Source organism: Haemaphysalis longicornis, unplaced genomic scaffold (genome assembly GCF_048455015.1).
Source record: "Haemaphysalis longicornis isolate Haplotype H1 unplaced genomic scaffold, Haemaphysalis longicornis Haplotype H1 scaffold_2, whole genome shotgun sequence".
NCBI classification, from domain to species: domain Eukaryota; kingdom Metazoa; phylum Arthropoda; class Arachnida; order Ixodida; family Ixodidae; genus Haemaphysalis; species Haemaphysalis longicornis.
In genome coordinates this window covers 138,609,717-138,753,895 of record NW_027526295.1, presented here as the reverse complement: position 1 = coordinate 138,753,895, position 144,179 = coordinate 138,609,717, and the positions used below count along the sequence as shown (strand labels likewise).

Below are 144,179 nucleotides of genomic sequence, written 5' to 3'. Positions count from 1 at the left end.
CTGTCTTCGGCTACTTCGGCAAGTCTATTAGCTAGCGCTTGTTTGTATAAAGCGGCCTTTTCTGTAAAGTTTGGTAACCCTGTAACGATACTCAGAGCTTCACGATGCGGGAATTGAAGGTTCTGCCAGTTTCTCTTTGTGAGGTAAGAATAGTTGATGCCATACATTGTTTTTGGAAACCAAGAGACCGTTTACAAGTGTACGCAGAGAGCTCTCGTCTGTTGCCATGACTTGAATGTGACGCGCTTAATGAGGTAGATTGGGAAAACTTCGGGCTGGATGAAATCGAACCGACGACCCGGGGAATGAGAGTCTAGCACACCTCCCCGACTTCAGTATGGCTTCATTTTTCTTCTTTGCTGCATGGGGAAATACGCTGAAACACGGCAGCATGAGGACTTTGCCTAGTAAGCAGACGGGAGAATACACTAACATTGGGAAAATTACTAATACATCGAAATTCGGGCAAACTGATACAAGCGTTCAAAAAGGGCGACCAGTCAGGTGGCTGTTCGAAATAATTATACACGCTATGTACAAATGCCACAATTTCTCAGAAATACGAATTTGTTGATCTAAGTAGCTCAGCACGTCTATCACATAATCTACGCCGCAGCAGCATGCATACAGACCAAGCACGACAAACTTGTCGTTGGCTCCCCGGGACAGCCGAATGGCGAAAATCGGATTGAGAAAGGCGTTGTGCGCATATTTCTTCTCAGTGTTGGTTGCCATGTGATACAGAAGAAGGCAGAATCCCTACAGCCTCACAGGTCTGACTGAATAAAGTTGGACATAGTGAGTGCGTTGTGCCCTCCGACGTAGAGCAATATCGGCAACCGGCAGACACAGTTGGACGCACAGTGAGTCCGACGTTGCTGAGGGTTAAGCTTCAATGGGCCACGAAGACGAAATACAACTTCCAACAAGTTGAAACAACCAGTTTTTGCTAACTGACTCAGCTTCATTCCAGCCATGAAATTCGGTCTTTAAAGAAAAAGAAGAGTCACCAGAAATACTGAAACACTTTCGTGTTTCGCGCTGCAGTGACCTAATATGGCCAGAAGGGATGCAATACAAGCCAGCACTAAAAGCATATTTATCAGAGTGTGAACTGCACGTTAGGGTTCGATACGATCAAACGTAAATAGAGGCCCCTCTACAATCGCCCTATCATGGTTGTTAGCAGTTGTTTAGTTCGGTGGCAGCTAATAAATTGCAACGTCATAGAAATACCGCCGAAGTGGTGGGGGGCCGCCACTGCTTGGTATGTTTTCCTTAAGATCTCGATCATTTGTTTGAAGTTAGCGACAAATTTGGTATTGTTATTATCGGACGAAAGCAGTCTTTTTAACCAACCCAATTTACATTTTGTCTTCATGACCCTTAAATGAGGCACGCACATCTGAAGGGTTGGATATCTGAGGGCATCCCAAGAGATAAGAACAGAAGTAAAAGCGTTTCCAGCAACCGTGAGAAAAGCCGAGCAACTTCGGCTCAATAAGGAAAGAACCGGCGCACGGCGACTCCAGAGCAGCTCGTGCATCCGGCGCGCCGCGGTCCGAGCGCGCGGGATTCGGTTTCGTTCGGCCTCCTTCCGCAGGTTTACTGCGGCTATCCGTTGGGTGTAGTACCCGCGTGCCGAGCGTGCCTCCTCCTTCCGACAGGGCTAGCCCTATAAGGGCGAACCGCTTGTCCTTGAGGCAGTCTGGCGCTGTCTGCAAGGCGACCGAACGAGGTCAGTAGCAACACTCCGCATTGTTTAGCGTGAAGTATCGTGTACGAACCGCGTACCAAGGCTGCGCCCATTCATTTTTCTGAAGCGTGCGTGAAGCGGAGCGGCAGATGGCTCGAAACGGCGTCCTCCCCTAAGCACGACACGACTGCAGTGCGACCGTTGTATGCTGTCCGACATTTCAAATGCACACCGGACGGTAGATCGAAAGTTGGCGAGCTTCTAAACGCACTGGTGATGAACCAAGGACGTCGTCCAATAGGGTCAAGCATAGCAAGCAGCAGAGATACATGTGGCTGTGGTCTGACTGAATAAAGTTGGACATAGTGAGTGTGTATGTATGTATATATGTATGTATTTGTGCATATGTGTGTGTACGTATGTATGTACAGGTGCCGGCAAAAGTAATGGGAACACGGTATCGTAAATGTACAGTAATTTCTTCCGGAAACTGTCTGGCTACATTGTTGTGCGTTTAAAGGGGCCCTTTCTAATATAAAAAGCTTTCTGTAAACTGGTAATGACTGTCATTAGGCGAGTGAGAGATATATTTTGCGATAATCGCAAACCCGTGTTCGTTCCAATTATGACAGCACCCCCTGTATGTATGTATGTATGTATGTATGTATCCATGTATGTATGCATGTATGTATGTATGTATGTATGTATGTATGTATGTATGTATGTATGTATGTATGTATGTATGTATGTATGTATGTATGTATGTATGTATGTATATATATGTATGTATTTGTGCATTTGTATGAGTAACATTCTAGCAAAATCAGTTTGATTACTCAATAGGTGAAAGATTTATTTGAGAATGTTTGGGAACACCGTTTTAGTTCCGGAATGCGGAATCACCTCGCTGGTGTAGGTTAGGGCGAAATCCAAAAACTACTTTTTAGGTATTCTTAAGGGCTACTTATATCAGCAGAAAGCGCTTCGATATGTGAATGGGTGACCGAGAAAATCACGAATTCGCGAAACCACAATTTCGCCTTTTTCTTCGGTTAGGAGGGCAATTTCTAAAAAACCCGCCTTAGTGAGAGAGAGAGAGAAATGACCTTTATTAATTCGTCCTGCGAGAAAGGTGCGGGTCAGGCCACGCAGGGCTTCGCCGCACCTCGTCTAACTACCTGCGCTAGGTAGCGGGCGGAGCCCGAGGCGTCGTGCCCGGCCGGCCGCGCGGGTTACTCGGATCGCCCGCGCCGTCGCCGTCCGCTCGACCCCCGCGGGGGCTGGGAGGCGAGGGGCGCTGGCTTTCCTTTCGCCGTTGCAGCGCCAGAGCTGCCTCGAGCCGCTGGACGGCCCTGAGCTGGTTGCCGTGCTCCGGGGAGCCGATCAACTCGCGAATGTCCGGCGGGAGGCGGTCGCCTCCGTCGCGCGTGCACTGTTCGTCGCAGCCCCACATGATGTGGGCCAGGTCCACGGGCACTCGCGCACACACACAGCACTCGGTCGAGGCGGACGCCGCGGCCCGAGTCCTCGCCACGTGCCGGACCGCGCCCCCCCGCCTCGACCGAACCCCGGAAGACTCCAGGGAGGAAGCTGACGACGACCACGACGAAGACGCAGGGGAGGCCCTCGTCGCCTACGGCGAAGTGCTCCGGTGGTACAGACGCGAAAGAGGGACTTTTCCGCCTCCACACCCCGGCCTGTCTCGGGAGGAGGCGGTGCTCCTGCGGCAGTTACAGACCGAGACCGTGCTCACGCCGGCGTTGGCGCGCCACGTGTGCCCGGAACTCTACGAGCGGACCGAGTGCTGTGTGTGTGCGCGAGTGCCTTAGTGAGCACCTACTCAATGACGCAAATAAACTCGTGAAATTTCAAGTCTCTAGGTCTAACAGTTTTGGCTGGGCGTTGCCGAGTCAGTCAGTCAGTCAGTCAGTCAGTCAGTCAGTCAGTCAGTCAGTCAGTCAGTCGGGTACTTCTTTTTATAGGTATAGAATATAGCCGCGTTTCGTCTTCCTTTTGTTTTCTCTATGTTTCATTATAGCAGCGTTCCGTCTTTCTTTTGTTTAAGGTGGGCTTAATGCGCATGCGTGTAATCTGCGCCATCATTAAGCCTTGCTCCTAAATATTTTTACTCCTTTAGCCGTGGTATTTGTACTTGTTGAGCTGATACCAATTAGCGCTCCGTATCGTCGTTGAAGACCATGATCGCTGATTTTTCTCTACTAAAGGATAGCCCAAGGTGCGTCCCTTCCTCTTCGCATATATCCATCAGGCCCTGCATACCTTTCCGGTTATCCGCCATCAACAATATATTTATTTATTTATTTATTTATTTATTTATTTATTTATTTATTTATTTATTTATTTATTTATTTATTTTGAAGAGGTGTTTATTGGCAGGGAATGGTAGCGTTCCAGGTGACGGTGTTCAGGTAGGCACTGAGACTAGCCGGAGCGATGATCACGTTGCAGCGAGCTATCAGAGATCGTGGCGCGTTCTCTCCGAGGCCGGTGCTACCTCCTCGTCGTCTTCACAGTCCCCATTCACTACGTACCCATTATGGCCCATGACCACCGTATCAGAGCATACCCACACGGGGCATAGTGCGTCCTTCGCAGTGCCTGATAGCATACTCTAAGTGGGCAAATCTTTTGCACTACAATTACCCCCCGCGGTGATGTCACGGGACGTGGCGGACAATCCCCGTGGCGCCATGGCCCACCACCAAGGATGATGATGACGAAGAGCTGTGTGCGCGGCCCAGCCAAGCCGTGCTTGGTTATGGCTGCCTGTAAATAGTCTTGTAAATACATCGCTTCATCGCCTCATGGTTCATGTCATCTGCCGCCACGTTACATTTTATTTATTTATTTATTTATTTATTTATTTATTTATTTATTTATTTATTTATTTATTTATTTATTTATTTATTTATTTATTTATTTATTTATTTGTGACTGTATTGTGGTCTGGTAACTGCGAAACACTTCTTGAATAATGGGCATTCAACCTACTGAGATCAACCAGTTTATCAATCTAAAAAAAATCAGTTACATCTTTTTTTCATCTCAATGTTCGCTGGTTAACAAATAAGGAAGATGAAATGGCAATATTATTGGATATGTGCGGAGCTGAATTTACCGTGATAATGTTAACAGAAACTTGGTATACAGGGGCATCAAAAATGTTTCACCCACTAGGCTACAATTCCTTTTCTCGTCATCGCAAAGATAAAAGAGGGGGCGGAGACTTACTCCTAGTCAAAGAACACATCGTATGTGCAACTGTTGCTATATTTACCTTAGTAACTCCGGACTAAGAAGTGTTAACTGTACGCAGTCACAAAAGCCTTTTTTGCGTAATGCACAGGCCAACGTCCGGTAACTTTCGGGAATTTGTCTCATTTCTTGATGGGCTGCTCAGTTATGCAACAGAGCAAAACTTCGATCTAGTTGTAGGTGGAGACCTTAACGTAAACATGCTCACAACTTCTCAGTCGAAAAAGGAGCTCGATTCGGTCATTACAGCTTCTGGTTTTCATAATGCCATCACGAAGCCAACACGGATTACCGAGGAAAGTGTGTCTTTGATAGACGCCTTCATCACAAACTACAACACGCAGCTAGTGCTGGCAGACACTATTTGCACGGACATTAGTGATCACTTTGTGATATTTATGCTGGTTTCGAAGTGCAGTCATTATTCCCGAAATGTTTCACAAGTTACACATGTTCAACCAATCACAAATTCACAGCTTCAATCCTTTCGTACCACTGTGAGCAGCGAAACCTGGGTTAACGTTTACAAATCGGGAACTAGTGATGCCGCCTACAGAAGCTTTATTGACACGCTTAAAAGAAGTTATGACGCCAATTTTCCATTCAAAGAAATGCACAAACTTAAAAAAGATCTAAAGCCATGGCTTACCTCTGAACTATTAAAAATGGTGAGACATAAAAACAAGTTGTATGCAAATTTTATAAAAACGGATCCCGAGATACTCAGAGAATTTAAAGTTTACCGAAACAAGCTTACATCTAAATTGAAAGCAGCTAAAAACTACTACTTCGTCAACATGTTTTCAGATAATAATATGCAACGCTGAGGTGTTGTTTGGAAGAAGCTAAATTCTCTGTTGCACCCTAATGCATCCGCAACCAATTCTGATAACTTTGTACACGAGGGACGGAAATTGCATGGTAACTTACTGGCTACTGCCTTCAACCGATACTTTATCAAGCAGGGTCAGGTTGACAATAATGATGGAAGAAGTTCTTTTTCTGGCTACGATTCTTCATTGCATGCAAGTAGCACCGAACAATCACTGTTTCTTACACCTACTGATTCCGCAGAGGTTTTCTCGTGCATTAGTAGTATTAAAAACAGCAAATCTAGAGATTTAAATGGCTTCCAGATCGGACCTGTTAAGTATGTGCTGGGCATTTTATGCCCCGTGATTACACACATCTATAATTTAATCCTCTGTTCTGGTGTGTTCCCTAAAGACATGCAAATTGGCCGTGTAACGCCATTTTCAAACATGGGGACAAAAACTCTCTAAGCAATTACAGGCCCATTTCCATTTTACCGATATTTTCGAAAGGAATTGAAAAAATACTTGATATTAGGCTGTTATCGTACTTAAATAAGCATAACTTCCTCCACGACTTCCAACACGGCTTTCGAAACACCGATCAACGAAGACGGCTTTACTACAGCACAAAGAAATAATCGAACCATTCAAAAACAAAACAATTATTGCAGGCATCTATTTTGATTTCTCTAAGGCTTTCGATCTCATTAATCATAATATTCTACTATTCAAAATGTACAAATATGGGATCAGAGGAATTCCGCATGCTCTGTTTGAATCGTACTTGTCTCATAGGAAGCAATTTGTCAATGTTGATAACGCTACGTCAGCTCCTGAACTGATTAGTGCAGGTGTCCCCCAAGGCAGCATATTGGGACCACTTTTGTTCGTGATGTATATTAATGATATAGTACAAGGTGTTAAAAACGCAGAAATGGTTTCTTATGCTCATGACACAACTGTTTTCGTTACTGGCGTATCTGAGACAGAGGTACAGGGAAAAGTAAATGAGGCACTAGTTGAACTGAAGAACTGGGCAGATGCAAACGGGTTAAGAACAAATAGCAATAAAACAAATGTGGTGTTATACCTGCCCCCTGGGCAGGTATAACTGAGCACTGAGTTTCTGAGCGACATCAACATTTGTTTAGGCAGCGAAATAATAGAAATTGTGGACAACGTAAAGACATTTGGCGTTATTTTTTCTAAGAATCTAACTTGGAACAACCATGTTGACAATATTCAATCTAAAATGTCTTCAGCGGTTGGTGTAATGAATAGAATGTGACATATTTTTCCCGAGAAAATCAAATTACTGCTCTACAATGCACTGGTATACTCCATTCTGCAATACTGCAGCTTAGTTTGGGGTAAGACAGGAATCACTAACTTAAAAAAACTACACCTGCTTCAAAAGAGAGCTATTCCGTGCATTTTAAATATACCCTTTCTTTAGTCTACCAGCCAGCTTTTTCTAAAATATGACATTTTTCCTGTGTTTGCATTATATAATTACCAGTTACTAATAAGGTACAAATCGTTCACTAATAAAAATGATAACTTCATTAGATGTTTGTCCAAATTGACAGAAAAAAGTTCAACTCTTCCGACAAGGCATGCAGAGAAATGGTTTGTACCTATTCCCCGAACAACTTATGACACACGATCGCTAACCTATATTCTGCCGGTCCTGCTTAACAGGCTGCACTCAGAAAATTTTGACGTAACTTCCCATCTCAACTCGCATATTAGATTGCATTGCCAGCAATTATGTAGCACCGTCTGAACTCACTTGTTTTATTGACATCAGTGTGTTCCTTGGATTTCCCAGAATCAGTTTTATTCTGATGCTCAATACCTTTTTGTTGCATAAAAAGACCCTGAACTTTTGGTTAACAGCAAGAGTGTTTAATATGCCTGTATCACGCCTTTCAAAGTTTGTCAGCAACATTATATATTATCCTAAAAACAGTCTTAGGCAGTTCTGCTTACAATATGTATAATGAATTTTTTTTGTTATGTTGAGTGTTTTTGTTGCGTAATGGTTATTTCAATTATGTTTTACCTATGACGAGTGGCGCACCGCCGACACCGATGCCATTGTATACGGGGCTGGAGCCTTTGTCAAGCTGGACTCATAGCTTATAGCTCCAGCCCCTCCCTCTCAAAGGAAAAAATAAAGAATTGAATTGAATTGAATCAAAGAATTGAATTTATTTATTTATTTATTTATTTATTTATTTATTTATTTATTTATTTATTTATTTATTTATTTATTTATTTATTTATTTACATACCCTAAGGGCCCATGGGCATTACATGGGGGCGGGGACTAAATTATACACAGAAAAAAAGCAGTTCTTGACAACACAGTTCAAAAAGTCAACCACATGAACAATAGTAACTGCAACACTAAGAAGGGAAAAATTACGCCCATCTTCCCGCGAGGGAACCCTGGTGTGATGCGACGCATCGGGGGGTTCAATTGGTGTTTCCGTTGGGTTGATTCTCTAAATCGCGTGAAGGGACCGTCGCTTCCACCACGTCTTCATCGGAAGAATCAACTCAAGCACGAAGTAGTCAAGCAAGGTCACGTCAAGTGCGAGAGCGAGCGCTTGACTGTACCACCGCAGCGCGATACCCGTATTATATTCACAGCACTTGAAGGAGAGGAGACAATGGAGGAGAGTCGCGCATGCGCGCACTTGCGCGCGCCGGAGCAGTTGTTAATGCAGCGTTACGCAGCGAAGCGCGCCCAAACAAGCGCGCCAGCTGTGGTATGCTAATGAGCCGGAGTGAGAGTGTTGCACACAGCTGTGGGAGAGAAGAACGGAGTAGGGATACGGACGGGCGGCGCGACGACGACGCAGGAAGGACATGCCTCAGAGCAAGAGATGCGTCGCATCTAAAAAGAAACATTTTAGGCACAAGAAGCGCCGAACAGCGGAAATACAGATATGAAACGGGAAAAAAACATCCTTAACATCATAAATGTTTATTTTCAAGGAAGACTAAGTGTGCAGATTGAAACGATGAAGTCTGCGTCAAGATTGCAATGTGGGATGGCAATGAGTTCCGTTCGGCGATGCTGAGTAGAAGCGGGGAATTTTTTTAAGCGTTTGTTCCAGCGAATATAGGGTTAACTTTATGCGCATGATCAAGGCGAGATGAAACGTGCGGGTCTGGACGAATGTGAGTGCGTGCAAACGGGTGGGCGCTGTGATACAGAGAGTGGAAGTATGACATTCTGGAAAATTTTCTGCGCGCGGCAAGGGGTTGAAGGGCAAGGGATTATTTCAAAAAAGGTACACTGTGATGCCGAGAGTATGATGATAAAATGAACCTCGCAGCTTTATTTTGGGCGAACTCTAGTAAGTTTGTAAGATAAAGATAGGGGGTGCCATATTATTGACGCATACTTTAATGAAGGTCTAATTAGCGAAATGGAAGCGTGAAGCTTGGTGTCCGAGTTAGCCTGCCTTAATCGATGCTTTAAGAGGCCAAGTTTTTTTAGCGCTTCGGTAGTGATAAATTCTACGTGACAGTTCCAAGCCAGGTTTGCATTAAGAATCACTCCTAAATATTTGAGTGAGTAAACTGGTTCAACTTGCGTATGATCAATTATGTAACTATATAGGGGATTAATCACTACTTGTAGAAAATTTTGCATATTTTGTCATTTCCGTATTAATTTCCATTTGGCATGCACGACACCAATTTGTTAACTTTGTTAGATCAGATTGTAAAGTAACTACATCATCCGGGTTAACTATTGTCCTGTAAACCACTCAGTCGTCAGCGAAAAGGCGTATGTGGGAGTCAATGTTGTTAGCTATATCGTTTATATATATTAGGAATAATAAGGGGCCCAAAACAGACCCTTTTGGTACCCCAGATTTAACGCAATCGCTTTTAGATCAGAAATTATGTATTTTCACTGACTGAGTGCAGTTATTAAGGAATGCCTCAATCCAACGTGTAGTGTTTAGGTCCAACTGAGGATTGTGAATTTTAAGCAGTAATAGCTTATGCGGCGCACGGTCAGAAGCTTTAGATATATCTATAAAAGTGGCATCGATGTAAAAAGAAGACTCAAAGAAGTGTGGAGGTGAGTTATTAGTTCAAATAGTTGTGTCTGGCAGGATCTATTGCGCCTGAAACCGTGCTGTGTTCCCAGGAGAAGATTATTTAGGATCAAGTGGATCATTATTTGAGTATATAGTATGTGTTATAGTATCTTACTATAAACTGATGTAATAGAAATTGGTCTGTAATTACAGGGACTAGAGCTATCACTTGATTTGAAAATTGAAGTTACTTCTGCTATTCTTCAGTCGTCTGGGATACATCCTGAGTCATGTGATTGGTGAAAAATTACAGCTAGAAGAAAAGGTGATTTATCGATCGTGAGTTTCAGTAGTTTGGTGGTGATACCATCGGGTCCAGCACTGGTGCTAAGGGAAAGGCGATTGATAGCGCAGGCTACACCGTTAGCGGAGATAGCTCTTTCAGGAAATGGGTGACTTATTGCAATTTCAGCAAGGTTTAATGACTCTTGTATTGGTAGTTCTTCAGTAAATACTTCACTAGAATGGTTATTTAGAGTTTCAGCGCACTCACTGAGTGAAAGTAAGCTGCCACCAGCACTTTTTAATGCTGGAACTGAGTTAGTTTGCTTAGGGTTTACCGTGCACCAGAACTTCTTTACACCGGTAAAGGTGAGCTAAAGTATTTATCCTTGGCCTCAACAGCCGCTGTCTGTGCCAGATTAGCGAGCTGTTTGTGCTGTAACCAGTCAGCAACTGCATTGGTTCGCGAAGCCTTCCTGTATGCTCTTTGTTTTCCTTGTTTAAACAGAGCTTAACATCCCGCGTAAACAAAGGATCATTGACTAAATAAAACTTGTTGCTAGGCTAGTTGGTTCATGATCATAACAACTGGGATTAGCGCTTTAAAGAACAGGACACACGTAAGAGAAAACGGACAGGACTGGAGCTTCCGTTGTTATAATAAAGGATCATTGCTCTGTGTTTTAAAGGTCAGTGTGGAAATGCAGGCATTTTCTTTTTTTTTAGCTTGTCGCGGAAGAAGCATCCGTTTTGGTTAGTAGATCTACTCTCGAAGTTTCTATGAAACTGTGAAGGGTGAAATCCGCGAGCATACTGTTCATTTTATCGACGTCTGCGCATGCGTAGTTCCACAACCGTTTTTCTTTTATAGTTTTATCTGGACGTGGCAGCGATAGCAAGCAATGAACGAGTTTATGGTCACTAATAGGTTCCAAAACACGAACACAGGTGTTGAAGGGGTGGTTTGTTTGAATAAAATCTATGATATGGTTTCCACGGTTGGGTTCTTGCACAAGCTGAGTGAGGTTGTGAATTTTAGTGGAATGAAGAAAACGGAGATATTCTGCACGGTTGCAAGGGTTGTTAAGATGCAAGTTGATTGATGATTGATTGTGCGGTTTAACGCGCCGACGCAACGCAGGCGATGAGGCGCGCCGTAGTGGAGGGCTCCGGATTAATTTTGACCACCTGGGGATCTTTATCGTGCGCCGAAATCTCGTACACACGGGCGTTTTTGCTTTTCGCCTCCATCAGAAAAGTGGCCGCCGCGGCCGGGAATCGAACTAGGCAGACACTTCCTCTAGTGATTCATTCAAGAGGGCGACAAAGTCATTCTGACAATCCGGGGGGCGGTAACATGCCCCAATAACACATTTCATACATCCGATTGTGGCAGCAATCCAGACTAGTTCGAGAGGCTAGTAAATTGTTATTAGTGATGGCTGGTAATCCGGCTTGATTACGATAATAACACCTCCTCCCCGGGAGACAGTTCTATCTTTGCCGAAAACAACGAACGGGCGAGGAAATTTGAATTTACTATTTGTTATGACGTCAGAAAGCAAGGTTTCTGTTCAGGTGATTATATCCGATGAGCAAGTATGCATGTAGGTTTTCAAAAAAATCTAGTTTAGGGAGCAAGCTGCGGAAATTTGCTAGTATTATCGATAGTTTTTCCGATACGGCTACCGGGGACGGCGCTGGATCGGAATGTCATTGTGCAGTGGGAAATACTTAAATGACAGAATCTGAAGCAGGGTTGTACCGAAAGCCACTGTCACGAAAGTGGAGGCTATTGAAGCGAATATTATATTTCTTATTTTCCGTGCCGGTTGAATTGACGAAATCGCGGAGTTTTTGCGGGCTAACTGAATTTTAGGTGAAAAATCTTCATCCAGCCACACCTTTGACCATTCGAGGTTTTTGAGTGCCTTAAAGTTCAAGAATTTGACTATAACGGGACGCTGGGCATCTGGTGGACGCTGGCATATTCAGTGAGCACGTTCATAATCACCAACCTCGAGCTGGCGGTGAGTAGAGAAGAACTTTCACACGATCTCTTCCGATTCCTTATAGCCTTCGCGTTCTACTTCGGGTAAACCCTTCACGACTAAATTGTTTTGGCGCATTCTGTTGTTCAGGTAGTCAAAAACCTCGGCTAACTCATCGTTAGTTTTTGCTGCAGTTTGTTTGACCTGCTGAACAGAATTATTGACAGCAGTAAACTTGCCATGAAGCGGGGGAACACTACTGATTGCTTTTTCGATCGAGTTGACTTTAGCAATGATGTTAGTAAGTTCTAGTTTGAGTTCGCTCAAAGTGGCCGAGGTTTCGGCGTGACGCTCTCTGAGAAGCGCAAGAACGTCTTCAATCTTAGGCCCAGGGTTAGACGCTACATCTCCTGCACATAGCAAAGGAAGCACGAGGCACGCGGAAAGCACCGAGGTGAACCTAGGGCACAGACCGCGGACAAGGCCGGCACTGGCGACAAAATGTTCGGTACCACCATGCACGAGTACACGGCATGCAAGAAATGAGCCGATCCGTGCTCGGTATGTGCACGCGTCTACACCCATTTAGTCCTGAGACATCGGTTCAAATAAACAAATTGGGATCAGCAGCCACAAGAACTAAACAGAGTCGAAACAGAGTGCTAAAAACTATGCAAAGCTAGTGAAACGAAAAAGGACAACTTAGCAGCTGTACGTTGTGGCCGCAAATACCGTCTTGACAACAGCGGTGATGCTGCAAGTATATAGGCTCCGGTGGCGCCGGAACTCGGACGTCGGGTCCGCGCACCCTCGCTTCGCGGCACGAGGCAGCCAAGCGGATGAGGTGCGATGCGACCCACGCAGTTGAATACGCCGCCGATGTGCTGATACCGGAATCTAAGTATAGTGAAACGAAAAAAGACAACTTAGCAACTGTTCGTTGGGGCCGCAAATCCGTCTGCCTTCATTAAACCTGGAATTCGCTGTTGCACCACCTGTGCGTTTTTAATGTATGATAAATGGAATACCAGCTTACTGCTATCTAGCTTCCTCTCTAAAACCACCTACATATATAGATCATGAACAGCTGTGGAAAAAGAGGACATGCTTGTTTCCAACCCTTGAAGGTGTATACCGGCCTATTGTATACTACCCTCTCCCATAATATTTGCACCTGGTTCTCCCGGAATAGTTCCCTGAGTAAGTTAATAAATTATGCCCCATCTCCCCCATTCGCCACCGCATTCGCAGTGCATGGGCGACATCTGTTGGGGCATTTTGTTTCTTTGGCCTTGGCACAACTCGAGCGCTGTTTGTTTTAGTATTTGCTTTTATATCACCCATCTTCAAGTACGTTTTTACGACTGTTTTTTAAAGGTGAAAACCCTACGTGTCTCCTCAAACGCGAAAAGGGACCGTAGTCGTAGTCGTCGTCGTTGTCGTCGGCGTCAACACGAATGGCACCAAAACGGCCGATGTGAAGAGACAATACAATGGGTTCATGCGGGATTTATCCCGGGTCCTCATTGCAAGAGGTGAGTGCAGTACTATTTAGATAAACCGTCATTCGACCAGAAAGCAAAAAAAAAAAAAAATAAGCAGCTCCACTGAACGTGAACGCTGTCAAGTGCGGAGCAGGGATTCGCCAAAGCGGCTGTGGCACCCTCTTTTGACTAGTTTCAGTATCAGCGTGGTGCTGATACCGAAAGTAGCCAAGAGATGGCACCGCAGCCCTTGAAAATGCCTATAAAGAGGCACTGGATTGACTTTCATTAATTTGCGGTAATTAATTCGCTAATTCATGATATTCCTTATGTTACGTTATTGTTTACTTATCTGCGGCCTTCCAGCGGCAGCCTTCGTGGCAACGGCGCAGCACAAATATCACCCACGACACTTTGCATATGAGTGACATATGCCTATTTGACCATGGGATTGAAATCGGCGCCGTAGCGCTGGGGCGCCGGTTCGACCCTGACCAGGGGATGCGGTGACTCTTTGAAGCCTCCGCTTGGGTGCGTGACGCCGCGTCAGCAGTTACGCGTTACTACGGTGTCTATAGGTATCGTGACTCCTGGACGAGCTACGAACACAAGACGGGCCTCTATAGTGCTCCGCACCCTATGAAGATTTAAGCCGTTGCTACATGGTGGAAATTTCCACTGCGAATTCGCAGCTGCGGCACCGCTCGAGAGGCAAAACTATTTATTTTTCCTATTTTCACTGCCGTGACAAATTGCCACATGCTAAGCGGCGTTCACAGGAGAAGTTAGACTATTCCACACATTTGGCAGTTTGCATCAGCAACGAGAAGAGATCGTTTTGCCGGTCGACCGGCGCCGCTGCTGCAGATTCGCCGGCGAAATTCCCACCATGTATAGCCTGGTACGTGCCTGGTACGTGCCTTAAGCCTGGTACGTGCGCCGTTACAGGCGCACGTACGTGGCGGCGCGCGCGTCGAACGCGTGCGCGCACTGGAGAGCGCTCACTCTGGGGGAGCTGCAACGTGAATTGCGGCCAGTCTGCCTGTTGGAGTCATCATCATCATCAGCCTACTTTCCAGTTCAGGACCGGAGTAGTTCGCGCCAAAAGACGGAAAACGGAATGGAATGGATGCTTCATAAAAAGGAGGCCAATAGGCCCTCTTTTGGGATATGGGAAAAAGAGTAGGGGAAGATGGTTTATATGAATCTTTTCTCTGCACTGTGAACGTTGACTTAGCACGTCATGTCTGGATGCGCCCACGGATACGACGATCATCCGGGTGTCCGGCAAAAACCGTTAAAAAGACACGCAAACAGCGTATAGCAGTAAAGAAGTCTTCGACGATCGCTGTACGCTTTCGCCTTCCAACAACTTAACGAGAATTCAGGGTGTGAGAATTTTAAAATTTTGTTATGGTAAAAATAACTTGATTAAATGCACTCTGGAACTCCAGTCATGGCTAATATTTTGCCTAAACTACACGTGAAGTTTGATCTGCGCTGAATAATGTGGACATGAATAAGTGATTGCAGCCGCTAGCTTTGGCAATTATGGACGTTCTTACCTGTTTAATCTTCTTGTTCAACATTCTTCCAACTTTTTCTGACACAGACAGACAGACAGACAGAGAGACAGACAGACAGGCAGGCAGGTAGGCAGGCAGACAGGCAGGCAGGCAGGCAGGCAGGCAGGCAGGCAGGCAGGCAGGCAGGCAGGCAGGCAAGGTCACCAAAAACAATTTGCGGTTAGGTGGCACAGGACAGGTTATCGTGTATAAAAATTAAACGCAAGTGCCATAACAAAAGTTACACTTTTTATGGTGGTGCATCGATAGCTGTAGTCATTTCGGCGAGATCGGTCTACAGTTTCTCCCTTTGTGTGCAAGCATTACTAGTAGTAGGTCTCATGTATTGCGGTTGAACAAGCCATGCGGGCGTAACGCGACTCGTGTCTCATTTCAAGCTCAGAAGCCACAAAAAGACGTGTCTTCGGTACGCCCTCAGGGAAGAAGAGAATGAAGGAGTGTGAGTGATAGGTGTGTTTGTCGGCACGGAAGCATCATGCGAGTTCCAAGTGACAGTCACCTCTTAGGTGACAGACGCGACCTCTGCACTGGGGCCACACGTCGCAGAAGCGTTTGCCGAGCGCGCTCCTTCGCACGTACGTGCGGCGCGCGACACTTCTGTACACACGCGCATATCTTCTTCTCCCGTTACAGTCTGTAGGGCCGTCAGCAGCCCATTGTCCCCGCGAACGCAGCCACGCCTGACGGGCGCGGGGCCCGGAGACGTCGCCGCCGCCGGTGGCCGCGCGTGCGTGTGTGTTTTTGCAAGCCCGTCCAATAAGCCGCCTTTGCATCGACGCCGCTCGTATCGCGCGGGAACGGCCTATACGCAGACCGAGAAGTGTCTCGTAGCCTCAATCCTCGCGAGGACCTCTTTCCGGGTGGTCCTCTCGCGCGCGGCTTCGCGCTCTCATGCGGCAAGAATGCGGCGGACACGGGGGTTACACGGGCGAGCGTCGCTCGTACCGAAGCCGCTCCTTTCGGCGGCCCGCTCCGTTGCCGAGTGTTCCGTGATTGCCGCGATGTTTTCCCAGCGTGAGCGTAGGAATTGGGTGTGGGGTTCCCTTAATTGGGTCGTTACCAGCGGCGTACCCAATGTGCGCCCACATTCGAAGAGGCAGGGAGGAGGAAATTGTCGGTGTGTTAGGGCATGAACGTGAGGTATAGCGCACACTGCCGGCTTAGCGGTACGTGCTTGCTAAGAATGCGCTTGAAGGTGTGCAGTAGAGAGAGTGAGGGCGTAATGATCGCCCCCATGTGGTAGCCTCGTGGTTCAGTTCACCGCTATTGAGCTGAAATCACTGTTTTTCGGTGAGTGAAACTTCAGGCGTTCCCTAAATGCACATTCGAGGGGCCCAGGGTGTATGGAGGGAGGACAAAATGATTTCTGGCTGAAATTATCACACAAATGGAGGTCATGAAAAAAAAAAACAAAGTTGGAGGAATATACGCTGACGTTGTTCACCCATCACATGGCCTCCGCATGTGGCCGTACTTGGCAGGCGAAGTGACTGAAATGACGCGATGAGGATGTGAACTGCGTAGCCCTCCCGGCAAAGCCATTTGGCAGCCTTGAGCGAGAGTGTGGGAATGTAATCAGATCCCCGTGTGGTCAGCGGGTGGTCGGCGCGAACGATTGGCATCCTACCGGGGATGGCTTTGGCGCTGACTATTTTCGCGTTTCTGAAGTCGCGACTAGTCGGTGTGAGTGGAATATCGGGATACGGACATATCGGTACGGCGATCTGGCTGCGATAACTCAACGAAATGGGGCGGCCTTGTAAAACGGCAACCTTAAAGTTTTAAATAGGAACTTGAGACGTAATTATGGCGTGATGAATACAGTATTGACTTTTTAGTAAATTATGTGATTTAGGGCTACATTGTTATTCGCTTTGAGTCCACCGAACAGTGTAGATACGTGGACGAAATTGATTTTGCCTAGCTGGCTTCAGCCCTATAAGTAAATACTTATGCTTAATTAGGAACAACAAAGTCCGACTGACTTTGTATTTGACTGGCTTGGCATCTTCTTAGACGTTCCATAGCTGTGACTTTTAGGATACTTGCTCTTTACATGCCCTCGGAAAGCGAAAAGCGCGAATCTCAGAACAATCAACTGGTGTTGGGGTGAATGCTGTTTGGGTTAAACGAAGTGATAAATTTTGCTCAAGTTAACGGGAACCACAGCTTATTTATGTTCCAGTTATAGCGAAATGGGTGTATGTTTACACGACTACAAATTTTGGCTTCGCTTGAAAGTGTGTCTAATTTCATTCCCAAAACCGAGTGCCAATTTGTTTTAAATTACTGATGATAAGAAACGTTCCAAAATAAAAAGGAGTTAAACCTGTTTGCAGCTTCTGTCACTGCCACTGATGGTTATTGAGTTGCCGGAATTACTGGTAGGCGTTGACACATCAAAGAGACTCCTTGACGTGATGCCGCTCAAGACGTACGTAACCTTCGGTGCAGCTCAAGGTGGTGTTGCAGTGTTAAGAGTTAATAAATCGGTAGGGTAGGGGAGTACGTGACCGGGATGTTGTGGGAGCGAGCTAGTGAGTGAGTGAATGAGTGAGTGAGTGAGTGAGTGAGTAATGGTGTGAGCGAGTGAGTCAGTGAGTGAGTGATTGTGGGAGCAAGCTACTGAGTAATTGATTGGTTGATTGAGTGATTGCACAATGAGATTGATCGAAGGGCATGTAATGCGAAGGCAAGATAACCGTTGGTCATTAAGTGTTACAGAGTAGAGCCCTGCACGGGCCTGATTTTAAGGCCCGAGCCCGACCCGGGCCCGTAACACCTAGCCCGAACCCGGTCCGGGCCCGGGCATTCATAAGTCAGCCTGGCCCGAGCCCGGCCCGGGCCCGCCATCTCAAGCCCAGGCCCGGACCGGCCCGGTAATTTATTTTTGGCCTAGGGAGGGCCCGCGCGTGTGTGACCAGGCCCGGTCTTTGACGCTGAAGAAAGTTTGTTTATTATATTCCGAGCGATCAGACGGAGCATCTAGTCTGTACAAGCACGCCATGAACTGAAACGCAAAAAATTAGGATTTAAAAGTGCACGTCACCGTCTGCAGTTCACGCCACATCAGCGTAATATTAGCTCGTATTCTTACACGAGAGACACCATCACCTTTTATGACCTGCTAGCTAGACTCTTGTCAACTTCACGTGTTGTATCGGCCACAAGTTGGTATTGTTGCAATTTTTTGATCCGCATTTGAATCAACGAGTATGCACGCGCGTTGAAATACTTCACCTGCAGTGGTTGCTAAGCGGCGGTGTTTCTCTGGCATGCGAGTTTGATTCGCGGCCACGGCAGCCACATTTTAATTGGTGCAACATCTAAAACACACGTGTACACAACCAAAGGGTGCACAGCTCCAGGATGTCTGAATTAATTCCGTTCCCTCTTGGGCATTCCTTGTAATCGCATCTTTGGTATTTATACACCAAAACATAAAATCTTGATGTAGTACAAGAAATGTCATTAAAATTGCAGTATAGTGACCATTAGACCTAGCAAAACACGTTTTCAAAACAATGCGTACAACTAACAGCAAGAAGCGCACAAAAATGAACCAAGAATATTCATTTTGATGCTCTTTTCTACACTTCACGTCGGACCTATTAACGGCCATGCCTATGAATTGAAGCCTGAGCCCGGCCCGGGCCCACGGCGTCGAGCCCGAGCCCGGCCGGGCCCGCGGCATTGAGCCCGGGCCCATCCCGGGCCCGCCGATAATCGACTTCGGGCGGCCCGGCCCGGCCCGCGGGCCGGGTCGGGCCCGGGCTTTCGGGCCGGCCCGGGCCTGTGCAGGGCTCTATTACAGAGTGGATCCCTAGACAAGGCAAGCGTTGCAGGGTGCGGCAGAAAGTTAGATGGGCAGATGAGATCAAGAAGTTTGCGCGGATAAATTGGTCGCAGTTAGCGCAGGATCGGGGTAGTCGGAGAATAATGGGAGAGGCCTTTGCCCTGCAGTGGGCGTAGACAGGCTGGTGATTATGATGATGATTGAGTGAGTGTCTGAGTCAGTCAGTGAATGAATGAGTCAAGTCAGTGAGTCAATGGGTGAGTGAGTGAGTGAGTGAGTGAGTGAGTGAGTGAGTGAGTGAGTGAGTGAGTGAGTGAGTGAGTGAGTGAGTGAGTGAGTGAGTGAGTGAGTGAGTGAGTGAGTGAGTGAGTGAGTGAGTGAGTGAGTGAGTGAGTGAGTGAGTCTACGTCTCAGCCTAACTCAGTGAATTAGTTGGTGAGAACGTTTATTTTTGGTGAACCTAGATGCTGCCTCCTCAGGTGGCGCCCCTGGCCTGGGGCCTTATAGTCGGCGGCCACTGCCCCGGCAGGCATGGTCGAAGCTGACTCGCAATGGGGAGGTTGGTCATTCAGCCGGTCCTCTCACGAAGTGGAGCCAAAGTTGAGCATATAAGCCAGGTTCAAAATTTCTTGACATTTCCGGACCAATTACATATCTGTGAAACAAGACTGAGAGAGGCGCAGTTTAAAGAGTGAGGCAGAGGAGCAAGGTCTTGACGACTGCTCGCGGTGGCTGGCGATATTATTTAAAGAAATTTGTTTCCGACAACATTAGTAAAAATTTTCATACAATTCCGGCGGTTATCGCCGATTGCGTTATTGGAATAGGTTTGCTCGTGCCAAGCATCGCTATGTCGTAAAATGTGAGGATAATGGTTAAAACAATACGTAACGGAATCGCTTATCGAAGTTCCAATTCCGTGCAGCAGGGTACCCACGTTATCCTCGAAGGCAACGTTGGAGCACGCTGTACCATCGTCAACGATGTGTGATATAAATTTCGTTTTATAACGACGCACTTACTTATCCCTTCATTCTTATCAAACAGGCCGAAATTGTAGCGATCGATCTGTGATTCCGGCTGAGTCCGCGTGCATTGATTACACGTCCCACAGCGTGCCACGCCCCGCCACCTACCGAGCTTGCCGACGCCTACGTTGGCATGTCTAGGTAGGCCCGAAAGGCAGCGAGCTGTGAAGCAGCTACACGGATCCCGGGGCACCCGCTGTGCAGAGGGGTGCTCGTCGGTTGCGCTACGGTAGGCACGCGGGCCGCCAAAGCTCCTGTCTAATAGCGAACCTCTGCATATGTGTGTCTGTGCGCGGTTTGATCGGAACCGAGGTCGTCGGGGGCGACACTTTGATTTCCGGCCGAACTGCGGGACGTGCGGCATTACAAAGGCCGGATGGCTGCCGCCACAGTTGACAGGACCATCGCAACCCGGGAGCCCTTGGCAACGCTCGATTCGAGGGCTTGGGGCGAATTGTGAGATAATGCGCCGCTTCCTACGCTGCTGAGGAACAGAACAGAACATTTCCTGCATATTTTGAAACTACAGCTCCCGTTGTAGTGAAACAAAGAGATACATGTCTTCCGCCCGCACTTCAATTACGAAATTCATCGCCTATTTTATTCAAAGGGTCGTAACTGGGCTGAGTGCCTGTATTGCAGCCTGTGATTCTGCTGCATGCCTTGCGGGGAAGCAGCCTTCATGGTTACTGTACTCAGCAAAGTGAACGCATGTCCTTTTGTACGGCAATTTATAGCAGTACTTTTTGCGTTATCATTGTTGCTGCGAATGGAAACCGTTTATAAACTTTTTTATGGCTCGACTTGTGAGCTTGCATCAGAACGTGTTGATGCGAGAGCCTTAGTTACCTATGCCGGTCGGAAATCTGTCGTTGATGGCAGGAAAAAAGGCCGACTGCTTACGGGATCAAATATTGCTCAATGGTTGCTCGTAATGACGCCACATTTGTCAGGGGAGCTCCTACAATTAGAGCAAGGGATTGAGTAGAAAAGAAAATTCTGCATAATTTGCACTGGCTGGGATTCGTGCTAGAGTCCTCCAGAATGTGGGAAAAGCACGGAACCGGTTCACCACCACAGCTTTTTTTCTGTATTGCCTGCGACACAATACAGACATTCCGTCCGCAAGTTGACCATATACACTTCAGCCTTTCTTTGGCTGATTTTTCACATGCATACTCCTTCAGACATCCGAGTGCATCAAGAATTTTGTCCGTTGAAGAGGCTCTGGTTGGACCAAAGAACATCACGAATATATATGCTTTCCGTAAACGTTTCGCGCACAGGGGGAGCGTTCACATCTGCGTTATTCACAGCCACTTTCCCCAGGCTGTGGAGTTGAAGCCATGTCATCCCGTCATCAGGTACGCCACTTTCATTTTCTTCGGGTAAATACCGTACTCGACGAGTTCTAGGCACCTCCTTTTAGATACGAAGCACCTCATGCTCGGGCTTGTGTCCCTCCCTCCCTCGTTGTCGTTGTCCGCCGTCCGTACTCTACTACGCATGCGCGTCTCTTCAGCCCCGTCAGCGTTCGGCCTGACGACAGTGCAGACCACTATAAAAAAAATAGTTAGGCGGCGCCCAGTTTCGATCCCACGACTCTGGCCGCAACGGGAGGAACGTGGCGCTCTTTTCACTGCGCTACAAACCGAGACGGGAGCATGTGCTACGAACGCGCCTGATGTCCTTCACTCATTCAAACTACGTCAAGAAGCTACTGACACAACGAACGCACGCGAAGCTGAACATCAATGGAAACGACGAACTGAAAACTAATGGGAACTTCAGTCGACCCCATGGCTGCGTCGCATACTACTCAGGGCTCCCCTATGGGAAGATGGTGTAAATTTTTTAACTGTCATTTGTAACACATCCCCGTGAAGTACTGGACCCCAACGTTCCTGCACAGTCTACGATTTGTGGTCCAGCGAAAGAAAATCCTGTTCATTCATTCATGCACTGTCAAATTGTTCGTGTGCAATGGTTACATAAAAAGACGGTAACTTATGTTTAGTCAGAACTTTCCCGCAACAAATTATATGACAAGTGACGACATCGCCGACGAAATCAACGAAGCCCACTGCGCAGCCCAGATAGCAGGCGATTGCGCACGTAACCTGGCAGTGCCCTCCTCGCAGAGGACCACCTATTCTCCCCCTTCCACTCACCTATGACCACCGTTATTGTTACTACGCTACGCAACCTTTTAAATGCATGCCCACTCCCGTGCAATATGCAACCCCATTGCCATGCCGACTGCTTTGATTGATTGATTGGTTGATTGATTGATTGATTGATTGATTGATTGATTGATTGATTGATTGATTGATTGATTGATTGATTGATTGATTGATTGATTGATTGATTGATTGATTGATTGATTGATTGATTGATTGATTGAGTGATTGATTGTGGGGTTTAACGCGCCGACGCAACGCAGGCGATGAGGCGCGCCGTAGTGGAGGGCTCCGGATTAATTTTGACCACCAGGGGATCTTTAACGTGCGCCGAAATCTCGTACACACGGGCGTTTTTGCTTTTCGCCTCCATCAGAAAAGCGGCCGCCGCGGCCGGGAATCGAACCCGCGACCTGCCATGCCGACAGCCAGCTAGCCAGGGCAAGACTTACGTCGGCTCAACTAGCTACAACTATAAACAGGCTTTCGTCACAACATCAGCCTTGCCTCTCGACGCCCTTCAGCTCTTCCCCCCTCCACCGGACGCACTCACGATACATAGCACATCATCGACCACTGCGGAGGAGGTGGCCATCGCGTTTGCCTTAGTATAGTCGTCCACACGAGCGTTTCCAGATGGCGGAATACGGGACGAGATTGTGAAAAATGTAATGAAATTTTGGAGTTGCTGGTGTTGAGATGCCGGTACGGCTACTGGTGAAAATATTGCGCGACTGCTTTAAACTACAGTTTCTTTTGCCTGAATGGAAGCTTTTTCAGCTCCTAAACACCAAGAGCCACTGACATTATTGGGATGCAAGCGAATTTCTAGTGTGTTCGATAAGTATTTTGCGATTACACCACTGCTTGAAAGTTATGAAAACGCCAGTGTGATGATTTTGTATTTCGGACGAACTGCAGGGAATAACATCCTCGGGAATACTTTACGCAGGACCCACCATCAGCATTCCCCCTCTAATAAATAAAATTTGTGACAGCTAGAAACGCTGTGTATTTCATGTTGATTGTGCAATAACAAGCCAGTTGTTGAATCCTCACATATTAACTTGACAGAAATATACATTGCAGCAGACCTTGTTCGAATATAAACATAGGAGAAAAGAACAGCGAGGGCGGCAAATGTCTGTACGAGTATGCCAAAATAAAATGGAGTGCTCTGTAGAATTAATCAGCACCAGCGTTGCACGGAGGTCATCACCATCATTAACGCCTTCACCATTGCGCCATCGGCACGCACTCGCGCTAGGTCGTCTTCTCATCCGCCATTGAACCATCCGACCCCTCGGTCACTCACTCCCTTGTCTAAAGGCCTCTTTCGTCCTCAGTGGTTCAATGAAAAGACATTGCGACGGATATGAATAAGAAATTTCATTTCACTTCTCAAAAACATTTTTTTTCTGATTTAATTTTCTTTGCTGATTTGCAGATGTATTTAAGTAACCACATCCGTTTTTTTAATGATAGATGTCATCAAGCCACCCCTTCGTTATAGGATCGATGATGGTGTGCTATAAGCAACAAAACAATCTTCAAGGCTCTGTTTTGATGAACTGCATGCACAGAAATGATACAGACGCAGGAAATACGTTGTAGCAGGCGTATGCTAGTGAATTCTGGTGAAATATTGACGAGGGGCGGGTGCAGAAGTATCTTTCTCTTTCCAATCTGGCAACGCTGTCGCTGTTCCACACCCAGATTCGGCCTTTCGGACTCTCCCCAATCTCCTTAAAATCCATTCCCATAGAGCACTCTCGCACCCAGTGGCCCTGCTCTGGACTCCGGCCCCCACAGGCAGAGGGGCCCACCGTTCAGCTCGAGCTCTTGTCACCTAAACCGGCCCCCCTTTTTTTGATCCCACATACAGCCCCGCTTTAAATATATGGTGCTGTTCCTTCTCCTTTTCCTCCCTCAAACTTGATTGGTTGAGTGTGTACGACACAGGACTCCGACCAGTTGTGATCTGTTGATTTATGTGAATTTCCCTTTACCCGCATCAAGTGAGTATAGCATAATCACTGACTTCCATTAAGGGACGGCGAGGACAAATTTTTGTTTGCAGTGTATTCTGTGAGGTCTACTTGACTTCATGAACTTTGCAAGAACTTGATCAGAAGAGCTTAGCTTTACTGAACTGAGCAGTGAGTTTGAGTATATCGAAATGTCTTCTAAGAACAGTACCTTCGGCGAAAAGGAATGGCCGGCGCTCATATAAGGCGTCAACCACTCCTATTTTTTCGTCATGTAATAAATAAAGAAGAAAGACTCCGACCCGTGTACATCCACAGCAGCTGCAAAATATGTTGGCGCACACAATAGGGGGTTTATAAATAGGTGGCCCCGACACTCTATGGTCCCCAAGCGCCTTGGGTCCCGTAGCGCATGCGCAGAACCCAAGCCGTCCATGGTGTTGTGGGTTTGCGTTTAACGCGCACGCTATTTTGCCGAAATAGCGGGCGCCCCAAAGCTGTCCCCTAGAGGAGCTTGCGTTTCTTGCGCCGCTCTCGCAGGCAACGAGACTACGCGTGACCATGGCTGAAACGAAACCTGCAGCTCGTTTCTTGATCCACGCGATCAACTACAACGATCGCCGAGATGAATTTGTAGATTTCGCCCGTCGTTCTCAAGAAATTGATACAGCAGGCAATCGTGAAGCGTTTTCTGCCCTCGGAAACGGTCCGCGCAAACACGCGGGGTGCGCCTAACCACTCGGCCCACGAAGCTGAAGCTGCAAAGTACCGCTATATCCACTCCACAGTTCAACAGTAATGTTTTCGCATTCACTGCATAAAGAATGCTTAGGTGACCTAGAGTTCTGACTGCGCAAAAAACACATTAAATGTAGAATGCGAGTTTCCAATGGCATATGCGCGAAATTTAAATTTATAATACGAGCTGGCTGGGGGCCGCGAAATAAAAGACGACTCGCTCCCAGGGAATCTTCACGAAGTCCCTTTGCAAAAAAAGAGAAATAAAGAAGGAACTGTGATTCATTATGGTTTCTCCATTCTACCGTGTGAGTAAATTTCTGCCCTATCTATGTTAAAAATTTTTGGGTGTTTCCGCTCCATGTCTTGTATTTCCACACAAGCTGAAACATTATGCAAAATATTAAAGCCGTTCCACTCAATGTGAAAGCTGTCGGAAGTGCAGAGCAGTGATTCTTCATAATGGGCTGTAGCGTGGTTATCCGCTCACTGCTACCACCCAATGAAAATTCAAATTCCCGCCTCCGCTGTGCCCGCGCGCCCCCTGCCCGAAACAGCGCAAGCGGGAGTTCTGTTCTTTTTCTGCTTACTTTTCCTCCTGCACGTGCCAGCATTGCATTGCCACTTGCGTTGCCCTTACTATCGTAAAAACCAACCCAACGAGCGTTCTTAACTAAACGAACGTGGGCGCTGACGGTTAATTACGCATATTTTTGCCTCAAATGTACCTGCAGTTTTCTTTGGGCTAAACAACGCGGAGATGTATTGCAAGCGCCAGCGGCTCACGAATTTCGAATGCTTATGACTATATAAACTCCTTCGTTTTCGAAGCCTCTGGGTTACGCCGCAACGAAGTCGCTACGACGGAACGCGGGTCCAGTGAGCGAGCTACGATAACAAGGCAAGCCCCTAAAGTGTTCTGCACTTAAAGCCCAATATCGAAGATTGTGGAAATCTGTACTGCCACACCGTTCGAAACAGCGTACCGCCGGCACCCACATTTTTCTTTAATGGGTACAGGCGTCCCCGGTCTAGTGCGGATTCTTGAAAGGAGAGTTCACGTCTGGAAAGCTGCCTTTACCCTTGCGAGGGGCCCCTCATCCTTGTCCATCTGGCGGCGCCCCTGGACATCATGCCGCCTTGCGCAATTGCCGAGGGTGAAAGAGCCTGGCGGCATGTCCTGCCACAGTCGATTGCGAGTTGAGCGTCCATCATGGCTGTGGAAGGCACCATGTGCATTTGTGTGCCTTGGTGGCGCCAGGCCCAGTAAAATAGGTACAAGGGACTCCCCGGCGTACCACTCCACCCTTGTACGGGACTACACCACTTGGGAAGTTCACCGGGCTTGCACGGGAAGTCGCCCCTATGAAAAGGAGCGGCTGCCGAAAACTTGCTGCGTGAAGGTGGCATGAAGGGTAGACTTACCCAAGTCCAGCCACCCCTATTCATTCCGCGTATCCGGTGGTACATGAATTCGAACCCGGTACCTCCCGCATACGAGGCGAGTGCTGTGCCTTCGAGCCATCGCTGCGGTTAAAACTTACGACCCCTTCAGCGGGGGCATTTCCCGACTAATTCAGGTAACTTCCTAAGCACGAGATCCCCAGTTCAGGGGGTGCTTGTACCATTTTGTTCTGGTTAGTGCCCAGCGGTACCGAAGTACCTACCACCATCTTGTAACCAATGATAAGGTCCGTAGTGGTATTGCGGTTTCCAGGATCCCCCGCATGGTAGGCGCTGGTACCCATTTTTATTCTGGAGAGTTACCATCAGCTCAATTCTGGGAGCAGGAGCCTTCTAGGTCTGCATCAGCGGTAGGACGTTTCCAAGCCCCTTGCCTTCTGCCGAGACACTACGGGGAAAGGGCACTCCAACCCTTTCAACTGGTGGGAGCCAAGCGGTCCCTCACCCCGCACGAAGGGGTTCGAAGGACCTCCCGCATGGTCTTCCACGGCTGCTTGTGGTCAAGCTTCAGGCGTTAATTCCCACGTTCAAGGCATCCAGAGGCTGCAGGATCTGGAACGCACCTGGATTAGACAACAATGCTTCAATAGGAGGCACCTAGGCCTCCGGTAACAAACAATGGCGAGTGCTCATACCCCGGGGATGCCTGGTGTTCGGCATTGACCGTAGCGCCCCTAGAAAATGTGGGGTCGGATAGATACACGAGCGTGCCTTTGGACAAAGCATGCGGTTGGTCAGCACTCTCCATGCTGGGGTATCTAGCGGAGAATCGTTCTGTGCGATCCTATACTCGTCAGAAGGCCGTTAGACAGAAAGAAGGGCATTGTAACTACAAAAAATGGAGTGACTGCTCATTAGAAGATGCGTTTCGGGTATGTTGTATGGACAATTTGTAGTTCAAAAATGCTATTTGTTGTTTGTACATTTTTCATTCAACACGTCATCAAGCCCCACAAAGAGGGAAATATTTTTATCTCCTCACTGGGAGATTTTTAGACAAGTTGATGTAGTTCTTAATATTAGTACATCAGAACTGCAGTAAAGACGTACGTAACAGAACAGTTCAACGGACTGTGTTCTCTATGGTGTTTCGTGATCATCATTGTTAGCAGAATAAAAAATTGGCACTCTGCAGGTGGCCGCTGCAAAGTGCCGGAAGGAGAGCTGATCTTGCGAACTGAACAGGCAACGCAGGCCACATTAGCTGCACTCACCAGTGGCGGCCGTCCCTGGTGTCGCATTCCACCAGAATGAGCCAGCTACGAGGAAGGCACGTTGGCTGGCGCATGATTTAACCCGCTGCCGGTTGTCCTCAGTGCCCAGAGGTTCTCCCTCCACTGCGGGAATACGGCCCCTGCAGGAGAGGGAAGAGGGATTCTCCACACGTCGAAGCTTATGCATAGAAACTCGTGATTCTGCCAGGTTCGCAGTCCACCAAACGGTGTGCCTCCCCACGGCTCCTCCTGTTCGAACCGACAGGGGTACCCGTTGGCACTAGCGGTACTAGCGGTTTCCCGCTGTGCCACTCAACCATCTGCCCGGATGGCCTGGTGCGCAAACGCCCCTGACTGTCCTTAAGGGAAACGAGCTGTGCCGAGGCACATCCAAGCCCGCCACACTCACGAGCTTCGATGTACAAGCTCCCCCGCCCTCTCTATTCAAGAGAAGCTAACGCTCTGCAGGAGCCGTATACCCCGCGAAGAGCCAGCAGGCAACCCACGGACACAAGAGGCGCCATCTACACACTCAGACTTCTTCCGCAGCTCGTCTAGCTCAATTCCAGTGGACGGCGCCTGCAACACTTGTGGTGGCGACCGTCACTGGAAGCCAGCTGCAAAGGCCCCGCTCTCCTGCCCAAACCGACAAGACCAGCTCTCCTCCCAGGAAGCACCGCATTAGGGGACTTCTGCCCGAGAAGCCACTCAGAGGACTTGCCCAAGAGTGGCCAAGCGGGACTTCTGCCCGGTGTGCCACGCAGAGGACCTGCCCATGCGCGGCACAGCAGGGCTTCTGCCTGGAGCTCCATCCAGAGGACTTGCCCAAGGACGGAACAACAGGACTTCTGCCCAAGACACCGCTCAGAGGACTTGCCCAAGAGCGGCGTAGTGGGACTTTTGCCCGAATGCCGGCCAGAGCACTTCCCTAGGCCAGCGAAACGGGACTTTTGCCCCTAATGCGAGCAGTTCGGAGGACCAGCCCAAGAACAGCTCGGTGCTTCCATAGTTACCTATGATGTTAGGTACGTTATATATTTTTCGCGAATGGTGTGGTGGAGCACCTGGTGGCTACACTCCCACTGCCACCATGGCCTGTATCACCAATGCACTCAGCCACAACATCCGATGACGAAGCACTGGCGGCATTTTAGGAAGAGCAGCCACAGGAAGCATCGTTGCATTAAAGCGCAGAGAACTGGTGTAGTACGCGAAGTGGTGCGGTCTTGAATGAGAGAGAATAAGCTTTTCTTATTTAGAAAAAAATTCAATTGCAGTCTTCGGGGTTGGCTTCCTCAGTACAGGACACCTTGCGTTCAGGCCGCATCAACAGCCCTCTCCACCAGCTGGCGCTGATCCTCGAGGATGGAGTTGGCCAAGGCACTGTGCCAATGCTCACAGGTGGAATAGAGGACAAAGAGAAATAAACGACCCTATGAAGCAAAAACAAACAAAATATGAATATGCCTATAAAGCAGTTAACCTTGGAAAAGAGTTCTTAATCCAGGGCCCCTTGAGACCGTCCGGCCTTTTGGGCTCTCTTCCCCAGCCAAAGCTGATCGTGAGGGTCCGATTTAGAAACTGCTCTCTCTCAGTGATCAGGGGAAGGGAAGTGTAGGGGCGTAGGTTGGGGTATCACAGGCGCATATAATATGGTAGGGGTGCCCGGAGCCTCGTAGCAGTGGCATTGCGAGGAGTACAGGGTGGGAGCCAGAATATGGGCTCTAGTTGCGTGGGGAAAGGTGTTGGTTTGGATACCTCGAATGTTGCGTTATTGTTCTTTTGGGAGGTTTTTGTGTGGATGAGGGTACATTGTTCGCTGCAGGCGGTAGTACCTCACAATGTCTTTTAAGTACAAGAAGTTCCTGCTCGCCTAACTCCTGAATCAGATCTCGGGCATGCTGATGGCCAGCAGTGTTGCCGGGCACGTCGGCATGGGCTGGAGCCCAGATAATCCTTACGCGGTGTTGTGGAGGATGCTGCAATGGAATTTGTGTGGCGGGCGGTGAGATGAAGCCGCTAGAGAAAGCTATACATGCTAGTTTGACGTCCGTGATAGTGATCTCTGCAGGGGTTTGGGTAATTGCTGGGGCAACGGCCACTACTTCTGCCTGTAGTGCACGGGTGGAACGAATTGATGCGCTTGTAGGAAGGCTTGAGCTGTCGTAGCTCTCCTTTCGGGGTAGGAGCTAGGCTGCTCTGTGTATGCTGTGGTGGCGTTGTGGCCGTAGCGTTTGAAGATAGCTTCCGCTCTGGCGTCTCTGCGGTGTCAGATGCATGTTCCGGGGCAGTGGGGCCACATCAATGAATTGGCGAATCTCATGCGGAATCTCAGTCGCATCGGCCGGCGGTGTTGAATCGGTGAGCGCAAGCACAGTAGGTCAGAATTGTTCTGCCGGTTGAAGTCGAGCTGAGGCGTAATAATTGGTTCATATGATGAGCTTCGAAAAGTTCATCCAAGGTATTATAAACACCCAAATGTAGAAGTTTCTGCATCGAGGTGCTGACGGGTATCCCAAAGCCAGCTTGCATGCATTGCGTACGATAGTTTCTACCTTGTCCTTTGAGAGAACAGCTTGTGACGGGGAAGTGGGACTTGGTTACAACCTTTTACAATGTGATAGGGTGTCCCGGGGGCATCGCAGATCGCAGAAGCGGCACTGCGAAGGGAAACATGTAGGAGTGACTTCTGGTGGCCGCGAAGATTCATGGTGCTGGACACCACAAGCGCGAAGGTTCCGGTTTCGATTCCCGGCCGTAACGCCTGCTTTTCTGTGGTGAGAGGCACAAAGAAGCGCTGCTGTGTCGACATTTCCTTGCACAAGAAGGGTCTGTAGGGGTTCGATTTTGTAAGTATCCTTTTTCAGATACTGTTCTTTTAACCAGAACGTCTGTCGAAATAAGCCGGGCTAGAGCAGGATGGCGGAGCGGAGGACAATAATAACGTGCTAACGTCCCGGAAGTATTCACCCAATGACGCAGTATTTGCCATACTCATGTAGAATGCATTTACTTTTGACCCGTTTTGCATTTACCCCGTTTGCGACGACTTTGAGGCGGCTTTCGCTCCATGACTGCCGAGGAGCAAGTGTTGTGTGCGCTGCGGTTTTAGGCGACGAGAACCTTCCACGGAAGCGTTGGTAGCGAACGCACCGGCGACCGACCTCAGTCGACAGCGTAAGAATATCTTACACCGTGGTCGACAGTCAGCCTTTGTGTGCGCAATAGGATTACTGCTGACATGTTTCTTGCTTTTTAGGTGGTTCGCCGGACATGGCTTCCGCAGGTTCTACCATGAGTTTATCCGTCTGCAGCCGGAGCGTGCGCTTCAGTCACGACCGCTCTGTGGAAACGATGTTTCCATCAAATGCCCGTGCTTCAGTTATCGACTGCTAGCAAAACTTTCCAATAAGGTGTTGCATGACCGTGCGCTTCATTGATCGTCAGCGCGCAGACGATTTCTCTTGGGGCGTTGCGTGCCATACCATTCTTGCGAAAACTTTACTTGCAGGATAGTATGTAGTCAACGATGTGTGTCTTTTATCGGAGGTGATCTTGAGGCATTTTATTGGGTTTTGTCCAGCGTCTTTGTCGTCTGGAAGCAAGCGGATCATGCAATGCTTGCTAAGAAAAAAATTGTGACCAAAAAAACAGCATGACGCCAGAAGGAGGGTGAAGTTATAGAGTTCATAAAAAAAATACTGTAGAGAGCTTCGTCGAACAGAGCTGTGAAGAGCAAAGTGAAATAAAGAAAACAAATTTGAAAATCTGTGGTTGTTGCTATTCCTTTCTTCGTACCACATGCCAATTGAGTGACTTTCCCGCAATTGAGAGCTTTGAGGAGCGAATGGGCTCGGTTTTGAAAATTCACAAAACTGTGAATTGGAAAAGTTAAAGGTGCAGAAAATGCTTGCCGCGTGACACGTGAGCGTGATGGCAGATGAGAAGGGCAGGTGCACACCAGCCGCACAGAAGCCCGACTACGGGGAAACTGTGCTGTGTGCGACTCTTCTTGCTGACGAGTTCACCACGAAATGAAAGAGAAGAAACTGATATTAACACGGTGTAGCAGAAAAAAAGCCGGTCGAGGTAATGCCAAAATTCATGGCGGAAGACAAAAAATAAAAACAAGGAAAAATACGCAAGTGGAATATATAAGAACTATCGCAAAGTCAATAAGCATCGCAAGTGCAATGTATCAGTTGTTATTTAACATCGCCAAGCTTTCTCCTTCAAATCACGTAAGCAGACTGAAGTGTCCCTAGAAAATTTCGTATCTGAAAGCGGGCGGAGGGTTCCGATAACACCAAGCAGCAATTACTTTGAATGTGGGGGGTTTCCTTCACCCGCTTTCTTTTTTTGCCCGTCGGCCTTAGTCACGTGATTGCATTGTCTTCCACCGACGGCAGAAATTGGCAGAAACTGCTTCTTAGGACAGCGAATTTCAAATAAAAATCTCATACGAACGCCTAAAATAATAGAACGCATTATCTTCGTAGTGAAATAGAGAATAAAAAATTCCGCCACCTTCCCACGAGGGGAACGCTGGCGTGATGCAAGGCATCTCACGGGGTTCAATTTGCGTTTCCGTTATGTTGGTTACCCAAATGTGGTTGAAGTGTAGTGAACCTTAAATGATGCTCAATCCCACGTAGAGTTCCGAGTACGTAAAGACCGTCTTCATCGGAAGATTCAACGGAGTCGTCGTCGTCAAGCTAAGCACGAGCAAAGTCAAGCGGAGTCGAGCAACCGTGTCAAGCGAAAGCACGCGCTTAACTGAACGGGCGCCGAACACTCGCCGCTTTATATGCGCGCTTCAAGGAGAGGAGACAGCGGAGGAAAGTTGCGCATGCGCACACATGCGCGGCGCCGGAGCACATGCGAACGTAGACGAACCACGCCAGCTGTTGTTATGATAATGAGCCGGAGAGAGCGCATAACGCATAGCTGTCGGAGAGAAGAAGGTAGGAGAGTCTGCGCATGCGTAATGAGGAGTGCGGACTACGCCGGTCAACGCGGGACAGGCCGAGTGTAAGAGATGCCTTGTATCTAATAAAATAAAAGCGCGATAAAGTAATGTAGTTGGATTTGCTTGCCCTCAGTAACCACTAGTGTAGCAGTGAAGCGACAGAACGCAGTGAAAGATGCGCAACGCCCTAGTCACGCCTCCTTGGAACGCGCTGCCGTGGACCGGTTACGTCATCCCAATAATCAGCAGATAGCATGAATTGCATTTTTACAGCGCTTGAACTCCGCCTCGAAATATTATCATTACGTTACGTGGGTGTAGCTAGAGCTCGTTTTCCCCGAGTTCCGCTCAATCTCGGGCCTTCTTGTATATATAGTCCCCCAGATCAACCAATTAGTGCGCTAAGGTCTGCAAATTTGATGCGTGGCGAGGGTCAGCACATGATTTCGGTATGTACGGGACCTGCGCAGGAAAATAGCGCGGGGCGTGCATCACGTTTTGCTTTGCGCGATGTTTATCTGCCGAGAGGCAGCGAAAACGTTATAAATAGACATTAGATTTTAGTACTTCGGATTGGGATGTTAACGTACTACTATAAGTACGAACTCCAAGGTAGCATAAAGAAGATTTTTTTACACAATGGCCAATTTCACAAATAGATCTGAACTGCTTGATAAAAAGTTTCTTCAGCGTATTAAATAGGCCCGCCGAGCATGCAGTAAATCCCCAGAAAGAAAGGCACAACAGGCGGGGATATATGACACCACTGCCGCCTTAAGATATTCTTGCGTTAACGACACTCCCCACATTTAAACTGTATGACCCCCCCCCCCCCCTTCCCACCCCTTTTCTAAAATGTTTTCTAACGACTTTAGAAAAGAGCTGCAAGAACAGGACAAAAGGTAAAGGCTTTTTATAGATAGCGTATGGCCTAAGCTTTTATAGAATTGCGCTGAATTTCCGCGTATGGTTCATGTACAGCGCAATTACATAAGGTTGAACCTAAGCTGGATGTGCCTGTATCTTAAGATACGGCAACTTTGGGACATCTTCATTTTCCTCGCTTTCCTGTGAAATAAAAAAAAATGGCGCAGCAGAGCTGACGGCCCCTCTCCCTTCGCCGGAGACCTGGCTGATGCACCTTACATGTATTTCCCAAATTGCCGCTGAAAGTTCTCCATGACTTGCAGGGCCGTATTGCTTCGTCTGCATGGCTTTCACATCTCTCCCAAAGTGGACCGCGTTATCATGCGCCAGAACCCACGGCAAAATCCAAAGCCAACGCCCGCGTTACGAACGCAAAGAAAATGCTTCGCGCCTGGAATGCGGTGGCAGTTCAATCGGACAGACGCCGGTTCCATAACGCTAGCGACCCAGGTTCGACTGCGAACACGGCAAGCGTTTTTTTTTTTTTTTCTTTCCAATTGGCTGCACGTATTACTGTTTCCCGTCGCTGCTAACCCCGTTCCCCTCAGGCCTTTGGGGCGGCCCAATGGTTAGGTTGCCAGTTTCACGGTGCAAAGGTCTTGGGTTAATTTCTCTGGACCTCCCTAACCACTTGTTTTTAAAGCAAAGCTTAACTATTTTCGTCCAGCGGTTTCGCAGAGGACGCGCAAGGTAACCTTTCGACCGGAGAGAGAGAGAATCAACTTTTACTGAGCCCTTTAAAGAAGGCGTGTGCGCGCAGGCACCAGATGGGTTGGTTCCCTAGTCACGGGACCCGTATGTGTCCAGCAGCTCCTGGCCCCTGGCCACAAGTCCGTACTGAGTGGCGAAGTCGGGGCTGGACAGCAAGGTCTCCCATCGCTCGAGGGGGTTGAGGATAGGGGTGGGGGGAAGGTAAGGTGGGGGGATCTTGAGTTCCTATGATGTGCGCGAGAGTGCCTCTCTTCTCCTTGCAGAATGGGCACGAGCTGTCGTGCTCAGCCGGGTACATCGTGTTCAGGAGCACGAGATGGGCTAGCGACCCCGCTGGCATGCGATGAACGATCGTCTGCTGTCGTCTGTCCAGCTGCGGATGGAGACCGGGAAGCCTACATCGCTCGTTTCGGTACAATTGGACTATGCCTTTGTAGCTCGTGGCGGGGTGCGGTAGCTGGTCTTGGGCCCAGATTGACATTTCTTGGGCGTGGTGGTCGGCAAGGAGGTTTTCTTCCACCTGCGAGTGAGCCGGGACTCACACGAGCTTGATCGCTCGTCCCGGTGGTCTTCGTTTGTTTAGAATGGATAGTGCTGCGGGAGACACTCTCCCCCTCCGGTAGCGCGCGTACGCCGCCTTGGAGTCGGTTACCACGGTCTTCGCCTCCGGCGTAGCCAGGGCGAGGGCCACGGCCACCTCTTCTGCTTCGGCCGGGTCCGTTGTGCGCACCGATGCACTAGTGATCAGCTTGTCGATGGTTGCGACGACCGCCCTTGCCTTCATGCGGTGTTTCGGTAGCGAAGCGTCGACGTAGAGTACCCGAGGGTTCTCTTCCAGCTGCCAGGCCAAAGCTTTGGCCCGCGCCGATCGCCTCTCGTCGTGCTTTCCCGCTTGCATGTTACGGGGGAGGGGTTTAGTCTCAATTGATTCTTGCCACTCCTTGGGGACCGCCACCGTCTTTGGCTGTCGAGTGGCAAGAATCAGACACACCCCCGGCGACACTCCCTTCGCAGCGCATCGCGTGATTCGCCGGGCCCGCTGTTGGCGCTGCGCCCCAGGCCCGTCATTTTGCGACTTTGCGGCGGCGGCCGCTACGGGAGCGGCCGCTCAGCTGATCAACAACCGACCAAAACCGCCGCCTTCCACGCATGCGCCGCGGCTGGTTCGTCTCGCGATATGCGCCTCATCTTGAGCCACGTTCGCCGTGAAAGAGGAACGCCCAGTGCGCCGAGAATGAAAGCGAGGCCGGGCCTCCTTCTGTGAGCGTTGCACGAGACCAAACGGCTTTGAGCCGTGGTCGGCAGTACAGCTACATCAAAGGTTAACCAAGCGAAACCAAGACTCAACCAGACTAAGCCAAGCTTTTGTTTTGCATGTCCAAGGTTAGCTGAACTAAGCCGCAACAATTTTTTTTTTCTTGAGGCTTCGGCGTTTTTTGGTGCGACAGACGGAAGAGGCTCGGCCTAAATAGCTCTGCTGTTAGAATAGTCTACTTGGGTTATTTGCTTATTCCGAACGCCTGATAATTTGGTTGACAAGCAATAAACAGAATCCGCCTACCCTCTACTTAAGGGTGTGCCGCCCAAGCACAGAATGGATTCCAGTTCCGTGTTTTCCAAGGCTATGTGTTAATTTTTGATAGCTAGGTAATATGTCATTGCACTACATTTCTAGGGAGACATTAAACACTGCCTTTTCATGCATAAACTCGATTCCTGCAACTATCAGCCTCAACTAAAAAGATTGTGAATAATGTAAGATTTAGCAAGTTGGGAGGCTGGCTTCAAAATTCACGGTTAGTCATTCATATAGGTTCAAAAACTTTTGGGCCTCCCTACCGTGTGATACTGTTTCTCATTTCATCAACCTCAAAATTTTCATTAACACGCCGTGAGTTATTTTGTGTATGTGCCGAACTGTTTCCCTAGTCTCTGCTTGAGCATTTGATCGAGGCTCACGTCCTTTTCCTGCAGCGCTTTCCAAACGACGTAGCTTCACTGCATGAGCCCCTCCCAGGCTACCGCCGTGTTGGGCGGGTGTTTCAGGAATCGAGCCTGCCGATGTCAACACTCCGCTGCTGCGTTCAGACGCGTGTAATAATTACCGCCATCTAAGGTCGTTCAGTGACTATAAAATGTGCAAGACGTGCGGCTGCGTCCCGACTTCAGTTTACGGAGAATTTATATCGTGAGGGCCGGGCCAGCCTACGGCTTGTTTCCGTGCTGCCGATTCGGCCTGCTCTCCGGTGGCCAGAGAACTCTGCAGCATATAATGTTAGCACGATTAGCACACTTGTGGCGAAGTCAGCTGCAAACAATTATTCGTTGCAATGAATGTACGAACGTCTACGCTCACCTTTGTTGGAGTTCTGAGCTGGCTCCGTTTCTACTGCGTCGACAGTCGCCCACCGAGAATTCTTGTACCTACACTGTACGACAACAAAACCGGCATGGCACGCGGAGTTTGTCTATTTTCCGCGCAGCTCAGGTCATCGAGAATCTACCCCAGCAAAACAGTACGACCATACTTCGGCCGCACCAAAATATTCCAGAATTATTTGATTTCCCCGAACTCTGTTGAACAGTGGAATCGCTTGCCGGGCTCGGTTAGGGAAAGTATTAGTGTTAGTGCCTTTAAAAGTGCTTTGATTGGTCATCTTTTGTAACCCTGTCCTGCTTGAGCAGCGATGCTACCTAGAGTATTTCTAAATAAATTAATTAATAAATTATGAAGATGCATTATTTTTTGTTACTTCTCTCGCCTTCACCAAAGTCGCTTAGGGCATGCGCAGTACATACGGATCATTCACTTGCAATATGCATAGAAGCAGGCAGTCTGGTGTCAACGACTGTACGTGGATGTATCTAGGCTATGGAAAGTGAGAACAATGGAGTGCTTGTTTGCGTGCGTGTGCGCTGCCTGTATTAGCTGGCCGTATGAGAGTCACAATAAACGTGGCTCTGACTCAGCCCGTGGCGGCTCACACCAGTGACACGGAACCAATGCTCGTGTCGGGTCTATCCGGACGCGCATAGACGGAGACGATGTTCCTTGGGGAATGGTACATGGTGGGGGTGGTTGCGATTTGCGGGAAAGGAAAAGGAAAAAAAGTCCCAATCATGGGATCGGCCAAACATCGGTGATAGGAATAAAGATCTTATATAACTGCAGGGTCGTGCATACTCCGGCGTAATTTTTCCCTTTATCGTCCTTTCTTCTGCGAACATTCCGTCTACGCAGTTTTAAAGAGAAACTTTCTATGGCAAGGGTTCCGTACATTTTTAAGTGCATAGCACTTTAGGGGCTCGCCTTGTCGTTGTAGCTCGCTCGCTCAACCCAAGTAGATCGATTGACTGATTGTATGATTTGACGCTTCGACGCAACGCAGACGATGAGGCGCGCCGTAGTGGAGGGCCCTGGATGAATTTTGATCCCCTGGGAATCTAAAACGTGCGCCGAAATCTCGTACACACGGGCGTTTTTGCTTTTCGCCTCCATCAGGAAAGCGGCCGCCGCGGCCAGGAATCGAACCTGCGACCTTGGGCTCAGCAGCGCAACGCCTTAGCCACTGAGCCACTGCGGCCGGTGGACCCAAGTAGAGCCGCTCAGCATTCCGTCGTAGCAGCTGTCGTCGCGGCGTTTATGTAGTCGTAAGCGTTCCAAACTCTTGAACCGCTGGTGCTTGTCATACATCTCCACGTTGTTTAGTTTAGCGCAAACAACACTGCAGGTACATTTGAGGCAAAATATGCGTAACAAGCCCGCAGCGCCCGCGTTCATTTAGTTAGGAACGCTGGTTGGGTTGGTTTTTCAAGCGAAAAAAGTGGCCGTGCAACGCCGGCACGTATGGGAGGAAAAGCAAGCGCAAAAAGAACACACCTCCCGCTGTCGCAGTTTCAGGCCGGGGGCGCGTGAGCACTGCGAAGGAGGGAAATTTGAATTGCATTGGGTGGTAGCAGTGAACGGATAACGGCGCTACAGCCCATTATGGCGAATCACTGCTCTGCACTTTCTACAGCTTTCACATGGAGGGCAACGGCTTTAATTTTTGTTATTTGTGCTCGAGAAGAAATCGCCTCGCTGCAAAGTACACTGTATCACGAATGCTAAACAGAAAACGGCTGTACATAGCTCTCCTGTTATTAATATTCCACTGTTCCACTGCTAAACAGGTTGAATACGCATCCGCAATGTGAAATCTAGGCCATGCTGCACTAACACCCACAGTCGAAGCCAAACAAAACCGGTCAGCTCGTTTAATCTTGACTATCATCGTACAGCCAGCGTAACTGTCATCAAAGCGACGTTACATCTTCCATTGCTTGCTACCCGCCGGAAGCAGTCTCGAATTCTTCTTTTCCATAAGGTATTCTATCACAATCCCTCTTTGCGTTCGCTTTGGATTGAACCTGCGCGATTCATAACATCTCAACGAGATCATTCACAAACGGTCAACGTGCCTCGCTGTTACACATCAGCGTACCAACAGTCCTTCTTTCCCAGAACCCGCAATGAGTGGAATTGTCTACCAGCCGCCCGAACAAGCATAGCCGAGTCCATACTATTCAAAAATGCATCGTCAAACCTGGTGTAGTTGTTTCATATATCATGCACTTCTTTTTCTTCTTTATTTCTCTTGCTGTCAATTGTTCTTTAATTTTGCATCTGATTCATAGGGTACCTTTTGTGTATATTTATTGTATTTTGCCCCTCCCCTCTGCAATGTACTTCGATGTACCCTGAGATTATTATCAATCAATAAATAGATCAATAAACATCCTTTTGCGAGGCATTTTACTGCGAAGGATAGCGCCCAGAACTTTTCCGGTTTTAGTTTTGAATAAGAAGAAACAAGTTGGCGGCAAATAGCAAAAAATGATGAAGAATGGTCTTCGGCGCAATTTACGCAGTCGGTTTGGATTTCCCCTGGCAAAAGAAAGTACTGGAGGTGTCCTTTAGGGGGTCATTACTATTTGTACCAGAGGTACAGATTTTCTATACAGAGTGGCTGGATATTTTTTTCCGGGCTAGAACTTCAAGGCAAGCGCGATAGGAGCCATACATTTCATGCATCCTCCTGCAAGGACTAAGATGTCCCTCACATTTGAGAAATTTTGATATCTTGTTATTTTCTTATTGCTTCCTTTCACCTACCCTCTCTTGCTCGGCGTCGTCTGTAGATACCCGTTTTCCGTTACTCCTTTCCCCCCATTTCATTTTTGCACTGCACCTTCCTCGCGCCTCCCCTCTCATTTCTTCCTCTGCATTCAGGTCTTATTACCAAAATTGCGTGGTAATAAACACTTATGTTACTATTACTTCTAAATCTGACATAAAAAAAATCAAATAACAGGTGTAAGTTTCTCTCGACAGAAGGCTGACCATGCGTGACACAAATTAGAATTCGCGACAGAAATTGATCTAGTGGCAGAAATTCGAACTGTGTAGCTAAGAGCCAGTATTGCACTTTTTACAAGCATTGATTTTCTAAATCACGAACAGTGCGCAATAAAACCCATCGGGTCTCTTTTTGGTTTCCCTTTATTTGGCCGGCATCAGCTCTTTTCCTTCTTCGTCCCTCTTTTCTTTCGGTGAATATTTGCACAGATGGCTACCGAGGTGGAAGCTCAGGAAACACTCGTTATCCTGAAATGAACATCGTTGCTGGCTAGGACAGAGAGGGTGGAACAATAAACAAGTACGAATTAAAAATCGGAATGCAATGAAAGTGCACCCTCAGACAAAAATTGACCGGTTGCCAATCTGAATTCTGGCGGTGCGGCCTGCGCGAGAAGTGCGATTACAGTTGCGACAGGTTTGTGTTAATGAGCTGAATTGACTTTTACCCTTTCTGCCCCTTTCCCAATGATTTCATCCCAACTGTGTCCTAGTGTCCACTTTCACCGAGGCTCCATACAGACAACTACACCGCCGGGTATTTGAGGATAAACACGAACTACCGCTACAGCAGTAAGACGTCGTTTAAAGTAAAATGCCAACGTTGTCTTGTGTAGAGCCACCGCTATGTAGCTCTCTGCTCCTTTTCATAAAAGCGTTATTTGCTACCGCGCCGCCAGCCCTGTACTACTTTGACCGTGAACCCACTTGCTTGAGGTCTAAACAGAATGCCAAACTTGATTTATCCCGCCGCGGACACGATTCAAACTATCCGCTCTGGAACTTTGTGCGCAGCGTCGCTCGGGAGTTACAGATATGTATGGCGCGATCTTTTCCCAGCCAAAGGAAGCTTCACTGCATGGCCCGACAGCGGGATGACTTCACCGCACGGCACGGGGCAGAAAATGGCTGCAGGTGCGCTCTATCCGCACGGCGCGTAGCACCGTTTCGCATCGGTTGACTCTCTCCCGCTGGCACGCCGCCACAACACGCACGACGCACGCCCGGCGGCCTAGCGCATCCTGCCGCCGCGGTTGCGCCCGCGCGGTGTACCCCAAGGCGGTGTGCTGCGCCCGCCGCTGTTCGTGTCGGACGGAGCGACGCACCGCTGCTTTCGCGCGCTGCTCCATCGACTGCTCGTCGTTGTCGGGGGCGGCGGCGGCGGTGGCGGCCGCGGTGGTGCCGGACTCTGCGCGGATCGCTGATGAGGGCCGCGACTCCGCTGTGCGCGTGCAAGTGCACACCTTGCTCGTGTTCTTCCAATCAGTCGACCGAGTACCGCGCCTGGAAACCCATCAGCAGCCGCTCGCTGCGGGACTATGACATGTACGGAGAGGTAAGTGTTACACATCGCACCTGCTCAACGCTGCTTCGGTGGTCGCAGACACGCGCCGTTTCGATGCACGTGTTGATGCTCTAGTTACCACGTGGTTCGGTACAGGAATTTATGCGCGTTTTGGTGCGCTGTTTCGCTTGGTAGATTGTTTGGAAACAGTGAATAATAGGCCGAAGAAATGGCGGTGCGGGCAAAATCAAGTTCTTAGTAAGTTATTTCAAGTGCGTGTATTTGAATTTTTATCTTTTTTTTTGCCTCAGTTCTCTAGAGGGCACAAAGAGCTATAGTTCCCTTCCGAATTTACTCAACATAACTGATTACGTGAGATTTTCTAGACTATCTATTTACTCGCTGTTTTTCTGTGATTCCGGGAGATTTATCTGCGTATAAAACCCTCTATCAAACCAATCATCAAGCAGCCGCAGTTCATCCAACTGAAGCTAACATTTCTGTTCTGTTGCATGCCGAACCGAACGCGTGAAAAGAGAGCGAGACGACTATTCGAGGGGCGCGGCTACAGTAGCGGCAAGCGTCTAACTCCCGCTCTTCAGTTTACGAATTCAGCCGACGAATAAGCAGTCATACTTTGTTCGCTCGATGGGTAATGCGTTTTTTTTTTCGGTCGTAGATTTTTTTCCTGTGAATAATTCAAGATGATATGAGCCGACCTTTATTGATTAGGAAAGGACAAGTTCACACCCACGACTCCTTTGACAAAAATAAATAAAATAAAAAATAACGTCAAAATTAGGCGCGTGTTTTTTTGCGACTCAAAACATCCGGTTTTAGGCAGAGTAATTGATTATTCTAGACAAGGAGTTCGGAGTGAAATAAGCGGCGGACCAACATCGATTTTTGTTTTAGAGGAAGGCACAGGGCCACGCCTTCTGGTTGAGGACATTTAATTTCGTTACAGGTATTATGTTGGCGGTTGTCGTTCCCACAATTATTCACGAAGTAATGTTAATCATGACAGACTGCACGTTATCTTAAATGATCAACGAGAAAAAATTTCCTTGAGCCATGAAATGTCGAGCGCGAAAAAAAAAAGTCAGTAGGCCGCATGTCTGCGGCCCAGATACCGTGCGTTGTGCGTCCACGCACTATTTATGCGCCAATATTGTGTGAAGATCCCATTTTATCCGGCCGCCACCTCCATCAAACTTCCTAACTTCCTTAAAGCCGGCCGATGAATTATTACGGGAGGAGACTTGAAAACTACTTAATGTTCAATATAAGCGCGAAGGGGGGTAAGGGGGATCGACGCTGTCGAAACACGCTTCCTTCATGAACGGCTGTCGACGAGGTATATGCAGTCTCGGTAAATTACGCACAGCCCCTTCACTGACTACATAACGCCATAAATATGATGACATACGCACCATGTACTCAAACAAATACACACAAAGTTCTCGCCGATGTGTCACAAAGAGAGCATTTACCAGGGCACCATTACGCCGCAATTAACAATCCACGGATTCAGAGCGGCGCTCAGTCTGGCCGAGCTAGTTTGTATCTGAAAGTGAAAAAGGAAGGAAAGGACATTGGATTCGTCTCAGTCGCGCACACGGGGTGGATCAGTAGAATTGGATTTACGTCAGGATAAGCGATGATAGGCGTACTGGGGCAGTACAGAGCTACATGGCGCGCAAATTTAAACAACAAAAAAACATTGTTTCACCAAGGCGCGACAATACGAACAAAAATGTAACGGTAATATCTTTTCAGAAACGGGCACTGCCTTTTGGCGGGATATGTACGCGTACGTACTACAAAAGAGGCCCATGCGCTGAGACAAGAATTAAAGCCCACGGGCGACGAATGATACCCGCGCACATGCGGCGGAACATGCGCGATGGGAACGCCGTGCAATTTGTAGCCTTAAATGTTTTTTTACGAAGGTGGCAACTAGGGTGTTTGGATAAATTTTCAATCACGAAAGTGGGCACGAGGGAAGTGTGTAGCTATATGTCTCTGTACTCGCCGCGCTAGCCCTTGTCAAGGTTGGCGAGGCAACAGCGGGGGTGGCATTTGTTGTTGCAGGACGGGAACAAAAGAGCGACTAGGGCTGCACCTGTACGTAGCTTGTCGACATTGCGCTGGCATTGGTGCGTAACGGTGCACACGAGTTAGCTGTCATTGCGAGAAACTGCGGCGACTATGTGGGAAGGTTCTGTGTGCGATCAGCCTGCGTTTAAAGCCGTGCAAGTTCTCCTTTGAAAGCAGACGCGTGATGCACTAGCAGAAAACAACTACATGTGTGGCCGCCGGGAGGTGACAGAAGCCAAGGAGTCCAGCAGGCAATCACTCAAAACTGAAGTCAATCACTGAAAATGTAATAATCAAAAACACCAGGTAATCAGCGAACTGAAATTAAAAAAAAAGAGCTGATGGCAGAACCAGGTGGTGCGGCAGTTACGTCGCCATGCCAATACGAAAAGAGAGCTGATGGCGTACTCCACATAGCTATCGATTATCGCCACACGTCGTGTAGTTTTATCGCATAGTTTGTATGAAGGGACAAAACGGTAGCATACAGAAGGTCGTGTGTCCCGCAAAAACTGAAGTTCTTGTTTCATGTACTATCGTGCACAAATCATACGAACTAGAACAAGCAAAAATAAATATGGTTCGCACAGGTCACATATTGACATTCTGGCAGTACATCAAAATAGGGCTACCAATTATCTGGTTTTTGAAAAAAATAGCTGCCTGATCATTTGACTTGAAACAAAATTGCGCAGTTTAATGCGTTCTTGTTCTCACACCTAGTTTGGTGGTGCCCAGCTTTCGCCAGGCACCGTACATTCAAATCACCCCAATCACATCCACATTCACAGCAAACTGATGCACAAATTTTATATGAAATAGCAGTTTATTCAATTAAAAGCGGACTAAAACGGGTTGTTTGAGTGGGTCATCCCCCGAACGAACTGGCCCATTAATTGCCGGTTCCAAGAACTGGCCCAGGAATTGACTCTGCTGAGAACGACCAGCATTTGTTTATTTTCTCTTACCCTCCCTCCCCATTCCTTTCGTCCATCGCGACCGCTGGTCATCCTTTTCTAATAAAGGTTCTCTCTCTTTCGTTCTTGGAGTATCACTAGTCCATAATTGCATACGCTGCAGGCAAATACCGACTCCGAACCAACTACTCGTCTCTGTTCTTTTTAGGCTTGGATGTCTACGGAATGATTAAAATGCTGTTGCAAGGGTTCTCTCCTACCGTTTACTATCTAAACATCGCAAAAATAATCACTTTCCGGACGCAGCAGGACGTTTTTTTTTTCTTTTAGTGCTTAGTTAATTGTTATCTTGACCCTGTCTTTTCCTATCAACACATATATGACTTCGCTGTTGGCGTTGCGAGATAGCGAGCGAGCGAGTGAGCAAGAGAGACAGAGAGAGAGAGACAGAGAGAGGGAGGGAGGGTAGGTGGAAGATCTTTCCGGGCGATTCAAAATTTTTTCAAAATTCTTGAGGAAAACTACAGCGAAATTTAGCTTTCAGGAATCTTTCGAGCATTAGGCTGTCACAAAGAATAAGTGAACGCTTTAATCACCACTTCGCTTTTGCCGTAGAAGGCTACCTAAGTTAATCTTAAAACGGTCCTGAAATCTTGTTCCGACCCACCGCGGTGGCTTAGTGGCTAAGGCGCTGTGACGCCGGTTCAATTCCCGGCTGCGGCGGCCGCTTTTCTGGTGGAGGCGAAAAGCGAAAATGCCCATGTGTTCGAGATTTTATCGCACGTTAAAGATCGCCAGGTGGCCAAAAATTATCCCGGAGCCCCCGCCCCCCCCCCCCCCCCCCACGGCATGCCTGATCGCCTGTGACCGTCGGCTCTCTAAACCCCATAAATAATCAATGAATCAATCTATCCCGACCGCAGTGGCTGGTTTTTACATGGACGTGAAAAGCAAAAACACCTATGCCTGGAGACTTCGGTGCAGGTTAAAGATCCCCCGGTGGCGAAAATTAATCCGGACCCTCCACTAAGGCACGCCTCATAGCCCTGTTTTAGTTTCGGCGCGCAAAATGCCCAAAATCTAAATTTTCTTCGACTGGTCACACATTCGGCTGAACCCCAAACGCAGCAGCGTCGGAAGAAAGAAAACGGAGAGAACCGTCTTTGGAAGGATGAGGAGGAGGGCGGCACGCGCGGCTAAGGCGTCACCTCTCTCACGGTCGCCCCGTCACTGTTGTTTTATGTGTCTCCTCCAAAAAGCGCCGTCCCCCTCCCCAGACGCTGAATCCCAACCACCGTCTGTCTCCCGGTCTCCACGTATGGGCGTAGCTTAGTAGGCAAGATGACGGGCTTTCGCTCCGCATCCCTTCGGACCCTGGTTCGATTTCTGGCGGTGCCAGTAGCTTTTGTAGCCTGTGCGTGGTCAGTCATCAGTAGTAGTAGCCTGAGATGTTTGTTTGTGTACCCAGTAGTAGCCTGGGAGTCTTCTGCTGACGCGGATACAAAAATTTCCTTGGCTGGTTGGAGGCATAACGGCTTCGCAGTAAAAAGGAAGACTACCCGAGAACATCAGTATCGACAAAGCACGCCCTGTTCTCACCTTGGTTATGTTTATTTATGGATTGTTCGCCTGAATGCATGAAATCTGCGTATACTTCCCGCACAAATGGTGTATGGTAGGGAAACTGGCTTGGGTCCGGTATATTGCAGTCTAGAGAGAAACATGGAATCTTACAAAGGCATTCATTAGAGGCCCTGAAGCCTTTCTACCGTAATAGCAGACTCGTCGTATAGCCTCCTCGAAAAACATCTCACCAGCAATTTATTAGCGTGCACTAGTCAAGACGGCTTTAAAGGGGCTTTCCAATTTATCCGACCATGTGCAGCTTTCCCGCTCATGGCAGTCCTTTCAACAGTGATTACTCTGCAATTTTTTAGCGAAATGAAAAGTTCTTTTGCACAGCTAATACTTGGGGTGAATACTTGCTTTGTGCACAGTTTCAAGTCGCGCACGTTGCGCGACTGGGTTCCTGAGCCATGGGAACTATCCCATAGAAATGCATGGGGAGTTAGTAGGTTTGACAGCAAATTACGAAAAAAATATTCAGAAACCTGAAATGTTCTTTTAGCATTTTAATCTTCACGTTGACTTCTAGCTTTATGCCGAATATTATTTTCCTAAAGTGGTTTTTCGAGGTTCCCGAGAGGTTGTAATTTTGAGCGAGAAAGCTGGGTATGAATTTCCATTGGCAGGGAGTTACTGCAATTTTTATTATGGCGTGGGCGCTTACCTCTGGTGAACAGTTTGGCAATTTAAATGCCGTCACTACCAATGCAAGCGCTCCAACATTTTTGTAACGTCTTGCAGTGAAGTAGGTTCATAGAAATAAAAAAAGAACATGCCAGTGAGAAACACACTTTCTGAAATGTGTTTAATGCAGTCAAATTTTAGTTCGGGGTTTTTCAGTTCTGTTGTCAGTTTGGGAAGATAAAATTTGCTCATTTTCTTGCTTCTTTGCGCCAAATTATACGGGAGCTTATTTCTCACATCTGTGGGTGCTTTCTTGTTTTATTGATTTAAGCGGTGATTGCGACACACGTGGGCATTTTATTCACGATACGAACTTCACTGCCGCGATTCAAGCTTGGCTGTCAGTAAGCTGCTATGTATAGTTACATGGCCCGCGTTAGGAAAACTCAGCTGCAGCCACTTTCGAAAATGTACGAAAACTTATCGATGGTGAACAGACTATTCATTTTTGGCGTGTTCATTCAATAGGCTGCCCGAACAGGATTTCAAATCTTTATTTAGCCCTTAAAAGGCAAATGCGAATAATCATCATCTCAGAGTGTTTTCGCCACTTCTACCGGAGTGCGTGCTGTACAACTATGGACGTGACCTGCCCTGACGTGCTCCAGTGAACGCTCCAAGTGCCGCGAACAAGCTTTATCTGAACCCCCTTTCCCTACCCTTAGTCGCATATCCCACAACAAAGACGCTTGGACTCCTTGCCACAATAGAGTCAGCCATCCCATTCCATTGTATCTCATCCAGGCCTTCCGTGAGTTCAAAATTATTTCCGGACACTTGTACGTGCGTTTCTTTGTATGTGACAACAACTACCTGGCTGTGCTCTTGACATCCTTTGTCATTTTTGAAAATTGCTATTCAAATCGCTACAAAATCCGACTGTTGATAATACTGCGTCAATAGCTCGACGGTGGTTAACCGCCAAAAGATTGCGATAGTTGACTTCCTTATGGCGCTATATCGCTCGCTATATTTACAATAATTTGTTCCCGGTAGCTCGATTTTATTTTCACTATCAATATTATGCACCTTAGCACTAGTAACAGTTATTCATCCCTACCATTAATTGATAAGTGTTCATACCCGAATACACGTGGAAATCGTCCCAGAAACGACACTAATTCCAGCTTACAATTCGGCTTTTTTAAATAAATGGGCGCATAACACTTCAGGACAAAGTAAGATAACTCCACATCGAAACGAGATGGGGGTGTTTTCGAGGAGTGTTTGCGTCTTCTCAAACTACTCTTTTTTGCGCCTTGAGCAAAACATTTCCGGTCACGCAGATTCTAGCTAGCCATACCGAAACAATGGAGACGGCGTCGGTGGAACACAAAGGGGGGTTTCCTTCAGAATATACAAAAAAAAAAGAGAGAGAACCGCGGAAATGTCGCACTGACGACATTGTCTTCCAGGTATTCTGATATCGTACTGCAATGACCCGCACGTTTTTCTGTTGTGCAGTGACTCACATTCTCCCCGCACATCTGCGCTAAAAAGGAACCCGCACGCACCGACGCACAGATAGGAACACGCATATGAACACATGTTGGCCGTCTGGGCTATGACTGCGAAGGCTTCGCATGCAGCTGTCATGCTCGTATATGCTGGGCACTGTGCTTCCTTTTCATGTGGTTTGACAGAGCACCTCGCTGCGCGGCTTCATTGTCGTCCCGTGTCTGCGGGTTTACGTCGTGTATGTGCGCTATCTTTCGAAAGAGGCTTTCCGCTCACGAGTGCGGGTGACTGCGGATTCGCTAGACTGAAACAAAGGGAGCGAGTGTGAACGTCGGTAGCCTTAACGCGACTTCGGGGAGGGACGGCGTCTCGCAAACATAATTCCTCCTTAGTTAATGTCAATTGGATGCGACCGTAGCGATAATTGCTCATATGAAAGAACTCTGGAAAAACACGTCTTTACACATGATGATTGTTGATAGGTTGATAACACCCGCATTAATTGTCTGCAGTGATTGACTACTCGTAGAGCAATACATATAGCTTTACAATCGTCGGTTGTGGATAACTTGGCTCTGTTTCCAGCAGTAGTAGTATACTACAGCATTTAGCACTACCAATGGTTGTGCTTCCCTATGAAGTACTCCGTAGTGGCGCCAATAGAATAAAAAAACGAAAAAATAATGAAATGTACACAAGATACTTCTTTCTTCTGGGTTTTTCAGAGTGTGAGGTGGCTGGCGCGCACTCGGGGAAAGATATGCGTGGCGCTGGTGGTTGAGTACCCGGTTGCTTGGAACGTGCGCGCTAAAGTTGCAGTCACGACACCAGCGTACAAACGGCTTCACAGGCACAAGTAACATGGAGGCGTGAGGCTGCCGAAATATCCGCTCGATGCACCTCTCGCTTGGAAGGTGTTCGCGTAGCGAAGCCCCATCATTTGCAAAACAGCACAGAAAAAAAACGAAGAGGCTATCCGAGCGCCAATGCGGATTCTATAAGAGATTCGTATCAACGTGACACCTCGTAACAGCTAGGAGCGTGACTGAAACCTGCGTCGCGTGCTCAGTCGGTCAGTTTCACTGCGTACGGCCATCGGCTTTCGCCATTTCGTCTACCTCATCTCAGGGGGCTATACGAGCAGTAGGTAACTTTTGTTTCAGGTTTGTTTGTTTACAGTTTATTTAATACGCCTCCTCGACATGCTCGACATGCAGCCTCAGCTAGCTGTCAACTGAAGTTCCCCTATTTTGGGTCATTAGTCTCCAAGAAAGAGCAGAACATCGAGAAGTTTTTGTGGTTGTGGCGCAACAGCAGGCGGCAGCACGACGATAATACTCACGGCAGTGTGCGCGGAATCGATTGGCATCCCATTTGAAGAACGGATGTGATCGCGTCGCCAGGACCCAAGTTTCCGGACCTGCGAGGCCGAGGAGAAGCACTGCGAGACAACATTTGACGGAATATTCAACAATTGGGTGCTTTCACGCGAGAGGTACAGGCCTGTCGGGTCGACATCCTTAATTTTGACAAAATGTGTATATATAGCGCCTTGTGCTCAGGGGGAAACATATGTGAGTTATTTTGTATTGAAAAATTTTGCCTTCCTCAAAAAAATTCCCAAAGCCGGCTCGGCTCACTGGCGCTATGATCGGATCGCGTAAAATAGGAAACTGATCACTGTAAATCAAAAACTACTGCAGCTATCACCCTAGTCCATTTTATTTAAAACCTTTGCTTTAACTTAGTCGTGTTTTGCCTCCAGAGTGAATTTATTTTAATAAAAATTCCCATATTAAAAAAAAATTGAAAACTGCCGAAATGAGGGGGCTTTTTCTCGCAATCTAAACAAGCGAGGTAGTTCAAACATTTAATGTTTTTCTTCTATTTGTCTTCAATCTTCATACCAATTTTAGCTTATGTGGTCAAGACGGTTTACTATGAAAAAGGCACTGTACTGCAGCTAGTTAACGCAATTTGGTACATTTTGAAAGCCAATTAAAAAAAGGCCATCTTCAGTTTTCATCAAACTTTCACAAATTTACCCAATGTTGCTATCTGTAACCTAAATTAAAAACATTTTGCACTTTTTTTGTTGTTTTGCAGCTACAAAGCGGCCAATATGGCCTTGTTGCAGTGTTGCGGTGACATACTCAAGGTGTTTGTAAGAAGCTTATGACCGCAATGTACTGCGAGAAATGGCCGCTACATAGAGAAAATAATTGAAGAGACGCTCCGGTGAGCATACTTTGTTGAAATTGAACGTGTATAGAGTCCATTGACCTAAATGTCATGTTGAAGCTCCGCCTTCCTAGCCAATGTTTGGTCGCGTGTAGAATTATCAAGTGGTGTGCGTCTCAACCGCGCTATTCCAGATGTGGCCTTTTTAAGACCGGTGGGCTTTAAATGATAGCCGTAACATTTTGCATGAAATACAACGGAGTGATGCAGTGACACAAAAATGTCTACAATGAAGCTAAATTACAAATTATCCTTTCGTTCGGAGTGGTCAATGATTTCGCGCTTCAACTGAAGCATCACAACTTGGGCACATTGCAGGCAGTGCGGTTGCACACCTCGTTTTGCCGACACTTCGATTTTGTTCTTTCATAGGAACCAGACGGCCAGGGAGCTGGTCGAGGCAGCGCGCATTATGAAACGGTCGACGGGTTGTGTCAGTCAGAACTTCTATTATTTTGCATGACAAAGAGATTTCTTATCTGGGCATAGGTTGAAATGTAATTTGTATATTCTGTACCGCCGGTGTCAGAAGCTAGGGGTGTTTATTTCTCTCTCTTTTCTTAGCGCACATGCTCTGTGAGGACGCGACATATGCATATATTTGTGTTTTTTTTCGAGGTCAGTTTAAAGTGAATGCTTGTTTGTGTCTCCCCCTTTTAGTGTTTTCGTCCAGTTTTCCCGCTGCTAGCCGTCTAGCGGAGTGTCGCCGCAACTTGTCGCCACTGCGGCGGACTTCCGGATGTGACGTGCCAGTCAGGACACCCGTGCGGCCGTCGCCTCTGCCTCTACTGAGTAGCCCTTTTACGTGCGGCCTCACGCGAGGAAGCAGTGTAATTTGTGCCTCTTGCACGAATAATTGCTTTCACGCGTTTCCATAATGCGAGAAGCTGAAGAAACTCTGGGTTGCCGATACATAAAGAGCAAATTCGAAAAGTGCCGGGGCCGGTCTAGAGCGAATACGGCAGTAGCACAACGGCCGATTTCGTGGTCGCGACGGCGGTGACGGCGGCAGCAGGCTCTCGGCCAACTCGACGAGCACCCGAAACGCGTGTACGGCCTACGTGAGGCCATACGCTGTTGGCGCGGCTGGTCGGTGCGGCGGCGCGCGAACGACTACGGCAGCTGGGCGGCGCACTGCAAGCTCGCGGCCGGGCATCTCTACGAGTGCGCAATACGTAGAACGGCCGACGCGAGACCAGTTCTGTGGCGAGACGATACGCTGTTGTCGAGGCCGCTCGGTGCGTCGGGCGCTAACGACTACGGCGGCTTTGCGGTGCGCTACAAGCTCGCGGCCGGGCGTCTCTACGAGCAGAACGGCCTGCGCGGGACGATACGCTGTTGTCGCGGCCGGTCGGGGCGTGAACGAGTACGGCAGCTAGCTGTGCGGCCCACTGCACGATCGGCCGGTCGACTTTTCGAGAGCGCGAGTACGCCGACGCCATCGAAGAGCTCTGCGCCGACCGGAGGTGATACGCTGTAGTCACTGTTATTGCGCCGGTCGAGGCGCGGGCGAGTACAGCACGCGGCGCACTTCACGGAATCGATTCGTTTCAAACAACTTCGTCAAAAAACAAATAAATACTAGCCGCTGTTGTCTCGCCAGTTGGAAAAAAAAAAAAAAAAAAACGAGGCCACATTTCGCAGCACTGAGCCCCAGGGAAGGTCATTGCTTCACGAGTGAAGACACTGCTGCGCTTTCATCGCTACATGGCAGCATTATCTAAAGATTTGGCGCAGGCACCCTGCTAACAGGAACAAAACTGCCCGTGTAAACAAACATATTAGAATTCTGGATTTGAACTTTCACAACATGCGCTGAAACCAAATTCTTACACCCTAGCCGGCATGTTTCGACACTTTCCTGCCACGGTAGCTTTTTTTCTTTTTTTCTCTCACGAACACAGGATGGCTCGATCGGCACAGGGCATATTAGCTGTGCCGGCGCGCGCTCAACACTGCCTTTTGTGCACCCACATTCGCCGCGACGTCTCGCGAGCCTGTGTTTTCGTTTTACCGGACGACTATAGGCGCGTCTCAGCAGCTCAGAATGAAGTAATAATGGTTGCACGAACTTCCCAACCCCTTTTCGCGCATGTTTTAAATGTCTGAAGCAACACACGACCCGAAACACATAGAATGCGCGCCGTTTTCTCACAGGCAGCTGAGGGAAAATCCGCCGGCTGCCGCCTGCGCCCACTAGATTCCTTAGTGTAACGTCACTTCCGTCCGTCCGTAATGGCCGCCCTTTTTTTCCAGTTTCGGTTTGAAAAGAGCGTTTTTGATCTTCGTTTACGATGCAGCGAAGCACATTTGGGCCTCCAAATTTTGCAGTTAGCAACTTTTAGGGTTATACAGCCGGAAAATAGTGCATTTAAGCAGCCGAAAATTTCGTTGCAGTTGGCCTTTATTCTCTTTCGGGAGCCGATAACCGTGGTTACTCCCTCTACACGTAATCCTACAATCGATTTATGAGGACATGCCCCAGTACCTTGCCTACACACGACGTAGGCGAATTGAGCGTAAGATTGTCGGTGTCCGGTGGTTTACCTGGCTTAGCGATGGGAATGGTCTTGGCTGTTTTGAACTAGCGGCAGTGATCCTGTTTTCCACACTTGTAGAATTTGAATAGCTTTTCAATTGAGTGGTCATCTAGGTATCTGAGAGTCTTGTTTGTTACTAGGTCCGGGCCTGCTCCAGATTTGCTGTTTTATTCGTGTAGTGCTACTCGAACCTCTTCAACATCGATTTCCTGATCCAGCCATTCGTTTGGTAGTCCTTGGTATGGACCTTGTTGCACAACTGGGGTAGGCGGTAAGTATTTGTCGTTGATTTTCTTGATTATCTCCTCTTTACCGTGTTTCTGAATGTCGCGGTGCATAATCTTGTTTAGTGTATCACGTTGATGGGACTTGGATTTAGTTTCATCCAAAAGACGGGGTAAGATATTCCAGGTCCTGCCGCAATGCAACTGTCCATCCGCTGCGTTGCAGATCTCATTCCACTGCTGCACGCAGAACGCGTGGCAGTGTTCTTCGATCGCCCTTTTGAGCTCAGCCACCTTCCTTCTGGGTCCCCTATTCAGCCGTTGTTTCTTCCAGCGTTCAGCAAGGGCAGTTTAGCCTCGATGAGGTGTATGCTGCCCATTTGCTCAATTTCTGCATCCGTCTCAACGGTTTCTGTCGCTTCTCGTACGTCCTTGGTAAGCTCCGTGGTCCAGGCTTCTAAATCCTCGATTTCACAGTGTTCCTTGGGCCTACGGTCTCTGAAGGCGTTCCCGTCGACAGTTTATGCGTCCTGATGCTTGTCTTGTTGTATTCTGTGATGTTGATTTCAATTATAGTATGGTCGCTACCACGGTCGGCTCCCGTGTTGTCCCAGGTGATTGCTCTATTATCATCGTTCGTCACGAACGTGAGGTCAGGTGTGGTATCCCTGGAATCCGAGTTTCCGATCCTGGTTGGATTTTTCGGGTCCGTAATGAGCGTGCAGCCGAGGTCCGTGGTATCTTGGTGTAGGTATTTTCCGTTAGCTGTGCGTTTCTTGTAGCCCCAAGCAGGTTGCGTCGCATTGAGGTTGCCGCACACTATGAGTGTGTTTCGACCCGCTGCAGTGCTAGCCCTAAGTAGCAGCGTCTTGAACTTCTGCTTCCTTTGTGATGAGTTGCTGTATACATTGATAAGGTATAGGGTTCCCTTCTTCCTTTTGCCGGGTATGATCTGGGTGAGTGTGTGATCAATTTTGGCTTGTCCTTGTTGTAATTCATGTTCCACGAGCATGAGTCCCTTTCTCATCAGTGTGCAGATGCCCCTGCCATCGGCGGGGCCCTTGTGCACCTTATAGCCGGGAAGGGGCGGGGCGTCCGTGAGTGTTTCTTGAAGTGACAATACACCCGGCTTCCATGTGGTGTGTGTGCTATTTTGATGGAGCACCACCTTCTTGTTCTTGAAGCCACGACAGTCACACTGCCAGATCGTTAAGCCTGTTGTTGTTGCAGGTGCGTTGATGGCCATCCTTGAATAAGGTTGAGCAGCTGCTGGTTGCCTTGATTGTAAGGATGTTGCGCGAAGAGCGGTGCAAACGTTGGGTGACTTACAATCGGTGGTAGGCTTAGCTCGACCTGCTGAAGCAACGCGATGCCTCTATGTGGTCCATCCTTGCTTTAAGTTCGTCGATGTGCTTGCTTTTCTTATCCATTGGCGGGTAGGATTCGATAGTTTTTTCCTTAATGGCTGGTTCCTTTAAGGGCCTGTCGCTCTCGCCTTGCGTCTTGGCAGAGTCCATGGGTTCGTTGTTCATTTACGTCGAATCAGATGATATGTTGAACGGTTATGTTGTGAGCAATGCCTGTATAGTGAGCATGCTTTGTTGAAATTAGGCGTGAATAACGTAGCCGGCATTTTAACAAGTTGTAGAAAAACACCCCAAGTGAATCATTCAAGCAAGCGCACTCGCTCTTAGGGGTGCATCTCTTCATGTGCTGCTCAACGTTGTGTGTGCGCTGTGTAGGCCCATGTGCATATACAGAGTGGGTAAGGTGAGATCCGGACCTCTCGGAAGCCACAGGGGAGCACAGGCTATGCTCGAGCTTAGTCTAACTTGCAGCGTCGGGGTAAGCGTTCCGGCGGAAATAAATAAGTACTGAAGAATGGCCGCAGAACTTCCTGCTTATTTTCAGAAAGATATGATCTCATGTTACCCAGCAAAACTTAAACTATCAAACAGAACATATAGCCCTGACCTTAGCCGCCGTGAAAGTTAACAGGATCAGGCGGATTGAAAAAACCGCCCTGGCTAGCAGCAGTTCCTGCTTGATCGTCGCCTGCGGCGATTCACGCACATCGACGAGCCAGAGGAGGTGCATAGCCTAAGAGTAGTCAGGAGCGCGTGCTTTGGGCTTATTATTTAAGAGGGCATAAGAAAAGAATTATCTTAAAAATGAACTTCCATGGCGTGAAAGATCTGGACAGTGGAACAAAAGATCGCGTTCAGCCGACTAACCACCATGTACACCCTGGCCTCTACTGAAGGTCACTAGACGGTTGCCACCCTGGAGCTGTTAGAATCTAAAACGCTTTGGTTGCCGCTAACCCACTATTTACCACTTGGATCAGCCTCACTGCCCTCCTGCTTCATGTTCAATTGAATGACAGTAAAGAAGTGCGGCCTCGTCCGGGCTAAGTGCTCTGCAGTAGCTTACAGGGCAACAGAGGTCCTCGGGAAACAGTTCATGTGTACTCAAATTTTTAGTGAACCGAAAATTTCACAAGGGTGCTATTCCTGAAGTTTGAAGACAGGGCGAGTACCAAATGAGAAAACTGAAATGCATATAGTTCGAAATTAAGAATAATTTGCAGTCTTCGTTCATAAGAGACATTTTTGTATCGCTAAATTACCCCGCTGTCTTTCGTCCAAAATATTACGGCAATCATATCAAGCCCAGAACTAAAAAGGTAAGGTTTCGAGTTGCGCGGCTGAGACCACACCAGTTGATAATTATGCACGCGATGGGCTTGGAAGCCGGAGCTTCAAACATGGGATTTAGGTGAAATGTACTTCATACGTATGCAATTTCAACAAGGCATGCTCACCACAATGTTCATTTAATTTTTTTCTTTTTGTAATGGCCATTTCTCGCCTTACATTGAGGTCATAAACTTCTTACAAACCACTTGTGTATGTCACCGCAATACTACTAACAAGGCCATATTTGGTGCTTTGTAGCTGCAAAACAACAAAAATGGTGCAAAATGTTTTTGATGTAGGTGACAGCGAGCAAACGTGGCTTTCATTAGCTAAAGATTGAAAAAACATCGAAGATGGCTTTTTTTTAATTGGATTTCAAAATATACCAAAACGTGTGACCTTGCTGCAGTACAGAGCTTTTTTCATATTGAAGCCTCCTAAGCACATAAGCTAAAATTGGGACATAGATTAAACATGTATAGAAGAATTACACCAAAAAATTTCAATTGCCTAGCTTTTTTAGATTCCGAGAAAAAAAATCCCCACATTTGGGCTATTTCCAAAATTTTTCTGATTTAAGCATTTTTATTAAAAGGAATTCACTCTGTATGCCAAACACGAATCTGTTAAACCGTTTGAGAGTATGCAAAGCCCTTAAATAAAAAGAACTAGGGCGATAGCTGCAGTAGTGTTTGTTTTACAGCGGTAAAAGTTGCCAATTTTCCCCGAGCCGCTCAACACCAGTGCCTTAAGCCGGATTTCGAAATTTTTTGAGAAAAGTAAGTGTTATTTTCCACGAAATAACTTCATATATTTTCCCTGTGCGCAAGGAGGTGTGCGTAAAATTTTCGTCAAAAATGAAGGTGACGACACCCGTCACCGATAGCATTGTAACAATAAGTGGTAGCATTTTTTTGTCATTGTTCCCACACTTCCTACGCTCTGGTGGACCGATTCATTTCGTACGATGCTTGGGTGTGATCAGTGAAGCATCGCGTCGCGACGCCGTCAGAACGCCCTTTCTTATCTCTTGTTGCGCGCAGACGCTGTGTACATACCGCCGCGTGGCGCGAGCCAGGCGAGGGGAAAGAGTACTGGAGGGGCACCTTGGGGACAAAAACGGACGAGCCTGTTTATTGTGGGCTGAGAGCGTGTGATATCGCGGGACAGCACATCCGGGGCGGCCTGACATCACACGAGCGTGTGTTTTGCGCAAACCAACCTCATTGATAACACGTTCCTCGCAAGTGGCAACACATTCTTCATAAAGGCGACCATGCTAGCCTCAAACTACTCACGAAACGTGTGTTGTCTTCGTTGGAGATGGGCAGGCGTTGTCTGAAGTTCACATTAAATTGGAAAGACGGAGAGGAACAAATTTTCTGTCTAGGCAACACGTGGCCCGTACTTTAAAAGGACGTGTCCATAGCAGCCAATTCTGTCACACATAATCAAGAAAAAGTGAGAAACTACGTGTGGATGTTTTACGAGAATACAACTGGCAACAATTTCCAAATCCGTTGTACAACTCAAGCATTCCTGCAGGTGATAGATACTATACGTCGTTGTACATATCGTCGATATCGATGATACATCATATATCATCGATGTTGCGTGCAAACAGGCTGGTGTCATTTCCCGCGCTTGGTATTTTATCGTTGCATTGTCATTAAATGCAGTCGACGTGATTGTTATATGAAATTACGCTATTACATAATTGCTTAGCGCTGAAACGAATGCACTCGCAGCTGTCAAGAGAGATAGGTTATTGCATCGTAACAAAATCCGATGGTTTACTCATTGTGAAGAACCTAAGAGCTCGCGTTAGAACGCTTCGAGTGTCCCATAAGAGAGCAAGCGAGTGGATGTCCAACACAGGCTGCCGAAAAGTTGAGAACCATCAATAGCGAAACTCAGGAACCTCAGCATCATCATACGGATGCTTATGTCTACTGCAGACCGAAAGGTTTTCCCGTAGCCTCACAACTGCTCCCACCTTGCGCTGTCCGAACTCTTTTTTTTTCCCTAATTTTGTAAACTCAGCCCCCCATGGAGTTATCTTTGCTTCCTTACTTCTAGTCCCGATGTAGGGTTTCGCTGGTTTGATTGATTACGGAGAGAGAAGTAGTGTCAGGCGGGATGATATGCTAAATGAAGAAAAAGTGAACCCTAATGGCACCAGAATTTTTTAATATGCACCAGTTGCGAAACTCCGCTTGGTAATACGGGTGGCGCGGCCCTCAGCTTCGTTGATGCTGAGGGCCAAGTGTATTGGCGTCGTACCTAGGGGACGAAAACTAGACGGGAACACAACGGGGGAATCTGTCCTTATTTCGAACTCGTAATTCTACTCCCGCAGCAAGGTGGAAAGGAAGTCGCAGCTACGAGCGGCTTTAGGTGTGAAGCGTCCGGATAACCCTCAGCATTGTGCCAGGAAATGGCACACTACCCTGCACAGGATTAGAGCTGGGTCGGCAAGAACACCACATTTTCGCGCTACAAGATACGGTAGTCTAGATGATCCCATGTGTTCACGGTGCTCAGCCAATAAAAACACTGCACACATCCTGTGGGACTGCCCTCGCTTTGCCGACTGTCGACAACAAGCCCTCCAAAAAGTAGGATTGGCAAGCCCACCCAGCCTTACTGATTGGCTTTATTCAAGTTATCTCTGTCGGAGCGAAGAACGGCTTCTTCCTCCAGACATCCGGCCCCCACTATTTCCTTTAGTTTCGTGCCCCATTGGAAATATCAAACTTTTCTGCAAATTACCATAACCTACCCCCTCTCCCCTAGACACCAAAATTCGCTAATGCGTAATATTACGTCCTTGTATCATTTTAAATAAAAAGTGCGTGTTACCACCACAACAGAATTTAATAAAATAAAGCTTGCTTTTTAAATAGAAAACATGACTTAGGTTGCATTTATGTTTTCCCGGTCTTTATTTTTACAACTTAGGGCAGCCGCAAGCAGTTGAGTATTAATTTAACGTTCTGTCTACACATGACAGTCCAGTCGGCACGCCCCGTGTTTCCCCTTGTTTGCCTTGGCGCAGGGGGGTCAACTGCGGACGGGGTTTTGTTACGTGGGGCCTGTGGGGAGCTTCGCATCTGATGTGTGTCGAGTAACTTTGAATGCACTGCAATGCAGTGACGTTGGACGGCACTATAGACGCAGCGTTTAATAAATGCTTTTACAGATGTCCGCATCCCAGAGAGAGAGAGAGAGAGCGAGAGAGTATACCTATCGCTTGTAAGTAGATAAAAGTGCTCCTTTAATTTTCTCACGCGTCGATGGTGCGAAGAACTATAAACCAGGGTACGCGAAGACGAACTTACTTGCACCTTCCGAATGTCGCACAGTGTGTGCAAGCGTGAGAACGCCACTCTACACCGCGTGGAACTTGACGTCTTCTACACAAGAGGTAATCTTTACAAAATGCGTCAAGTCTGCAATATTGTACTGTGCGGGCCTCATTGGGAACTAGAACTTCAAGAATGAACAGCCTACACTTTTTGGCAAGGACGAACTAGAGAACTACGCAACACAAGCGCTGCGTTGTGGGCTCAGCGTATCGCACCTCGCCCTTCAGACCACTCCAGTCGGTTTTTTTCTGTTTCTTAGCTGTGACGTGTCCCATCAGGGCAAGATTAGAGGGGGCTGAGCCCCCTATTTCTTCCAGAGCCCTACTAGTAAATGCTTTGCATTGTCCAGGTAATTCCCACAGACGGTTCTGCGTGATTTTTTTTGTTATCTAGAATATTTCAGGCCGAGCTCGCTGCAATACCCTTCCGTCCAATAAAAAGTTCTTTTTGTTTTTTATCACACGTGCTACAATAGTTATTGCCCCGTTAAGCTTGAGCGAGGTAACTTTCGTTAGTTTTCTTATTGCAAGCTTTTGTTCCCCGCGCTATGTGCCTAGACAAAGCCCCGAGGCATTTGCAGAATGAAGCCGCCGATCGTTGCTTTGTTCTCGAAGCCAGTGGAAGGCTGATGCACGCGGCTCAGGTTTCAGGCGACACAGTAGGCAATGAAGGCGGCGGACAATGCACTTTCCACTTGTCGGCGAGCTGGCCAGGGGTTACTGATCGCGGAAAGCCTTTGTTTGCGATTTTCGCGGAATAGCACTCAGTTTCTGTTTGCGGTGGCAATACTTTAGCGAAAAAGGGCGAAAGGGAAGTCTTCCAATGGCGTCAGAAAAACAAACAAACAAAAAAAAAAACGAGGTTCCTCCGTAATGCGGGAGTTGATCAAGATTAGAGGCTTTATGCCAGCTAATGGTAAGATCAGGAAGTTTAACAACTGTTGACGACGGGGTTTGTTATATATTCCTCCGAGAACGCCTAGAAATAAGGCGGCACAGCTAGCGTCTGGTTGCCGTGGTATCGGAAGGTCATTTGACGCTCTTAGCATGTGTAGGTTTCGAATATAATTTTGATTAGTGGACTATTGTATTCCTCTGCCTGACTACGCGATGTTTTTTTAGTTAGGTAGAGAAAACTGGGTCATGTAACCCTTTTGTATCATGTACAACATGATAGAAAATGATATCATTGATATCATGTATATCATGTGTACATGATATCATGTACAACATCACGAGCGAAATGCCTGTTTGGCTTGGTTTTACAAGGACAATGCACACCGTGTTTCATGAAAGTTAGGCTACGCCTACCACACTTGTACTCCAGTGGCAACGCGCCATCCGTGGGAAGACTGAGTGACAAAGCACCGACGAAGCAGTCGTTGTACCCCAGCCTCGCCACATGGTACGATGCTCCGACTTTGCGACGCCTGCCCGCAGCCGATCCCACGGCATGGCGTCACACCTGTCACACTTTCACTCTGCTGGCTCAAGCGCATTGCGACGCGGTGAATGGCCTTGAGAGACATGACGTAGTAGAGCTTTCCCTCTAAAACTCCTCGTCAGGACATTTGATTTGTCCTTGCATGACTAAAAGCGCTGCAGACCTCTAGGCTTCAAAGACTAGTCTTTCTTGGGCTATCCAAAAGGGGAAAAAAATGTTCTCTCTATCTTTCTGTCTGTCTGTCTCTCCGTCTGTCTGTAACTCGAATCAGCCAGAAATTTTTCTGGCAAGCCTGTTCTCTATGGGGTTACCGACCCACTCGGAATGGGTGGGTAAGCATTTGATTAGGGGAAACGGGTAGGTGAGATATAGAGGAGGAGGGGAATAGAGGAGGGATCATCATCATCGTTAGTCTACTCCGGTAAACTGCAGGATGAAGGCCTCTCCCATCGACCTCCACCCGCTCCTGTACCGCGCCGCTCGAGTCCATGCTTCAACTAAGAAATTTCTTATTTCGCTCCTCCATCCACCAATTGGCCTCCCCCTTTTTCTAGACCCAGCTCTCAATGTTCACTCTGTCGCCATGGTAGTCCAACAATTGTTATTTCGCCTAATTACGTGGCCAGCCCAACTGCATTTCCTTTTCTTCATTCGAACTGTTATACCTTCTACTGTACGTTGTCCTCTGATCCAGGAAGCTCGTTTCCTGTCTCTAAGTGTTACTCCGGTCATTATTCGTTTCATCGCCCATTGAGCAGACCTAAGTTTGCTTTCAAGTTGTTTAGTAAGGCTCCAAGTTTCAGCTCCATATGGCATTACCGGCCGGACTCGTTGGTTGTGTACTATCCTATGCAGTGAAAGAGGTAGCTTAATTTACATTATTTGGGAGTGCTTGCCGAGTGCACCCCAGCCCAGGAAGAGGTATGGTAATATGAGGAAAATAGCTTAATCGAACGGTGACGGGAAGAGAAAAATCACAAGGGGATGGTGAAGTGGATGGGAGAGGAGTTGAACTGGGCTACGGGTGTATGACGGGGATGGGATGGGGAGAGAATGATAATTGGCGACGGTGATGGGATTAGAGAGCGTACGGAAAGAGGAGAGGAGTGCAGCGGAAGGTGGAAGGGGGTAGGGAGTGGGATAGAGAGATATTGCCATGCCTTCCAGACAACACCTGATAGTCTAGAAGATGTTGGATATAAGAAAAGAGAGGGGGGAGAAAATGAAAAAAAAATGCATTGTATCAGCTTCCTTCGTTGCAAATGTCGACAAAGTACGATAAACTTTCTCGGAATTTGCCAAGTAAATGCTGTCTTCGCTTTCCCGCTCACTTCTCATGCTGTTCCTCTTCCGTGGTGCTCCTCCCAAGGTAAACACATTAAAGAATTGCTCAAGTCAATTTAAATTTACCGCGTTCCACTGATCCAGGCCGGTTGACTCGATGCCAGCGCTGCCGTACGGTGGAGACGCGCGTAAATCGAAACGTCCTACTTCAACGTTTATTATAGACCCACACTGCCCTACTCCACGTGCGTTCCAAGCGGAACGTGGAACATATTTTGTGGAACCTTTCGTTGCTGTTGCCGCTTGATTTCCTAAAATTCCACCGGAAGCTATAGTGGCGCAGGCGACAGCAGGCGACGGAGTGAATTTTTTTCTGCGGTGAATGTATCATTTCATTTTGCAAAAACTAAGCATCTATGAATTTTTTTACAAAGGAACACTGAAAATATCACTTATGTATTGATTTTCTGCCTCACATTGGCGTAATGTCTTGTTTTTGTTCAACAATATTTACAAGTATGAATATTGACACCGCACTTAAACGTTTAGATTTGTCTTTGGGTATATGAGACTATTGCGCAGATTCAGTTTCACTTTGGCCGGGTGGAAGAACATACAGGCAGGCATACAGACAGACCAAAACATCTGCGTTTAAGTGTATCCCAGAAAGACTGTCGTCTTTAAGAGAAAGGAAGCGCCTATGCACTCCTTACAGATGATTTAGCCAGCGAAGTTGTAAGGCGCGGCAGTTGTTTTACGTATGACGCGTGGTCTACCCATTTCAAAGAAACGTGCCGCCAGTGTTTGCCATTGTCACGCTACGCTGCTGCACTCGCACCGTAACCGCCCTTGCCTGTCATTGTCGCTTGCGAGAGAGATAAGCCCAGCCACTGTATCTCGCCTCATTTCTCACTCCTCTCTAACCTGTTTTTTTTTTTTTGCGCATGCGCATGGGGATCCGCCGGAGTAGTTTTCTGCGTACGTGGCACCGCCAGATTTTTCTTCAACCTAGCCACGTAAAGCTTCGCTTTGAAGATCGTGGGGTAAGGGGATGATGGGGAAAGATTAGTAGAAGGGAACGGGGATAACTGAGAATTTAACCCAGATAAAACTGCACTAAAGTTGAGAAAAAAAACACCGAGAACGCAAAACACTCAATAATCAATATAAAAGAGGAGCGACGCGGGTAAAAATTAACACCTTTACTTTGTCTTAACCAACAGATCTTGTCCAGAAACAAGCGATAATGAAATGAGGGTACTCGCGGAACCAGTACCGCATAGTCTGTTGTTATTTCGGGAATGTCTTGCTGATCAAGTCGTCTTGTGGTGTCTGCACAAAAATTCTCGTTGCCCTTCAAAGACGCGCGCACGCTGATACTTGGACGCGCTCCGTGGAGGAGGGGTTGGGTATAAGTAGGAAGGTGCTAAAGGTTGGACATTACGCCTGAAAAGTGTGTCAGTTCGCCGCAAGGAGCGTGCACACATGTCGGAAGAATTGAGAGGCTACGCCGAAGAACGCTGTTCGGCCCAGCGAAACGCCGTCATCCAGCCGGCCCGCTGCTCACGACCGCTTCTAATCGCGGATGGGGGCCAGCACCGCTCGAAACGACGACCTCTTCCCGCGAGCCACGCCCGTGGACGGAACACCGCCGGGCTGTAGAAGCATGACGCCTTAGCCTCTTCTTCCATCTCGAACGGCAAGATAATGTGTTTAGAACAATTTGCGAACACGGTGCACCCTCGGAGTCACCGAGTGGGTGTGCGACTTGTAGGCGGCGATAGGAAGGAGCGAGGGTCGCCTTCGGGCATGAGTTTCGCCATAGCACGTTTGGGGTCATTAAAATTGAGTACCCCGCGCGATAGTGACGCCCAAATGCAGATGCGGTTCGCGGCGGCCGAAGGTCGCCATTCCTACTGCGCGTGAATGCCTTCGCTTGGTCAAATTAACCTATGCCAGTTATATGTGTAATCAGGGAAGGACGCGATGCGTCTCAAAATGCTTCTTACAACAGTTTGTCGTATGCACACTTACAAAGCAGACAAAGTGGCTGTGAAATACAATCCCGCTGCTGTTATTTGCGATTGAATTTCTGCGCTGTAGTACGAAGCGTACAGGCCCGAACTTCAAACGCATACCGTTGGCCTTTCCTCGCGTCCTTTTTTTTACCATGTTTTTAAAGTGAGGATCATACCCTGTGTGTTATTTCCGTACAACGGCTGTAATCTGTGATTTTTTTCTCTATCAACATTAAGCACTAATAAGTAGCACTAATTAATCACTAATATCAAGAACTACTAATAATAATAATTAGTACTACTACCACTGCGAAAAGTGACGCCGGAACATGTAAATAAACAATTTCAAACCTAATGCAATGCGTCGTCGTATGTTCTTCCGTGCTTACATAGGAAGAAATCCTCCAAGCAATGGTTGAAGCCTCGCGCGATTTAGTGCAAGATTCGCCAATTTTTTTTATAACTAGATTTTTCATAGAGCTCGCTAATAAACACAGCAGTGAAGTTGTTTTGAAGAAGCACTGAATCTTTTTGTGCAAAGAGAAAATTTGCACTAGATTTTTCTTGTTATGCTGCAGTTGAGTTGTTTAAGATCCACAAATTTCAGTTTAAGCAAGTTTCAAAACTTTTTTCGTGCTTTCTGATCATGTGAAGTTAAGGCAGCGTGATAAACTTTTTATTTCCATTTGCTACCTTCCTAAGAGAATAAATTCAGCTTAAGTCATTCTGCGTGAAAAGCAGCTCCAAACAGGCATCAGTATACGGGGTGAAACCAACTGTGATGTGGCCCAAAGTTTTCTGGAGCGCGTGTATACATAAACTATTTTAAGTTGTGTACTGGCAAAATACGCTGTATCTTAGGGTGCGACGTGAAACAGTGAGGCATAGGACGAGTATGTTGGACCGGAAATTCATGTTTAACCGCTTCTTGTTGTGCGAGAACGGTTCCCGAAAAATACAAAAAAGTTGTGATGTACATCTCCCGCGTTTCTTTTGTTCCAACTGTGGGACTAGCGTTCCGTTGCCTCTCTTCGAGCAGACAGAAACATTCTGCACATTCCCTGCATGATATAAATTGAACACAAAGGCGTCGTCACTTGCGGGCAAAGACGGCGACAGGAGTCGAACGCACGCGTTGTTTCCAAACTTTCTTGGGACACTTTACCCACGCCGATGCCGATGACGGGCGCGAGAAAAAAGGCCCAAATACAATAGGATATTGAAGACGTGGCCATCTTGTGAAAGTGGAAATTGTCATTTATGCAACTCTGCTTCTGTGGAACTGTCGACCTTCTGTGGGGTTGGGCGTGCGGTATGCTATAACTTTCTGAAGAAAAAACAGGGGCTGGGGCATTGAGGAATTGACAGACCCGTTTAAGATTTTCCAATAAATTAGCGCGAAATACAGAAGCTTGCTTTAGCGATCTATGGGGAGGAGTATAAATACATTAACCTGTGGTAGTGAGAGTACGGCTGAAAGAACGCCAATCGCTGGTAGTCACCGTGTTGTGCTTGTTCAAATACAGGATTGAAACACTGAAATACCGAAAATACTTCCATTGAAATAAACTTCTACAAGTACGCAAGGGTTCGTGATGTCTAGAAATGTTTGGGGGATTTTTGTACACCCGCTCGCAAGTAACTTCTATACCGCTACTGAAGGGTTACCGAGCCGTAAACAGCGATGAGTGTATATTAGGCAAAATTTCCAGCACCTTGCGCGAATACGAATGTAGGCAAAATATATGCCGTAACTGACTCTTCGTGATGTCGAAACCAAATATGCAGTAGGCTTAGCAGCGCGAAAGCTAGCTAGACGTACCCCCACACATTCGCGCTTATCATGCATGCAAATAGCGAAAAACCTAGAAAACGAGTGCGAAGTAAATGAAACAAAATGAAACGAAAGAACGTCTGCTGTGTCGCAAAGCCCGCTGTTTTGCCAGCCAACAAACGAAAAATACAGCAGGCGCTGTTATTTTTCTGCTCGTGGCGCAAACGACGCCGCTTCCAGAGCATGCACGTACTACATGCGTCTACACTTACCTTGGACATCGTCCAAGGGCGGCGTAGCACGGCGAGAATAGGTAAGGTGCGCATGCCAAGTAGAGCGTGCACTAAGCTTGCGCCGGTACTAGTATGCGCGAGCAAACATCTCTTTAAGAAGGGCAAAGTCGGATCGTACAGCTGAGTTGTGCCGTTATAAATCCATCACTACGCAGTGCACAATGATGAGCTTGAGAGAATGTAATTGAGTAAGCAGGGAAGAATTTTTTTGACGTGTGCTTAGCTGAGGTACGTTGGCTGTCAAACTAGCCGGCCAAACTCCACTTATAAGCGGATACATTGATAAAACGAGCTAATGCAACTAGAATCCCTTCCCGTGCCACCAAGGTATAGGGGCCACTGACGTTCCTCACACTTTTAAAAGTCTGCAGACTCATTCGGCACGTTGAACTTGGCGCGACCTTCTGCTATGTACCGTGAACGCTGTTTATTTCGAACTTCTATTATTCGAACTTATGGATAATTCGACCTGTACGATCTGGAAGGGCCAAGTTTTATTGAAGCCTATGCATAAACAACACCGTTAATTAAGGCCCTTTCACGGGTAATTAGAACTACGCGCCTCCGCGCCGGTGGCTGGCGCCTGGTACACCGTCAGAGAAACGCACCCGCTACCTAAACACGAAGCCGCGTTTCCTGCGGAACTGAGAAAACAGCGCCGAGAAAATTTTAAGTCGCGTAAAACAGTAAAACCAATCTAAAACAGCCACGGCAGATGGGTTCGAAGACGTATTCTTGGCGGATACGTCGGTGTGGACATGAGAGCAGTGGCGTGTCGTGAGCTGAAAGATGAAGACATTGCTTCTTAGGTCGGAAGCGCAGAGCCTGTCTCTGCCAGTGACAACGAGGAGGAAGACGACTAAGCAACACTGCGCCCTCCGCTGAGGAAGTCATGGTCAAATTGAATGCCGTTCATCCCTTCTACGGTTTTAAAGTGAAGCTTTCAACCTCTCACTGATGTCGTCCGTAGTCCAACCAAAACGCAATGCAGAAAAGCTAACTTGCTCTGACGATGATGGTAATCATGTGTGAAGGGAAGAAAAAATTAAAACGCTCCCTGTGGTCGGAATTGAACTTGTGCCCCTCGCGTTATGAAACCGACGTCTATGCAATTGCGCCATTACGGTGCGGTCGAAGCATTTCGAAGCAGTACTAAGCAGTACGGCGCGGTGGATTTGGAAAGGGGTGCACGGATGTGCACAATTATACAGAAAAAAGTATGCACCCGTCCGTCTAATGACGACTATGCTTGAACGCAAGGGAAAGCCATGGAATGTTCCTATCCGCAAAGCACTATAGAGCACAATCGCAGTACAGTAAACCGTCCCGATAAGGAACAGGTATTCGCTGCTTGGTTGGTTCGCTTGGTGTTGGACTTCATTTTGGGAAGCTTCGTGTTGCTCCATCGTTGTCGTTTGGACAGAGGGGTAGTTGATTCTTTTAATAAGGGGAACAAGAAGCGTCCCGCTGCATTCGATCGTTTGAACAAAATGTCCTGGCGGTCTCCTTCAAGGAGCAAAGGCAGGCAGCAATCACATCCTCTTTCAAACATCGAATTGTTGACTTTCCAATCACAGTGTTTTGTTCTTATTCTTCACCCGCCACGGCGGCTCAGTTTACGTATCCTCACAGACGTCGAAATTCGAGGGTTCCGAGTGCATGAGGCCGAGGTAAAAGTATTGGCTTATGCAGACGACATTGCGGTATTCTGTGAGAACAAAGACAGTATCAGTAAAGTAGTTGAGATAACAAAACAGTTTAGTACAATGACAGGGAGCCTTGTAAATTGGGGAAAGTGCCTGGGGTTCTGGCATGGAGAATGGCAATCAACCCCTGACACTTTCGCCAACGTAGGCTGGGTAACAACACCCGTAAAGTACCTGGGAGCCCCGCTACAGTTTTATAAAGATAGTGAGCCGTATTGGCACGAACTAGCACAGGAGACTCGAGCAAAGGCAGACAAGTGGAGGGGGGCGTATTTGTCAACCTTTGCTAGGGCAACAGTGTGCAACCTGTTTTTCGTTAGTAAACTGTGGTACGTGATGCAAGTGCTGCACTGTTCGCGTACAAATGGGCAAAACCTGCATCGGGTCCTTGCTGTTTTCGTGTGGGCATCGAATTGGGAGAGGTGCAGCCGCACCAACCTGTTCAGGCGAATCAAAGATGGGGGTCTGGGATTGGCGCACTTATTTGTGCGACAGCTTTAAATAGATTTCTGTTTGTAAGGGATGTAAGGGACCCCTTTCTGAGGACAATATGTCAGGTAAGGTTGGGCAGGCTTCTGCCTGACTTTGTTGTAACCACTGGGCATATGCATGGAGGCATTTTTGGTTTTTTCAAAGAAGTCGTTGGAAGTGTAAATTTTTTGAACGCGCGGTTTTCAAAAGAATACTTAAGTACGGTAAAAAGGAAAAACCTGTATAACGATATTGTGGATACCGTGTTCCCTGTGCCAATGTACAGAGCTATGTACTCTGGAGGCCCAGGCAAGGACGTTCTTAAGAGGGTGAAAAAGATGCAAATTCAGCCAGGGGTCAAGTCTTTTTTCTTTAGGCTGCATACAGGTACATTATTAGTAAGAACATTTATGGAACAGAGGGGGCTATTTGTACCATGGGGGACAGACTGTTTTAGATGTAAATTACCAGAGACAATCGACCACGTGTTTTTGCATTGTTGTGAGGGGGTGTATTTATGGGATGTTCTACAAAGGACATTACGAAAAGACTTTCCGTTAAACCCTCACGGTATACGATTTCTTGCAGTGGACAATGAGGCTGGAGTGCCTTATGATTTAGTAATAGTACTGGGCCTCCATAGCATATGGCGCTCGCGCACAGCAAGACTGTATAATGATGTCGATGCCCGTTTTGCACTACAGTATTTCAAAGAGAGTGTTGGTCGCTTTGTCGAAATTATTAAGTCTCGGGAGTTATTCCCGGTTTGGCTGCCAGAAATGGAGGAGCTGACAAAGATGAGGCTTTTTTAATGACAACGCCAGCCCGTTATTCGCTGGCAGCCCCATTTCTCCTGAGTTGAGTGTTTTATTGTGATGGTCTGTAATGTTTTGTGTGTTGTCAAAACCAGGCAATAAAGAAAAAAAAAAGCCACGGCGGCTCAGTGGCTAAGGTGTTGCGCTGCTAAGCCCAAGGACGCGGGTTCGATTCCCGGCCGCGGCGACCGCTTTTCTGATAAAGTCGAAAAGCAAAAACGCCCGTGTGTTCGAGATTTCGGCACGCGTTAAAGATCCTCACGTGGTCAAAATTAATCCGGAGCCCTCCACTACGGCGTGCCTCACACCCTTTGCAGTTTGGTGCGTTAAACCTAGAATCAATCAATCGATAAAAAAGAAAATAAATCTTCACTTTCAATATTTTGAACTGAGGTGCCTTCCTCTTGCGGTTCGAATGAACGAGCTTTTGCTGTTGCTTTTGCACCGTCTGCGCGCTCTTTCGAAATCTCGCACAATCTTTTCTATGCCTTCTTTAGATTTACGTAATACACAAGCTGGTTAGCTGTTTCGCTTAGAGCGATTCACTGCTGAAAAACAAGGTGTGCGTTGCCGACATGCGCTGCCTAAGGAGATGCTTGTCCCGAGCGGTTCAAGCGTTTTTTGTAATGGAAGTTGAGCTTGTTTTCGGAGGCATAACGATGTGCGAACCGCAAGAGTGTACAGTATTACATAGCAGGATTCTTTGTTTTAGTTACTTTTCGTCACCACTTCTACTACCTGGAGGGTTTATTTATTTATTTATTTATTTAGTTATTTAGTTATTTATTTCTTTATTTATTTATTTATTGTAGTATACGGGGTTTCGGTATCGGTTTCGATGTCGGAGGTTCTACCACTAGGGGCCTACCCCCGGGGTATATATGTGACGTCAGTCTGACTAAATGGCTCTTTGGCTTTTTACTGTGCAACCAATAATGTTGGAAAGCCAGCTTGCAAACACCAATCTCGAACTGGTTTTCGTAAAATCGGCTTCACTTCTAAACAAAACTGCATTGCTGGAAAGGGCTTTCCCGACGGGCATTATACACAATCTTATATCAAAAACTGGTGGCCGAATGGAGAGGGTGTGCAGATGCGAGGAGGAAGAGAACCTCTTTTTTCTTATCTACGCACGTAAGACAATGGGGGAGATTCCCAAACCGGCTCCGCTGTATAACTTATTTTTTAAGAGCGAAGCTGTTCAGCAAATGGGGATTTTTCGTGCCCGCAGTTCAAAATGCTTAGAAAATGCCGAGCACGCGCAGGTAAGCGCGTGCCTCACGGCGACCGCCCAGCAACCCCGGCGCACGTTTGTCAAGCCAAGCATACCCAATTTGGGAGATTGGCCGAGATTTTCAAAAACAACAACAAAAAAGCTCCAGCGTTCGCCGTAATCGTGCCAGCACTTGCTCAGAACGAGAAAGACACGTCCTAACGTACGCCCATCCTAGGTAATGTCCAATGATTACCAATTCTAAATAAATGAACAAAGCTCACACCTAGGCAACAATCACAGAGTAAATGTCATTGCGGCAGCGAAGAAGCAGCAAATCGGCTCCAATCGTGTACTTAAACCGTCGTGATAGCCGTGAAGGTGGCGTACAGCTTCGCTACCTTCAAGCGTACGTGTTAGTGGGAGCTTCTCTGCATTTCTTTGGTAATAGATAAACCGAAGCTACTTCGGAACACTTCCGAAAAGGTACAGAAAATATCTTTCCTTTTACCAAACATTTCTTAGATGCAGTTGTTTTCAGTGGCATAGGAACAACAAGCCTACGAAACAAGCACGCATCCTTACAGTCCTTAATTTGGATTACAGTTTCTTGGTCTAGATGCCCGCCTCGAATCGAGAAGCTGGAGGAGGGGAGTTAGCAACTCCGTGAAGAGCAGATGCTGAAGCAGTAATGATGACATCAGCGTCGCTACAGTGAAAGATTTTGGTTTAATTTTTGGGGGGTTTAACGCGCCCACGCAACGCAGGCGATGAGGGGCGCCGTAGTGGAGGGCTCCGGATTAATTTTTACCACGTGGGGATATTTAACGTGCGCCAAAATCTCGCGCACACGGGAGTTTTTGCTTTTAGCCTCCATCAGAAAAGCGGCCCGGAATTGAACCGCGACCTCGTGCTCAGCAGCGCAATGCCTTAGCCACTGAGCCGCCACGGCGGGTCTACAGTGAAAGAAGCTATACACTATAAAGCTTACCGCAGGTATACTTGCATGCAGCTGTAATAGAATTCGACTATCTGATATATTCCTTAAAAGTGTACTAGAATAATTTAAGTGGGACAGGTGCCGGCTCCGTGCCGGCTCCGCGCCTGCTCCGTCGTGAAGCGCAGTTTGTGGAAAGTTGGCGTGGCGGCGCTTCGGTCGCAGTGGATTGGGCTGTGCCAGAGAGAACGCCATCCTGCGTCTTGAAATAATTTCAAAGGTAGGAACAAAAATCGTTTAGGCAGTTACGGGCCCATCCCTAAGTTGCCGCTGCAAAATTGCACAACGTATGAGTTACAAAGGCTGGATCCCTCTTTTCAAACAAAAAAAATATTCGTACCAATTTGCATGTCATCCAGGCGGATTATTTGAGACGGAGCTGATCTGTATCAAACAAAGCTTACGAAAATAAAGAAGAAATATTTTTTTACAATTGACAGTTTTGTGACACTTGGGCGAAATGTTCGATTTAAAAGATAATATTTGATTAAAAATGCGAGCTCTGTGGTGTCCGTATAATATCTTATAAAATGTTACCGTTCAAAATGAGAATGGTATCCGGTCCAACTTAAGAAAGCCACTCTAAGTCAAGTGACATGAGGTATGGCGTTCCACAGGGCTCACACTTCTGAGTACTGTTGTTCATTTTGTACACAGCCGCGGGCGCTCTGCTCTTTGAACGTGTTGTGAAAGCGGTACTCCTTTTCTAAGTCTGAAAACACTGACTGCTCTGCAATGATAGTACAATGACAAGCGTTCCAGCTAAGCAACATTTTTGTGCTATATGTGCAGCTTTTCGTGAAATTGCGTTTTTTTGGTGATCAACAGCTCGAAATTTCTTGGGTGCCGTTAAAATGAGTCTTACATAGTCAATTTAGCGTAAAACGTTGGGACGCAGGTTTCGGAGGGACGGGAGCCATTAGACTGAGTTCTACTAAGCAGCATGTTTTAACGAATAATTACAGGAAAACGTGTAGATTTTTATGAAGTTTTCTTAGTATGATCGTCCTTTTAGTAGAAACGTTTCGCACGAAGCATCTTTTCCTTTAAAAAAATGTTTCTAGTGTGTTCCTGAGCGAGCCACATAATGCTTTAAAACGCTCGGTGTAGTCACTTCTTGTGTGATTTATTGTATTCCGTCAACAATATAAAATTAGTTAGTAAAATAAAGTGCTAAATGACATGTGGTATCTGGGGTTGTGTATTTGTACCCCTGTGGTCAGGACGTAAATATCTTGTGTACGTTCAATACTACGTCTTGCGCACTGCTGTCAAATTTACGCAGGGTGAATGCCTACTCACCCGATATTCTTATCTCTTCTTGACATTCCGGGTGGGTATCATGCGCTCCGGTATTTATGCCCGAAACGAAGATGATTATGTTTGTCTCGACAGGCTTGGATGATAGCTCGCTAATGCGAGTCCATCCTCAGTTGGTCTTATCTGGGAAAAACTGGTTGAGAGTCCAATTTGAGGCCGCCAGTGGGGAACTTAAACCTAATCCAGATGGAACCAGATGGGACCAACTGGGGTCACTTAGTTCATGTTCGCGTATTCTATTGTCCTGCCGGGTGGGTCTAATGGGTTTCTGTATATATACCCGACACGAATGCGATTTTCGTTGCGTTTAAAGGGTTGGATAGTAGGGCGCCAATGTGAACCTGTGTGTGAACTCCCAGCGGCCTGTTCGGACTTCGAACATAAACAGTTGGGACAAACTGGGCCCAACTTCACATTTTCTGTCGGAATTAAGAATAGCGGATCCAACCACGCTTTCCGTATTCGCAGGACAAGGACGATGAGGGTTCTTCGAGCGCCGAGGACGGGGCCAGCGCGGATTCCGCCCTGGCCGGAGGAGGTGGAGCGGCGCTCAAGGCCCACCACCAGCGAAAGCGTTGCTGCGACGACGACTTCTCGGCGCTGTCGACGCGCCTCCGCTGCCTGCTCGCCACGGGTATCGTGCTGCTGGTGCTCACCGCTGTATTCGTGCCGTTGTACCACTTCGTGTTCAGGGAGCACCTGGGACAGCTGTGGCAGACCTTGTTCAGGTCTGCCTCGCCTTCCTCTGGAGGAGAAGGAGGAACAGGAGGACCGGGGTATACGGCGCCAGGGTTCACAGGAAGCGGCACGGACGTCTTTACCCTGGACGAGACGCTGGATCCTTCCGAGGCATCCGCGTGGAAACCACGCTGCCCTGATGTGAGACGAAAGAATTGCAAGCGCTTCTTGTTGTGCTGTTTGTCACGCGTACACGTGGCGCCACGCGGTCGTATATGCGAGAGAAGATGCAGTTGTCCTGAAACCCTTGAATTCAAATGTCAGGTGTGTCGATGGCGTCTAGTAGGGCGGAAGTGTAGGTACTGAACCTACTTAGTTGTTCTCCTATTTTCTTATCTCTTAATGGCAGCTCACCTTTGAATAATCTTGGTCGGAAAGACAAGACCTAAAATATAAAGTAGCTACAATTTCCTCCTCAGATTAGCAACATATCCGACAGTTGTGGCGCGGATAGAACAAAGGTGCGATGACGTGGGAAAGAATTCCTCTGTTTTTGATTTCTGTAGGTGGAGCGTCAGAGCTTGGCGACGGTGGACCTTTAGCCTTTTCTGCACAGTCCTGTTCTTCTGTCCCTTTTCATAAGCACCTGGTTTGGGCTTGGTTGGCTCTGAGGACGTCATTGTGCACTTTCAGGAAGACTTGTTGGCGAGGAAGAGGATGGGAGAAGCATAGCGTACGACAGTGCTTCAACCGCGGTGTACGCTTTGTCATGCCAGGGAGCTGAAAATAAGGACGTTAAATGTACAATAAATAAGTAAATTGTTTGTTGATATATAATAAACTCTGAATTGTTACTACTTGCCAAGGGGGCGGCATTAGGTTGCCATTAAGTTAAATATCATTACAGAATTACTTTTTTGAAGTGTATATTACCTACGTAAATATTTCGTTTGCTATTTAGAGATTCGCTGGCACGAAGTCTGCTCAGAGAGTCCTGCATGCGTGTGGTGACGTAATTGACAAGCTACGTCAATGCAGGCTCCGGTGCTCGAGTGGAATCGGTTCGACTGCTACCCGGAGGACGCGGACGTGGATGAGCACATGTGTCAGGACCGGGGGTGCTGCTGGGCCATCACCAATGTCCGCACCGCAGCGAACGACAAGGATGGTCCGGCCGCCAGGGAGCACTACAGGTCCGCGTACGCCAAAGGTGGATCATTGTCAGAACGCGCGAGGTCGATTGCTTGCTCCATATCCGACAACGCTGAGTGTGCTGCCTCAATGTGTGCCACACGAATGACATGGCAGGCAAAGAATCCACGAAACTAAACAAGACGCTAGAGATAATTGCCAAAATGTCTTCGAGATCCGCAAACAAGAAGTCCGAGGGTACCTAGGCTATGCGTGTGCGTTGTGAATGCGAAAGCAGGAAATGTACAGTTGAAATGCTGAGACGCCTTGCTTCCTCCTCACGTGGTTTAATGACCATGTTAACTTTCCGCTTGGGAAAGTTTGCTTTGCGATATACTTTATCGGTTTTGAATGGCTTCGGTCTGTCTTGTACGCGTTGCACCGCTGCTCTTTCCTGCATGCCATCCCTTAATATGGGATAATTGATGGTAGTGGTGACTTATGCTGCATGTCTACTCGCTCGCTCGGCTACATTTTCAGTCTATCCATGGGCAGTGCACTGGCATGAACGACCACCTCTCCCTACTGCCAAGTTTAAGCTCGCACCATGAACCGCCTCGTGGTGTGAAACGCTTCTGAAGGAGCAGTTTCTGTTACGGATGCCGAGGCCGCACGCCGGATTCTTACAGAGAAGCTGTGTATCGCTAGTATTGACGGACCCAGGTCAGTTAGTCATCCGGAAAGACTGTCCGCTGTCAAAGACATTTTAACCCTCCAATATATCAATTGTAGCGGTACTCGTCTTCTCGGTGTTGGCTAGTGCCAAAGTAAACGGTAGACCCATGAAAACCATTAATCCAAACGATATTCAGCACGACACTCACAGCCCGTACTATTCCTACTGACACCGGTTGTCCTTTAGTAAGGTGATAGTGTTGAAGGTGATGTGCATACAGGCGGCTCGGTCTCAGCTGTTTCAGAGCATCTATCAAAGCATACTGCTTAACCGGTACAAATGACACGCGCTGGCAAGAGGCAGGACGCCGCAGTGTAATCGCCATGGTGTGTTTCTGGGGAAAAAACGATTATTCGGTGTTATTAGAAAGCGCATAGCTCGTATACTTCGAGTACCTCAGAAAGCTCTGGAAAGATAGTACAATCCTGCTGTAACCTTGCGCCGAGACTTGCAAAAAATTCGGGTTATGCTTAAATGCTGTCTTACTGTTTCTCTGCCTGAAATTGATTTCAAAAGTGCGTGTGCATCAGCTGAAGCTCAATTTCGCGGTCTTCTCCGTTGGAGGTAAAAACGCGTTATCTTTGATAATGCAATGCCTGATTCTCTAGTAGCTCAGAGTTATGGTATTGTCAGGAATCATGGAAGGAAACCTTAAATCCAGCTAATACTTTGCAGGAGGTGGGAGCTTCTGTTAAAGCGTAATGCACATGCATTAGTAAACACTGAAGTAGGAAAATTAAAAACACTTGCAGCGTTAACAGCAGCCTTCTTAGTCATACGACTGAACTCTTTATCTTTAATATCTCCAGCAAGTTGTTTTGCCCGCAGATTTAGGGTCCCTAACATTGACTACTTGCTACGGTATATTTTGCAACGTATCCTGCTCATGTGTTCTGGTTGAGACAACCTTCTTTGGTTGAGTGTGCCAGCTGTCTTAACAGCGCCTTTGACCGGTTTCAGGGACCCCGTACCCAAGTGCATTCTGCCTCTCAACTCCGGCTACAGAATAGCTGGACCAGAGGAGCCCCTGTTCGGTGGTTACGAGCTTCCCTTGCAGAGGATTCCTGCACCGTCCCGATACGGCGATGACATCGCTCACCTCAAGTTTCGCGTCCACATGCAGACGCCGTACCGTCTCAGGATTAAGGTATGGGTATCATCTTTGAAGGCCCAATAATGGATTAGAGTCCTTTATTAATCAAGGGAAGGTCATGCGGCCAAAATATGGGCAGGGGGAAGAAGGGGAAGGGAGGAGTAGCCTAGTAGAGGAAATTGTGGGTTCATAAAGTACATGCAGGAGTTTCCTTTAGACAGCGGAGGGCAAGCGAAGATGAAGATCATATCTCTTAAAGGAACTCAAAGGAACTTAAAAACTCATATCTCTTAAAGAAACCACTCCCTACGCCCAACAACCCAAGTGTTGGGAGAAAATTTAGGTCTTCAAATGAAGGGTCCTCTTGAGACGCATCACAAAAAATTCCGACTACCCTGTTTCTCATGAAGTTAATTTTTGGTCCTTCGTATGCATGACTTGCGCACTGGTGGCGGTAATATAAAAATTTAAGTAGACGGGAATATGAATGGACATATCATGTTTGCTAAAAGTTCAAATTATTTTCTGTGTTCTACCCCGCTTCCTTATTACAAAGTTTTTGTGAGACTGGCTTGTATAAACTGCGATTAGTATGCACTGTATCATAGTTAGCACTAAAGGGTTGTATTTTTGCTACGAGCCCACCGACTTTAGCGAATGATTCTATTCTGCTGGTGATGAAAGCGGAGAGTAGACACTTTGTCTGGGAACGTAACTCGCATCTCGACCTCTGTGGTAACAACTTCGCCTGCTTACTTGATGAAAGGGTAATTCTGTTCTACGTGGGGTGCAAGAATGTGGGCTACTGTGCATCCATTAACACTGTGTTCGTAACACCATAACATTTTGCATGATTACCGATTTTCTCACTTAATAATGTGATGAGGTTGTGAATCTGTTGCGCGTTAGGGTTATAATGCTGCCTATTGCGCTCCAGTAGACACCATTGTGTGTGCGCGCGTGTGCGTGTGTGAGTGCGTATGTGTGTGTGTGTGCGGGTGCATGCACACCGGTAAAAAATTCCGGAACACCTTTTTCCTACGAACACTCGTTCGGCCGGGAAAACTTTGAAGGTTCTCAGGATGAGACAAGATATTCGCCCCTTTATTTGCGCATAAGTGTGTGAAGAGTTTAGGGGAACCTTTCTGCTGTTAGCAGCTGACAAGAATTTATAGCTCCGTGACAGCGGCTACTATCACTCCAGGTGCCGTTGCCGAACTTTTAAGTCTTTTAAACAAGGGTTATGTTTCACTCTTTCAACTTCAAGACAATTCCTATGCGGCATTACAACTTTTATTTTGTATGAAGAAGCGTACGCAACTGTACGCAACTGCGTGAATACTACGCGTGAGGGCAGGCCAGAGCCCAAGAACGCCATACCTTCGACCTTCGACCAATAATTCTACAGGAATTATTTATGTAATGACGTCACACGTTGGTTCAAAAAACCGTAGGCCGGCACATATTGCTGGCGCACTTTTGGAGTACCCATGCCTATACGGCACGCTTGCAAGGATGGGCTGCTAGTACACGTTTTAGGGGAGCAGCGGTTCCGTACGGACGGTAGGTTATTCAATCCGTGTGTGGGAATGTCGGGAAGGGGCCAGATTTTTTGTGATTTCGTCTCCGCGCTGGCTTTGTGGCGTCCTTCTGCAAAAACACGGCGTCGATGTTGGTTGTTTTAAGCCTCAATGAAATCGGACAGCAAAATTGTGGAGGGAGTGGAGGAAAAGAGGGTGGGGGGAGGGAGGAGGGACGAATACAATTAAGTTCCTCAACAAAAATGGGCTGTACACAAACGGAATGGCACTGATAGCGCAGAGTAATTATTGTCTATCAATTTCCTTCATAAATTTTCTCCACTTTTTACAACTTCTGGAAAATATGATACGATTCTGTAACTTAAGAGGGCGTCCTGTTTATAGACTGGGTGATCACGAAATACTCGAGCCAAATATCCTAAGTTTTTACACATAATCTACAAACTGTTGCCAAATTCTTTTTCTTCTTTTTAATGTTCTTCGAGAACAGATATTCTTTGTGTGCTTGCGTGACTTCATGCAAAGAGTATTGCCACTATTGTCTGACTTTGTTAATACTGCTGCAATAAATACATTACATAGCCACTTTAAAGAAAATAACAAGACAGAGCAAAGTAAAATATCTGCTGCGGCGAACAAATCTCAAAGCACCGTTCAATGCAGGCAATATACCTAAAGCTTTCGCAGTGCACCCAGGCAGAAAAAAAAAGCGAGAAAGCGTTCATCAATCTCTCCGCAGGAGCCCTGTAAGACCAGAGTGCTAATCACACCACCCCAGCCTTTTCTTGCCTAACCGAGTGGGGTCCTTCCCGCAGATCTACGATCCGTCAGAAGAGCGCTACGAGGTCCCCGATCCCGTGATTCCAGTGGAGATGGACCTTGGCTCCCCGCTTGTCCACGAAGGGGATATACAAATGTACGCCACCAGTTACGGCTTGGGAAGCGATCCCTTCAGCTTCCAAGTTCGCCGGACAAAGACTGGCACAGTACTGTGAGTAGACGACACGTCTTTTCTCGATTTTTTTTTTCGTATTTTATGCGAGATGCCTAGCGTGAATGCCACGGTAAATTCTTGATGGGACCATTACACTGGGATAAAATCATTGGAATCGACTCACTCACTCACTCACTCACTCACTCACTCACTCACTCACTCACTCACTCACTCACTCACTCACTCACTCACTCACTCACTCACTCACTCACACTTTTTTTCGCTTTCTCGCAGCTTCGACACCGGCGTGGGGGCGCTCCTTTTTTCCAATCAGTTTCTTCAGCTGTCGGCTCGCCTCCCCGGTGGTCGTGTATACGGACTCGGTGAGCACGTGCGCGACAGATTCCAGCATGACATGGACTGGAGGACCTGGTCCATTTTCAACAGGGACACCTTCCCAGAGGTTAGCAATCCCTGCACCAAATTTTAAGCCTTATCCCCGAGAGATCCTCCTACAACTGCAACAGACAAAGTTGGATTAGGTGATGATAACTCATCCAGTATCTAATAAGCGTTTGTAAACAGAGGATTATCGATGGGTCTAATGTTTGGCTCATTCTGATTCTTGGTGGGCGATTTATTGCAACAGGCACTGTACTTTTCTGTGTTCTTCAACGTGATCGCCACATTCGTTTTCGGGTACCATCATAATACGGCAGGTTATGAGATATATATTCAAAATGCCGCCCAGATTCCAAGCACATGTGGTGAGAGTTGGCATACTATGAAATGCGTTTTACAAGAACGGGATCTTTGGTCAGTCAAGACACTTTCCTCCACCTCTGATGCTCTTTACAGGGACACAGTACATGGCTTTATGAAGGCGAGATTTCTTGCTTACGAAGGGCTTTCATTTTTTTTAATTTAGCGAAGTGATTTTGTTGAAATGTATACAAATTTTATATTGCAAATCGTTGGACGCTGCTAGCCATACAATTGCGGTGGATGGCTTTACCTCTGTAAAGCTTAAGTGATTAAAAAAATCCTGTAAACTTGATGTTGAATATGGGAAAAAGTCTTTGGAAAACCCACGAACCGGGTGAATGTTGCCCGTAAGGTGGCACCCATGGCGCATCTCGATATCGGTTTTGGCGACATGCGTACTCAAGTAAGTTGATGAATAGTTGACGCAGAAATTGCTTCCATCATTTTTTCCTTGAACAAAATAATTTTGAACTGCCCTCCGTCCCTTTATCATATCAAAAAAAGGAAAAGTTGTAAATAAATCAGTGCGGATATCTAAAATGCTTATTCAGGAGATATGCGCATTTTGTTCTCCACGATTGAGATAATTCGGTTGCATAACGTGCTAAGTCTGACAGCATGCCTTTCCACACGCCAAAATCTTCGCTCCAATTTCTTCCTGCTTTAATCTCCGATATGACGCTTGCTGAAGATAATCTTTGAACCAAAGGCAGGGGTTGGTGAACAACCTTGTAGGAGGTACTTTCCAGAAGTTTGATAGATTCATCACGTTTATATTAAATTGTTAAGCATACTCAACAATAATTTTAATCTTAGCTAAATATTTATTCCTGCATCACAATTTCAGGATCACTCCAACCTCTATGGTTCCCATCCCATGTACATGTGCATCGAGAAGGACAACAACGCTCATGCTGTGCTCCTGCTCAACAGCAATGCCATGGGTATGTATATGCACACAAAATAACTTTTTTTGCGTCTGGCTTCTCATTATGCTTACGTGAAAACTCAGCGCGTGGCAAACGTCACAGAAAAGCAATAACCTATAACTAAAAAATATCAAAAGCCGTCTTTGCAGCTATCCAGATCAGCTTATTGGCCAGGGTTGTAAGCTTTTTCTGTGGGCAATTTATATTACAATCGAAGAGCAATAACCCTGCTAACTTCAGATTTGGGGTTCCGCAGGAAAGTTCCCATGCAGAAAAAGCAAACACTCTCGCTCTGAGGCATTCCAGCGGTACAGTTTCACAGAATGCTCTCAATTGACCAATCTATGCGGCCAACAAAGCGAATCAGGTAAATGAAAGCAACATGTAATGCATTTCAGAAAAAAATGCAACTTGCACGGTGGCCCTGCGCAATGTAGACCGCCATTATCGGGTTATGCGATGCCGCAGCGCGGACCAAAGTTTCAAACCGAATCGTATACTCGACACCTTCGTTCACCAAAACTTCATTGCTGACGCACATTAGTCAGCGGAGGGCACTGTAGTGAACCTGAACTACAGGATTTTCTGAGAGTTTATGAACACTCCTTGAAAGTACAGAGCTTAAAAATTGGTGACAAGCACCTAACGTGACTTAAAAATGCTTCCAGGGTTACAAAAAGATAGAATAAAATACACTGCTTGAGTTTCCAAATCGCCGGGTTTCCTAAGCAACATTGTCTTTCATTTCGCAGAGGTCCAGCTTCAACCAACACCAGCTGTGACGTTCAGAACAACTGGTGGTGTTTTCGACTTCTACTTTTTTCTGGGCCCGACTCCAGAGGATGTGGTCAGGCAGTACACAGAGGTGAGCTCCCTACTAGGTGCTTCATACACGTAATCAACCCCGCGTGGAAAGTTAGTACTGAGTTTGAATTAGAGCAGAGCCGTGGCCCAGAACGGCTGCAGCCGCGATCAGTATGTTGATAGGCTTTAGGGGTATGTCTGGTGCTGGTATATCTGCCTGCTGGTATATCTCGATTGTCGCGCTATAGAAAAAACCCCGCCCTTTGCATAGCTCTGGCCTGACACTCGAGATATACCTGTGTCGCAGCCAAGCTGCAGTAGCGTAATCAAGTAACCACTGTTTCTTCTTTTTCATCACCTACATTGCTCTATTTCTGGCCGCGTTCAGCTGTCGACCTTTTCCAGGAGAATTGCGGGACCTTACCTGCACTCTTACTCTCCCCTCCCCCGCCACAAGCATAGCGAAAGAGGGTGGCGGTAAGGCTGTAAACTGGAAAATGATTGCCCCCCCCCCCCCTACGTCCTACGCTTTACCACGTTATTACTTTACTTCATAAGGTTTGAGTCGCGCCACAAGTATTTTTCATTTGACAAAAATGTGGCGCTTCAGCCTAAGCTGTCTATGACTTCCCTTGTATTTCCCGTCGTAGCGCGCTGGCTGATCCATCTATCAAATTTGCATAAACGAGATCCCTACATTCCTCTCTGTGTTGCAATATGAAACTCCACATCCGTTAAATAAGTTTAGGTTTAGGCTTGCTGGTTATCAGAATGTGATTGGGAATTTGCAATTGGGGTCATTTTCAGAACGCCAGCATTGCTTTCTTTGAAATGTACAAAATTATGGTTCTGTGTCTCTAACACGCGTGGCAGTATCCCCAAACCGCTTTCAGGAGTTGTGACGCAGCAGCTCTCACTTTGCCGTGTCATAGTTACTGATCACACGGAAGAATTGCAATATTGATTCGGCCTCACGTGGTGAACTTATTAATTTGAGACTGTTATTGTTATTTCTCTGGCTCATGTGGTGAATCTGAATGCTCAAAAGTACAGGTATGCATTCTCTCTCTCTCTCTCTCTCTCTGTTCCTTTATTGTTTACGTTGCATCAACTTGGCTTCATTTTACATATTCTAAGTCATCTTTCTCTCCTGTCTCGTGCTTGTTTTTTGTAACGGCTTTTCATTGGACTAACACCTTTTGGGGATATGAGTGTCCCCATAATGTTCCGGTGCGACAAGTGCGACCCCATGTACGATTCAGTTGCTCACGAACGCAGGCGGTGGGACGACCGCTGATGCCTCCGTACTGGTCCCTAGGCTTCCACCTTGGCCGCTGGGGCTATCGGACCACCGAGTACGTCCAGGGCACGCAGAAGAAGATGCGGGACATGAACATGCCACAGGTAAGGCAATGCAAGATGGCGAATTTGTACATGTGCACGGAGAAAAGGTTAAGAGCGAAGGAGCCCTGAGGAGCCAATGTATACATTCGCCCAAGAAACTCTACTACCGCATGGAGCGCCTCAACTAATCTGAGATTCTGAAGGGGAACTGCACAAATGCTGGCCATCACTAGAAGGTAATGGGGTTAGCAGGGGAAGATGGTGAGGCACACACGCCGGACGCAGCCTGCGAGATGCCTGCCCCGCGATGCCTGCCCCGGTTCCCAATGAATCAATTCGAACAAGGCTGGCGCGGCGTGCTGCTTTGGTAAAGTTGGTGCTTAGCGAGGTGATACTATACATTGCGCCGGAGCCAGCCTCTAAAGCCAGCACTGCCAGGCACCACGGAAGGAACCTCTTGCGAGAGGGGTGGAAAATTAGAGCAGCAAGGGGTAATTGGGAGAGCGCGAAGAAAATGATATATGAGAGGTAGGGAGGGAGAAGGACGAGGAGCATTACACGGCAGCGGCAGCAGAAATGATATTATCTTTTAATGTTACTCGCTGCGAAGCCGACAAATTTAAGGGGAATCCCTTAAATCTCTTTTTAAAGCACGCGCATTGTGCGGTACAGAAAATAGGTGCATGGTCTCATTTAAGTAGAAATAGGCCGAGCAGAAAACAGGAGGAGAAACTACTTTTATTGAGTGTTCTACACGGCACAAACGGCCCAGGCGAGTGGTTCTGTCTTCAGTGGAGCCCATATGCAGTGCGCGCCGCCTGTACTCTGTCCACCAGGTGAAGATGGGTAGGCAGAGAGGGGCTGCACATTGAGCAATTGAGGCTTGTGAAATAAATGTAAACCAAATTGCCTCGGCCAACAGTTGTAAAATAAATGAATTGGCCAAAAGGCAAGTAGAATTTGGGCCACCCAAGAGTGGAGATAAATAAAGGGAGGAAAGCTACTCAAGCGACACCACGTCCAGTGTAGCGGGCCCACAGAGGCTCTCCTGATCTTCCGTGGAAAGTAGCGGTAAGGGTTGAGTTGTGCGGAACAGGGGGGGGGGGGAGGGGGGAGAGAAGGGAGGGGTTATGGGACAGCATGTTCCCCCATTGCTCTTTTTGGATAGTCGACGGGAAGAGGGGATGGTGCTCAGGGCTAAAGTAGCAGATAGCGGTTATGTGGCGATACCTACTTCACCTACTTCTGAACAAAATTTACAATCAGTACCGCCAGGATTCGGGTGCACAAAGTGAAGACATGTCGGTCTGTGGGAAGGAGTCGGATTGTATACCGGGTGTGGGAGCCCGGGATCGCGGGCCAGGAAAAGGAAACAATAGTGCCGGAGGAGTATTGGAGGAGGGCTCTGAGAAATGGCGAAGCCATGTGGGGCGGGAAAGGAAAACTGCCGCGTCAAAAGCGGACAGTCGCCGCCGCTTGTGGAATACGGGTCGCATTATTAATACGGGCCGCCTGGGAGGTGAAGGAACCGATGCAGGCTAACAGGGGGCTGCTGGCGATGCTTGGTGAGCGGAAAGAGCCTCGCAGGGTGCTGTCCAGAAGGAAAAAGGGAGGGGTGTGGGTTCAAGGGGTGACGGGAGCAGCGGCAAAGTTCAACAGAAAGTTCAACAGCAGACAGGCAGAAGGTACAACTAGGCTTCCGCCTTCTCATTCTTAGATAGTTCCAAGCATCCCCCGTAAATTTTTTATTCCTTTTTACGCAGCGGTCGAATATAAATGCTGCAGCTCACAACGGCGTATAACTACGAAATAATGTTGCACGTACTGATACGCATTAGAGATACAATCATTCACTAACGACGGGTTGTGGAAGCGGTGAAAGAAATCCGAAATTTACACCCATCCCTGCCCCTCAGACGCCGCTTGAGAGTTCATTAATATGAGCAGCAGCAGTGGCATCTTGAAACTGCTTCTTACACGCAGTTATCGGTTGGTTTTTCTTCCTTCCGAAACCGTGGCTCCAGGACGTGGTTATCGTGGACAGGGATATCCAGCTCAAGCACCGGCTGTTCACTCTGGACCAGAACAACTTCGCCAAGCTGCCCAACCTGGTGCGGGAGCTGCGGGGACGGGGGCAGAGGTTCATGCTTGTCATGGAGCCCGGCGTGGCCGCGCCACGCGGAGACCCCGCCCCGTACGAACCCCTCGAGAGCGGCGAGCGACTCGGGGTATTCGTCAACGACACCTGGGGGATGCAACCAATACAAGGCCTGGTAAGCGACGGTTCTCCGCCAGTTGCACGTGCATGCACCCACGCGTGCGCGGACGCACGCACACATCTGCCAGGGTAGACATGTGAGTTTGGCCATCGGCACACCTGTCTGAAATACAATCGATGGTCATTAGAGCTAACATTTTGACCTTGTACAGAAAGCATACTGCACTAACACAAGTCTCCGAATGCCTCAAGTCCAGGGCAATGCCTAAAAGCGACGAGTTGAAAGCAAACACTATTCTTTGTTTTCATATATGAAAGGAGAACTCATCATTATTGACAACATGTTAAATAAAAAAGTATAATTATGAAGTGCACCTTATTACAAGACCAGAAGGAACACACCTATATAATTGTTAAAATCGTTTTTAAGGCATAAAACTTAAAGGAACGCAAACTTCCGGGCTGGTTAATTAAACAAGAGCTTGTTAAAATCTAAAGTGATTGCTATCTAAAATGTTGCCACCTAAAATGAACAGAGCATTTGCCCCTATCCGGATTGTCTCTACTAAAACCCCGACGCTATTAGGCCGAGAGTAAAACGGTGAGGCCACGTTTCCTAAAAACTTTCAGATACTCACATTCGTATTTTTAAAGATAAAGTTTTGTTTTCAAAGAATATTCTAACAATTTCATATTCGCAGAAACTTTGGATTTCCTCACTCTCTGCTAGAGAAATGTCTGCGCAATGGCTTTAAGAAAGACATTGAAGCATGCCCGTGAACTCTCGCACAAAATTTATAGGACGTTGGAATATCTTTGGTTTGGTCGATACTATTCAATATTAGATACAGCACAGTGTGCACGCATATCTTACTAAAATAAATGTTGACCCTGTCAAATGTACTGAGATGATGGGTACAACCATTTGCTGACTACATAAGAATTTGCCGCTACTTTCTCCTTCATTTTAGTTTTATTCGGCATATTAACTTAACCTTTATTGCTTTTTCTGTGCATCAAAATTATCATCAGCTCTCGGTGTCTCAATGCCGAGACGGCAGTACATCGCGCCCAGCTTTAGTCGTTTCTTTTGAAGAAGTGCGGCGCAAAGGCTGTATCCGCAAGCAGCACATGTTTGCCGAAAGTTGCTTGAACAGTGACCTCGCGATAAATGCGACATCTCTAAACAGAAATACAATTGAAAATAAACACTGGGTAAATTTTCTATTAAGAAGGTCGAAGGCATGAGTAGCATTAAGTCAAATTTCGACAGACACCTTCTAGCCCACAACTGTGGACAAGGCGGAATCATGGACGGCATGGACAATCAATCAAGGACAATCAATTTCATGGGCGACAGGATGGGTGAAATTATGTGACCTCAAATCTGCGAGGGCCTCGGAAGAGTTTGTAAGGATGCATATGGAGGGCGGTAGGGGTGGGTCGCAATCGAAGGCGACAGGTGACACGGCGTAGTTAATCGCGTATAGCTCCGCACCGACTCTTCAAAGAGCTCTGCCAAGTATGGTGGTGCACCTTGAAGAGCGGGCTCCTCAGGACATGCCCAAGCAAAGCCCGTGGCGTAATAATTTAGGCTTGCGTCCGTGAAAACGTCAATCTCGTTGTCAAGGCGATCTTTTGTTTAAATGCAACTTCCAGCACACAACTGCTACGAGGCGCATATAAAAAAATTAAGTGCAGCGTTGAAACTAGGCAGCACTGAGTCAGCAAGATTAAACAGCCATTACGCGTGCGACCATGTCGTTAAAAGAAGAACACGATAGTTGATTATTCAGTCGCTATCACTGGCTATTTTGTCTCTTTACACAAGCAAACAACTGTTACTGGTACAGAGGTTGTCTTCAGTTAGGTTCTGACCAAAGTTGGGTGCGTATATTGGGTCGTGTCGACAAGGAATCGCACGCGCTCGCTCCAGTAGTAGTACTAGAGAAGCTTTATAGGAAAAGGAGGACCACTGGTCACAATGGAAGAAAGGGATGAGGAGGAAGGGTAAGGGGAAATAAACAGATGCTGGCAGTTTCTAGAAGGTCCGTTGACTGAATGAGTGGACGAGTTAGAAGGTCTGTTGATTGAATGAATGGAGCAGTTTCTGGTAAGCGGAATAGAATGAGTAGTTCGTGCCCGTTCGCCAGTCCTATCGGTGGTGGACCCACTCAAACAACCCGTACTAGATCGCTTTTAATTGAGTAAATTGCAATTTCAGATAGTATAACTCTCCATCAATTTGTGTAGGATCGGGGTGCAGCTGGGGGATTTAAACGTTCGGTGTCTGGTAAATTCTAGAGGGCACCAAACAAGGTGTACGATGTCCGATGGAGTGGTGGTATTGCAGTAATGACATCGGGGTGGAGGAGAGGGGGCATGAGGGGAGTGTGCCATTTGCGATTCGTTTCGGGTATGTAGGCTGCATTTGCAATATATTTTTTAATAAAGATTTTACATGAGCGGGGAAGAGGTGGTTCGCGACTTAGGTAGCCAGCTGGAGTGGCTTCTTTGAGACAAGCCCGTCTGTCCTTCTTGTACTGGTGGATGCGCATCGCTGGGGAGGGTGAGAGAGTCCGTGACGGCCTTAACCCAGTCACCAGTGGAGGTTGGGAGTGAGTACTCTCCTGAGCGACCTCATGGGCTGCCTAGTTGCCTGAAGAAGATAGTTCGTGGCCATGCACCCTGTAGATGTGGATGCTGAAATTTGTGCGGTGCAGGAGTTGAATTTGATAAGGAATTTCATTGACGACGGATTCGCCGTTTTCGTAATGATATATTGCAATGCTGTATACGTTCGCTGCGCGTAGAAGTTTCAAGTACTGGATGCCGCCGGGCTGCTATGGGTACTGGGTAGCCTGGAAGTAAAAGTGGTGTTCTCGCGGCCTACGCGGCTAAGGCGTGTCCCTAGTGCGTCAAGGTTTTTTGAAGTCCGTCTGGTCTTTGGCTTTCTGAATGATGGCTTCAACAGGAGTAAGAGGAACAGGTTGCTCCAGCTTAGCAGTGGCTGAATGCTTTGGAAAGTCGCTGAATTTCCCAAGGGTCGCGCCACGTAGCACCTGAATGGTTTTGGTAGTGGCCTTGTTGATGTCATAAGCCATTGCACCGTACGTGAGGATGCTCACAGGGACAGCTCTGGCCATAGTGAAGATAGCTTTCTGCGATGCTCTGTCATATTTTGTGGGCAGTCGACAGATGGAGTGTAGTATGGCATTCAATTTCTGTTTTAACCTTTTGAGCAAGATGTCAGGACTGTTTTTTGTTCCGAAAAAGCTCTTTATGTTCTCAATCTAATCTAGGTATATTGTAAGAACTAACCCTGAAACTGGCCGCTAAGATGACTCTATCGTTACACCGAGTTTCATTTACTTATCGTAATTAGTTAACAGTGAAGGTGTAAACGTTATATAATTCCCGTCCGCTGTAATTCCTTCCTTCCTTCCGATGTCGATACATGGCTGTCTGTGTAGAGAGTATGGTTACAGGCAATGGCTGCAACTGTTCTTTTACACAAAGTAGACAGGCAAATATGCGTGAAAATTAATTTAGAGATAATTCTGGAAAAGTGGTTCGCATACGTCATTATTTGATGAATACAGCTGGATACTACTGCATAACTCAATATAGTTATTAGTCAATTTTGCTTCGCTGCTCTTTCATATTCACAGAAGTGGAAGGTCTCTAATTTTTTAAAACCCTTAAACCTTGCTAACTTGTGGTTTTGAATTTTCTCTGTGGAGGGCTGGCCTGGAAATATTGTGTTTCCGGACTTCGGCAACCCCGTGACGCAGACCTGGTGGGCGGAGCAACTGCGACAGTACCACCAGCTGGTGCCCTTTGATGGCCTGTGGATTGTGAGAGCTCGAATTTTCTTGTTTATTGTTGTTGGACCGCGTTACGATATGACTTATTTACCCCTGCACAAGTGTTTTGAGCTCCCTGGGGCTAAGGGAATTGGCAGGTTGGGATTATTTGAAGTCACGCGCTGATCTAAATCCTCCCCGTTGCATGGCACATCCACAGTGCAACAGATGCTCTCAATCAAATCGGAGGGGAGAAGATTGCCAGATTGCGATTATTCTTTTCTCGCTTTATCACCAAAATAAACTAAGCTGTACGGCCCCCTTACAGACCAACAGCTGTTTCCATCAAGCCGAAGAGGAGAATATTGGCAGACATGGCGTCCTCCCTCTTAGTGGATTGAAAAACGAAGAGGAAGGAATACCATTGTCAAATTTCTCAATTGAGTTCTCCACAAAAATAAATTAAACTTCCAGGCAAACTTCTGCCCTCGTTTGAAATAACGAACACCTTGCCCATGCTAATTCGAATATGTCAATATTTTTTTTTTAAACAGTTATTGTATTCGGCAAGTTTCTTTTTCTTTGGTGTTTTTTTTTCTGTTTGCCTTGCCTCTTTTAGCCACTGATTGTCTGCTACATAACGGCTACTATTTTTGTTGGGTATTGTTCCCTTTGTGTGGTTTAGAACTATTCTGTGATGTGTAATGACGTCATCCCCGTTCTTTGCTTCTGGGGTTCTAAATTTCTAAAACCGAAAGTGTTGAACATTTTCTAACCGAGATATCGTGTACCGTAAAGTTGCCAATTCCTGATAGAAATAAATGAATCTGATAGAGATTTTCACCGTGCACTTTTATTTTAGGCGTGAAAGCTTTTTATCCATGTTTTTTACCACCTTGGTTTAAAACAGACCGTGGGGGTAGTTTATTGATGAAGTTTAACAATTTTTAAAGCAACCGCAGTTATTCTTCCAGTATGCCGGAATTCCCTTTCAAACAGGCCCATCTAACTTGAAATAAGCTCACAGCAAACAGAGACATGAAAGCTGCCTCCGAAAAGGCAACAATTTGCACCCCTCCCCCCCATTTTATGCCCGTAGTTATCTATTTCTACTGACAAAATGAACTTCTCTAACCATTTTTTCCAGACAGCAAACGAGCCATCCAACTACGCCAACGGTTCCACGAATGGATGCCTTGATGACAATCTAAACCAGCCTCCTTACAAACCAAGTAGGTGAAAAGCTGCACTTCTCGCAAGGTGTTTTGACCGTGCAATAAGTACGAAAGAACAATTTCGGTATGCATAGATCATCAATCTGTGCTAGAAGTAGTCACTTATAGTCTTTCCCTTTTCTATTGGCCTTCAAATCGTAGCGTAGCTGAAGACGTGGTATTCCCAACCTGTTCAGCTATGCGCATGCAAGGCAACCATTACTGGCTACTGATAACACAGATCGTTCAAAGATTACTCATGTCATGTTGCTATACCGTTGGTTATTACGATAGTGAAGCTCATGTTGGCAGTGATGAGGACCATGATGCAAGTGCTGATAATCCGTCGATTACTCATAGTATTATGACAATACTAATGATGACAATTAGAGGCTGATGATGTTCATTATGATTATTAGTATGGGGACTAACGTATGCAGCGGACGTTACATCGAAAAACAGTAAGAAGACAGGCACGGTCTTGGACGGGGAATGCGTACGATTTTAAACGTTGAAGCTTACAGGCCCAAAGTTGGCCAGGTTTAAACTTTTAACAGGCTCATTGCCCAACAGCTTTACGCTTCTCTCTGCAATGGAAGCCTCCTTGAGCTTTATTAAGCGCATTTCTGAGCACCGAGAAAAACGAAATCATGTGAGAAATTATCACTGGTCAACCCAGACTACATCCGCTCCTAAAGATACAGTAATGCGTCAGAGCAGCCGTATCTTGCTCCAGATACCAGAGTGTGCAGAACTGACGCAACTTCAAATGGAATAGAACTTTGCTTGATGCTTCGCGTGTATTCCACAACTTGTAAGTTTCAATGCTCAAAACACGGTTTCTATTCCCCTGCCGTATTTTAACCTCTGCAGAGACAAAAGGGCGTCGGCTGTATGAGCGGACGCTGTGCATGGATGCTGTGCATTGGTTCAAGGAGAGGAAGCACCGCCACTACAATGTGCACAACCTCTATGGGAAAGCCATGAGCCAAGCCACAGTCAAGTGCGTCAGGGGGCCCGGACTGCCTTCGTTATTCTCCCGTTTCAATTCTGAAACCCGCTAATAGATACGTTGTCGAGTTCTAGTGAAGGCAGTGGAAAAGCGCAACACCAGCTTCAGTTTTTGCTGAGGCGGAATAAAGAATAAATTAGAAGGTGAATAATATCCTGCATAAATGCATTACCTGCTGTCCATTATTAATTTATTTATTTATTTATTTATTTATTTATTTATTTATTTATTTATTTATTTATTTATTTATTTATTTTTAATTTATTTATTTATTTATTTATTTATTTATTTATTTATTTATTTATTTATTTAGCCATTCTGCAGGTCAGGAACTACGGTGCAAGCAGCGGGGCACAACGGTGGCACGAGCAAGGTGCATTGCAACGTATAGAGTACGGGAACATGGAAAGCAGTGGGAACTTAGAAGCAAAAGTGTTCGAACTTATTCACGAAGAGCGGTTTGACTAAAAATATAGGCTATTACTGTGTTGACGGAAAACACTCCCACACGTTCGTGAAATCGGTTGAAGTAAATGCAAGGGCTGAAATTTTCAGCCTAAACTATACATGAATATTGGGTTGTTATAATTTCACGTAACTCGTTGTAATCAAGAACTTTACGCCCATCGTGCTGCCCGCTCATACTATGGTGCTGTTGCCGAACCATTTCAGATGTCAACCACTAGCAAGCTGGTTGTTCATCTACAAAGCTTTGTAACTCCAATCAGTGAAACAAGCCTGGTGTGACATCCCGGTTCTCATAATGCATATGCTTCCGAAGCTTCAAACATTGTACAGGTTTTTAAAGACGATAGTCTTTCTTAGGCTACTTGAACAGGAAAAGTTTGGTCTGCCTGTCTATCTGTCTGTCTGTCCCTGTACTCAGCCACCAGGACAAAGTGAAACAGATGCTGCACAATAGGTTTATATCCACACGGGCCGAAGAGTCGGAAAGAGGTTCGCTCTAACAAAACCAAGACCTGGACGAGTTGTTTTACGCTCATCCCTGAAAGAGCCAAACATAGCAGCCAAGTCCGGCTGCAGTATTCATACTTGTCAGCATTGTCGAACAAAAACAAAATATTACGCTTACCTGGAGGGAAGGCATCAACACATAAGTGATATTCGCAGTGTCTTCTGTATTAAAAATACAGTGATGGATGATGTAATGAAAGAGATGTCCAGAAAAGTAAAAAAAGCAGTCGCCCGTGGTTACCCTAGAGGAATTTCACAAAACGGCAACGGCAACGAAATGTTCCACTTGATAGTTTTCACGTTCCACTTGGAACGCCCGTGGAGTAAGTACGGTGCCGGGATTCGCGCGCGTCTCCTCCGTACGGCAGCGCTGGCATCGAGGCATTCGGCATGGAGCAGTAGAACTCGGTCAATTTAAATTGGCTTGACCAAACCGCTAGAGTATTTATTTTGGGAGGAGCGAGACGGGAGAGGAACAGCATGAGAGGAGAGCGGGAAAGAGAAGCGAGGCGTTTACATGGCAGGGGCGCCAGACGACTACCGTCTTTCGTCGACATTTGCAACGAAGTGAGCAGATACGGGGCCATTTTTTTACCCATTTTTCCGGCACCCCCCTGTCTCGTGATGCAGTGCCATGAACGCGCTGTCGGAGCCCCGGCGCAGCCTAGTCATGTCACGCTCAACGTTCGTGGGCAGCGGCCGCTACGTAGGCCACTGGCTCGGCGACAATGCCAGCCGGTGGCCAGACATGGCCCGCTCCATCATCGCCATGCTGGAGTTCGCCCTCTACGGCATTCCTCTGGTGAAAAATTTTCGCTCGATTGGATTGATCTGTTCATTTCTTAACTAATTGGTGAGGACGGCTGGTTTTGATTAAGATCTGATAAGCGAAATGCTGGGTCATGTTGAACACTGTTGTAATAAGCTTCGGGATAATTTCGACGTCTTGGGGTTCCTGAAGCGTGCTTCAAGATCTTAGTACGGCTAAGGGTTTCCTTAAAGGAGTACTGACAAAAAATTTCAAAGCTGAGATAACTATGTAGAACGCTTCCTTTTTATCAGGAGATATCTCCCAGCAAGTTTCAACAACAACCGTTCAGCGAAACATATTTAAAATGCATTTTATTTTCGCCCGCATGAGAAAGCCCAGAGCGGACCGACATGACATCATCTGCTACTTGCCCCAAACTGTCGACGTCGGGGCTCCCGTGACGAAGACGACGCGCTGGCTGTGGTTGGCGCGCGCTGCTAGGGCGTGTGTACACGTCATGGTTTTGGGACTGACGTCATGCTGCCCGGGCCTGTGGGGACGGCGAAGACCTCAGCTGGTCTAGGCGCGCGAGTGCGCTCGCTCGCGCGCTCTTCCAGACATACTTTCAGAGCGGCAGCGATACGGCAAGAATGGTGACGTCACGTGATACCTCCTGTCATGGCGGCCGCTCGGCGTTCGTTTTGTCGAGACCGAAACTGACACGAATAAACTACGCCGTAAATGAATGTTTACGCCGCTCTCGACCGTCTAATCTGTCATTATATGATTAGTGGGCTGGTAGGCACGCATAGCAGCGAAAAAACGTAACACCGAAATTTCGTGTCACTACACCTTTAAAGAATAATCCTGCGACTTTAGGCGTGGTTTTATAATTATATTATATCAATGCACAATTTGATAGATGGACCGCTCGAGAGCATGAAAAGTCCTGTTATTTCAGAATTCGGGCTTACAGAATTTGGTATAAATACGGGCCTCTATAAGTAGTATGATGGCAGATCATCGCTCCCTCTCTACATGACGCCCCTGAAGCGCACACTTTGTGGCTTCCGAGCGGCTCCTTATAGGTTCCCGAATGAATCATCATCTCAGAGGGTCTTCGCCATTTCCACCAGCGTGCGTGGGGTACCACTATGGGCGCAACCGGACCTGAAGGGCTCAAGTGAACGCTCAAAGTGCTCTGAAAAAGCCTTATCTAAACCATGTTCCCCTACACTTATTTGCATACCCCACATTAGGGCCTGTTTGCCTCCTTGCCACAATAAGTTTATCCTCCTCCCCCGTGAGGCGCCTAATTATTTTTACGTGCTTTGAATGTGAGAGCCTGTAGATACGTATTAAGGATTTGTTTACCTCAACGTTGTATTTGATCTCTTTCTTCGCTTTCGTTTTTTCGTAATATGTCAGAAGTACTTCGCCCGACACTTTCACGGCTACGTCGGATTGTCGTTGCTTTCCTCGCTTTCGTTTCTTTATTTTTTGGAGCGGAATAACTGAAGAAGCCGAATGGTAACGCAAGCCACGGCTTCTTCAGAATAACAGTTCTGCTCGACTGGGGTGCTGCGGTTCTGCTCACGTGCGGTCTAGTTCATGTGTCACGCGGCACGCGCTAATCTAGCTTATCTGCACTATTCTAGCGCAGTGATAGTGCATTTGGCGGCTGCTCAGTGGACCCGTGTTCGAATCCCATAAGAACTCGCATTTGTTTTTTATTTCTTCTTACAGCGAGAACCATCTACATCGGCGACCCACAGCAAGGACGGTTTTTTTGCAGTATAGAATACATAATGATTTTACCCTAATAAATAAATAAATTTATTATCTGCGCAATGCCGTACCAGACCAATGATATTTTCAAATTTTGTGCCGCTTTTTCACACGTCCGGAGTGGTTCACAAATGATTGGGTGACCTTGCTATTACCGAAGCAAAGCCATTCAATTTAGCAGCTCTAGATGGTAGAGAGATTGTAGAATGGGCGCTGTCGTATTCCGAAAATACAGCCAGGGGGAATGAACAAGAGGTCCCCACCGGTATATCGCTTCGTGTGTTTTCAGTTCGGAAGCGCAACTGACACCACATCCGTTGGTCGAGCTTGATGCCCGTCGGCATAAACACAAAAAAGAGCGCCGAGTTGTTTTATTCCTGTTATTACCTTTTGATGAACTCATAGTCGTGAAAAGGAAAAAGAAAAACAAAGAACGATAGACGGCTTTTCATGCATAGAGGGGTGGTATTTCCGCTGCTAGTCACTAATTATAGCGCTGTGCACGGAAGCGACGGCAGGTGATGCGTGAAAAAGCACTAAAATAGGAATACGAATCAATAATGAAGCGATAATAAATCATAAGGTTAATGAACAAAGTGAAAGCACGTAAAACACGGTCTGGCTTTTTTTCAGGTAGGCGCCGACGTGTGTGGCTTCTACGACGATGCCCAAGAAGAACTCTGCCTGCGCTGGATGCAGCTGGGTATCTTCTACCCTCTAGTCCGAAACAACAACGCCATTGAGAGCAGTGTGAGTCCTTGCCTTGGTGATGAAGAAAAGTGTATGTGTGCCTTGTTGCATTGCTGTAATTATGTAAGCTGCGCTGAGTACTGCCGCACTGTGCCTGCAGCATTTTGCCAACCGTGTGCCTTCATTCCGATTACGGGACTACCGTAACTTTGGTTGAGTTCTTCTTCTACTGCCTTCATCTTGCTTTATCGCACATCTGCTCGCGTTAACTCTTGGGAGTATTTTTTAAGTTAACAGTTTTTTAGTGGCGAAAGGAGGATTTCCGTTTTACTGGTTCTTTTTATGAAATTTTGTGCCTACAGAAACATCATGTACAGTGTAGAGTTACGCACAGTCCAGAGACTCTTCCCGTAAACATATTGACATCTACAATAGTTCGCTATCGCCGTCGTGTGGATGCAACTATCTGCACTTATATCATGACACGACGCTCATATCTAGCTATCGCGTTAATTGCCATTCAGGTAATTTCCGGAGTAGCAATACTCTTACTGTGATGGGGCAGCATTATTTAAAGCTCTTGTTTGTTTATAACAGCGTAGCTCCTAGCTTGAACCCTTGAAAATTTTAAAAGCAATATGAAAAGGCACAACGTGGCATCTCTGCGGCGCAGAGTACTAAAAGTTCGTGCTTACAGGAGGGGAGTGTGGTTTATTACATTCTCGAAAAACAAAACGGTGATTAGAAGATGAGTAAAAATCGAGACCGACGCAAACGGAAGGGCGAACAAAGAACTGTTTATTTTTTAATTCTCATTTTCCATGCGTTTTTGGAACTTTGAGACAAAAACACATGTCGAGTAAAGCAATGAATGCACGAATCAAGAATTGCTATTTCCAGTCTCCATTTTTGTACTGGCTTGCGTCTTCATTAGCATTTCGATGGACGCTACTAAAACGAATGAGCTTCTGGCGCATATAGATCCTGCAGCAAATATTGAGCATGCCTCAATAAACTTTCTCGAGGCTATTTTTCGATGGGCCAGCAATAATGGTGTTGTTGATTGAGCAAGTCAAACATGGACAGCTATTACACTACGAAGCCAAGCTTCCAGGATGAGCGATCAGCGTAGTGTTATTTTTGCACGTATAGTCTTCTGTTAATGCGGTTATCACAATTCCATGTGTAGAATATTTCGAACAGCGATAATACAAAGGGTGCGCAGGAATAAGGACTGACACAGGCCCTGTATTAGCGCTGTTTGAAGTATGCCACCACACCAACTAGCTCGGCTTTCATTACTGCCACCGTGTAAAAGTTGGTCCGCAAGAGTGGCATTCTGAATCGCATGCACGAAATTTATTAGTGGATGCAATATCACAAGCATGATCCCGTGACCGTTCGGCTAGCGTATTTGTTTTGTCGGGGGCGGGGGGGGGGGGGGCAGTTACTTTTGTTGGGCTAAGGCGAGGTCACAGTGGGTGGCTTGTGCCGGCTAGCAATCTTTTACGTCGAGGGACAATTAAAAGTCTGCACAGTATTACATGGTGGTGCTTGAATCCTGGCGACAGCTGTTGCACCGCCTTTGGCAACCTATTCCAACCTATTCGGTACTTTAAGGAGAGCCATTGAGAGCTTAGAGAATTGCTGCAAGTGTAGATATGTTTACATGATAGAGCACGCAGGTAATTACATGCTGATAACTAATCCCGAATATCGTCGCGCTTCCATCACATCTGGTGTGAGCCTTGCAGAAACAACACGACCGACCGCTATTGGCATATAAACAATAGCAGTGATGCAAAGCAAGTTGACGCGTGTGTGGCCTTGACTGCAGGGGCGGGGTGCATCAACACGCTATCTATGCACTAACAGGCGCGGAATTATATTTCATGACGTAGGAATTGGAAAAATAGAGCTGTGATTTTTTTTAAACGAGTCGCTAGAAAATTTACGCAATAAGCATTTGTTAGTTGGCTACTTTGTATGTGTGCGTTTAGTTTCCACATGTTGAAAAGACACACAGTGTTGTCAAGACGCAGAACCAAGTACCCGTAGTTCTAGCCTCGTCTTCTTTATTTCGTCTGCGTGACCATTCGTAAAGTGAGAGGTGTTTTTCACTTGCATGTGGTTCACCCTGGCCCCACCCCCAACCACTTCCCAGGCTCAAGACCCATCCGCGTTCAGCGTGGAGTTCCAGGCCGTGGCTCGAAATGCGTTGAAGCTCCGCTACGACCTGCTGCCTTTCCTGTACACCCTATTCCACCACGCACACACCAAGGGCACTACGGTGGCACGTCCACTGTTTCACGTGTGAGAAACGTGCGCTGCAAGCATATACCTAATGAAGGAAACATTTCCGCAATTTGCAGTAAGGGCTGACAAATGGTCGGCTCCCGGGTAAACGCTTCACTGTTAGCGTTTTCACTCAGTGCGCATTTGGGAGGTGCAGCTCTTTGAGGACATGAAGGAAAAATTCACCTGTGAAATGTAAACATGAGCTCTCCTGCTCCTGAGTTGACCGAAAACATTACAAGTGACCAGAAAAAAACAGTGTTGAAACCATGGCTATCCTAACCGACACAAACCAGCCATAAGCTAAAAGTGTATCTCTTATGTGTCACCTTCATTTCACCAAGTTTTAAATGTTGCCCAGGGACTATATAAGAAAAGCTTTGCTATGACAATAAATTTCTGTTAGAGAAATAAGTTCAACGACTGGTGTTATTAAACACCCATCAAGAGGTTGAAACTCGCGAATTAAGACCATAAAAAAATTAGTGAACGGCATAAATAGTACGACGTGTGACCATGCATTTGTGAGCAAGAGTTGCCGTGGGAGCGAATCAAAGGCATGCACAATTGTGACCATTTTCATGGAAATTAGAAATGAATAGTTTCCCGACGCTTGGCACTGCTCTTTTTCATTAAGCAAGCCACTCATTTTTACAACACACATGCACACAGGTGATTATACAGTCACAGTGAACAGTATAACAATACTTAGTCTGACAATAAAATGAGGGCCAGCCGTTCTGAAGTATCTGACGTTTCGACAGGGGACCAGTTTTTTTAATCAGCCTTTTATTCCGTCTTTGGCCAGAAATTAAGGACATTGTTTTGGTTCTACTATGACTTTTTAATTGCTGATTTAACCTACGTTCCAGGCCCTTTCTTTCGTACCTGTGTATACAGCTAGATAAGGTATACTCGACGGGTCCTGACGTTCAAATTACCGCTTTCAAGGAAATTTGTTCCCACATGTCTGGCTTTAAGCACCAATTAACAAAAATGGTTAAGTGTTTCGGTAAATGCAATCGCATTTGAACTAGAAATGTGCGCATGTTAGGATGTTTAGAAACCCTGTCTGCAGTTATATTTGGGGTAAACAAGGACTCAACTGTATAGAACGTTCTCTTTTCTTATCATCTCAGGGAATTTTGCATCAAGTTTGCAACAAACTCCTGTTTTCGTGCCGATTGCTCTCCCAGGTTCCCGAATGACACAGAGGCCTACGAAATCGACCGGCAGTTCATGTGGGGTGAGGCCCTCCTCATGACCCCGGTTCTAGAACAGGTAACTACCGCAGCTCTTACGGTTAATCATAGGTGCTTTCCCTACAATGTTGGGGCATCGTGGAAGCTGCGTCCAGGCATCCAAACGCTTAAGAGCAAAGGTCACATGATGACACTTAACTATACGTCACCATTTTAAGCGAATGACCCTACATTGTGCCTACGGTAGGCATGAGCCAGGCATACTATGAGAAAAAGTATGTTGTAAACGCTTTTCTTGTGTTTTTATTTTGCTTTGATTAGATTAGTGCAAGTTCAACACGTTACAGCAAAACTGACTTTAGGTATGCTGTAGTGCCAACATTTAAGAGGTCATCTTATGCACAGCTGCGAGTATAATTCCGTACAGGGAGATGTAGTATCTAGATATAAGGCTGGTTGGGTGAAAGTCTGACGCCCAAGACACGGGAGGTGAAGGTGGGGAAAACTTGTGACGGCAATTAGATGGTCTTTGGTCGTTTTGTTGTCTCTTGAACATCCCCAATACATTTCTGTACGAAAACTCAGAACTTTCCTAACATAAACAGTTTAGTTGCACCGAGCCATCCCACGAGTTTTCGTTGTACAAGCCCCGGAGTTTTCCATGTGTTCGAAGCACATACAGTTGTACGAGGAACGTTCGACGAGCATATGTATTTTTGTGAAAATGAATTAAACCGCTAGGATACTGCTAAATATCTAAATAACAAATTACCAGAGTTAAGCTGCAAAACGCAACCGGAAATACGACTTTTACGGATTTACTTCATTAGGCTCATAAGTGACCCGCAATATTTGCCTGCAAAAGTTACGTTGCGTGAAACTGTGGAATCGGGGCTGTAAAATCATAACAAAACTTTCGGATTCCGTCCTATACTTTTTTAATGTTCGGGCAGCCACCGAGCGCAACATTTCTCATGGTTTAGTTTACCGCAGTCCTCTTTCTCCGCAGGGAGTTGTCTCCGTGGAGGGTTATTTCCCAGCCGGGAAGTGGTACGACTACCACACGGTAAGCAAGCAGCGTATACGCACTGTACTTTGTGTGCCCCAAATTCAAGCGCGTCTGCTGTATGCATCACACTTTCTAGAACCCATGAAATCACAAGAACGTATCATTGCTTGTTCCCGAGTATGCAGGAGCCTTGCTTCCATGCTTTGAGTGCCGAACACTTTTGGGGCTCGCCTTTTCGTCGTAGCTCGCTCGCTCGACCCAAGTAGAGCCCCACTGCGTTCCGTCGTAGCGGCGTAAGCCGGAGGGTTCGAAAGCCAAGCGGTTATATAGTCATAAGCGTTCGAAACTCGTGAACCGCTGGCGCTTGTCATACAATTTCCTCATTCTTTAGCGCACAAAACTGTAGGCACATTTGAGGCAAAAATACGTAATTAACCGTCAGCGCCCGCGTTCATTTAGTCAGGAACGCTCGTTGGGTCGGTTTTTACGACAGTACGCGAAAAAAAGTGGCAGTAGAACGCCGGCACGTGCGGGTGCAAAGGCAAGCACAAAATTACGCCCACCTACTCTCGCGGGAACCCTGGTGTGATGCGACGCTGAGGAGGGGTTCCAGCGCACGCGGAGAGCAACCGTCGACCGAAAGGCCGCCGAAGAGCGGCACACCGGTTATATCCGCAGCGCGCCCGAAGGAGAGGAGACCGCGGAGAGAGAGAGACCGTGCGCAGCGCCGCCCATCGGCGTAGTGAGAGCGCGCTGGTCCGCATACCCGCAGATGTTGAGAGAGTGTGTTCGCTCTCACCTGGGCACGCACCGGCGCCAGTGCGTCTGCCGCGGCTAGGACGCAACACAATCCATCACAATCCACTTTAATCCAAACCAATCCAAATCCAATCCAATCCAAGTCAAGCCAAGCCAAGCCAATCCAATCCAATGCCACTCGCGAGAAAGTGTTCGCTATCGGAGAGGAGAGGTGAAGAGTGGAAAGGCTGCGGACAACAACGGACGCACGCAGGAGAGAGAGAGAGAGAGAGATCCACTTTATTTTACGGCTGGGTCAGGGGGAGGAGGTGGCGGGGGCCCAGAGGGTCTCCGCGACCTGTTGGGCTATGGAGACGAGGGTGGTCCGGGTCTCTAGAATCGAGCTCCGCAGGACCTGCTCCCAGTGGGTGGGTGTGGGGAAAGGGGGAAAAGGGGAGCGCGGGCAGTCACAGAGAGAGTGTAGCGCACGCAGGAAGGGCAGGGCCGTCGACAAGAGATTCTCTCAGCGTCGCATCTAAAAAGGAGAGAACTCCCGCTGGCGCAGTTTCACGCAGGGGGCGCAAGCACTGCTAAGGCGGGAAATTTGAATTTCACTGTATGGTAGCAGCGAGGGGATAACGGCGCTGCAGCGCATTATGGCGAATTACTGCTGTGCACTTCCGATAGCTTTCACATTGAGAGGAACGGCTTTAATTTTTTTTTTTTTTGGTTGCCAGAAGGAAAGAACAACAAAAATGTTTGCATCGCAACAGAAGCTAAAATAGGCGACGAAATGCCATCCGTAATTCGCACAGGGGGTGCTCGTACCTTTCTTCCCGTTAACAAAATTGAAAAGTAAAATAATATTTGTATGCATGTGCTCCTTTTTTAACGGTCATGATGTTATTTGATTTTTACGCATTGGTAATTCTTAGACACATCAGACAAAAGGACACCCTCACTCATTTCCTAGGAAAAAAAGAGAACGGATGTTTTAGAGGGAATTACTTTATGAAAAAATTATTTGTTCTAAGCCTCGATTACTGTGAAGATACAGCCGGGTTTGTTCCTGGGGGATAACCCTCCTGTAATTCGTGCGGGAAAAATCGAGCCTTTATTAAATGCACCAATTCTCGTGCGAACAAGTGTGGCACTCGCATTTCTTAACGGTTCCTTCAACGTTTATTAACTGTTTTTGCAACATTTCCCGCCTTGCATAGGGCCGGGAGTTCTCGAGCTTTGACCGGGGACAATGGCTACCCGTGTACTCGCCACTCTTTGACCCGGACAGGCCCTGCAACTTGCACGTGCGTGGAGGGTTTGTGATACCCATGCAGGGTCATGCCAATACCACTGCGGTCAGGTGCGTGGTTCCCACGTGGTGTTCTTGTGATAACATTGGTAGAAGTAGGACACCCATATATTCACTCTAATGAGGATAATTAGTGCTGCTGCAGTCCATAAGTCGGTTTTCTGCTGAACTATTTTAACTGTGATATTTATCTGCCGCTTAGCCGCAAGAACCCAATGAAACTGCTCGTGGCTTTGAACTCGTCCGGAGAAGCAGTTGGGGATTTGTACTGGGACGACGGTGAAACACAAGGTGACTAGCGGTCTCTTATTTCTGGTTAGGCTGCAGACGTATGTTTTGTAGGGCTGGATAGTTGACAATAAATTCTTAATCCTGTCGTTTTTGTTTTTTCAGATGCACAGTCGGTCGGAGAATACGTTTACCTGAAGTTCCGGGCTATCAACGTGAGTTGTATCATTATAGCAGAACATTATAGCAGACCAAAATTAAACTACGCGGCTTTTGGTTTCAGAGAAATGTGAACGGGTTTAACTAATGTGAAAAAAAAGACGACATAAAAAAAAAGCCCGCCAGTCAAGACTTCGTGTAGCAATACAATGCGCATTCTGATCTTGTTATGTGTTTATTAAATTTCGGTAAACATTACAATGATCGCGCACGAGATCTGATACAACGCTTTTTTTTTTCTTTGTGTGCGCGAGCACTGCTAAAGACATAAGTGTCGCATGCACTGAACCACGGTCTGTGGTTTGTTCAATGTACACGTATTTATTGCTAACAGTAGCAGACACGTTTTTAAATATCTACCGTTCTTCTGCCGAATGCTTTCCTGGAATTGAATAAAGCCAGCCAATATCACGGCTACGCCACTGTGACGTCACACTGGCGCGAAGGTAAAAGGTGATATTTTGATCAAGTTTTTAATTAAGCTATTTCATGTGCCTAAAGCTGTAATATTTGACACTGACATTTCGTAAGGAACAAAATGAACAAGTTTATGCAACCATATCCTAAATACGTTTCAGACACTGACAGAAGAGGAATGTGGGGCACACCGAAAGAATACGGAAGTAAAATGAAGAAAGAAAAAATATAGCAAAGTTTTATTTCGTGGATGCCGTTTACACTCACTCACTTTCTCACGCACCTCACTCTATGTCCATGTCACTGCGGCAAGTCATTATATACCGTATTTGCACTATTCTAACACGCACCGTTTTTTTTTCGTAAAAAATACGCGTTCCAAAATACCTGCGCGGTATAGCCGGACGGAAAACTCAAAAACCTCAAAACCGAAACCGCCCACTGAAAACAGAAATAAAGGGGTTGTATGAATGATGGAGGCTTCATTTAAACGCAAAGTAATCATCTTTGCGGAAACGGCAAGGAGCCGCGTAGCGTCCCGTGTGCATAAGGCGTTTCGGAGTCGTGTGCACACGATTTGCGAAAACAGGGGGACCACATTTTTAAGTGCAAACGTTCACGAAAGCACCTTAGGTGCTCACAGCGTCTGCCAATTTATTTTAAGTTAAATGCTTTGCGCAATTTTGTGACGCATTTTGTTTACGTGGTAGAATCCACGCCAAGTTTGTTCGTGGTTTTTTGAAGTGTTGAATCCTAGTACGTGTCACAATCGAGGGCGCGTTGGAACCGTGCAAGTACTGCCAACCATTCTGCACCCATTTGAACTCTGAGCTTTCTCCCGAGAGCAGGGGCCAGCTTTATTCGCCCCCTGATGTATACCACTCCTTGGCGGTGCAGAACACGCTCGAGATATGCAGCTACCAGTACAAGAAGCTGTTCAACTCCGCGTTCGACGAGCTGGCCATCATGTTTGTGCGGGTGCTGGGAATCCGCAAGAGGCCCGTCCGCGTCGAGCTGGACGGATACTACCAGCTGTCGCGCAGGCAGTACCGCTGGCACCACAGCAACAAGGTCAGCGGTCTAGAAACGGTCCTTCAACTGCGCGTTTTTCTTCCTTTTTAACCGCAGAATGTGACAAGTGCTAGAGAAGAACGTAGTGAGGAAAGAATACCAACGCGAAAGTAGAGGGTACTCGACGATCTTCATCGTCGGTGGCTCTGTCTTGTGCACCACATTTCTGAGCCTCTCGTCTTGTTTCAGCAAACATCCATAGTGACACATAAGCGTGGACATGTGTCACAGTAATGAGCTTAGTATTAAGACGAACGCCTTACGTGTCTCATCAAACATTTTTAAGCTCGTGTGAGATTTGAACTCGGGTTTCGAGAGCAAGGCCCAAGTGCACAAACTTGGAACCCGTCTAGCGACGTTGCTAGCGAGTCTTCGTCTTCCCGCGCGAGTGAATGTACTTTGTTGTGATGTAACTACAAAGTTACTCCTAAGCTATTGTAAGTTACTTTCTCAGCATAAGTATAGTGAACTAGAATACTTGGGTAGTGGAAAAAGCGGCTGCCGCCGAGTGAGGCACTTAGTGTCAGCCCCAAGTGGTTGCGCTTGCGTGCCCCGGCCGAGCGCTTTTTCGCCTCGGGAAGCGGCGGGCTGGCGTGCGTCGGGCAGTCACCAATTAGCTACAGTTCTTTTTTCGTTTCAAAATAGTAGAGAATGCTATTAATGTACCAAGGTTTTTATGGGAAAGGTACCTACGTTGTGTATTTACTGTTTGCTCCTTTTTTCATCGCATTTAGCCAACCCAGCAGACCGCGCAAGCCGTGCTCAATCTAGGCTAGCGTGCGGATACTTTTTTCTTCGTTGTTTGATGGTTTTTCTATCGTGTTGTGTCAACTGACGAATGAGCGGGGGCTTAAGGCTTTCTGTTTAAGGTCAATGTTTCTGCTTCTTTTCTTCATTTTTTCCCTGAATTTTCTATCAAGTTCTGCATACCGAGCAAACAGCCTCGTGCGTGCGCAAACATTTACGTTGTTTTTTTCCGAATTATACCCACGAAGCACACATGACAGATGTCTTAAAACTTCATTCAAGTCAACAGAAAGCGTGCAAATATAGGATTCGCGACCGCAGTTCTCAGAAAAGCACCAAGCCACACAGCATATCATTACTGCGTGATCATTTTAAAACTGCATACTGTTTCGCACACTGTACACCTATAAACATAACATAACTACATTTTATTTACATTTAATTATTTACACCGACGTTACAAACAATTAAAATAAAGAACAAAGAACATTTAAACAAGTGTGGTTCCTGCTAGGCTCTTTTTACAATTCCCAAACCAAGATCAGGTGCAGCGGCTAGCTGGTGTTGTTTTCCTATAAGGATCATGTGCACCGACTCAACAGTGGGAAGATAATGTCATTGTGTCATCTGTTTATTGTTCGCTTTCCATACTGTAAATAAATACCACATGTGTGCGCTCGCCCACGCGTGTCCAACGAACGTGTGGAACACGAAGGGAACAGCAAAACCGAAACCGCATGCATGTCGAAATGCAAGTGCGAAATATAGAAGCTCGGTGCGCTTGAAGCAAGAAGAGGTACGAATCAGTACCACACGAAAGCGCCAACTCGCCGGAACGCGAGCAACGCCAAAACACACAAAACAACAGAGAACGGAAGCAAATAAATAACGCAACCCGCAGCGTTCATTTTCGACTGTATTCGAGGGGCATCATTTCTATGACAGTGTAAATTCATCCCTGCTGCGGCGAATGCGCGTTGGAATAGCTTTGCAAATGCTATTAGTAAGGTAGCAAGGTTCTTATGGGAAAAGTACAGCTATGCCGTGCGCATGTAGTATTTGTTCGTTTTTCCAACCCATTTGTCCAACCGAGCAGACCGCGTGTGTCGTGCTTTAGTGATCGAGGCTAGCGTTCGGATACTGTTTCTTCATTGTTTGCTAATGTTTCTGTCGCATTTTGTCAGCCGCGAAAGCAGGATGGTGCGTTAGGCAGGGCGACTTACGCACATTTCCGTTTTCTTTTTAAATTTGATCACGCTAGAGCACTGCGCAAGCCCCAATTCCTAGGCCCGGCCCGAACCCGACAAATTTTTAAATATAAGCCCGAGCCCCGCCCGTACCCGGCAAAATTTAATAAAATAAACCTGAGCCCGTCGGACTGTTTTGAAATATCAGCCTAAGTTCGAAAGACTATAAACATGAGTCCGAAAAAAATTGGCCTTTTCAACCTGAAAACGTAACCATAGAGCGAGTATGTTGGACTTACATTTTTTAAACTTGGACCGAGCTTTGTAAATATATATCCGGACACAGAAAAAATGAATTTTGGAGAAAATCGACGAAATATATTTTTAACAGAGCTCCAGTGACTTCGCGCTTCGATTTTTTTTTTCATTTAACCTAATTCAATGAGCTAACTTTTTAGTATCAACAATCAAGAATTTGCGGCGCATGACTGCCGGGCTTCAGACACTGCATGCATGCGCCCGGGCCAGCACGGCACGAAAAAAAAAAAAATTGTCAACGGCCGAGCCCCGCTCGGTCCCGAGAAAATGCGTCCCACCTTGCCCGGGCCATTTCAGCGCACTAATCCACACAATACACACGATATGCTTTTAATAACTTCACTCAAGGCAGTGAAACCGATCAACATTCAAAACTGTTTTTCTCAGAAGAGCACCATATGTCTTCCTTTATAACGGGATCATTTTAAAACTGTGCAGTTCTGTGGTACGCTGGCCATTCATTAACATAAAACAATTACCATGTTACGAATGCACAAGTTTATTAAAAGTGCTGCCCACGTCTTGCAGACGCAAGATATTTTGAAACAGTTAGGAATTCAACAAATAAAAGCAGGGTAAAACAAATCGCAAATATATTATCTTTGTAGCAATCACATAAATTTATTAGGGGTGTAATCGCACAACACGCTATTGCACTATCCTTTCAAACCGCATGGGCCATGGCCCTTCGGAAATAAGAGACCGCCGCAAGCATATGTCCTGTCTAAATTACAAACAAAAAAGAAACAAGAACATTTAAAGATCAGCGTAGTGCAAGCTAGGCTACTCTTGCACTTACACACACAAAAATATCATCTGCAGCGGCTTAAGAAACATCAAAACCGAGCGTGAACCAGTCAACAGCAGCATAGCGGCAAGGCGCGCCGCCGCGGGATCTCCTCGGGCGGGGCACACCAGCGCCACGCGCGGCGGTTAACATGTTCGGCTTCAAGGGCGCTATGGGGAGAAGGCGGCGCTTTTTCTAGTGCCCAAGTATTCTAGTTCACTATAGCCTAAGTGCGACGAGTGATGTACTGAGTTAGTTTTCGATCGAGTAACAAGTAACGGTGTTTAGCTACATCGTTTTCAATAACGCGTCCATGTTCGGTGAAAATAAAGTAAATCTGGTGTCCGTATTACGTTTTTGATGTTTTTGAAGCTGAAGATGGGGGCGCTGCTCCAGAGGGTGCCTGCATACAATGACTCTCCGACTACTGCATTTAGGGTAGCGTGTTGGCAAAATCGCACAGTGAAAGTGTCCGAATCAACCGGAGGAGTTCTCCGTGACGTCACTGCTCGTGGCGTGCCCATTTGCAAAATACACTAAATTAGATGCCTATTTCACCTTGCGTGCTCTTGACCGAGGAGCCGTCGGTTTCTATGCCCTAACTGTGGAAAGTTTCGCGCAGAGTATAAAATGTGTACGAAGTTTTTGTGCCGAAGTTCAGCACTACGAAAGTCTAGCCAAATTTCAATGTGACTTTCAACTATAGTGCTATACTTTCTCCGGGAATTGCAAAAATAACATGGCGATTTCAATCATTACCTTTAATTTTTTCGCAGGTGATGGATTTGAAGCAGATCCTTATGCCTCTCCGCAAGAACACCACAGTTCGATGGTTCATGTCTTGACGTCGGCTGGAACACGCTGTGACCTCGTGTTGCGGGTGACTGAACGCTCGACGAGCCAAGCCAAGCGAAGCGGAACGTAACGCCCGCTGGACGGCCATGCGTTCTGTGCAACAAGTTGTGTGCAGTGAGCCAATTCCTGTGACTAGAGTGAGAAGGTGACCGGCCCCACCGCTGTCGTTTCTAAGTCAGACTTATGCCCTTCGAGCGAGATGGGCGAGTGCAGAAACGTGTGTGTAGTGTTCGTGGGTGATGGAGAAAGTAATAGCCAAGGTTGAAGTCAGCACAACGTTGGAGCAATCGCTGTTCCCTGAGCCGGCAAAATTTCCAGCAAGGGAAAAGAGACGTTCGATTTGCCACATTCCACAAGAACTCGTTCACTGCCTTGAAAACGGCGGATACTAAAACAGTCGAACGTTTGCTTTGTGTATACGTAGACGTGTAGAACTTCCAAAAGAGCTCTTCGATACGCGTGCGAAACATTTCCGCTCTATTAAAAAACTGAATTCCGCAAATTCTCAGCGATTGCGCTAATTATCGATGTGTAGCGTACAGAACTTCTAATCTCGCACTTCAACACAAGGTAGAAAATGGTAGTACACGGCATTGCTGTGAACGCTCTGCAGATGCTTGCCACTCCCGCTATAGCTTTGAGGCAAAAAAATATTGGAGTACACGTATGCTAGGCCTTTAAACGTAGAACGCATTATCGGTGCCAGTTCTTAGCACACAATCATTCGTCTCTGATGCTTGTGAGTCACATAATGACGTAATTGTCATGACATAACGCCCCTTCATTTGTACGGCACCCGCAAGCGGTGAAAACTTTCCGCTTCTGCTCGCAGGCCACCTTTTGGGGAAGCGCGTTATGATCCCGGAAGTTACAGTGGGGGCCGCAAGGTGGCGATAAAAAATTTTTCACTCACTCCAATTTTTCCCTCGAAGTCAATGCCGCATATATCTTGCCTAATTTCGATCAAGATGTGTGTTGCACATGAAATGGGGCATGGACTATATGACCAATAAGAGAAATCTGGATCGGCAATACTTGAGGGCCCAAAAGTATTCTCGACCCTTTTCGGGCACTTGGGCTCCAATTTTGCCAGGCTCTTCTGCTGAGAAAGTAAGGTGCACAACCGAACAAATAGTAACACGGGGGTGGCAAGCTTTCTGTTTTTTTACAGCACAACTATAAGCCATTAGAGAGCTATTTTAATGACTACACTTGTGTAGCTGCTCTAAATTAAGCTGAATAATTTCTAGCCATCGATGCGTATCGAAAGATTGTGTTCGTTGTTTTTATTTAATAAATCTGTTCTCTGAAAACACAAACCATCCGTGTCTGTTTTCTCATTTGGCTAACCCGCAACACGCGTTGTGAGAAGGGTGATTTTTACTGCGTTCTAGAGTATACTGAATTAGATAAACACTTGCAAGAGCTTGTCATGGCGATCGAACGGGATTTTTGCGAACCGAAATTGGCAAGTTTACCACCGACCTCCTGTTATCGAAGGGCGACAATATTTTACCTGCTTTTGCGTGCCTGCCTTCACGGGATTGAACTCTGCCTATTTTCCAGCACCGCAAATTTACCATTGTCCCACCTGTGGCACACTGTTCGATGAGACGGACTTGGGTACTCACTTACTCTGTCACCTGCGGAATGCAAGGCTCCAATGTACGCTGAGCATGCCAACTAAGCCGATCCAGAGCCTGCAGGCATGCTTGCAGTCCTGGTCCCTTCCAAAGTAGATGATCATTTTGAACAAGAAAAAAATTACGCCCACCTCCCCTCGCGGGTACCCTGGTGTGATGCGGCACTGAAGGGGGTTCCATTGTGCGTTTCCGTTGGGTCGATTACTCGAATTGCGTGAGCAATCATCGGGTAATGCGAGAGAGAGAGAGCAAGCGTAAGGCGGACGACCGTCGACTGAGAGATCTGCCGGAGCGCGGCAGAGTGCAGCGCGCTGCCGAGTGCAGCGCACTCGTGCGCGCAGCGGAGTGCAGCGCGCCCGAAGGAGAAGAGACCGCGGAGAGAGAGGGCGCTGCACATGCGCACAACGCGCTTGCGCGGCGGGCAGTGGTTGGGTGAGAGTGTTCGCTATCGGCGCTATCCGAGAGAGCAGAGGAGGCGAGCGAAGGAGAGACGCAGCTGTGCGGACGCGGACGACAACAACGCAGGAAGAACAGGGCCGCCGGCAAGAGATGCTCCTCTCAGCGTCGAATCTAAAAACTTTAAATCGTGAAAGGTGCAAGTGCCTCGACAGATGTACGCTTTCGCGCTGTGTTGATTATATTTTTCTTTGTCTTCCTTTGGTGTTCTTTGCGCCGTTTTTTATTCTGATTCAGCGTTTACCTTTGTAATTTCCTTTTCAAGTTTCGTTTCTGTCCGATCTTTGCTAGCGGCATTTCCTTGCACCTATTTTTCAAAGTTTCTTCTCTGCCATCTCGCTGCTACCCTAATGTCCGACATTCATTGCTCATCACCGAAGTCATTTCTCATCTGGAGTAGCAAGCCTTGTCACTAGCAGAGCTAACGCCACCAGTTCACATTAAAAAATTCTCCCCCTTTTTTTCTCTCTTCCCTTCGCAATGTCGTCCTCTGCACATCCTGCACAGCTACTACACTCTCTTTGTGGAACAAATTGAGCTACTGTGCGTAACGACATCTGCCTTACTCAATACCCCGATACCTGTAGCATCTCCCCTCATTCCAGAACTCTGTACCACCACTTACGTAAGTGCTTACAACCCCCGGTCTTCACTCGCAATCCTACCTCAGTCTACAAGTAGTGGATGGCTTACCTGTCCAGCCCTAATTTGCGGTCCAGCAAGAACTGGTGACGAGGGCCCGGACAGCCTGCCGATGACAGGGTTTCCTAAGCTAAGCATGCTCCCCAACAGGCAAGGGCTCTAACATCTGCATCTGGTGCTCACTGAATAAACAACTAACACTCACTTACTGTGCATAGTAAGGTCACCGATTCCACCATCTTTAGGTAGTCCGAATAAATCACGGTGCTGGGTAGGCGTATAGCGTACTAGAATACCATAGTAGAAGGCAACAGTGGAGGGAGTAAAGGTAACAGGTGATCAGCATAAAGGGCTCCCGCGTGGAGCGCCGCAGTGGGGAAGTCCCAGGCGTTGCTTAGAAACGCATTGTCGGTTGGCGCCGCATTCTCTACCTCTGTGACTGTGACTGATACTTCTCTCACTCCAACAGCACATAGCTGTTAACAATAGTCTTTTTTGGCCACGCGGCATTCTTTCGCTCTGTGACTAATCGCCAAGGAAAAGAGAGAATAAACTTTATTTTCTGGAGACAGTTTTGAGCCGTGATGTTGTTATGAGTCCTGAGCAGTACTCCACGGTCCTCTGAAGGTGGCGGGCTGGCCGGAGAGCCCAGAGTGCTTCGATGTGGGCAGGCAACCGGGACCACAGGGCGGCCCGTAACTTCTTCTGCAGAGCGCACAGCGTGACCACAAATATAGGATATCAGGGGTGAGAGGGTTAGGACAATGAAGAAATGTGCAGAACGAGGTGGTCTGGCCAGGTGTTAGGAGTGTGTGTGTTCATTATGCGGATCGCGACAACATACCTGACATGGGGAAAGGCCTGAATGCTTCTGTACGCAATCATAGGACAGATCGCAGATGAGGGACAGTTGTGCCTTTGTGTGATACCTGCAGTGTATCTGCGTGCCACGAGTCCTGAACGGAATGGCAGCGGCGCTCTTGCTGCAAGGAGGCCGTCGAGATGTTCGCGGCCCTGTTTGTGGTGTAGCGGTGCATGCTGCTTTAAGCTCAGGTCTCAGGGGCGTAGCCAGGAGGGTGTTTTGGTGTCAGAACACCCCCCAAAAGTTTCTGAATGCTGCCTCCCCCCTCTCTACTTCTTTCAGTCTTTTTTCGCCCACGCTAGTTACGCTCCGCCCATATATTAAAACAGAGAATTTTCTATAAGAACAGTATCTATGTGTTGACAGAAAAGGTTCCTGGTAGTCCTGTTTGCACTTTTATTTATTATGTAGATATTACAGCGGACGAGGCATGTAATGTATTGAATTCATTAAAGCAGAAAAATGACTAAGACATATTGTTCGGGCACAGGCACTTCTCCTTTTTATTTATTTTTTGCCGGTACCGTATAACACCCCTAAAATATTTCTGGCCACAACACTGTTTGGGTTGTATGCTTCAACCCACGGGCTCCCTGGAACATGAGCTCTGCGGACCAAAGCATGAGCTCGTTCATTACCCCTCGTGCCATCGTGGCCAGGGATATATTCTAGGGTCACGTGTAGGCGTTGATGAGCTTGCTGGATGTTGTAAGGTCCGTCTGGACCGGAGCTGGGATGTCGGTTATGGCGAAGAGAGAGAATAAACATTTGTGGCAACACGAGGGAATGAAAAATTCCCCGCATTTCCCCGAGAGGAAGAATGTGAAAGTGCGAATGCACGAGTTCGCGAAAGAGAGATCACACACACACACACAACTACAAAGAAAGAAAGATGCATTTATTCACAGACACCTATTTGTGTTGTCGTTGTACTTGATTGCTAGAGCGGATCTCAGCTTTGAAATTTCGTGTCAGTACTCCTTTAAGCAGGTGCATTAGCCCTTCTCACGCCCGATTCTTGGCCAATCCCCCACGTGGGTATGTGCCATGTCAGCGGCCAGGCAGCGCGCGCCCATCTCCCCCCGTTGCCAAGGAAGACGAGGAGATTCCTGGCCAATCCCCCACGTGGGTATGTGCCATGTCAGCGGCCAGGCTGCGCGCGCCCATCTCCACGTGCGCGGACATCGCCGGTGGACGCAGGTTCAGGGTCACTTAAGAAGTGCATTAGCACTTAAAACGCCGAACCACAGAACAACACATTATTTTTAGAACCCGTCAGTAGCTGAAGGGCCAGCGGCAGCTGTGCCTGGCCGAGCGCTCCGAGTTCCTAGGAGCATTGACCGTTCGCGCCACGAGGCTGACGCAGTGAGCCTCAGAGTGGTGCTTCGTCGTCTTCGTCTTCGTCAATGCTGCTACACATTCTTTATTGAGAAAAAGAATGGAATCTTCGAGTCAGTTTTCTTAGCCCAGGACACCTTGAGGTCGGGGCGTGTCCATAGCCCTCGCGCCCATCTGACGCTGATCCTCGAGGGTGGAGCTGGCCAAGGCTCTCTCCCACAGCTCATGGGTGGGGTAGGAATTGAGGCGGAAACATGGGGCTTGGTCGCAGCCTCTGACAATATAATAGAGTGGGCTTGGCCGAAGCGGCACTGCGGGGGAAACAGGCAGGAGCCAAAATATGACTTCTGGTGGGGTGAGTGGAAGTGGTCGTTTGAAGGGCACGGAGGACTCACTCCAGCTCTCTCGGGAGTTGTTCGTGTGCTGGGGGTACTGTTGTCGCTCTAGTCGGTAGTGTTGCAGGATTTCAAGGTACGTGACCATTGGGTGCATGCGCTCGGGCACACTTCCGGCACCAGCGGCTCGGAGGGATAGCTCTCCGGCGTAGGAGATGGGCGGTCTCATTGCCCGGGACATCGAGATGAGTGGGGGCCCAATTGATCTTGATGGAACGGTGCGAGGGGCGGGGGAGGGGGGGGAGGGGAGGTGGCGTTGTGCAAGAATCTTGAGGGTTGTGCGGCAATTCTTCCGTTTGAGAAATTTCCGAACGCCTGCTGCGAGTCGGCGATGATCACAGCAGTGCTGGTTTGACTGACAGCGCGGGCGATAGTCGCTTCCTTCGCTTGCAGTGGGTTGTGGTGTGGTATATTGAGACAGGTGGGGTGTTGTTTCTTCATGACAAAAGCGGTCGTAGCCTGAATCCCGGAGTGTGTGGCAGCATCCGTGCAGGCAGTGTCACGTCGTACGTTTACTTTGTGCTTCGAGAGAGAGAGAGAGAGAGAGAGAGAGAGAGAGAGAGAGAGAGAGAGAGAGAGAGAGAGAGAGAGAGAGAGAGAGAGAGAGAGAGAGAGAGAGAGAGAGAGAGAGAAAACTTTATTCTCTAAACAGCCCTAGTCCAGGCCGTCGTGCCGTAGCCTCTTCATTAGGAGACGGCTAGTCCGTAGATCTCCCAGAGGTCCGCACGAACAAGAAGGCAGTGCGCCACCAAAAGTCCTTGCGTCGATTTGACATCCATGCCAGGACCTGGGTTCAACCAGTCCTGCCAGGAAGCGATGCGGGAACGCAGGTGTGGTGGTAGGTCTGGTGGATGGAATTCCCTGTACCGGTGTCGTAGCGATGGGTAGGAAGGGCAGTTGGGTGTAGGGCAAGTTGGACCCGCCCCCCCCCCCCTGATTTTTTTGTCAGGAGTGGACTCCCTTACAAGCTTTTGTCATGGGTTTTGCGACGGCAATTGGTTTTGCGACGGCAATTCGATCCTTCCGCAATAAAATCCTGCAGGGGTTCGCCGAAGATATGCGTCTCATTTAAAACTGTGGACACCTGCAGATCGGCAAAGCTGAAAGCATGGAAGGAGGGCTTGTATTGCATGGCAACAGACACTACGTGAGTAACTTCAGTAAACCCATGTTACAACGAAGTGAACGTGACGGCGAAAGAACTTATATGACACGATTTCTCCGAGTTAGCCAAATAGAGCCGAGTTAGCCATGATAGCCCTGCAGAAGAGGTAAGTGAAACGAAACCTTGATAGAAATACGCAGAAAGGCATACGCGTGGTATGTGGCTTGTTTCCGTGAGGGGCAAGGGGTCGCTGCTACAGTTTGCTCAAGCACACGACGATTTCCTGGTCGCCACCGCAGCACTCGACTTGCTTTCCCAATCGATGGAGGGTGTCCTACATCACCGTTACAGGTGGTATTTCGAGAGCCAATTTTGGCATCGCCGCTCTCCTTCGTCATCAAGGCCAGCAAAAACTAAGGGTACTTTTTCACCCTCTAATTTAATTTGGTCAGCTCATATAAATGGAATTATAGCCGATGTGTCACGCTCTATTGGCGTCATCTATAAACTGAAGCAGCATCTTCCCATGTCGTTGAAAAAGCAGATGTATTTCGCGTTAATGCACTCTCGCCTCACTTATGGCTGGCTTGTGTGGGGAACAACTGGCAAAGTAAATTTAGATAATCTACCAGTACTCCAAAAGAAAGTAATACGCTTGGAAGAAAATGGATCACCTAGAATCAACGCTGCCCCACTCTTCCACAAGCATAGCATACTGACTATTCAAAACAGCATACATAAAAAATAGCTTTGTTCATTTATCAACAGTTCAAAAATAATTCTGATGCATTCATGGAACGTTACGCATCGAAGAACCACGAATACAATCTACGGCGCGCGAGCTACTACACAGAAAGAATCCGGCGGGGGGATGTCGCTTTGTCAGGTAATTCGTTTCCCTATCGGTATCCCCTGAAGACAACAACTTCCGTGATGTTTGTTATGCGTTGATTACGATGTTTACTCGGTAACATCTCCACTGTAATTTTTTTTCGGTTGTCTCAAATAAAACATTCACATTGAAATTCACATGCACCCTTCGTATGTAGTTGGGGGCCATGCGGGAGTATCTGCGTCAGCTATTGCGAATGAATCAAGTTGGCTCCACATCGTAGCCAATGGTTCTGTGAATTGCCTCAAAGACGTAGTTAGAGGCCTGGTAATTATTATGATTAGCCTTTTCTGGGCTAATGATGGTTACCAGGTCTGACGATGAAATAGGGCGAAGGCGCTTGGCCGGCGATGGAGAATGTCGCTCGCCCGCTCTGATCGCCGCTGTCAATACGCAACCGCAAAATGTGAGTTCGCTCTGAGTTGACCATCTATGGTCACGCTTCAAGTTATGCGGTCAAAAATACATGAATTTGGGTGGACTGTGTGTGACACTTAGATACAAAATTGAGTGTCCTTCGAATCTGTGAAGAAGGATCACGAGCGAAGCTGGACGTAGTAGCATGTTCGGACGCAACAGAACACGTTCGTTTGTAATTTGTCATTTAGCACAGCTCCTAGCCGATTAGCTGGATCAACATAGCAAGGACTCGAGCTTCATTTAAACGAAGAAACATTAGTGCTGTTTTTTTCCTCCCGCGTCGTAGGCATCTAACTCTCTGTGTAACACACCAGCCCAAACAGGTCGACCACGGAGGACAGCAGTCAGGTCGCTTCGGGCAGTCAGAAGTGTGCGTTGAAACCTGCTCCCTATACCACGCCCCCTAAAAAAAAAACGGCCATGTCAAGGGTGCGCCCCCCCCCCCCCCCCCCGGTGCGCACATAAACCATGTACCAGTAATGTTGCGCTTGCTTAAGTGCGAGACACCGGCGAAAATGTCGCTCCGAAAGCCCTTCAAGCTGAGCATGAATAATTGCCTGATGTCGGCGTCGCAAAATGGCAAGTTGTTTATCAAGGAGAGATTCGCAGCTTCTCGACGAGGAAGAACTTCAGGTGGCAACGGCGGCGGAGTGTAAACCTCCCGCCGTGTAAACTTCCCTCCAGCACGAATACGCCAGTTCTCGTGCTGGAGGGAGGTTTAAACGTGGACGTCGAACAGCCGAATGCGACCTGTCCGGTGTCTTCACTGGCGTCGTCACTGGTTGCGTCACACACAGAGTAAGATGCCCACGACGCGGGAGGGAAAAAGCCAGCCCCATGCTTGTTCGCAAGAATAAATTTCGAGTACTTTCAAGTTTTACTGAGGTAATTGGCTAGGAAGTAGGCTCAATCGCAAATTACGAACAAACGCAAACGTTTTGGGCAATCTATCGGCTGTGTCCAGCTTCGCAGTTCATGCATCTTCACAAAATGGAAAAGCACTGAATCTTTTTTCCTATTTTCTTCTTGCCGCTCTCCCGGTTACTCTGGTTTACACCTGTTCACTCCTGTTCCGCTTCATTATTGCCCGCGAATTTTTCTCACTACCAGTACAGCCACCTCTTGCTCACCTCTCTGACCTTTGTGCTGAGACTCCCCATCAGCACAAAGCCCAGCAAACTGGCATGCTACCACCACAACACATATAAAAGTACATAGGCGGGCTTCCAGGCACACCAAAATGCTCGCATTGCATCCAATACCCAACAATGAACACCTTTCTAGACATGCCCAAACATACTGGCCTCCTTGAGACCTTCCCTCCAGCCGATTACCGCAAAGCGCCCTTCTAGCTGGGAGGCATGGGTCACAAGCCTAAAGAGCTTGAAGACATCTATTCGACCACATTAAAAAATTGCATTAAAAAAATGCCAGGACTACACAAGTCAACGTAACCCTATCAAGAAGCCGAGCAGTCCTTTGGACACAGTCTACAAAATGTTTCCCTCTCTCTCTGTCTCCCTCCCACCAGCACAACAGACATCTCATCAGTGAGGGCATAAAACCTATAGCTTCGCGTGCACGCCCCCTTATTCCCTCCACTCCCCGAACGTGCACGCATAAACCGGAAACCGCTTATGTGCGCGTGCTTAAACGCCAAAGACGCTGGCGAATAGCAGTTGTGAAAGAAGGGTCGGCGAGGGCGAAAAGGAACGCCGGAGTGGCACCGACTAAAGCGGCTTCACCGGAATGAAAACTCGGGAGGGGGGTTAAACACATATTGCTTTGCAGTAAAAAGAGAGCAAGTCGATGCATGTTGTTAAAGACGTAAAAATTAAGCTGTTGACTGGAAAAGGCCGGGTGCCTCACCGCAACACTAGCAACATAGTAGAGCCCTTCGTCATCACTACCATCATCAACCTCACCATCAGCGCAAACTCAGATTTGAAATAGGTGTAGTGCCACTATATCTATAGAAGAAGAAATGCCCGAGCGTAACATTTGCTTTTGTAAAATTAGTTGCAATCACGGTGTAAGAATATTTAGGTGTTCACACTCGCTGGCCGCCGCGGCGGAGAACGCGGCGAGATCGTGTTCGCCCTTAGTACATGCGCAGCACGCATCGGCGCGGGGGCGCTGCGAAAGAGGGGCTGGCTATCGCGTGTGGAGTGGCGGGCGCAGCTGCGGTGGATGCGCGGCGTGCTTGACTCTTCGTGTCGTTCAAGCTGTGTTTCGGTGTTTTCTGCTGCCAGAGTCAATCACGAGGGGTAGACATTATGTTTCAGCTTCCACGTTGTGTTCGCCACCGATCACTGCGGCATCATCCCCAGTGATTGTTGTGAAACTCACGCGGTGGAGCAAGCGGAAGCAGTGCGCAGATGTCCTGGCCCATGTGCTTTTAAATGCAGAGCATTTCAGTAACTCACGATGTCACCCGCGTTGTCCCGTTGTAGTCCGCACCGTCGTTGTCCGCACCCCTCCCCCTACACTATATAAAAAAAAATACTATCCGGCGCCTAGTTTCGATCCCTCGACCCTGCGGGCGGAACGCAATGTACATAGTGCTCTGCCCACTGCGCCACAAAGCCGACACAGAATGGGACGCTACGAACGCGCCTTATATCGTTGACTCATTCTAATTACTGCTGACGAGCGCTCTCTCGTCAGCAGTTGCCACAAGTGCAACAACATTAACGTAACGCAAACTACTTAACGTCGTGCGCCCCCGGAAATGCTGTGCATTTTGATCATGCCCCTCGCGAGGGGGATGTTTCACTGCGTCCCCATGCCAACACTTTGCCACGCTTTAGTTTCAGTTCTTTCTTTGCTGGGGTGCCGACGAGCGGCGTCACCTCCTCGCACTTCGCCGCCGGAGGATCCGCGGCGGGGACGAGAGATGGCGCTGGCGTCTCCGCGGCCGCGTCTGCGGCCTCCGCGGGCACCGGCGCCGGCGCGGGGTCATCGCCCTTCTTTAAAAGTTTCTGTTCTTGTGTGTTCTAATGTGTTTCGTAGCTAGCATTGTATACTAAGATTATTTATAATATGTACACTAGATCTCTTTTTTTCGATGGCAAGTCCCTGCGAAAGGCAACTCTTAAGGCATCGTGTTTTCTCCAGCCAGAAGGGCAAGTTAGAATGTGTGTTACACATCATGGCTATTCTGGCTTCCATTGAACAAAAATACATTTTTTTATTCTTATGCTAAATGTATACATGGGCAATCAGAGGCGTAGACAGAGCAATGCTATTAACACGCCCACTCGTTATAATAAAATTTAAAAACAAAGATAACAGGAATGTTGGTTTGTTCAGAAATATGGTTTTTTGGAGCCCTGTACGCACTCGTATATTACAGTCGACGAAACAGATAACCCTCACGCATTACTAAAGCAGAAAAACGAATATTATTTTCGCGCAGGATCTATTCTTTTTGTTTTTTTACCCGTGGCTTATAACCACCGAAAATAATTTCTGGGTACACCACTGCGGGGAATGTTAGACACCACAATGGAAGGCTCAAAATTAGGACCAAATGGGATTATTAACATCGCCACGAATGCGGGGACCATTTGCATTCTTTCGCTGATGCCGCAGTCAGGGTTGCACTTATTTTCTTCGATCGAGCTCCCTGATCAGTAAAATCTCACGGTATCAAAAGTCTAAAAGGTCACAGGGCCCCCGGACGAAATAATTGAGGCTTCTGCAATATTTGACAAAAAATCGTGCATACATGAGAACAAAGAAGGGAAAACTTGTATTTTTTCATTTGTCCTTATCTATGCACGGTTTTTTGTCAAAATTTGCAGCTCTCGTGTTCTCCTTTCTTCGTCCTTGTCTATACGCGCAGTTTTTTTTTGTAAAAATGTGCTGAAGAACCAATTACGCGAAGTTCCAAATTTATAAGAAATAATTGACGCTACCCATGGCGGTATATATATCTTCCATGTGTTTTCAAGTAAGCATTTACACAGGCACACCTTATGCTGTGTGCCAAGTCAGCAGAGCGGTTAAGTTTAGACAGCCATCTCGGGCCCAGTTTTTAGCCTCTGTACGTCTTGGTTTAACATATGTTGGTATAGCTGTATAATTTGCCCTGACCCTACTAAGTTCAGTTGAGAATTTTGTGGTCCACCCAGTTTCTTTACCGACTGCAATTATTCTTAAAGGGGCCCTGAAAGGCGTTTTCAGCACACTAAATGAACTAGCGCAATCGTTAAATTGGGTCGTCAACGTCACCTGTGCCAAGTATTACTCTTTTACGTGCAGTGAAAGCTCACACTTTTGTTGCAAAGTTTGTCGCTTTTTTCTCACCCTTTCCTTCGTGTTTTTGGACGCCGCCATCTCCACATGTCTACGTCATCGATTTCCAGATGTTCGTCATGAGCTAGACATCCTGCTATTGGGCTACTTTTTCACGCACTTCCGGCAAAGAGATGAGTCGTCTGCTCAGCGTCGGCTCGCCGGCCGATCTGCCAGCGTAGTCAGGGGGATGAAACGCCTCCGTTTTTCTGTCCCGTGACTGCAGCGATCCTAACGTTTGGGGGCTGTACTACATACGAGCATAAATGAACGTTGTTGTTGCATTTTATATTTATTACCAGGTTACTTATTAATTACGGAGTTTTTAATATGCAAGTGACCTTAAAAGTTGCAGTTCGATATTGCCAAAATGCGAGCTCCACCAGGAGTGGAAAATGGGAACCGCGCCTTTCTACTTCGCACCGCTGAAAAGGGGCGTTTCTTGTCGCTCTCACGGGTATGCTACGATCCATGGTGTTCCGAGGGCCGTTTTTTTTCACCGTAAAGTTCGTTTCACCGAAACAGACGCATGAATGAATTCGCGCCGACATCACAGATCGTGCTGTACTGAGTGGTGTCGAAATTCTTCACGTCAGGCCGCATAAAATTCTTCTGGATCCCGGCGGACGAAAGGTACGATCTGCATGCTGCTCGTTTTGCTTTTCTACGCTTGCACGAGATAGCAGGATGCGGTTGCAGCAGTAGCTTTATAATCTAAGTGAGCATACACGTGCACTATTTATTTATTACATCCTGGTTGTCTTCTTTGACTCTTGAATTACGCATGAAATGCACGGCAGAGCATTTGGTAATTTATCCAATGTCTACATTAGCTACACACGTTTGTTTATTCGTGCGTTAATGATTTAATGCGTTTCGATCGTGTGTTTTGCATTTTAGCGCAAGTGAATGCACGGTATGCAGCAAAATATGGCAACATATATGGCAACAAATGAGGCAACATATACAAAAACAAATGGAACAGTGAGCCTATCTGCACTTTTTTTATTAGCTTTTGATTGCCTGCGTTTAGTTTGTTTTCGTAGCATGCGTTGCTGTTGTTATTATATTAATAATATTCTTGTGATTACTATAATTATTATCAGTATTATTGTTATCGTTATTATTATCAACCTATGTATGTCTACAGCTGGAGGAAGGCATCTCCCATACACTTATGGCTCAAAGGGTGGGTCTGTAGGTTCATATCGTGTTGTTAGCACTATGTTAACTAAGTGGTGACTACATAAATAATTAATTGCCTTTCAATTGTATGTTCTGCATTTTCTCTTCACGTGAATCAACGAAACATAGCAGAATGAATTTTTTTTTATTGCGACAGTATGCCCGTTGGCATAAAATACTGCGTCACAGGTATAGATTAACCCCCGTTTCGCGAAGAAACTCAGGCAGGGAGTGATGATGGGGTCCCCAAATCCACCGATGAAGGTCAGGTGGTCTGCCAGGGTGGAGGCCTGTGCCTCGGAGGTGTCTTGTTCTCGCCGCTTCCAATGAAGGGCAAGTCCACAGCAAATGTTCAGTGTCCGCCTCTTCGGCAGGAGCCGTGCAAAAGGGGCAGTTCTGTGCGAACGGGGCATGGTAGCGTGGTGGCCACTTTCGGGTAACGGCGGGAGAGAGGGCTACACCAACACGAAGTCTTCGCAGCAAGACCTCCTCCCAGCGAGCGAGTCTGCTAGGGAGCTCCGTTCCACACGGTGGAATAAGAGCTCGTGTGGCGCGACGAAGATCTCCTTTCCTTTGGAGAAACTGTCTGGGGTGTCTAGTGGCAGTAAAGGCAATGGTCATGGAATAAATGCAGTGTGGCAGGCACCATCCGCCGCAATGTGAGCGGGGAGAGTATTTCGCCGGACCCACGAGAGCCGCAAAGGGCAGGGGTACGTGTCCAGTATGTCGTGAATGTCCCTCGAGACAGCTGAGTTGTTATTTACTCGACGTAAATCACGTATGGCCGCCGTGGAGTCTGTGTAAATTTGTAAAGTAGTACCTCCAGGGGCTTGTAGCAATAAATACACAAACTAAGCATTTACTGTATATGTTTATAATACAATCATAATCGTAATTCCGCCACTTTTATAATTTACGCTTCAGTTCCGTGCTTCGAGTTTCACCTTTAAGTACAAGAACGATATATTCACAAAAACGAAGTTCCCGCTATCAGCCGATAAATAATTAGTCAATGCAGGCTTAACATTTGCTAGTAATTTATTAGAGGTTTTTAAATAAGGTTTGTATAACCGGTTTACTGCAGGGCCTGAGAAATACCTGAGGAATACATAGTGCGCGAAAGTATATATGCATGAATAATTGCTTAGCGATTCTGTTGTGGGATGGCTGCTTTTGTCTGCAGAAATGTATTTTGGATTAGGAGGAAAGGTGGGTCGTTGCCACTGAGCATTATGGTCACACAAACAGAAAAACGTATCCGCGTCTCTTAATAATAAAGGATGATTGTAATTTAAACTTTGCCTTTGCGGTTGGTGTTGTCACAAGTCGTCTTCGTAGCCAAAATCGATTTAAGAAGGAAAGATTCCTAATACATCAGATAACATTTATTTCGAATACAGATGCCAGTTTTCAGTCAAAACTATGTGCGCCCGAAAGCCGCATTAAAGCTAGTATTCATTCTAACCCAAATATACAAACGTGCTTGTTGATGTTCCAGATCTCGCGTTTGGCTCCAGTGTTTAGAAGGCAGGACCTGGCTCATTTACCACCTCGACAGATCTACAGCAGCTACAGGCTGTGTCCTGCCCATTTCACCAGCAGAGACTACGCGGACCTTGTACAGACAAGGCACTGGACACATATGCACTGGCTGGATACCTAGTTATCAGCATGCGGCCATGTGCCATACAATTTTGTTTGCGACAAAAAGTGCAAAATATCCAAGTTGTGTTTTTACTGTATGGATGGTACATTTAGGCAATAAAAATTAAAATAACTGTACTTTTTATTCTTGTCTAGATTGTGCTTACCAATAAACCAAAACAACGTCGTACTTAGAATAAGTGGTGCAAAAAGAAGTGGGCGCGCAAAACTTCATCAATCAGAAAAAAAAGACAATTACCCTTTCGATAATGTGGCGGGTTGCGCAACAGGAACAAGGTCGTGCGCTGGCCATCTGAATATCTTCCACTCGCTCAATTGACCTTGCATGTGCGTCCCAATTGAATTTGGCGCTAAAGAGCCCCCCCTACCACTCGGATTTTCAGTCCTCATTAAGATGGCGTCTCCCAGTGCATTTCTGCAACGCGCCGCAATGTTTTTAGTACCGCCCCCAAACACCAGGGGTTTGTCCGGCGCTGCGAGCGAATTTCGCGTCCCATGCAAGGTATAGGAAGTTTCACTGCCCTGGCGTAGTGCCGGAGTGCTTGGACATTTTACGACAAACGAAACAAGTGTAAACAAACGCTTAACCGTTTGTATTGAATGCAACACGGCCATAACACGACATGGATATTCTCTTACCTGAGTTCGTTCTATATAAAAAGCGTTGAAGCCTCGAGGCACTTCTTTCAAGCAATCGCACAGAACGCCCTGAGCCGAACTTCAAAACAATGGAGAGATGCGTTTCGAACGAACACAACGTCACAACATGCGTTGCAAGTCTGAACCGCGATTGAGAGAGATGGCTTGCTTAATCCGAGCTGCCCGTCGTAAATTCAGCACTCACCTCGCGCGCAGTTTGCGGGGACGAACAGCAAGTCACTTAACTCTGGCGCACAAGCCGAGATGGCTTTTAGCCACGCAGACTGCACATACCCCATGCGAGGTTGAGTCGCACGTCGCTCCAGAAAGATAATCCAGACCACGGAAAGCACTATTCATCAGCAGAAGCACAACGTCGCATTTCATCGCGCAACTAAGGCGTCCACAACACACACACCATCGCCTCCTGTAATGCCAAACGCATCTCGCACTTCCCAATGGGAGTGAGTGTACGCCTGCAGTGCCCACATGTCGCGAGGTGGGGCCCCGAGCTGAACCGGGATCACGGAACCGTAACGGACTTCTAGAGTGGTTTGTGCCTTGTTGCCAAGGAAACCGATGTTTGAGATTGTCAAAGAAATGGCGCTCGCTCCTGCGCTAGAAAGTTCAGAGCCGCGGCGGAGCATGTTTTGCCAACGTTGCCGCTCTCCACCACGCGTCGCCCCAAGCTGAACTAGTCACATGATTGAAGCGCTTTGTGCACGGGTTCTGTATCGGTTTAAAATGTCTTTTTCACATGCCGCCGGCAGGAATTACCACCGCCGCAAAATAAGACCCGGCACCAGTGGGGCCACATCTGATACGGCGCTTTTTGGATAAAGTGCGCGCTGCATCAAAGAGAACGAGCGCACAATCCTCCCCGTGCGGCTGCGAGTTCACCGCCGATAAAAAGTCACGTGCCACCGATAGCAACTGCGCAACGTACACCGCGAAAGGGCAAGGCCAGGCCGCCGCACACATGCAGACAGATTTTCGTATCTTTTCCAGCCTTGAGCGGAGTGCGGGATTCATGGTGTCAACAAAGCTTGCCCGTAGCAGACGCAGACGGCAGTGTGAGCAGCGCAATAGCTGAAGTGGGTCACCGCTGAGGAGCGCAGCATCATGGGAGGCAAGGCTCGCACGCCGTCAACAGCGGAAAGTAAGTCGAAAGGAGGAGGAAACGCGGAGCGACGATATTGCGCTGTTTTTGATTTACGATTTCTCAGCTAATACTCATCGCTTTAACAAAATTCTTGCGGGAGGAGATTGCTAATACATTGCTTTGTTTGGTTACATGTACATCCATGCATCGGCGGAAGGTATTTCAGGACCCCTTTAACTGAAATCCGCCAATCCCTGTTTAGAGTAGCGTCAGTATTTTATATCTGCGCGTGCATGCCTGTGTTTCCGTGAGACAGACAACCACTCAGCACCGTCGGTATAGCGGCGTGAAAGGCGAGCTTGATAGAGAAACTCCTGGGAAAATTTTACTGAACATTTTCGCGTCGAGTAGGAAGCACTGCACAAATGTCGCATATGTAGTGTATGTAGCCTTGGTTTCGTTTCGGCTTCGGCCGGCCCCTCGCGCGTACAGCGGCAAAGGCACCCCGCTACACAGCAAAACAGCGGGGGTTGTGTTCCTTGCTATGGAGGTAGCATTTCTTATGCAGGCGAAATACAGAAACATCACTGACGTCTGTGGGTACATTAAGGAACCACAGTTGCACCAATTTTACCCTATTATCTACACGGAGGGCATTAACCTCTCACAGCCTCGGCGATTTACACTGCTCAAGCAACATTTTATGCTACACGTAGCTTCTTCTGCCCAAATGGGCGAGCGTGCGCTTTTAGGACAACCTTTTATTTTAAACCGCGGTAAAGTAACTATGCTCTAGGGAGTCGTCCGGATGAGCGAAAAAAAATTATTTTCAATAAAAACGTTTCTGAACAACCTCGGAAGGGCCGCACGGCCACGTTTTCGCTGCTGTTCCGTGCACTGCTGCAGTTTAAGCGAGTAAAAGTGGAAGTAGCCCAAGATTATTTGGTGTCGAAAGCATTTGCAATCTGTCTGTGCCTATCTGCAATTCAAAAACTTCCCCAACACGCCGCTCCTCCAAACGATCCCACAGCACCTGCATTACGGCCACCGTAGCTCGGCGAGCAGACAGGCCCTCGTGGCGTGACGCGCTCTGGCGGCGTTCCGCAGTAGCGCATGAAGCGGCGAACAAGATCTCGCCGCGCGTCGCGCGCAGTGTCAACACCTAAATATTTTTACACCGTGGTTGCAATGTATTCCCCAGAGATCCATCTGATGCCAGAAAAAGCCGAATGTGAATCAGTTCTTGAACCACTGAAATCAGCATAACGAAGATTCATACCGTGGCTATGGCGTTGTTGTGCTGAGCCCAAGGAAAGTGGTTTGATCCCGGCCTTGGTGGTGTTCTTTTATGAAGTACGCGAAAAGCGAAGACGCGCGTGTGCCGAGATTTCGGCGCACGTTAGGATTAATCCGAAGCTTTCCAATTCGGCGCGGCTCGTAGGTTAGGTGTAGCTTCGAAGCGATAAATCCCGCAATAAATCAAGCGTAAAAGCAAAGTTGTGGTAGCACACTGCCAGCTCCAGTTGTTAAACATAGTTTCTGTATTTAAATGTTAAGGTATGCTTGGGAAGACGTGTCAGTACTCGCTACAGAGCCCTAAGAAGCGTTTCAAACAAACTCTAAACAATCTGTCGTCGGACCTCACTTTCAGTCCACCCAGGATGTTTTGTTAGAGGTACCCAAAAGTCTCAAAGACAGCTGCTTTGGTAAAATGTCGCATGCAGCCACGCGAGCTTAGTGTTTTCCTTCGTGTACTTGTTTGCTGCTATAGTCGTTCCAGTTACGATTTCTTCCAGACACATTCAAACGGCGGAGACAGTATCCTAGAAGATTTTTCCGTGAAAGTAACGACGTCACAGTAATCGGTTATGGCTCATATAAGGACACTGTCCTGAATATTGTTCGCAGTTTGTTTCAAGTACATTAGTTCTGCAGCTTCATCAGTTTCCAAAATAAAACGAGCACGAAGCCATACAGCATTCCCAAAATATGCTTCTGTTGGCGGGAAGACGTACTTTTACAAAATGTACTCCATAAACTAACGGAAGTCAAGCTGAGTACGCTAATTGTCTCCCTTCGCATAACAGAAGGTTGCCCTCCACCTTCCGTCTGCAACAACCTTTATTTTCTCCCGATAGCCGCATCCACATGCTGAAAGACGTGTTTTTTCGCACTAAAGTTGTCTACAGAAGCATCTCGCGAAGAGTGCGCGCTTCCGAGAGCCATCGTCGCCTGTTGTGCCCATGGGACTAAACCGCGCACTGTTAATCCTTGTACTTAACTTCAAACAAAATCTGCATAAAGCGCACTTTGGCGTAGTCCCTCTGCACGTCGGTCATCTTGCGCAGTTCTAGCATGAGTTTCCCACAAAACAGAGCATTCTGATTGTCCTTGGAAGGAAGATTCAAGTTTTCGGTGCAACTTCTACCATCTATGCCGTCTTGGGCTCTGGCATCCGCGGCGCTCGCCGGGGCGCAATTGCTGTCGGTCCCTCACGCCCCAGAGAGATGCAGTGTTCCGCTCTGACCGGACAATGGGGGTATTTCTGGCTTGTGGGCAACCTGAACTGGTGACGAACGCTGAAATATGAATGGGAGAAATTATTAACAAGTTGGCGAACATTTTAAGTGGCAAGTTGGACAAAAATGGCGCGCATTCTAAACACGCAATCGTGCCCCTAAATGAGCCGTAAAGAAAATAGCCAAAGATTTACTTTCAGAAGCACTGCGCCCAGTTCAACTTTTCTTTTAAATTTCAGATTTCGATCAAAGATTGTAAAGGCGGCTGATTGTTTTGTAAAGAGCAAGAGAACTGAAAAATAACGAGCCCAGGTAGCCTTCCTAGGTACGATAAAGAAGCGTCTCTGTTTTTCAACAAGCTTGGCTCGCACAACAGTTTCTCCATTTAATCTCACAACTTCGGCGGTAGGTTATAACGGAGATACCATACCTTTGGCCAACGTCTTATTGTTCTTTCTTGATTACAAGCGACGGCCAGACATCACGTATCTTTTTTATTTTTTTTTTCATTGTTGCTCGATGTGTAATTTTTATGGTGCGGGAAGATGTTTCGCCAACTTCTTCAGATGCCCAAGGTTAATATGTGCGCTTCTTTCGGGGCCACAGAACAGTATCGCATAGGAACTGGAAATATTTATAACAACCGCAGCTGTACATTTACAGGTATATACAGCTAAGAAAAGCAGCAAGGAAGCTGAGCTCTGTGTCACCCTGTTCAGCGCGTGTACAGTGGGTCACCTATATTCAAGGCCATGCAAGTGTTGGCGTTGTTATAATGTACAGCTGCCCACTCGAACACCCGTTTCTTCTCAGAACACTAAAACTTTCTTAATTAAACAACGTAGCTGTTACCGTAACGTAAAGTCAACAACTATAGATTGGATACACAGCAGTGACTGATGGTCGAGTATAAACCGTTAATCTTTATTCCAGAAATAAACTGGAAAGGTTCCAGGGCTAAAAGCTGCGTTACGCAACTTTACGGGGCCCCAGAGGCCTTTACAAGACATGTAGGCGGCACTGGACATTGGTATATCATGGAACACAGTAATTAATATTGACACTGCAGTTGAACCAAACACTTACATTGTAACAATACGAAACATGTTGACAGCAATACCAATTTTACACGAGTAAACATACACACGATCTATTTGTACGAACTTTGAGAGTTTCCGAAATGGTTTTTGACCATTCTCACTTGGCGTGGCGCCGGTTCTTTCATAAAATGCTGTCTTCTTTGAAGCCAGTACAGTAAGCTGTCATTTGTACGAAGGTCGGTGTTTTGAAAATTTCAGAATAACGATCTTTTAGAAAATCCCGGGCGATTTACTTGCAATACAATGCTAGCTTTTTCAAGTTGAACGAATAGCGGCATGGCGAATATTTTAATTAAACTAACTTTAGTTAAACATACCTGGCGCAATGGCCCGCGCTGACAGCGCCGATGAAATAAAGGTTAAATGCACAGCGGCAGCGCTGCTTCGCTTGTGCTTACAGAGCACCAGAGAAACAGCGGTCGTGATGGAGCTGGAAACTACGCTTCCAGAGAAACTATGCCGCTTCTGAACGGAGCTATCCAGAGGAAGTACACAAAACATCCCCACTGGACAGCTCCGTTACTTGTTGCGCGTTAGGAGCCCCAGTACAACAACAAAAAAAAACATTTTTATGGGGGTGGACTGTTGGCGTCTCCGGTTGTCGTTGTCGTAATCGTCGTCTCATGTAGTCATGGTACTAAAACGCAGTGAAACTAGTTCACGCATCGCGCTAGAGAGCTTATTGCTTCAAAGATAAGACACGTTTAGAGCAAAGCTGTATACCTCTACCCCTCAACGGCTTCATCTCCGCTGGAACAAATGCCGAGCGCCAAGAATGCATTATACACTGCACGCTTCGCCCCTCTCCGGGTTTCAGATTAGTTAAGATGGCCCGGGATTTTTTTTTCAATACGAGATGTGCTTCAGTGTAGTGTTGTGCACTTCGTGTAATACTGGTGTACCTGATCAATTTCATTTCATACATTCAACGACGTGTGCTGTGTGCTCTAGCGCTCCCCCAATTTTTGAAAATGAGTTTCAGTGTAGTGAACTTCAAGTTCCATGAACAGCTTCCTGCGGTCCCTTGAAGTTCACTGAAGCGAGGGTTCACTGTACTGTTATTCGTAAGGGTTATCAATTACAATCTTCAAGACCCCGCGATCTCCAAAGCCAGGAAACCCGCAACATTCGGGATCTACGCTCATCATAAGTAGAAGTTATTGCCTGCTCAAAAGAAGGTTCATGACACAAGCCGCTCTAACTGACGTGAAACACACTGGACTGGTTCAAGCACTAGACGATCACCCCACTTTTCACATCCACACCTTTTACCACCCCACATTCATACACCTGGGAGGGCTGCACATTTGCGAATATAAAATCGTGGTCACTGACCAAGTCAAAAAAGGGAAACAATTTGACGTTTCGGAGCCCATACGGGTTCCTTGTTCACAATAAAGCGGGCAAGAGGCCGTCGCCAATTTACATGCAAGATATGACGCAATGACTTCGTGTAGATTGCAGGCATGTTGCCATCAGTCCGGTTGACAGTATGAGGTGTGGTTTGGATGATGAGTGACTCGAGGAAAAGACGGGAGGCCAAATTTCTTTCTTTTGCTATGATAGCGGTGTCGTCCCAACCGATGCGGTGATTGTGCTGGCAGGCGTGCTCTGCCAGTGCATTCGTCGTTCGATTTTCTTTTGCAACGTCACGTTGATGCTCCTTCAATCTTCTTGAAAACTTGCCCGTTTCGCCGATATAAACGCAATCGCAGTCAGCGCAAGGGATTTTGTATACGACTCCTGGGAACTTGTCACTCTCCATCTTGTCCTTTACGTTCACAAGCCTGCTGCGCAGCTTGCTTGAAGGCACGTGCGCTACACGTAAATCGTATTTGGAAAATACGCGGCAAAGTGCCTTGCTGACTCCTTGAACGTAGGGAATGGCGGCGCGCATGGTGGCCGTCTTGCTGGCGGTTCCGTTCGGTCGTAGAATCTGATTTTCGATTCGTGCCACAAAATTCCTAGGGTATCCATTTGCCGACAGCTCTTGATGCACAGTCGTCAATTCTTCCTTCAATCTCTGTTGATTGGAGCATAGGCGTTTGGCTCTGGTAATCAGTGCCGAGACGACAGACCTCTTGTGGGCAATGGGGTGGCATGAGCTGTACTGCAGGTAGCGCCCGGTGTGTGTCTTCTTGCGATAAACGGTGAAGGAGAGGCAGCCGTTCGAGCGACGAATGCAAACATCAAGAAACGGAAGGCACTCCCCAGTCTCTCGTTCACACGTGAATTGTATGTGAGGGTCAACCGAATTTAGGGCTTCCAAGAACCTCGGCACGTCATCCTTAGGGAGGATGCAGAAACAGTCATCAACATATCGTAGAAAGACCTTTGGGGCGGGCGTGAAGTTGTCCAGGACCTTCGGCTCGACCGCTTCCATGACAATGTTGGCTGCACATTGCCTACGTTCGAGGCCTGCGAAGTGCCCGTTTATCAAGCGTAATACCGGTATACTCCACACATTCGGCTTCCCGGACAAGGGTCACTACAATAAAGTTTTATTTTTTCTCTAACTGACCTCAGCTGGTAATTGACGTCTGAACTTGCTTTTCTACAACATCCCTGGTTTCAGTGAGCATTGTGACGAACTCAATATCTTTTTTTAATAGGCCATAGGCATCATTCGCCTGTACACACTCGCATGAATACGCCGATAACAATGACAGCTGTCTGTTTTTCCTTCACGCTGCATGAAACATTCCGACAATGTCCTCTCTACATGTAGCCTCGTTTCGGCAATTCGTATAAAATCGGGCTAACTTTTGTTAACAAAAACGTATTCTACAATTCACCGCATCACGCGATATCTTTAAATAGAACCCCATTCCCGAACCCATGGTGTCTGTTTCTGAAGTCATGTTGTATAAATAGGGCGTAACTGCTTGCTTCACTGGTCACACCTTATTATGAGCATTTTTTTTTGTACAAATTACGCTTATTTTCTTGCAATGTAGCTTGACGTTTTCTTTCCTTCTGGAAATGATGTACTTATAAATTACATCCCACACTTTCTAACAAGTTTGTCTATCTGTAATAGATGTATTTTCTCACCTGTAAAACCTAATTCTGCCTATTTATATGGCTGCGCTTATATACTACAATTGGAAAGCTTTTGTACACCTTCTCTATTTTCAAGATTTTTATCCTGTGGTAACCATTTCCCTCTATTTCTCTTTATTAGAACTTTTAGAGTAACGTGAATATATCAATAAATACAAAGAAATAAATCAATCAATCTTAATAATAATCCTGAAAACATGTTTTTGCGTTTGCATCTGCGTTGTATGGTTGTAACTATACGTTGTAACTATACCGTGGTTTTGACCAGCGCCAGGCGAAATACCCTGTATACCTGCTGGTTTCTTATCTCTGTTCCCTTGAAGAAACGCGTTAGTAGAGAAGTGACAACAAAATAATGGAAGATTCACGGCTGCATCTTTAAGAACGCCTGAGCATCTCATCCCTCTCTTTCGGGAACTTCAGCCTCGTCCTAATGAAGTCGACTTTCTCCGCCTTCACTAGACCATAGTACGGCACTTGTCGCCCGCCCCTCGCACACCATGTAAACCCTGATTTAACTTTGAACCGTCTAAGTAGTCAGGTTTGCTCGCTGACGGAGCGGCATTGGGTCATAGTCGCCCGTTTTGTTGTTAACCGCTACCAGCCTTTTGTTGCTGTCGATCCCATTCCATACTTTTTCGCGTCTACTCGGCTCTGCACTCTTCGTATTCCGTTCCACGCTGGGACGCTTGGCGGCTGTAATGTATAAAGGCCAGAATTCAACCATTCGTGCTGCGGTTACCTTACCGGCTCGCGAACTACGTTGTGGTAGCTTGCTTAATGCATTCTGACCTTCGCGCACTGTCCGGTAGCTGCGAAAAAGCAGAGCCACCGTGACGTCACCTTCTTTTTGTCTGTGTCCCCGAATCGAAGGCGCAAAGTTTGGCTAGGCCGTATACTGCTCGCTACATCATGAAAAGCGATTCATTCCGTACCTCCTGACTGCTGGAACGCCGAGGTCTCTTGGCGGGCGAACCAACAGTTGGCGGAACGTCAGCTAGAAGTGCAGGGGCTCGCGGTTGTGACTCTGGAACGCGGGGGTTTACGACAACTACCATCTCTTGGGTGCCGCCCAGCCGTGGCACTAACGCCTTCCCAGTTTTGCCGACGATTGGAAGTTTGGCAACGAAGAAAGGACACTTGTTTCAGGGCTCTCGGAAGCGGCGAACGCAATGCTGGAGTTATGCGGCTCTGGAATCAATTCCTGCACGCGGGTAGCCGCAAAAAGGCAAAAACACTGAGATGACTATTTCCTAACTTCGCGACGTACAAATGTATTTAATGATATCATGGGGAGGCGTTGGCCACACCCGTGAACACAGTGACGCCGCGTGGTGTATAACCCGGAGAAATAACTAACAGAGATTACGAGGTGAAATAACCAACGATGACGAGTAAATGAAGCACGTGGTAATCCCCTTATAGATCAATTTCCCGACGATGCTTTGATATATACATTAAATTGAGAGCTATAGAGCACTATCTAGAAAACTCTGTGCCGCAAACTAATAGCGTGCGTTTTATTTTTCTATAAACGCCGGGCACGACTGAACCAGAAGGGCGTATCTATGTCGCGCTTTGCTTCAAATTATAGGCTTCTAAATAGATTCGGAAAATCCCCTATCCTCACAATTGAGCTGCTATCTCAGTGGCCTCCGGTTAAGCCTGCCGAGCTGCGGCAACTTTCCATTAAAACCATCAACTCCGCTCGTTTTCACTGGGAAGAGTTAGTAGCTTCCTTTACTCAATTCTGTCCACGCTGTAAGAATAACATCCGCTATTCCCTGCTTTATTACAGTGGACCGTCCACTTCGGGTTTGATAACGTTTGGCCTCAGCAGAGCTCAAGTAGCACGTGATGATTATTCGCGAGCAAAGACGACGTCGATGATGCTGCTGTTACTTCAATCCGCTCTATGATACCATAGATCAGCATTTGAGCATACATTTGATCAGTCATTTCTGGTCGCCTAGCAACTAGGCTGGCACCCTATAGCGTGAAAGCCGCCCCAGCAGCTTTTACGTCACGTGCGGCTAAAGACCTCAAGCGTAGTCTTTGGTTTGTGGCGGGAATTCAACGTCTGCCATGTTTTTAGCTTCTTACCATCGAGCAGGGCACGCGTTGCCGCCCCCCACCCAGCCTTGCGGCTCAGAGGCTAATGCTAAATATTGGTTGAACTGGTGTGCTCTGAGAAGGCGTATATCTGCTTCCTGTGCAACACGACTACTTCCATAATTTTTTGGAGAAAACAGAATGGCGACATCCATGGAATCTCGCGCGATCCTGATTTGAGTGTATAAAAGCAGGTACGTTCGACGTTGTGGTGAAGTTCGTCGGGGTGAAACGCGCCAGTAGAGTGTTCGGCCATGACCCAGGGACCGAACCAAGTTAAGAGCCAGTTTCTTACCTATCTTAAGATCACCCCATTTCTATTTCGACTCGAGTTCTATACAGGTGTTTGCTGTCGAGGGCAGGTGGGAAAGTGCACAGCATGCCCCGAGAAATCGGGCTGCATTAGGCATGCAATTTCTTTGAAGCTTGGTGTTGGGCTAGTTGGTAGCGAGACACGAGAAAACATAAAGCACTGAATTTTACACGTCAAGCACAGAATAAATGAACCAACGAAATGGTTTGAAGATGCGCTACTAGCGCATAAACAGTGTTTGTAGAGCATCAAGCGTTTCGTTTGTCCCGTTATTCAGTGGTTGTTCTGTAAGCTTGGGCGCTCTACGTTTCCTCATGTACGTATGCAACCATTCCAGGGCACAGCGCTCGTCGATTAGAGATACATTTCTTACATCCTGTGGCATGTTGACGGCGTTTGGAGCGGCGGGGACGCTGAAAGGCCTTAAGTGAAAGGCCTTAAAGTGTTCCCAAGGCGATACCTAACACCCGGAAGGTGACGGCTGTGGTGCAGCATATTCCTTCTTCAGTTCCTTGACGAAGTAGTCACGCATGCTCTTGATCTTCTTCTTCACGGAGAGCACTGCAAAGAAAAAATCAGGCGGCTGCAATGAGCGGTTCATTTCAGAAACGGAACAAAATGATAACTCCGCGCTTCTTCTTTTTTCCTTGACAGGTGCAACTTTCCGCGCTCATCGCACTTCTGTCAAGAGTGATTGTTCTGGCGTTGTTAGGTGTACCAGAACGTTTTTTCGGACAGCTAATATTAATAGTAAAAGCTTGGTGTTGCGATCAATATAAGCTGTGTTTCAAATTCAGCATGTCCCTCTGCCAGGTTTCAAAGCCATGGAAACTATCCAACTTATATTACGGATAGACCATTGTTAGTGAATTTTCACCCAACTACTTGGAGTTCTGCAAACTTTTTTTACTGTGTTCATATTGTTGCATGGCAGCAAGGCGAATGAGACGAAGCGTGGAAGATGTGAGCGATATATTTACATTACGGTGCCGCAGATCGATATGATCTATTCACTGGCGGCCATGATCGCTGGAGCCACGAGTCCGTGCCATCCACTGTTTCGTCGTCGTCGGTGATGGGTCCCAAGGAGCTATGCGCCAGCGCCCACTTGCGCCTCCCGTAACAATATTGTAGTCGTCGGGTTGCTATATACGACATTGCTCTATTCTGCGGTGATTTTATGAGGTTCCTAAGCATTCGTAATATTAAGCAAGAATGCAGGGTATGGTTCGAAAAACAGAACAAACAAAAAAAGACGAAAAGGAACGTATTCGGCCGGGTTGATTCAACGAAACAAGGAGATAACCAAAGTGCAGTCATTTCGGAGTTGATTTGCGGTGACGCTTATTCAAAATTATATAAAGAGACTTGTAATGACCTCACCTGAGCCACTGTGCACGCCATTTAAAAAACCAAAATTTTGCTCGGAAGGTTTCCGTTTATTTGACGCAAGGGTGGGCGAAAGGCGTAAGAACCTTTTCTGCTACGCTACCCCGATAGGAACTGAGTTTCTTTGTAACTTAAAGTGTACATCGCCGACTAGCAGATCCATTCGTATGGGAAGTGTGCAAGAAGGCGGACGACTTAATTTTGAGAAACATTTAGCCTTCCAATGTTTGGTTTAGGGGAACTAGGCGCAGATCCCAACAGACATAATAAAACGATTGCAGAAGGAAACGTGAAGGTGTAGGAACGCACCTGACGTTGACATGGGGGACTTTCTAAGATAAGTGATGAAATAATTTTCTCATAACAGCGTGTTTGTGAAATTTGCAGGTAGTGTTTTCAAACGCGTGACCAATTGTAACGGACCTGTTTTTGTACGACGCATGATAGAAAGATTGCCGAATTTAACAGGTGGAAGGTATTAAAAGCTTTTTTCTCGCTGCCATATGAAGTGGATGCCCAGTCATTGCTGCGCGCTGAGGCAGAATTGGGCGGCTTGTAAACTCATTACCTTAATATCTTATCAACGTGGATATATCATGATGAGGGGTCAGAAATGGAGCCATCGGACGGCCGTGTAGGCTACCGTAGCTATTGGTTATGCCAACGTAGTGCACGACTGGACAAATCTCTGAGAAATATGATTGTGTGAGCGTGTGTCGTATCAGGCTGAGGGCTACAGTTTAGGTAGGTAACATCACGTGCTCACATAAGCGTAATTTTTCTGTAACTCGTTTTAGCATATAGCTGTCTCTAGAGGGGTTAGCTAGTTGCACGCAGGGAATAACCATATTCGCAATATTAAACCCGTCCCATAAAAACAGTGACTGCCTATTCGTATAAGCCAAGTTGAACAGACAACAATATACTTTTTTATACACACAATGCGTTCATTAAGAACACGGTAACCCTCTAAGTGTGAGATGTGCAGAAAAGAGGCAAAACGAAATTTTCTATTCATGCTACCTTCGTATCATGCCGGAAGGCGCCATGGAGAGCGCTACTCCGCTTAGCGCAGCCTTGTGCCTATGACAGCAGTATACGGGCCTTGACGTGTGTACGTGTGTATATAGCCAATCTTACTGTCCATCCATCCATCCATCGAGTATAAAAAGACATGATTACTAGCGGAAGAGGCTAGATTCAAAGAATACTCGTCAGCTTTTCTTAACGTCGCTCACCTGCTGCGCTGCTAATCGTGTCTCAGTAGCAAGCCCTGGCATTAGCAGGGCCGGCCTCTTTGTGTCACTAAATTTATATCGGTCTTCCTAACGAACAAGTCACTCAATCAATCAATCAATCAATACAGAGGTATACAGCTTTGCTGTAAAAGACTTGCGTCTTTGCAAGGCGTAAACTGTGCCGGTGTTTTTTTTTTTGTACGCCTTACGAAGCGTTCCAGCACGAGGCGTAAACGAGGGTCCCGGTGTGTTTTGTAGCGTAAGCTACACTGGCCGAGGTTAAACAGTTTCACATGGGCCGTGAAGGGCCCTACTGCGCAAGCGCGAAGAGCATGAGACCGGATAGGATGGGATTTGGATTGGAATGGATTGGATTCGGTTTGGATGGGATTGGATTGGATTGGAATAAATTGGATTGTATTGGAAATCCAATCTAATTGTAGCATGGGTGTGTAAAGAATTGGGTCTCCACATTCACCGGTCTGCGCATTCTAGAGGAGTGACGTCATAGCCGCGGCAGACGCACTTGCGCCGGCGCGTACTGAGCTGTCGGCTGTGTTTTGTGCAGCAGCCAAGTCTGTCACTGCTCCGGAGGCGCTTGATAGCCGTTTCGGGTGGCTCCTGGAGAGCCGTGCTGCTCATGCGGGAGGAGCAGTGACTGGGCTGGACTGGAGTGGATTGGATTGGATTGGAAATCGTTTTAGCAGCAGTAAGCATGATAATCAGCTAATCCTACACACCCAGGAAACCTAATAATAAACAGCTGAACCTTAGCTCAAGGGGTTCGCCCCTGATATTATTAGTATCGCCAGGGGAAGCCATCATGATTTCGGAAGGAAAGCACGTCAGAACAATTAGGTGCTAATAAGCGTTTTTAATTGCCGCCAGAAGTTTTGGCACTATAGGCAATTAAATACAAACTCATTTTATGCATAACACGATCTTTTTGTGTATAGGCGCCGACTTCCGGAGTTTTCTGCTAAACAGGCAAGTCAAAGTGAGTTCAAAGTGCGACCGAGTTCACGCCAGCGTGCGAGCGTCGAAGCAAAAGTGCACCCCCCGCGTGCTTCATGCCAGCTTGGGGGCATCAAGGCACAGTGTAGCCACATCGGGCAGACGTTAACGCAAGAACGCGACCGTGTTCAGGCTGTCACCATAACGCGAAGTGTAGAGAGAACGCTTAAAGGCTTACCATCAAACTCGTCGTTCAACGCTTCGGCGATGGTCCGCATGGCGTGCTCGCGCCTGTCCCTCCAGTAGTAGTCTGGATGACGGCAGTCCCACGGGAGGCTGAATTGGCTGTACAGGCCGATGAGCCGGTCCTCTTTTTCCCGCGTCCAGAACGGCCCCTGCCCAATGAGCGCCGGCGTGTTTTCGGCGTCCATAGTCGCATCTCGATGTTCACCACACATCCCTTCGGAGCGAGGGCTTGGAAGCTCAGACAAAAAAAAAAAAAAAACGCGGTGGCGTGCGGCTCCGCGAGAAGAAAAAGAGTGCAGGCGCCTGCGTCTCGCGAGGACCTACCGGCGTTCACTTGGCGTTCATGCACCGTGCTCCCGGCCGATTAACTGTATTTTGTTCTTTTTTCGGTGATGATGATGATCATGGCGCAGATGAATCTCCTCCTTCAGTGCAATCTGGGTGGAGCGTGCGTAGCAGCCTGGCAATACCACTTCATTCTCCTCGAATTTGGAGGGCCTGCGGGGTTATTAGACCCCGGGCGAAATTTACAACCTCTTGGGGATTCTCTCCAAAAATCCACCCACCACCCCGATAGAACTGATCTGGACCCCAGCCCACACCGGTGTGGGGGGTAACGAGGCGGCCCACGCTGCGGCTCGAGAACTCTATCCGAGCGGGCCCCAGCCTTGTCCCCTCCCACGGTGCCAGATCGGCTCGAGATAGCCTCCTCAGCTATCACGTCTTGGTCCTTCACTACCGTCTCTCCCGCCGCGCGTTTCCCCCCGCTCATGTCAGCCTTAATAACTCCCAAGAACGCACGTGGCGGCTCTTGCAGACCGACACTCTTCCATGTCGTGCAGTGCTGCACCGTATTCACCCCTCACTATTTCCCTCCCCCAACTGCCCTTCTTGCGGTGCTCTAGCCACCCTGTCGCACTCCATGTGGGCATGTCCTAATGATCCCTTCTCCTCCATAGCGTGTGACGAGCAGTGGGAGGGGGGGGCTGGGTAGCTCGGATCTGGGGATCCAAATCTCCCTGGTGAACCGAGCCACCGCTATCGCCGCCAGGCTCATGCCACCGGCCACCCCGCCCTCTTAACTGCTTGGGACAATAAAGTTTTTCTCTCTCTCTCTCTCCTCGAACGCGGGCGCGTGCCGTAGCGAGAGTACTCCGCAGTCTTTTAAGTGCGAATGCACTTTATAAGCGACCCCAAACCATCCACCGCCGCCGGCGGCGGCGGCGTCCGCAGTGCTTCTCTATATTTAAAAAAGAAACAGCATCCGGCGCCACGTTTCGATCCGAGGACTTTGCGGCCGCTGCGCGACGCTCTACCGACCAAGCCACGGACGCGACGCTGATATCAGTGTTAGTGACGCGCCTTATATCTTTAACGCATTCAAACTACGTCGTCAGCGGCGTGCGTTGGCGACTCAGCGGCGTTATAGCGGCTTGATAACTGCGTGGTGTACACGTGATACTACAAACCCGATGGAAGAGATGGAAGAGAAGGCGGCGAGGCGGTGGGCTGCGGGGGCCGAGCGCAAGCGCCGCAAGTGGGCCGACAACCGTGCATTCGCACTTTCACATTCTCCCCCTCGGGGAAATGCGGGGGAATTTTTTGTTTTGACATTTTATTTTCGTGGCTCTTGCGTCCGCGCTGTGCGTTCTTCATGACAGAGAAACGATACCCACGCGGGAGGTCCACGCGTTTTTTATAAACCTTGTAGTCGGCCGCCTCCATTCACGCGCGTCTCCGCCGTACTGCAGCGCTGGCATCGAGGAACTAGGCCTGTAGCAGTAGAACGCCATAAATTCAAATCGTTTTGAGCAAACCTTTAATGTGTTTACCTTGGTATGAGCGCGACGGGGCAGGAACAGAATGAGAGGTGAGCGGGAAAGCAAAGGGGGGTGGGGGAGGGGACATTTCCTTGGCAAATTTCTACAAAGACTATCGTCTTTTGACGGCATTTGCTACGAAAGGAGCAGATACGCGGCCAATTTTTTTTCCAACAATCACTATATTTGCACAAATAAAAATGAGTACAGTTGACCTGGCAGCGAGACATATGAAGTGAAAACCCGAAAGCACAGTCGAGGGACATTATTACATATAAACACACAGGCTGGGAAAAGGTCTCGGGTACAGGCAATAACGAGGCTTGTAGCATGAAAACAAATATCACAATGCATCAAGAAAAGGGTCTCCGGTACAAGCAATAACAAGGCTTCTATAGCATGAACATAAATTTCACAATGCATCAAGAAAAACACGCCACTAACGGGTTGCGGACTCTGCGGTATATATATAAAGCACGAATCAGAGCTGGCGCGATGATCGGAATATATAGCGAGAGCGCGGATTATATAGGCAAAATGTTTTCGAAGGTATGTTGCTTCATGCGGGAACGAGCCCTCGTGCGAGCCCTTGTTTGAGTAGAGTCAAGTCGTCCAGCGTCATGGTCATTAGAGAGCAATCTATCAAGCTTTTTTAGTGGACGAGCGAGAGGGCGATGCGTCAGGAAGCCGTCTGTCGACAAGTTGAGCAAGGAGATAGTATATCTACAATCTTAACTTTTTCTTCTTTCTGTGTTCTTTCTGCATTTTCTTATATTGCCTGCGGGCAATACAAAATTATTCTGTTTTTAGTCAGCGCAGTTATTGACTCTTGTGTTCCGTTCCGTTCTGTACGCTGTCTTTTGCCATGGCATTTAGGAATAATAAGCAAGTCATTTAGGCACCGGTGAATGACCATACAAGGGTGCGGATGTTCACCCCAAAGTCATTCTCGCCATGTTTCAGACGAGATGGAGCTCTCCTACCCTACGCCAATTGATAATATCGAGTGTTTAGTCTGGGACGCCCCAACAGCTTCGCTGGCCATTTGCTCGTGTAAAATAAGACAGCTTCTCAATATATTTTTTCGCATCTCAGCACAGAAGAGAATCTCCTAGAAAGCATGCAGCAGGTGTCTTCCAGCAGCACCAAAGCCGGCCGTCCTGGTGCTATAGGCTTCAAGGGTGCCTAGGCAACGTGCGCCATGAATCCATGCTAACTCACTTCAGCGGCAGTAACTGGACACGTTTTTAAGGGCCTTTCCCCTGAACTCTACTGCCCCGGGCAGCACAGGGAATGCCAGAATCTATCCTTTCCGAACTTGAAACAGGGAAACGCTTCAAGCAGTGCTCCTGTTGCCAAGACCTTTTAACTTACGATGATGAAACACCCGTTATAACCCTATAAGCGATAGAAAAGTACACCGTCTAGCTATGGCACCACTCCACATGCAAACACAGGCTCAAATGGCCTCACAAAGTGAGCCGTGCAACACGCGGCCGGCATCTTCCAACAGTACGAGCGCAGTATTTGGCGGTATCAAAAACAAGAAGACGACACTCATGCACCACATCAGACACTCCACAAGGAAACCGGACGTACTACTGCTACAGGAAACCCTCACCGACACACCATCCCTCCCGGGCTACAGACTGCACAAGGGTCCGGCCGACGGCAGAGGGACGTGCACCCTCGTCAGTAAGGGACTCACCCTCATCGAGCACGAGCTGCCACAAGGTCGCGTCAAGACAGGGGCACACGTTCAGGAGGTCCTATACAGCCAAAGAAGAAAGAAGGGAAGCGGCTACATACTCACACGTTTACAGCAATCCGAACCACAGTCACCAACGATTCAGAACTATACTACAGGGGGCCAGCACCACGGAGGCACGTAGCACGCTCCTCGCGTGCGGCGATTTCAACGCGATGCAGCCAGCCTGGTGATACAAGAGGGGCGGCATCATCAAGAGAAGCAACCTGCACCAAGACGCGCTGGACCTATGCAATCATGACATATCAAGAACCTGACGAGCGTGAGAAGGACCAGCAATTCTGTGTCGCGGGACACCATGCCCGAACTCGCATTCGTGAAGAACGAAGCCGGCGGAGCCGTCACTTGGGCCAACACTGGCGATGACCTTGGCAGCCAGGACGCCATCATCGCCATCACCGTACACACACGTATCGAATGACTCCAAAGAGAACACAAATAGATAGACTGGAACACTTTCAGTGGCCGTCGGCTTCACAATCACTGCGGGATCGACAGCATTGAGGTCTGGACCAACGACCTGAACAAAGACGTTAAAGAAGCTACCAAAACGATAGATACCAACGGAGACATCGAGGTAATAGACAGCAGACTGGTGCACGTACTAGAAGCCTAACGGTCCATACTGGCAGGCCGGAAAACACAACGTCTGAACGGACGCCTGCGGAAGAAAGTCATGGAGCTCAACAGGTAAATAAATACCAACTGTAGCGCGCTCTGCTCACAACAAGGGAACGAGGTGTGTAACACCGCGGATGGGAAGATGCACTGCGGCAAGACTTCGAACCTCCTGCGCCTCCTTCTCGACGAAACCCCGTCGAAGTCGCATCAGCGGGACATGCTGAGCAGACACTTACGCAGAGCCGTACATATACACGGAGAGGAAGCGGTCGCGAAGAAGGTAATCCACAAGTACTTACCGAGCACCCCCACGGAACAGCATGGACCATACCGAGGCGCCTCCAACGTCATGCTGGACCAAGACATCGAGGTTGAAGAGGTCCGCGTGGCGCTATACGAGCTCAACGGAAGATCATCCGCGGGACCGGACGGATATTCATCAGGGCACTCCGAAAACTAGACGTTGAGTCCATAGAACGAGTCCATAGATCCCGGTAACACATCGAAGGACAACAAGTCGATCCTGGGGTTCGACGTGCAGAGCTAATGAGACAAGGTGAAACACTCAGCTATTCTAGCGTAAGTATCCAACATCGGCATGAGCACGCGAAGCTACTACATTAGAGACTCCCTGATGGATTGCACCGCGCAGCTATGCGTCGGAGACCTGGAGTTCAACGAAAAAAGGCTAGGCAGCACGGGGACGCCACAGGGTTCGGTGATCGCGCCGCTGCTCTTCAACTTAGTGATGATCGGGGTAGCCCTACAAAATCGCCGAAACCGGAGTCCGTTACGCGATCTACGCAGAGAATATCACCCTGTAGGTGTGGGGGAGCAGCGACGCCCACATCGAAGACAAACTCTAAGAGCCCGTGAACGCCATCGAGAATCACCTGGAAGGGTCGGCCCTCACATGCTCACCCAGCATGTCGGAGCTCCTGGTACGTACCCGCCAGAAGCACCAGCGCGAACACGAAAAGATCAAGATCGTTACGAAATCGGAACAGACTGTACCCGACATAGAACGAATCAGAGCACTGAGCATGATTTTGGAGAGACACGGACGAAACGGCAAAACGGTGCAATGCCTTGTCGCTAAGACGGCAAATCCCATGCAACTCATCGAACAGATCACAACAAGAAGAACGGGCATGAAGTAAGACAACCAGATTAGGCTGATCCAACCCTTCGTGGTTAGCCACACCGCCTACATGGCCGCCTACCACGACTGGCTTCCATATGAGCGAAATAAAATCAGCGCACTCATAACGAAAGACCTACGAGGCGGCCATTGGCCTGTTCGAAACGACTAGCACAGCGCTCTTCCTCCAACTAGGCGTTCACAACACGCTCGAGGAAATCGCTGAAGCACAAAGAGCAGTACAGTTAAAAAGACTGTCTAAAACCCGGATGGGGTGTCGAATCTTGGCCTGCCTAAGGTACAACAGCCAATACAAGGACGACAACCGAACCGCCATACCACAGGACATACGCCGTCAAATCAATGTTGACGAGCTACCCAAGAACATGCAACCGATCTACAACAATGAACGGCGCTTGGCGAAAGCGAATTCCCTCATCAACCGCCACGCAAACCATGAGCAAGCAATATAAGTAGACGGTGCGGAATACCAGCACGAAGCCTTTGCGGTAACCTTCGTCAGAGCAACCAAGGTAGAAACTACCACGGCAGCGAGCACGCGATGCACCAAAGCAGCAGACGTGGAGGAGGTCGCCATCGCCCTGGCCATCCCCGATGCAGACTGCACGACAGTAATCATCAACTCCAGAACGACTGTTCGAAACTTCGCCAAAGGCCGAATCTGCACGGAAACGGCCCGGATATTACCTCACTTGCCACATGAGATCTGAAGGAACATTCAAATCAAATAGATACCTGCACACGAAGGCGAGAATGTGTCCTGGACCAACACGAACCACAACGAGACGGCACACGTGGCCGCGCTAGCACTAACCCACAGCGCCGCCCCCCTCAGCCATTCGGTGGAGGGGTGCTGTACAAAGGACCGCATGACCGACTACGTTGAAATCATCATCATCATCACCACCACCACCAGCCTATCTACGCCTACTGGAGGACAAAGGCCTCTCCCATTATGCTCCAATTATCCCGGTCCTGCACTAACTGCGACCAATTTATCCCTGCAAACTTCTTGATCTCATCTGCCCATCTAAATTTATGCCGCCTCCTCCCAGGAGGTTCCCGTTTGAACCCATTCCTATTTCATCCTTCCCCCTTGTTTCCACCTGCTTCAATCCGGCGCAAAACGACCTCCCTTCCACCCTTTCCCATTTCGCTTGTTCCCATTTGAACCAGTTCCCATTTGAACCTTCTCGTTTGTTCCGGGCCGCTTCAACCCGGTACAAAACGCCCTTCCCGTTTCGTATTTTCCAATTAGCCCCTTCCCGGAATAGCGAAGCGAGTTTCGACTAGGGTGACTCGGACCGAGGCATGCAATTTTCTAAATTATACGCCTCGAGCGCTGCCTGTAGGGGCGCCAGTGAAATCCCCCTAGCGGCCCGTTTCGAAAGCAGCCGCGGGAGTCTCCGTCCCGCGCACTACTATCGCTGCTGCTTTTGCGTCATGTTCACGACTGAGATCTACCGTTTGAGGGGGTTTGAAATCCATGTTTATGTAGAGCAGTCACTCTGTGCGCAAATGGGGTGTGTTTAGGAGAGTGTAAATGTTTCTGACATGGTAAATTCAGCTGCATAAGCGCCAGGTGTGTTTCACCAGCCGTCATCGCGGAACCGGCGTATACATGGAAGATACAGTTCCCTGAAATTTACCAACAGTGTCTCCGTAACCAGCGTTTCCTCAGATGTTCATGCTACGGCTATACACTACGATTTAAATCGGTTTTGTGCGGTTACATTTTCTGGCGGAGCACTAATACCTGACAGCACGCGAATTACGTTTGCCAATATCATACCTCATATATTGATTACCACCATTTACACGCCAGTCTGTCTTAATTTCGCGAACATAAACAAAGGTACGATGGATAATGCAGAATTATACTCGGGGATGAGCACATGACAAAGGGTAGGCTTGTCGTGAGGTTAGCGCTCGTAAACATTCATTTGCTACATACTCGTAAATCCTCTGCGAGCAGCACACGGAGACGGCCTAGAATAAAATCCATGTCCGTTACTAAACGCTTCTTCGAAGCATCGTCATCTGGCACAGGAAGCCTGAAAAACCACAAATCGAAATCACAGGGACTTCTCAGATACAACACTCTTCCAACGACACTTTTTATCGCTTGTGAACTGCCTACCCTGTATACATATAAAAATGCGTTCTCCGAACGATCAGCTGTTCGTTGAAGACGAAAAACAAAAGAGGAAGTGAACGCAACATTTGTGTGTGGGATTACTAAAACGTTCATTGCTTGATTTCGCTCCGCATTTGTACACAGCGTCCCCCTCCCCTCACCCGCCCATGTCTCGCGAAATAGCTGTGCATTTCGCGTCTAGTTGGTCTGGTGA

General features: G+C 47.5%; 1 protein-coding gene across 1 annotated transcript; it reads left to right on the top strand.

The window, feature by feature from the left end:
- Window positions 1-40,587: 40,587 nt before the first annotated feature.
- LOC144169267 (lysosomal alpha-glucosidase-like) lies at window positions 40,588-108,199 on the top strand. Its single transcript, XM_077698333.1, has 23 exons — window positions 40,588-40,946; window positions 72,555-72,965; window positions 73,803-73,957; window positions 75,592-75,778; window positions 78,081-78,256; window positions 78,494-78,662; window positions 79,812-79,908; window positions 80,646-80,758; window positions 81,976-82,101; window positions 84,066-84,314; window positions 88,003-88,116; window positions 89,213-89,297; window positions 90,153-90,282; window positions 91,897-92,068; window positions 94,439-94,555; window positions 96,660-96,808; window positions 97,987-98,071; window positions 99,002-99,058; window positions 100,960-101,102; window positions 101,254-101,342; window positions 101,445-101,494; window positions 102,813-102,986; window positions 106,802-108,199. The coding sequence occupies exons 1-23, from the start codon at window positions 40,815-40,817 to the stop codon at window positions 106,868-106,870; spliced, it is 3,249 nt and encodes a 1,082-aa protein (XP_077554459.1). The 5' UTR covers window positions 40,588-40,814; the 3' UTR covers window positions 106,871-108,199.
- Window positions 108,200-144,179: the final 35,980 nt, after the last annotated feature.

What these genes read in the sequence shown, in the direction of transcription:
- LOC144169267 (XM_077698333.1), top strand. Translation starts at nt 40,815, where the DNA reads ATGAGGGCCGCGACTCCGCTGTGCGCGTGCAAGTGCACACCTTGCTCG. An exon ending in ACTATGACATGTACGGAGAG is followed by an intron (nt 40,947 to 72,554) that starts GTAAGTGTTACA and finishes CCGTATTCGCAG; the next exon opens with GACAAGGACGATGAGGGTTC. An exon ending in ATGAGCCAAGCCACAGTCAA is followed by an intron (nt 90,283 to 91,896) that starts GTGCGTCAGGGG and finishes CTCGTGATGCAG; the next exon opens with TGCCATGAACGCGCTGTCGG.